This window comes from Elephas maximus, chromosome 26, assembly GCF_024166365.1.
Source record: "Elephas maximus indicus isolate mEleMax1 chromosome 26, mEleMax1 primary haplotype, whole genome shotgun sequence".
NCBI lineage: Eukaryota > Metazoa > Chordata > Mammalia > Proboscidea > Elephantidae > Elephas > Elephas maximus.
The window spans coordinates 23652268-23774163 of NC_064844.1; the positions used below are offsets into that span (position 1 = coordinate 23652268).

General features: G+C 38.9%; 1 protein-coding gene across 9 annotated transcripts; it reads left to right on the forward strand.

The window, feature by feature from the left end:
- The first annotated feature begins 56517 nt into the window (after positions 1-56517).
- Positions 56518-121679, forward strand: THUMPD2 (THUMP domain containing 2). 9 transcript variants are annotated; one of them, XR_007515520.1, is made up of 11 exons: positions 56518-56682; positions 69409-69544; positions 71714-72126; positions 73551-73628; positions 76009-76061; positions 86656-86776; positions 89207-89278; positions 89743-89857; positions 110280-110388; positions 117104-120034; positions 120812-120892. XR_007515520.1 is itself a non-coding variant. In XM_049870327.1 (11 exons), exons 1-10 carry the CDS (start codon positions 56536-56538, stop codon positions 117147-117149), a joined length of 1290 nt encoding a protein of 429 aa, XP_049726284.1. In that variant the 5' UTR covers positions 56518-56535; the 3' UTR covers positions 117150-117158; positions 120812-120899. The 9 variants fall into 9 exon arrangements, 8 of the variants coding, with proteins under 8 accessions (XP_049726284.1, XP_049726281.1, XP_049726280.1 ...); XM_049870327.1 differs by having other exon boundaries at positions 117104-117158; positions 120812-120899; XM_049870324.1 differs by lacking the exon at positions 117104-120034 and having other exon boundaries at positions 69409-69538; positions 120812-121679.
- The last annotated feature ends 217 nt before the right edge of the window (positions 121680-121896 follow it).

Sequence of the window (121896 nt, forward strand, 5' to 3'; positions counted from 1 at the left end):
GACAAAATTTCAAATGGAGAAAATAAAGATAAAATATAAAATGTTTCTGTAATGCCAACCTTAAAAAATTAGTATATCTGTAGGCAAACAAGCTTGTGGCCATATCATTACGACATTGCTACAGAAGGCAGAATGGTTTGTGGAAATAAGATTATAGGAATAACATCAAAAATTAATATAAATATTGGTATCCTTTCAAATTCCCATTATTATTATTATTATTTTTCCTAACCATGCCAATGAGGGCAGTGGTGGTTCAGTGGTAGAGTTCTCACTTTCCACGCCTAAGACCCGGGTTCGATTCCCAGCCAAAGCTCCTCAAGCATAGCCACCACCCGTCTGTCAGTGGAGGCTTGCATGTTGCTATGATGCTAAACAGATTTCAGCAGAGATTCCAGACAAAGACTAAGAAGGAAGACCTGCCCATATACTTCCAAAATTAACTGATGAAAACCCAGATTACCACAGTTCAATCCCATTGTCTGGCGTAGCCATGAGTCAGGGGCCCACTTGAAGGCAGCTGGCAACAACAACAACCATACCAGTAGTCTGGACACCAGAGTTTCCAATGAGGGAGACTCATAAAAATCTCCTCAGAAGAGTAGAAGATGTATTGAAGAGCAGCCATTAAAATACCTCATTTTGTAAGGAAAGATTGAGGCACAAACAGCCTAAATAAGTTGTTCAAGGTCACATCTACTTCAGCATCTCTTCAAGAAGAATAATTGAAAACAGTTCATTTTTCTCACCAATGAGAAAGATGATTGAGCACCTACCATCGACAGCAGCAGGTGATTTACTAGTGCAGGGAGGTGCCTGGTAAGTGAAAGACAAAATGCTAGGGCAACATCCATAAACCCTGACATTTTGTTTTCAGCACAACTCAAAGATGCATTCAAGACTGTGATACGTATTATTGAGTTCAGCTAGGAATATAAAGAATATTTGTGAATTATACTGATATCCATTTCACGAGTCTATCACTTTTTGCTATGGCAGCCTTAAATGTTGCGTTCAGGTGACTGTGTTGATGGATGTAGACAGGAGTGGGTTTTCTATAAAAGTATTTTATCAAACAAATAATTAAAAATAAATCCCATATCCATTTTTGCTCACACAGACAGAGGGATCTGGACATGTCTCTTGGAGAAATTGGAAGCTTAGCATTGTGGATAGTGACAATATGTAATTTTGTGACACTTTATAATAGCGTGACTGTACGTCAAAGACTAGGCTAATACCAAGAACCCAAAGTAATAAAGCCTGCACACAGAATCAAAATCCATTGTCAGATAAGATGGAAAAGGAACGTTTCCATAGCAGTTTAAAAGAATTTTGGAAATCGCTAACAAAGAAATACAGTAAAACTGGAGAAAGTTGGAACCTGTGTAAGGCTGAAGCCTGTCAGAGAAGGAAAACTCAAATATTTTCCACTAAAACAAGCTATGAAACAGTGGTAAGGCTGCACCTGGTCAAACGTAAAAACTTGCAGGACCCAGAAAAACAAGACAGTCCCATCCAGTTCCAGCTCTCACAGGTTTCGCTGTAGTTTCTTTCCTTGCACCCACATGTTGCAGAACAAAATATGGCTGCTTTTCCTTCAACAATTGATAATGACAGTGGGTGAGATGGACTCAAAAAAAACTGCATTTTATTTCGTCCTCTTCAGTCTCTTCAAGGGAAGGGTGGCATCTTGTGGGCACAAACACAACGTGCTTCAATAAGCTGACTTTTCCTAGGAGCAAAACAGTTTGGAAAATGACATCTGGTTCTAAGCAACGATGCGTATTTTTAAATTTCTCTTCCCTCCGGGACCAGCCCCTCTCCTGCCGTTTCGGGGCTACAGTTGCTGTCAGGGGAGAAAGAGCAGTGGGTGGAAGGTGCTTAGTTTAGTAAACACAATCTGGCAGCTAAACCACCACAACACAGCTGCACTCTCCCCGACCCTGTTCCACAGAGGGAGGCCCTTATTTTCAGATTTCCCAAGATTTTTCTCTCCTTGCTTACTTAGCCTAAGAGATTAGCCCTTCATTTAATTATGGTCTGAAGCACTTTGCTTCTTAAAGCACTTCTGGAGTGGAAAACGGTAGCTGTGGGTTTGGAGCAGCTCGATGTGAGGGTTTTAAACAGTGCAGGGATGGCGAAAAGCCCCCACATACTTGAAGCTATGAAAAAAGCAAAAATGTTCCACAAATGTTTAATTCCTGCTGAATAAAGTCGAGAACTCTGGCATTATAATGACTTTCATGGAAAATAATTTGTAAACTTTTGGCTTCAAAGATCTGGCTTGAGGGGGAGGCATACGAAGGCCATCTTCTTCTGTCGGTGACGTATAAGCCTGAGGTAAAACTAGGCTCTCTTATCACGCTGAAATCATCAGAAGTTGTAGACAGAGCATGACAGACACACATACACAACACATAAACGCATGGCTTCAGCTCTTTTTTAGCCAGCCTTATAACAACCTATAGCTTTTCAGGCAGCATCAGGAGCCTTACAAGATACTTTAAACCATGTTTATTAGTGCCAATAGTTTCTAATTTCTCCCTCTTCTCTTTTATAAAAATATCATTGTCACACAACTTGTTTCACCAAACAGGTCATTTCAATATACACACTGTAAGTTGGCAACGTTTCCCCAAGTCATCACATAGTGTTTGTTCTCTCACGTACATTCCCGCGATTATTAAACATTTAAGTCGTTCTCTTTGTAATATAACACTATATAAATCTTTGTGCACATTTCTGGTTATTCTCTTAGAGAAAAATTCCTAAAAGTGAAATTTCTCTGCAAAACGATATGAATATTATAAGAGTTTTAAAATGAATCTAGGAAAACTGGAAGTCATCAAAAATGAAATGGAACACGTAAAGATCATTAGCGAGCTGAAATGGACTGGAATTGGCCGTTTTGAATCAGATAATCATGAGGTCTACTGTGCTGGGAATGACAGATTGAAGAGGAGTGGCACCACGTTCATCATCAGAGAGAACACTTCAAGAGCTCTCCGGAAGTAGAATGCTGTCAGTGAAAGGATAATACCCATAAGCCTACAAGGAAGACCAGTTAATACAACTCTTATTCAAATTTATGTACAAATCACTAAGGTAAAAGATAAGGAAATTGAAGATTTTTACCAACTTCTGCAGTCTGAAATTGATCAAACATAAAATCAAGATGCATTGATAATTACTGGTGATTGGAATGTGAAAGTTGGAAAAGAAGAAAAAGGATTGGTTGTCGGAAAATATGGCCTTGGTGATAGAAATGACAACTGCAGACTGTAAGATCAAATTTTGCAAGACCAACAACTTCTTCAATACAAATACCTTTTTCCAACCACATAAATGGCAACTATACAAGTGTACCTCATCGGATGGAAAACACAGGAATCAAATCTACTACATCTGTGGAAAGAGACAATGGAAAAGCTCAAGATCATCAGTCAAAATAAGGCCAGGGGGAGGACTGCAGAACAGACCATCAATTGCTCATATGCAAATTCAAGTTGAAGCTGAAGAAAATGAAAACAAGTAGGTGAAAGCCAAAATACAACCTACGGTATATCCCACCTAAACTTGGAAACCACTACAAGAATAGATTTGATGCATTGAACACTAATGACCGAAGGCCAGGTGAGTTATGGGAAAACATCAAGGACATCATACATGTAGAAAGCAAAAGGTCATTTAAAAGACAGGAAACAAAGAAAAAATCAAAGCGAATGTCAGAAGAGACTCTGAAACTTTCTCTTCAACATAGAGTAGCTAAAGCAAAAGGAAGAAATGATGAAGTAAAACAGCCAAACAGAAGATTTCAAAGGGCAGTTCAAGAAGACAAAGTAAAATATTATAATGACATGTGCAAAGACCTGGAGTTAGAAAACCAAAAGGAAAAAACATGCTCTGCATTTCTCAAGCTGAAAGAACTGAAGGAAAAAATCAAGCCTCGAGTTGCAATTTTGAAGGATTCTATGGGAAAAATATTGAATGACACAGGAAGCATCAAAAGAAGATTGAAGGAATAGAGAATCACTGTACCAAAAAGAATTGGTCCATAGTCAACCATTTCAGAAGGTAGCATATGATCAAGAATCAATGGTGTTGAAGGAAGAAGTCCAAGCTGCACTGAAGGCATTGGCAAAAAACAAGGCTCCAGGAATTGATGTAATACCAATCGAGATATTTCAACAACAGATGCAGTGCTGGAGGTACTCACTAGTCTATGCCAAGAAATGTGGAAGACAGCTATGTGGCCAACCCACTAGAAGAGATCCATATTTGTGCCCATTCCAAAAAAATTCCACTGAATGTGGAAATTACTGAAAAAATTAAGGAATGCCATTAATATCGCACTCAAGTAAAATTTTGCTGAGGATCATTCAAAAGTAGTTGCAACAGTACATCAACAAGGTACTGCCAGAAATTCAAGCCAGATTCAGAAGAGGATGTGGAACCAGGGACACCATTGCTGATATCAGATGAATCTTGGCTAAAAGCAGAAAATATCAGGAAGGTGTTTACCTGTGTTTTATTAACTATGCAAAAACATTCGACTGTGTGGATCATAACAAATTATGGATAACATTACAAAGAATGGGAATTCCAGAATATTTAATTGTGTTCACTAGGAACCTGTATATAGACCAAGAGGCATCGTTCTAATGGAACAAGGTGATACTGTGTGGTTTTAAATCAGGAAAGGTGTGCATTAAGGTTGCATCCTTTGACCATACTTATTCAATCTGTATGCTAAGCAAATAATCTGAGAAGCTGAACTATTTGAAGAATGTGGCATCAGGTTTGGTGGAAGACTCTAACAATCTTCCATATGCAGACGACACAACCTTGCTTGCTAAAAGCTAAGGGGACTTGAAACACTTACTCATAAAGACTACAGCCTTTGGTATGGATTACACCTCAACATAAAGAACAAAGATCCTCACAACTGGACCAATAAACAACATCATGATAAATGGAGAAAAGACTGAAGTTGTCAAGGATTTCATTTCACCTGGATCCACAATCAAATCCCATCAAAGCAGCAGTCAGAAAATCAAACAACGTATTGCATTGGTCAAAGCAAAGACGTCACTTTGAGGACTAAGGTACACCTGCCCCAAGCCATGATATTTTCACTCACCTCATATGCATGCAAAAGCTGGACCGTGAATAAGGAAGACCAAAGAAGATACAATGCATTTGAATTATAGTATTGGCAAAGAATATTGTATATACCACGGACTGCCAGAAAAATAAGTCTGGCTTGGAAGAAGTGCAACCAGAATGTTCCTTAGAAGAGAGGATGGTGACTAGTCCCTGGAGAAGGACATCACGCGTGGTAAAGGGTCAGCGAAAAAGTGGAAGACCCTAGTCAAGGTGAATTGACACCGTGGCTGCAACAATGGGCTCAAACATAACAACGATTGTGAGGATGGTGCAGGACCAGGCAGTGTTTCATTCTGTTGTACATAAGGTTGCTGTGAGTCAGAATCGACTTGACGGCACCTAACAACAACAGTCTTTGTAGAAGCAAGCAGACTGCCACATCTTTCCCCTGAGGAGCCGCCGGTAGGTTCAAACAGCCAACATTTGGTTAGCAGCCGAGCATTTAACCACTATGCTGCCACCACAGTTCCTTATATATTTTTATTCCATATAAAATCCTTGTTTTTACTTGTTCAAGCCCTTTATCCTCTTTTCTTCTAAAGTGTTTGTCTTTTTTTATATTAATTAGAAATATCTTTTTTATGTTTTAAAGAAAACCAACTCTTTATCATACAAACCAAAAACCAAACCCATTGCCCTCAAGCCAATTCCAACTAATACTGACTCTTAGGACAGAGTAGAACTACTCCATACGGTTTTGCAGCTGGTGGATTCGAACTACCGACTTTTGGTTAGCAGCCAAATGCTTAACCACTGCACCACTAGTGCTCCTTAGGAAGACAACGCAAAACAAAAATAGGCAAAGAAAATAAGAAGGCAAGTTACAAAAGAAACACAAATAGCCAATCAAATATAAAAAAAAAGATCAATCTCACAATTGGGGGGATGCATATTAGATCAAAATGAGATATCAGGTTGCATCTATCAGATCTGCAACAAATAAAGAGTGACAACACCCAGTGCTGGCATGGGGGGGGGGTCAGTTGAAAGTCCCTGTTGCCAGCAGAGTCAGCCCAAAGGAGTGGAGAGATGAGTAATCCGTCCAGCTGGTGTAATACTGAATTGTTTCAAAACCAACCTGTAATTGATGCTAAGTAAAAGCACTGTGACCCCACTAAATTTTGACCTTATTGAAGAAATAATACGAAACTATTAAAAAGATTCCCTCTCAGACCTCAGGGAAGTGGCTGACGCCAGGCAAGAAGGCAGGGCAGTGGACTGAACAGGTTTCTGGTTCACAGGGAGGGGAAGCTGCAGGTAGAAGGAAACAAAGCCAGAGTGCTCATGGGAATGAGGACACTTGAGCACGTACCAGCAGCAAGGGCCAGCCAGGTCAATTCATCCTGCTATGATTAAACTAAGGCTGAAAGTACTGAGTTACTCTGAATTGCAAACATTAAATTTTCTGAAACAAGTGGAGTGAGGGCCAAAGACAGCAAATAATTTGAGTTATAAAGAAACAAAGATATTTTAATGTATCTGAAATTGATTATCGAAAAACTCATGTTTACTTCATACATAGTGGAATAATTTATTGAAATATTAATTTGTATTTTAAACAAACAAAACAGCATTTAAACAAACAAACAAAACAGCATTTTTGCATTTTGTTCTCTGCATTTTCCCTCTCATTCCTAAAGAATTTCTGTCTGTACGGGCCTCAGGGACATTTGAGTGGCTCCAAAGAAGCCTTTCTTCCTTACCTCTATGAAAGTCTAAACTATGTAAGAGATTTTGCAAGGTGATCCTGAGGTGGAGTGGAGGGAAGATGCAGGGTGGGTGTGGGGAGAAGTGCACAAAGGGGGTCAGTAGGGAATGGGCGCATGGATGAGAGAGAAGAGGAAAATTCCTCAAAAGTAGTATTGGCTTCTATCCCCTCCATTTCAGGACAGATGGAATTCTGTGAATCCTGGTAACAGTCTGTATGGTCTCTTGCAGAGCCCTGTGGAGGCACAGGCCTCCAGAAGGGAATAATGGCCTGAGGCGCCTCAGCAGGCTGGCTCCTAAGTGCAGAGGCCACCAGACTCAGCAAAGAATCCTGTACCCAGCCAAGTGCAGCAGGGAAGCTGAGTAGGAAAGTTTGAATAATGGGCATATGAATGACAACCCCTTATCAGTGCAGACCCCAGGGCCTCACCAAACATATTGCTCTGCATAAGAGAGCCTTCCCCCATTCCTGAAGGTTTAGGAGAAGATCCTCAGTGATTACTGAGCTTGACTTTCTCATCTCCCACAAAGTGTAGTGGGAAATGGGTATAACCATATTTAAAGAACGTAACGTGCTGAGGTTATTCTTGCACATCTCAGTTCATACTGACAGGCTCATATCTGATAAAGATAGATAGATATAAATATAGAATAAACAGGACCAAACCAAACCAAACCAAACCCAGGTCCATCGAGTCGCTTCAGACTCATAGTGACCCTATAGGACAGAGTAGAACTGCCCCATAGAGTTTCCAAGGAGCACCTGGCAGATTTGAACTGCCGACCCATTGGTTAGCAGCTGTAGCGCTTAACCACTACGCCACTAGGGTTTCCGTAATAAACAGGAGATCAAAATAATTCAGATTATATGTATTTTTAAACTCCTACTAAACAACAATACTCAGTGAAATGTGCAAAAAATTCAGAGAAGAAAATATACAAATGGTGGATATACATACAAAAATGTCGCAAAATCTTTAGTAATCAGAGAAACACAAATTCAAACCTAATTAGATATCATTTTTTCACCTATGAAATTGTCAAAAATAAGTAAGATTGATAAAATCCAACCTTGGGAAAATGGTCAAAAACACTCATATGAGTGCAAATTGGCACAGCCTTTTGGGAAGGCAATTCGGCTATGCCTGTTCATGTTTTAAAAGCATAAACTCTTTAACCCATAAACTTTCAGGCATCTTTCCTGGAAAAATACTTGCACCTGGGCACAAAGGCAGTACAAGGAGTTTTTTTCAGCATTATTCTTAAATTTTCCAATTTTTCAGTTTTACAAAGCTTCCATCAATGACTATGTACAATTTTTTTTGTGCATATGTAAGTGTATTTCTATAAAAGTCATTACCACTGAGTCGATTCCGACTCATTGTGATCCTATAGAACAGATTAGAACTGCCCCATAGGGTTTCCAAGAAGCTTCTGGTGGATTCAAGCCACCAACCTTTTGGTTAGCAACCGAGCTCTGAAACACTGTGCCACCTGGGCTCCACTTCTACAAAAGAAAAATGAATTTGCTGAGTCAAAGAGAACACACATTTAAATTTTTATATTTAAATGTGTATATCTATGAGCATTAAACACACACGCACCAAACCCACTGCTGTTGAGTAGATTCCGTCACATAGCGAACTTATAGGATAGAGTAGACGGCCCCATAGGGTTTCCACTGTGGGGTCGCAGTGTGTCGGAATCAACTCCATGGAAACAGGTTTGGTTTTGGTTTAATCTTTACAGAAGCAGACTGCCTCATCTTTCTTCCTTGGAGCAGCTGGTGGTTTCAAACAGCCAATCTTTTGGTTAGCAGACAAGCGCTTTGACCACCGTGCCACCAGGGCTCCATCTGTGAGCATATCGCCCTCTAAAATAATTCTACTAATGAAATCTTCCACCAGCTGGGTTTGAGACGGCCTCTTTTCCTGTTCCCTTGCCAACACTAAGTATTTTCAACTTTTACCAAACAGTGGGTAAAAAAATGTCACAGTTTAACAACGTGTAGCTCCCTATTTATTAGGCTCAAAAGTTCTAAATTTTTATGTAGTTAAACTTGAAAACCTTCACTCTTTTAACTTCAGAGTTTTGTAATTTTTTCCTAATATTAATTATTTTTAATATTGAAAAATTGGAAACAACCTACTGAAAAACAGAGAAATAGTTTAATAAACTATAATATACCCATACTTTTGATAACATGTATTATTTGTTTGTCTTACAAGATAGATGTAGATGTACTGAGCAGGCAAGAGGTAATAATGATTTAGACAAAGATTACCATCTTGGGTGTGGGTGGTAAAAAGTGCCCAGGTTCTGGATATATTCTGAAGTTAGAGCCAATAGTATTTAATTGGTTTCGGATTTGAGAGAAAGATGACACTAGGGCTTTTGGCCTGAGGAAAGAAAAGAATGGAGATAGCATTTCCAGAGATTGGCAAGATGGCAGGAGGAGCAGATTGGGACGTGCAGGAATCCAGAACAGACTTTTGGTCATGTTAAGTCTGAGATGTCTACTTGACATCTATATAGCTTACTTGCTGCAAATACTTGGATAATTTCAAATCATTCATTTTAACTTCACTATCTCATGACTTGAGATTAGACTAATAAGTTTTGTTTTTTTTTTAAAGGATTCAGTAACTTTAACTGGCTGGCTTTAAAACTGTCTTTTTAACATTGAAAGAAAAGGAACACCACATGTAAATATGATCTTTTAGCCAAATTTGCGTTTTAATATGGTGGCCACCTGCAAAAATGAGTCAATCATAATTTAACAAGATTTAAACCCAGTGCCATCGAGTGGATTCCGACTCATAGCGACCCTATAGGACAGAGTACAACTGCCCCATAGAGTTTTCAAGGAGTGCCTGGTGGATTCGAACTGCCGACCCTTTGGTTAGCAGCCGTAGCACTTAACCACTATGCCACTACAGTAAAATAATTTAGAGTGTAAAACAGAATATCACATTTTATAATTAACAAAACTGCAAGCTGAATAAAATGAGAAGTTCCATCTGTTACTATCTACCTTTCACCCCTACTGAAGGAAAACATAAAAGGGAGGACAGTCACCTGAACTCCTTCAAGTGGCTGCATACAATGAAAATACCCATTTGGCAGGGACAATGACACTCAGTTTTGCATTGGCCACGATAGCTACTCCATAGTAGGCATCCAATCAACATCTGTGGAATTTAATCAAAGTCTATTCAGCTGTACAGGAAAATGTCACAGTCATTCTTTAATACGTTTGCACAAGCATTTATTATGGACTGTTCACACACACAGAGAAGCTTAACTTCCAGCAAACTCAAGCATGAACAGCGCAGAGAGTAAGTGAAACAGGATTGCTTTTACTTGTACTTTACTGTTTAAGAGGAAACCCTGGTGGCACAGTGATTAAGTGCTACAGCTGCTAACCAAAGGGTCGGCAGTTCGAATCCGCCAGGCATTCCTTGGAAACTCTATGGGGCAGTTCTACTCTGGCCTATAGGGTCGCTATGAGTTGGAATCGTCTCGGCGGCACTGGGTTTGGTTTGGTTTTTGGTTTTATTTTTTAAGAGGTCCAAAACCCAAAAAACCAAACCTGTCGCCATTAGGTCGATTCTGACTCATAGCAACCCTACAGGACAGGGTAGAACTGCTCCACAGGGTTTCCAAGGAATGGCTGGTGGATTCAAACTACCAACTTTTTTAGTTAGCAGCCAAGCTCTTAACCACTACACAATCAGGGCTCCATTTAAGAGATCAGGGGCTTAGAATTATAGGCAAATTAAAATTCATTGGTTTAATAATTTAAGAGATTAAATTAGAAGCAGCAGACAGATGCAGCTACTTTAATTGAACCACACTGGCAAATGACAACTACAAATGAGGAAGGAATACAACTACAAGCAAAGGCACACAACAACAATAAGCAAAAGCAGGCTATGAACTTTACAGTCAGAAATGCAAAAGAAAGACACAATAAGATGTGATTTGTGGATGGGGTCCAATATGAGATCGATGTTGTTCCAGGTGAAGGAAAGATCAGGGAACTTTACTGGGAATAAGTAGGAGATTAAATAGAGATGGGAAACCCTGGTGGCATAGTGGTTAAGTGCTATGGTTGCTAACCAAAGGGTTGGCAGTTCAAATCCGCCAGGCGCTCCTTGGAAGCTCTATGGGGCAGTTCTACTCTGTTCTGTAGGGTTTCTATGAGTTGGACTCGACTGGAAGGCATTGGGTTTGGTTTTGGTTTGGTAAATAGAGATGTAAATAGGTTAGAACCATATTATGCAGCATATACATACTAAAATTAAGAATTTTAAAACATATTAAGGGTGAACATTTGAGGGTCATACAAAGATTTTCAGCAGGTGAATAACATGATAGGAATTTTAGTGGTGAGAAGATAACCTAACAATATTACGTCTTGCTACTCAAAGTGTGGTCCCCAGACTAGCATCATGTAAATCACCTGGAAGCATGTTAGAAATACAGACCCTCAGATCCCATCCAACCCCTAATAAACAAGAATCTACATGTTAATGAGATCCCCAAGGGATATGTTGCACTTTAACATTTGAGAAGAACTGGTATAAAATAGCTTGGAAGGTAAAGATTCTAAAAATGGGAAACCAATTAAGAATTGATTGCAATTATACAATCAAGAGATAATGAAAAATAGGACACCATTACTGCCATGCCCTGCTTATGTATCTGCAAGGATTCATCTTAAGTCGACGATTGCTTGTGGCCATAACATTTATAGAATTTCTGGCCCTTCCTTCTTGAAGCCCTGGATGGAATCCTTGTTGTTGTTGTCAGGTGCCTTCAAGTCAGTTCCAACTCACAGCAACCCTACGGACAACAGAACAAAACACTGCCCAGCCCTGTACCAACCTCACAATCATTGTTATGTCTGAGCCCACTGTTGCAGCCACTGTGTCAATCCATTCTGTCCAGGGTCTTCCTCTTTTTTGCTGACCTTCTACTTTACCAAGCATACTGTCCTTCTCCAGGGACTGGTCCCTCCTGAAAACATGCCCAAAGTATGTGAGACGAAGTCTTGCCATTTTCACTTCCAAGTAGCACTCTCGCTGTATTTCTTCCAAGACAGATTTAATCATTCTTTTGGAAGTCCATGGTATATTCAGTATTCTTCACCAACACAATAATTCAAAGGCATCAATTCTTCTTTGGTCTTCCTTAGTCATGGTCCAGCTTTCACATGTACCTAAGGCCATTAAAAATATTATGGCTTGAGTCAGGTGCACCCTAATCCTTAAAATGACATCTTTGCTTTTTAACATTTAAAGAGGTCTTTTGCAGCAGATTTGCCCAATGCTGTACATCTTTTGCTTCCGTGGGCATTGATTGTGGAGCCAAGGAAAATGAAGTCCTTGACATCTTCAATCTTTTCTCCGTTTATCATGATGTTGCTCATTGGTCCAGTTGTGAGGATTTTTGTTTTCTTTATGTTAAAGATATAATCCATACTGAAGGCTGTAGTCTTTGATCTTCATCAGTAAGTGCTTGAAGTCCTCCTAACTCTCAGCAAGTGAAGTTTTGTCATCTGCATATCGCAGCAATCCTGATACCGCCTTCTTCTTCATATAGTTCAGCTTCTCAGATTATTTGCTCACATACAGACTGAATAAGTATGGTGAAAAGATACAACCCTGATGTACGCCTCTTTCTTAATTTTAAACCATGCAGTATCCCCCTGTTCTGTTGGAATGACTGCCTCTTGCTCTATGTACAGGTTCCGCATGAGCACAATTAAGTGTTCTGAAATTCCCATTCTTCATAATGTTATCCATAATTTGTTATGATCCACACAGTCCAATGCCTTTGCATAGTCGATAAAACACAGGTAGACATCTTTCTGATATTTTCTGCTGTCAGCCAAGATCTGTCTGACATCAGCAATGATATCCCTCATTCCACACCCTCTTCTGAGTTCAGCTTGAATTTCTGCCCTTTGAAATCTTCCGTTCGGCTCTTTTACTTCATCATTTCTTCCTTTCACTTTAGCTACTCTATGTTCAAGAGCTAGTTTCAGAGCCTCTTCTGATGTCCATTTTGGTCTTTTCTTTCCAGTCTTTTTCATGACCTCTTGCTTTCTTCATATATGATGTCCTTTATGTCATTCCACAACTCGTCTGGTCTTCGATCATTAGTGTTTAATGAGTCAAATCTATTCTTGAGCTGGTCTCTGAATTCAGGTGGAATATACTCAAGATCATACTTTGGCTCTCATGAATTTGTTCTAATTTTCTTCAGCTTCAGCTACAACTTGCATAGGAGCAATTGACGATCTGTTACACAGTAGACCCCTGGCCTTGTTCTGACTGATGATCTTGAGCTTTTCTATCGTCTCTTTCCACAGATGTAGTCAATTTGATTCCTGTGCTTTCCATCTGGCAAGGTCCATGTGTACAGTGACCGTTTATGTTGGTGAAAAAAGATATTTGCAATAAGGAGAAATAGCTGCAAACATCCATAAATAACAGAACATGGAATGTATGAAGCACAAATCTTGGGGAACTGGAAGTCATCAAAAATGAAATGGAACCCATAAACATCAATATCTGAGGCATTAGTAAGCTGAATGGACTGGCATTGGCTATTTTGAATCATATTCTACTATGCCGGGAATGATAAATTGAAGAGGAACAAGGTTGTGCTCATCATTAAAAAGAACATTTCAAGACCTATCTTGAATTACTATGCTGTCAGTGATAGGATAATATCCATAAGCCTACAAGACCATTTAATACGACTATTATTCAAATTTACACACCACACACTAATGCCAAAGATGAGGAAATTGAAGATTTTTTCAAAATTCTGCAGTCTGAAATTGATCAAACATGCAATCAAGATGCTTTGATAATTACTGGTGATTGGAATGGGAAAGTTGGAAGCAAAGAAGGAACAGTAGTTGGAAAATACGGCCTTGGTGACAGAAACAATGCCAGAGATCACATGGAATCCTTAGTTACACCCAATACTATCATCCCCTTTTTATCCACAGCTTTTCCTGAACCCAACTTGTGTTTTATGACGTAACCAAATCCTCTATCTGCAGTGAGAACATGGTTCTAAGGAACACTGAAAAGTAGTTTGCTAAGTCACTACCTAAATCACTACTCTAAATGTGAATTCCAGATATCTCAGAGTCAACTTTTCTTCTGAAGGATTTTATTTCGTTTAAAGCACCATGATGCATTTTGAACTACTTTCCTCCTTATGTAGAATATTTTACTTTATATCCAAAGAGGTACTCCCTGTGCCTCTCTCCCACCACACAACCTTCCCCCAATGTAACTCTTCCCTTTCCCACTCCTCCTTGCTCTTGCACATGCTGTTCCCTTCACTAGGCATCCCCTCCTACTGACCCCACCTGAAAAACTCCTATTCACCCTCCACATGTCTACAAGATGGCCCCCAAACTTCCTCTCCTCACCCTACAGAGTTAAATGAGCCTTCCTCTGTGTTTCTGTTTGGTCAGGCAGGACCAAGCCATTCAATAATTGAGCTTCATGGTCCACTTCAGAATTTCTTATAGATCCTAAAATCAGCCTCATACTGGAGATTGTAATCTGTAACATTAAACATAGCCAGAGGTGCACTTTAGTGGAGAGAAAAAAGAAGATAGGAAAAGAAAAAAAAATTAACTTTCAACATCTTAGCCATTTTTTCAATACTAACAGTTTCCAAGCATTTGCTCATTTGAAAATGAAGTTTGATGAGATATTCTTTACTACTCTATGGTTAAACAATAAGCTATGATATTAATCATAGTGACTGAAACATCTTATAACTTTTTGACACCTTATTAAAAACACAATTTCTTTATTTTCAAGAGGTCTTTCTGTTATACTAGCTTCGCTATTGGTACTTTTAAAATAATTTTGTATTCTATTGCATTTCAGGCGATAGAATTCAGGGTTAAATTGCAACATAAATCTCATCGGATAATGGAAATTTATCAGCAGAAATAGTTTCATTTTCAAACCAACCTCTAGCTGGATTGCAATACTAGGCACAGAGCTTTAAAAAATAATGTATATTTTATTATCAATCTATTGCTAGAGCTATAAAATAAATAGATGTTTCCAGTCTGAAGTCCCAATTATTTTAACTGCAGGTTATTAGGTAAAAAAATAAACTGATTCTTTGGAACAAATGCCTAAAATATTGGCCTACAGGAAAAATTATGCTTCTGGTATTGCTAGGATGATCTGTACCTTTGTCAAAATGTCAGTTTACATATGCCAGTAATTACAGAACAGCTGAGTGCTGGAGGAGCCCTTGGCTGCTAACCAATAAGTCAGTAGTTCAAATCTACCAACCATTCCTTGAAAACCCTATGGGGCAGTTCAGGGAGGTCTTTCCCCAACATCTCCTTCCCCCAAATGCATTTACCATCTAAATACAACGAGCTTGCTCACCAGTCACATACAGCTTCAAGCCCATACCAAATAAAATTTCAATTTAAGTACACACACACTCGTACACACAGAGTTTGATATATGCATTGGGGTAGGGAAACAAAATGTACACACCACGCAAAATTAATTTTATCTTTCTCCAGACCCTTATTCTCTCTGATGATGGAAAATATTTACAATTTTAAACTGAAGCTTCATTATTGTCTAACTCAGTGTCTTTTGGATAGCACTCAGTGATTTCAGATTTCTAACCCCTTCCCCTCCTCCTTCGCAAGATGGCAGGTGAAGCTTGCACATGCTCATGATTGAAAGGGGACCTGCAGTGAGGCTGATCTGGCCTAATTCCCAGCCACAGGGGCTAGTGCTTGCTGAGCTGTAGCTGGCTCCTCCGTCTCTTCTGAAGTCTTCACCCTACCACCTCTTTCTTCTGAGCCCGGGCCTCTCTGAACTCCTGGTTCTTCCAGCATTTCTGTTCTCACCTGGAAGGGCTATGAATGCATGGATGCTTTCTCCACACCTTGTGGGGTTCTGTGAGTCTACTCTCTGGCCCACCTACTTGGACAACTTAGTCATTTTGGAACTACTACCTGTGTGGCACCATGTTATTGTACCACTGTTCCAAACTAGGGCACTTACAGATGTCCCAGGCTACCTACCTATGGTAAGTAGAATAAGGACCCCTCCCCCTCGGCAAAGATGTTCCTAATGAGCCCTGGTGGCACAAACAATTAAGTACCCAGCGGATAACCAAAAGATTCGTAGTTCAAACCCAGCCAGTGATTCCCCAGGAGAAAGACCTGGCAATCTGTTTCCATAATGATTTCAGCCAAGAAAATCCTGTGGAGCAGTTCTTTCATATAGGGTCACTATGAGTCAAATCTGTGTTGATGGCATCTAACAGAAACAACAACAAAGATGTTCATGTGCTCAGAGCCAATGAATATGTTGTGTTGCATGCAAAGTGGAATTAAGTTTGCATGGAGCCCTGGTGGCACAGTAGTTAAGAGTTACAGCTGCTAACCGAAAGGTCAGTAATTCAAATCCATCTGTCACTCCTTAGAAACGCCATTGGGCAGTTCTACTCTGTCCTGTAGGGTCACTATGAGTCAGAATCTACTCAACAGCAACAGATTTAATCAGAGGGCCTCAAGATGGGGAGATTATCTGGATTATCCAGGTGAGTGCAATGTAATCACAAGGATCCTTAAAGGGTGCAAGTAGGAGGCAGAAGAGGAATCAGTCAGAGTAATGGGATGCAAGAAGAATTTGACTGGCTATTGCTGCCTATAAAGATGGGAGGGGCCAATGAAGCAAGGATTGCGAGTGGCCTCTAGAAGCTGGCAAAGGCAAGGAAACAGGTTCTCCCCTAGAACCTCCAGAAAGGATCACAGCCCTACTAACACCCTGATTTTAGCCCAGTAAGATCTATTTCAAACTTCTGACCTCCAGAATTGTAAGATAGTATATTTGTGTTGTTTTAAGCCAGTATTGTGGTAATTTATTACAGCAAAAACAGGAAACTAATACACTACCCCTAGTCAGAATTGGGAAACCCTGCTGGCATAGTGGTTAAGAGCTATGGCTGCTAACCAAAGGCTGGCAGTTCAAATCCACCAGGCAGTCCTTGGAAACTCTATGGGGCAGCTCTACTCCTATAGTGTTGCTATGAGTTGGAATCCACTTGACAGCAACAGGTTTGGTTTTTTTGGTTTTTTACTCTACATAAAGCAAGAAGCAATCCCCCACACGTGCCCTGAAATTTCCCCCCACAACTAAGGATGCTTTCTAGCACCCCACCAACCCCTCTCATTCAGCATGGACCATTGTGCAGGAAATGAGAACACTGTCCAGCTTCTTGACACTGCTCTGCTTCTCTCTTGTTCCCTTTCAGATCAGTAAAGAGGCACCCTGTCTCACTGCCTTTCTGGAAAGAGCTTCCCTTAAAGCATCACTCCACTACATCTCAAACTAAACTTGACTTCACATATACAATTTTTCTCTTGATACTAAAAGAGAGTTTTTGAATTTAGAAATCTCTCTTCCCTCTCTTCAATGTTTAGCTTTCAAGAGAGTTAATTATCTTAAGGCTAAAGAAAGACCTTTTTGAAAGTCAAGAGTTTGCATTAAGTGGTATCTGCTCTCTCCCAGTAAGGAATAAAGCCTGATGAGTCTGTGAGTGGGAAAAGACTTCAGGAACTTAGATATAGAAATTTTATTACTTATCAGTATTGTGCATATATCCCCCACATGTCTGTCAGTTTGTCGTACTGTAGGGGCTTGTGTGTTGCTGTGATGCTGGAAGCTATGCCAGCAGTATTCAGATACCAGCAGGGTCACCCATGGAGGACAGGTTTCAGGTGAGCTTCCAGACTTGTACTAGGAAGAAGGACCCAGCAGTCTACTTCTAAAAAGCATTAGCCAGTGACCATTGTCTGATATAGTATCGGAAGGAGAGCCCCCCAGTTTGGAAGGCACTCAAAAGATGACTGGGGAAGAGCTGCCTGCTCAAAGTAGAGCTGACCTTAGTGATGTGAATGGAGTAAAGTTTTCAGGACCTTCATTTGCTGATGTGGAATAATTCAAAATGAGAAGAAATAGCTGCAAACATCCATAATTAATCAGACCCTGGAATGTCCAAAGTATGAATCTAGGAAAATTGGAAATCATCAAAAATGAAATGGAACACATAAACTTCAATATCCTAGGCATTAGCAAGCTGAAATGGACTGGCATTGGCCTTTTTGAATCAGACAATCATATAGTCTACTACGCCATGAATGACAACTTGAAGAGGAATGATGTTGCATTCATCATCAAAAAGAACATTTCAAGATCTATCCTGAAGTGCAATGTTGTCAATGATAGGATAATATCCACATGCCTGCAAAAAAGACCAGTTAATACCGGTATTATTCAAATTTATGCACCAACCACTAAGGCCAAAGATGAAGAAACTGAAGATTTTTATCAGCTTCTACAGTCCAAAATTGATCAAACATGCAATCAGAATGCATTGATAATTACTGGTGATTGGAACGCAAAAGTTGGAAACAAAGAAGAAGGATTGGTAGTTGGAAAATATGGTCTTGGTAATAGAAACAATGCTGGAGATTGAATGATAGAATTTTGCAAGACCAACGACTTTCTTCACTGCAAATACCTTTTTTCACCAACATAAACAGTGACTGTACACATGGACCTCGCCAGATGGAACACACAGGAATCAAATCAACTACATCTGTGGAAATAGATGATGAAAAAGCTCAATATCATCAGTCAGAACAAGGCCAGGGGCCAACTGTGTAAAAGACCATAATTGCTCATATGCAAGTTCAAGCTGAAACTAAAGAAAATTAGAACGAGTCCATGAGAGCCAAAATACGACTTTGAATATATCCCACCTGAATTTAGAGACAATCTCAAGAATAGGTTTGACATGTTGAACACAAATGACTGAAGACCAGACGAGTTATGGAATGACATCAAGGACATCATATGTGAAGAAAGCAGGAGTCACTGAAAAGACAGGAGAGAAAGAAAAGACCAAGACAGATGTCAGAGGAAACTCTGAAACTTGCTCTCGAACATCAAGCAGCTAAAACAAAAGGAAGAAATGATGAAGTAAAGAGCTGAACAGAAGATTTCAAAGGGTGGCTTGAGAAGACAAAGTAAAGTATTATAATGATATGTGAAAAGAGCCAGAGATAGAAAACCAAACGGGAAGAACACACTCAGTGCTTCTCAAACTGAAAGAACTGAAGAAAAAATTCAAGTTTTGAGTTGCAATAGTGAAGGATTCTATGGGGGAAAAAATTAAACAACACAGGAAGCATCAAAAGAAGATGGAAGAAATACACAGAGTCATTATACCAAAAAGAATTAGCCAATGTTCAACCATTTCAAGAGGTAGCATATGATCAGGAACCAATGGTACTGAAGGAAGAAGTCCGAGCTGCACTGAAGGTATTGGCGAAAAAGAAGGCTCCAGGAATTGACGGAATATCAACTGAGATGTTTCAACAAACAGATGCAGTGCTGCAGGTGCTCACTTGTCTACACCAAGAAATATGGAAGCTTCCTGGCCAACTGACTGGAAGAGATCCATATTTATGTCTATTCCCAAGAAAGGTGATCCAACAGAATGTGGAAATTATCAAAAATATCATTAATATCACACACAAAATTTTGCTGAAGATCATTCAAAAGCGGCTTCAGCAGTACAACAGAGAACTTCCAGAAATTCAGGCCAGATTCAGAAGAGGATGTGGAACCAGGGATATCATTGCTGATGTCAGATGGATCCTGGCTGAAAGCAGAGAATACCAGAAGGATGTTTACCTGTGTTTTATTGACTATGTAAAGGCATTTGACTGCGTGGTAACATTATGAAGAATGGGAATTCCAGAACACTTACTTTTGCTCATGAGAAACCTGTACATAGACCAAGAGGCAGTTGTTTGGACAGAATAAGGGGATACTGAGTGGTTTATAAAGTAAGGAAAGGTGTGTGTCAGGGTTGTATCCTTTCACCATGCCTATTCAATGTGTATGCTGAGCAAATAATCCTTGAAGCTGTACTACACGAAGAAAAATGGGGCATCAAGATTGGAAGAAGACTCATTAACAACCTGCATTATGCAGATAACACAACTTTGCTTGCTGAAAGTGAAGAGGACTTGAAGCACTTACTAATGAAGATCAAAGACCACAGCCTTCCGTATGGATTACACCTCAACATAAAGAAAACAAAAATGCTCACAATTGGACCAATGAGCCACATCATGACAAAGAGAAAAAAGATTGAAGTTGTCAAGGATTTCATTTTACTTGGATCCACGATCAACAGCCATGGAAGCAGCAGTTCAAGAAATCAAAAGACGCATTGCATTGGGTAAATCTGCTGCAAAGGACCTCTTTAAAGTGTTGAAAAGCGAAGATGTCACCTTGAAGACTAAGGTGCATCTAACCCAAGCCATGGTATTTTCAATTGCATCATATGCATGTGAAAGCTGGACAATGAATAAGGAAGACCAAAGAAGAATTGACGCCTTTGAATTGTGGTGTTGGCGAAGAATATTGAATATGCCATGAACTGCCAAAAGAATGAACAAATCTGTCTTGGAAGAAGTATAACCAGAATGCTCCTTAGAAGCAAGGATGGTGAGACTGCATCTTATATGCTTTGGACATGTTGCCAGGTGAGATCAGAACCTGGAGAAGGATATCATGCCTGGTAAAGTACAGGGTCTGCGTAAAGAGGAAGACCCTCAACGAGGTGGATTGACACAGTGGCTACAACAATGAGCTCAAGCATAACAACGATTGTAAGGATGGCACAGGACTGGGCAGTGTTTTGTTCTGTTGTGCATAGGGTCACTATGAGTCGGAACTGACTTGGCGGTACCTAACAACAACAAATATATTTTTAACAACAACAATTGTGCATATATAAGAAGGAAAATGTAAGTGAAATAAATGTGTGAATGCATTTCTAAAACTTCTGGACATTTCAGAGTCCAACTCTTCTGAATCACTTTTAGACTCAGAGTTATAGAAACCCATGTTTTTCTATGGAATATCATCCTCTGTGTTCCACTGTTAGCTCCAAGAACCTCTTCAAAGATGCTGATACCATTATGTTAGTTTTGATTCTGGAACCTTCTTGACTTTTACTAAAAGAAGGCATTGGAAAGTTTTCAGACATAAACTAGGACTCGTATTTCTCCCACAATGGTCTAGTTGACAGAAACATCAAGGGACTGTAGTTTATGCATGTGGAGACAATGATGGCTGTATCATGACTTCTGCTTACTGAAAATAATTATAAGATGCCATTGAAGTAGGCCTCATTTTAATTTCAGGGACTAAAATACGGGGGGTAATGTGTATTACAATTGTCAAAATACATTGTTAAGTAAAGAAAAAGGAAGGTGCAGTATAGTATGTATAGTATACCACCATTTGCATAAAAATGGGAGTAAAGAATACATATATATGCTTGTTAATGCATAAAATATCTCTGTATGAAAGAACACACACACATGCCCACATGCCTGTTGCCTAGTAGATGGGAACTGGGTGGCTGAGGTTCAGGTGGAAAGAAGAGCTTCATGGTATAGCCTTTTGTGTCTCTTAAATTTATTTTGCCAATCAAAAAATAAATATATAAAAGTTTTTAAAGACTTGCTTTTGCTGTTTTAAAAATACAATTGAAAGTGAGGTGTCATTTTATTCTTATCACCAGTTAAAGCAACCATGTTCAATGCCAGATAGACTGTGCTTGCATAAGAAATACCTGAGGTCATTATTTTATGCAGTTACTTCAAGAGCAAAAAGACCCCAAAGGATGCATTACTGAGTATAAAATCTAAATCAAAGTACAAATAAGTTGGCAAATCACCCCTAGGCTGCCATGTACGTCCTTACCTGGATTCAAAAAGAAATTTAAAAGCTTTGAGATACAGGGCAACTGAAAAATGCCATTCTTTTTGAGCTGTGTGTAGAAATACAAAAGAGATGGCAGTTATTCACTCAGTGAACTACTGAGTGGCTATTATGATGGGAATACAAAGACAAAAGTTCTGATCTCAGGGACTTCAGATTCTGTTGAGTGTGAAAGATAAGTAAGCCTATAATAGGACTCAGTGGGGAATGCACATGACGCAGCTGGAATACAGGAGAATACCTAACTTATCTTGAAAGTATTCAAGGCGACTTACCGTAGGAGCTGATGCTTAGACTGAATCCTAAAGGTCCCCAAACATGAGAGCCAACAATTTCAACGAAAGATGTGTTCAAACTGTGGTCTGAGAATCACCCCAACTCTTGAGCCCATCATCATTTGATAATTAATGGAACTAATAATTCTATCATTTAGCCATCTCTTGTATCCTCTACCCCTTATGTCATGCCAGCTCTTTAACTCTTCTGTCTTTAAGTAATCCTCATTTTCCCCCATGACCCCTTTCTACCTATTGCTCTCCTTCTTTCCTTTCCTTAACAATCAAGCTTTTTATATAACGTGCTACATTTGTTATTGCTGCTTCATCAGCTCCTATTCATTCTTCTTGCTTCTTCTTTACCACCCTACTAATAATTATTCTTGCCCAGGGAGCCAATGATCTCCTGCCTGCCAAATTCAATTAACATCATATCATATCTCTTTCTCCTTCCTTGGCTTCTCAGATCTTTCAACAACTACTCTTTTCACTTTCCTATAAAATTCTGTGCTACCAACATGGCATGTTAGGACTTAACTGGCTTGAGAAACCTGTTTTCATTTCAGAGACAAATGCCTAGAGGAAAATATACTATAATATGCCACGGAAGAATAAAAAAAAAGAAGTTTATCATATTTAATGAAACAACCAATTGACAAATATGTCATAGTCAGGGATCTCTAGAGAAACAGAACCAGTGAATGATACATGGGGGGCTTGCAGGTCCAAAATCTGTAGGTCAGGAGACAGGCTGCAGATTTCTGCAGCCTTGTGCCCTAAAAGCGGTAAGTCAAGAGAGAGAAAAATTAAAGAGTGTGGGAACTCTGGCAAAATGTCTTTTTATAGTCTGGAGGCAGAACACACCGTAGGGAAACTCCCTTTTTGTTCTTATGGCCTTCAACTGATTGGTTGAGGCCTATCCATGTTATGGAAAATAATCTGCTTTACTAAAAGTCAACTTATTTAATCATATGTAACTACTTTATAACAGCAGCTAGTGTTTGACCAAACCGCTAGACACCATAGCTTAGCCAAGTTGACACATAAAGTTAAACATCACAGCTTATTAGCCCAAGATTAGAAAACAAGCACCCAGAAAGGTAAGCCCAGTCACTCAAAGCTACATTTGCTCCAAAGACATTTGCCCATTAGGAAAAAGAAACTTTAAAGCTCATCTGTATTTTGGAGTCCTCTTGAGGCTAAAAAGACATAAATCAAAACCTGGAATGGGCCAGTGAATGGGACTATGATAAATTAATTTCCACTTTCAGATAGAATCATGAAAAGCAGGCCCTTAGGGTACGGGTGAACTAAAAATAAATAAGCCATTGAAGAAACTTGTAATCTAGCCTCCCATCATCTGGTTGTCCAGGAGCCTCAGGTTCTGAGCCAAAATTAAGGAGGTGACAGAATGATAGCAACCCCAAATACCTAGCAAAACCAACCAAAAATCCTCTCTAGGGGAAGACATCATCATCCTAGGCGTCGAAATATTTCCTCAAACATCTCTTAAATACTATACTCAGCATAGACTTAAAGATGACAAGGAACACAAGGAAGAAAACATCCTAAGCAAAAAACAATATAAACAGCATATAACAGAAACACACAGACAAATATATCACGTGTTGAAATGATCAGGCACAGATTACTTTAAAAAAAAAATTGTGCTTATTATGTTTAAAGAAATAAAGGCAAGATTTAAAATTTAGGTAGGAAACTGAAAACTATAAAAAATAACATAGGAGACTAAAAGAAAAATAAAAGCCTAGAACTAAGACATAAAATACCTAAAGTTACAAATTATGTGGCTGGTTTGAACAATATATTACACAAAGAGAAAAGTAGTGAATTGAAAGACAGGTCAAAAGGAACTATCCAGAATGTAGCACAGAGATTCAGAAAAAAAGGAAAGATACTTAGAGGATGTGTCAAGAAGTTATAAGATGTTTCACTGGAATTCCAGAAGGAGAGGAGAATGGGTCAGAGGCAAAATCTAAAAGAGAGTAGCTGAGAATATTTAAAGACTGATAAAAGGCAATAATCTACAGATTCAAGAAGCCAAATAAATCACAAACAAAACACATAAAAAGAAATCCACACCTAGATACATCATATAAAAAATACAGAAAATCAACACGAAGAAGAAATTTTAAAACAGCCAGAGTAGAAAGGTAGATGAACCTTCAAAGGATCAAAAGTTAGAATTACGGCTGACTTCACCACAGCAACAATGGAAGCCAAGAAAGAGTGGAATACCTTCAATGTGCTTGAGGAAAAAACTGCCACTCTAGAATTCCATACCCAGTGAAAATATCTCTCAAAAGTGAAGACAAAAATGCTAACATTTTCAGATTTTCAAAAACTGAGTTACCACCAGAAGACCCATGTTAAGGGAAATTCTATTTATGTGGTGGATTACGTTGATTGATTTTCTAATGTTGAACCATCCTTGGATAGCTGGTATGAATCCTACTTGGTCATGGGGTATTATTTCTTTGATATGATGCTGAATTCTATTGGCTAGAATTTTGTTGAGAATTTTTGCATCTGTATTCATAAGAGATATTTGTCTGTAATTTTCTTTTTTGTGGTGTCTTAGCCTGGTTTTGGTATCAGGGTTACGCTAGCTTCATAGAATGAATTTGGAAGTATCACTTCCTTTTTTATGTTCTGAAATAGTTTGATAGTACTGATGTAAGCTCTTCTCTGAATGTTTGGTAGAATTCTCCAGGGAAGCCATCCAGACCAGGGCTTTTTTTGGTTGGGAGTTTTTTTTATTGCCTTTTCAATCTCTTCTTTTGTTATGGGTCTGTTCAGATTTTCAACATCATTTCTTGTTAGTTTGGGTAGGTTGTGTGTCTCTAGAAATTTGTCCATTTCCTTTAGGTTTTCAAATTTGTTGGAGTATAGTTTTTCATAATACTCTGCTATGATCCTTTTTATTTCAGTTGGGTCTGTTGTAATGTCCTCCATTTCATTTCTTATTTGGGTTATTTGCATTCTCTCCTGTTTTTCTTTTGTCAATTTGGCCAGTGGTTTATTGATTTTGTTGATCCTCTCAAAGAACCAAGTTTTGGTTTTGTTGATTCTTTCTATTGTTTTTCCATTCTCTATTTCATTTATTTCTGCTCTGATCTTAATTATTTCCTTTCTTCTGGTGGCTGTGGGCTTCTTTTGCTGTTCTCTTTCAATTGTTCAAGTTGTGTAACTAATGTTTTGATTTTGGCCCTTCTTTTTTGATGTGTGCATCTAGTGCTATAAATTTGCCTCTGAGGACTGCCTTTGCTGTGTCCCAAAAGTTTTGGTATGATGTCTTTTCATTCTCATTTGATTCTAGGAACTTTTTAATTCCATCTTTGATTTCTTCTATTACCTAATCGTTTTTAAGCAGGGTGTTATTCAGTTTCCATGTAACTGATTTTTCTTTCCTTACTCTTCCTGTTGTTAATTTTTACTTTGATGGCATTGTGGAAAGAGAAGATACTTTGTATTATCTCAATGTTTTGGATTTTGTTGAGTGTTGCTTTGTGGCCTACGATGTGGTCTATTCTGGAGAACGTTCCATGTGCGTTAGAAAAGAATGTATACTTTGTAGCTGTTGGGTAGAATGTTCTATATACATCTATGAGATCAAGTTGGCTGATCATGCTCTTTAGCTCTTCCATATCTTTGTTGAGTTTCTTTCTAGATGTTCTGTTCTTTACTGAGAGAGGTGTGTTGAAGTCTCCTACTATTACTGTGGAACATTTCTGTTTTCAGTGCTGTTACAGGTTGTTTTATGTATTTTGGAGCCCTGCCATTGGGTGCATAGATGTTTATTATGGTTAAGTCTTCAAGATGGATCATCCCTTTAATATAGTGCCCTTCTTTGTCTTTTATGGTGGACTTTACTTTAAAGTCTATCCTGTCTAAGATTAGTATTGCCACTCCTGATCTTTTTTGGTAGTTATTTGCTTAATACATTTTTTCCATCCTTTGATTTTTAATAAATTTAGGTCTTTGTTTCTAAGGTGTGTCTCTTGTAGACAGCATATTGACGGGTCCTTTTTTTTTTTTTTAATCTATTCTGTCACTCTGTGTCTCTTTATGGGTGCATTTAGGCCATTTACATTCAGTGTAATTATTGATGGGTATGAGATTATTGCCTTCATTTTGTAGTGCTTTTTTTCTGGTGCTAACATTTTCTTTGTTCCTCTTACTCTCTTGTGCTGAGTTCTTTTTGTTTGTGGATTTCTTTTTTTTTTTTTTTCCGTAGGTTTTGTTTTTATTGAGATTTTGTTTGAGTAGGTTTGTTTACTTTCTTTATGGTTATCTTGAAATTTACTCTTTTTAGGTTTGAACCAGTCTATTATTACTTGATATCACCTTGCCTTCCTCTCTATTAGAAAGTTCTATACCTATACCATTTATTTCTTATTTTATCATTCTGATGTTGCTGTCATTTACCTCTCTAATCCCCTGTTGCAATTGTTTTGGTTTTGGATAGTCCTTGAGAGTTCACTTCCTAGGTTGGTACTGGCTAGAACAATTAGCATCCTAGATTCAGGCTGTGGTCTGATGTTGTTTGTTCTCAGACTGAAGGACTTCCTTTAATGATTCTTGTAAGTTTCATTTGGTGTTTACACATTCTGTTATTTCCGTTTATCTGGCAATATCCTAATTTCACCATCATATTTGATCAAAAGTTTTGCAGGATATATTATTCTTGGTTGGTAATTTTATTTTTCAAGGTTTTATATATGTCACCTCATTGCCTTCTTGCCTGCATGGTTTCTGCCAAATAATCAGAGCTTAGTCTTATTGTTTCTTCTCTGTACGTGACTTTTTTTTTTTTCTTGAGCTGCTCACAGGATTTTTTTGTCTTTGGTTTTAGTGAGTGTGATTATGATATGGCTTGGTGTTTTTCTCTTGGGGTCTATCCTATATGGGGTTCATTGAGCTTCTTGGATGGTCAGCTTTTCATCATTCATAATATTAAGAAAGTTTTCTGTCAGCAATTCTTCAATGATCCTCTTTGTGTTTTCCATTTTCTCTCCCTGTTCTGGAACTCCAAACACTTGCAAATTTTTTCTTTTGATTGTACCCCACATAATTCTCAGGGTTTCTTCATTTTTCTTCATTTTTTTCCTCCTTTTTCCTCAAACAGAGTTGTAGCCAACTGTTTGTCTTCCATTTCACTGATTCTGTCTTTCATCATTTCAAACCTGCTCCTCAGCCCTTCTATGACACTGTCCATTTCTGAAATCTTGTTGTTTATCTTTTGGATTTCTAATTATTGTTTTTGTACAATTTCTAGTTATGAATTTATTTTGGCATTTTGTTCCTGTATTGCTTTCCTGAATTGTTCTATTTTTTTGTATTTTCCATGAATTTGTGTGCCTTTCCCATAAATTTGTCTATTTTTTTCCTCATTTTTGACTGCTTTTTGCTTCAACTCTTGGATTGCTCTGAATATTAGAGCTTTGCATTCCCTGTCAGGTAGTTCTAGTGTTTTTTCTTTTACTGGAAAGTCATCTGGTGTTTTATTTTGGATGCCTACTGGAACCACCCTGTCCTGTTTTTTTTATATGTTTTGATATTGTCTGCTGTCTTTGGGACATTCAGTAGTTATTTTCTTTGTTTCTTGACTGTAGATTTGTTTGTTTTGCCCTGCTCTTTTGTTTTATTTGGTTATGTCTGAGGAGGTGGGCTGTGCATTCTTTGTTGTTTGCTCATCTGTAGTCATGATACTTTTCACCTCCTTGTCATATAGGCTGGGACAGTCATTCAGCTATGGTGCAGCAGGGCAAGTCTAGCTGAAATGAAGGGGCTTGGATGTGTTGTTTGTGGGCCAACAGGAGGGCCAGGAATCAGTGCTGGGCAGGTTCCAGTAGGCCGTGACTGTGCTGCTCGGGGGCGTGATGTTCAGTGGACAGTGCAGGTAGGAAGGAAAGAGGGGGGAGGTTGTGATGTGTGGAGTTAATAGGGATATGGGAAAGAGGAGAGAAAGGAAAGAGAAACGGGAGCCAAAACAAGCAAAGAAAGAAAGAAAAAAGAGTGCTAAGGGAGCTTGCCATTGGAGTGGAGAGTTGAGAAATCAAGAAATGGAGAAAAGCAAAAGGGAAAAAGAAAGGAAAAAATAACTAGATAAAAATTTGGAAAGAAAAACAAAAAGCCCCCAGGAGTTTCAGAGTCCTACCAGTGGGGCTGCTAAGACGGGGAAGTGGTTCCAGTCTGTGCAGTATAGCCTGGCTAGAGGGGGTAATAGATGTCCCACAGCCCCAGGAATTCAGGAGGCAGGAAAAGAAGATAAATGTAGGGAGATGAGAACTGAGAAATCAAGGAAGACAGAAAGGGAAAAAGAGAGAGAAGAAAAAAAAAGAAGAAATGCCCCCCAAGGATCCCACCTACAGGGCTGTGCTTATTGGGGGAGTGGCTCCTAAGCCCGGCAATGCAGCCTGGCTAGAAGGGGCTCCCATGCTGTGAAAAGAAAAAGAAGACAAACAAACAAAACAGAACAAAGCAAAACAAGGGGGGAAAAAAATCTTAAGGGATCCCACCAGCATGGTGTCACAGGCCAGTGGAGTGGTTCCCCCGTCGAGCAGGGCTCCACAGCATTTCAAGAAGTAGCAAAGATGGCACAGGGAGCCAGGTGTTCCAGAGACAGGAGAGGGAGGTGGTAGGAGGCGCAGAAGAAACCAAAAGAGACAGAAAGAACCAACACCAGCTCAGGGACCCAGCCAGGGTGGGCAGGGCAGATCCAAGCAGCCTGAGGCCAAAGCAGTTGCCTTTCTGCCAAGAGACTGCAGCTAGCGGGACGCAGAGGAGGCCGAAGGGGTGAGGGGAAGAAGCGAGTGGTTAGGAAAGGGTACATCGCTCCTTACTGGGTGCTCTACCTCCTGCTGGGAACTTGGTGAAGCTGCTTTCCCGCACTCCCTGTCCGCTGATCTCCGACGTGGGTGGGGCAAATCCAAGAGGCAGGGACGCTGCATTTCCCAGCCAGCTGAGCCACCGCAGCCAGCTAGGAAACTTGGAAGTAGAGCAGCTGGGGGGAGAGAGAGGGGTTGGAAAGTGTGCATGGCTGGTTACCGGGTGCTCTGCTCCCGCTGGGAGTTCCACAAAGCTGCTTTCCCATGCTGCCTTTCTGCTCATCCCCAACAGAAGTCCAAGATGGCAGAGCCATGCTGCGTTAGCTGATAGGACCTCTGCACGTATCTCTCCTTGCTCTCTATCCTTTGTCAGTTTCTAATTCCATCGGGTGCTTGGTTGAGTTCTTTATCTCTTCATTTGACACTTCTAGTCCCAGGAATGACATTTGTCTCTGTTTTACTTAGTTTTCCGGGTCTTCGTGGTGGAGGGACAGCGTAGTGCTTCTGTCTATGGTACCATGTTGGCAGAAGTCTAGGGAATTCTAAAGGATATACTTAAGACCAAAAAGGTGATTTGAGATGAAAGCAGCAAAGAACAAAGGACAAATACAGTGCTAAATATATGGGTAAATATGAAAGAACATAGACTGTATAAAATAAAAATAATGATGTCTTAGGACAGTCAAAATACTTAGAAAATTGTCTAGCAACGATAACGTGTAAGTTAGAAGGGTAATAAATGGAGATAAAATATTCTAAGTTTCTTATATTATCTCAGAGAAGGGAAAAGATCTTGATTAACATTAGACTTTTATAAATTACTAATGCATATTGTGATAAATTGTAAATGCATCTTGTAATTTTGACAATAATCACTAAAAGAATAGAAATAAATGTATAATTTTCAAAGTAGTAAATTTTAAAAGAATTCAATCATAATTAAATCCAATAGAAGGCAATAAAGGAAAGAAAAAGAAACAAAGGATGGGGCAAATACCAAAAAACAAACCCACTGTGGCTGGTGGATTCACACTGCTGGCCTTTTTGGTTAGCAGCCAACCTTTTAACCACTGTGCCACCAGGGCTCTGTAGGACAAATAGAAGGTACAAAATATGATAATAAATTTAAATCCAAACACTTCAGTAATTCTAGTAAAAGGACAGAAGCCCAGAATTAGAAAGCCTAACCTACCCAGTCACAGTAAATGCCGAAGAATCGCAGGCATTCCCAAGACATAAGTAAGGGAAGCTGGCCCTATAAATTTTGCATCATGGAGAAGCAGAAAAAAACACCGGCTTTCTTGGGGCAATTGAGTCCCATGACAAAAGGGAAGGGAAAGAGTCTGGACCCTGCGTAGCCCATTTTGTTCCCAAGTTCACCAGACAGATAATTCACTTCTTCCCTGAGAGGAAAGTGGCAGGGGGTGGGGAGTGGGGGGAGAGGCCAAAAGTGTTGATGAAGCCAGGAGGAAAATGACCCATGCCATGGAAATATTTAATGTTCTAGTCTAGGCCACTGTGACATATTTGTTTTCGGGGGATGCAAGAAAGGAGAGGTTAGGAAGGAAGGGAGTGAGTGTATATACAAGGCCAATTTTAAGAAAACTGTTAAATCTAGGGTTAAAGAGGAGAAAAGAGTAAAGAAAATGTCTAGGATATTTCCAGGAGTTATTGGGACAAAAATAAAGAGCAAATGATTGGGATAGCTAGGGAAGAAGAATTGCTAAGTAAAAATTTCAGATGAAATGTAATTCTTTCAAGGCTGTATGTCTGTCTTTACCTACTGTGCCTTGAAAAATATCAATTGCACAAAAGCACTTTTTAAAAGGGTGCATTTTTCAGCTAAAATTGGAGAGCAGTTTCAATCAAAGGGCTCAAATAGAGTTAGAAAAGATATGATCGCAATCTTTCCGTCTTTAAAAATACCCCTAAACCAGCCACCTCGGGAAGATATAAATACATCCTATATTTAGAGACTTCCAGAGAAAGATTTTACATGCCATCTCAGTAATTAATTTCAACGCTTAACACAAATGCTTTTTGTCATCTAAATTAACCATCATTCAGACCTTCATATTTTCTTTAAAAAAAAAAAAAGCTAAATCAATTTAACCTACAACCTAAATCTTTTATTTGTCTGTTTTCCTCAGAGAAGATAAGCTATTGTATGAGCTGGTAGTAAAATGCCCTGACAAACCCTCAAGTAAATCTCCCCACAAGAAGATGTACAAAATAGGAAGTTGCATGAAGAGCACCACTTTTTGTCATTGTTGCTTGGCAGATCTGGTGCAAGTTCAGGATTTATAATGCTGAAGTGAATTGCTTGACTTTGTAGAAATCAATGAAAGTTAAATTCAATTTAAACTTTTTATTAAAATAACATAAAATTTAAGAGGTGGCTTTCCTATCACAGTAAATCATCAAGACTACTAAGGATTACTAGAGGTAGAACCAGAAGGTCATCATTCAGGTACATGAATTACACCTTTGAAATTAGAGTTTTGGCCCTTTCAGGCCCATCACGGAAAGAAAATTTGAGCTGAGTCTATATAATACAGGCACAGTCACACTCAACTTCAGTATAGCATTCTACTCATTGCAGTGGTCCCCAGAGACAGTGATTGGTACAGTCAAGTCAATTAAACAATAATATGAATCGGTTATTAAATCAACTGAAATTTGGTCAGCAGCCGTGTTATCCACTGTCCTTTTCAAACAGAATGATACAGCTTGAGAACTGGCAATATTATAAAGGGTGCTAACCAAAAGATTCGTGGTTTGAACCCACCAGCTGGGTTAAGAGCAATGGTTAAAAGATGGGATGCTAACCAAAAGGTCAGCAGTTCCAATCAACCAGCTGCTCCTTGGAAACACTGTGGGAGCACTTTTACCCTGTTCTATAGGGTCGTTATCAGTCAGAACCAACTCAACGGCACATAACAACAACAAAAATCCCTTATTATACAGGCACTGGATATAGAGGCAGAGAGGAAAGAACTGGCAAAGCACAGACTCAGGACTCTGGCTTTAGAGCAAAACTTGGACCCAGAATATATAATTAATGATGCTTGGGAGAAGAGCTTAACTTTACATTTCTCTAGATAAATATCTTAATTTGAACATTCGCTCAAAGGATAACCATAACCTCTGTACAAAAGAATCCCAGAGAGGAAGGCTCATCACCTTAGGTAAAGTTTCTTATAAGGTTGTGAAGCTCTTTTGTGGGAAATCTCTGGAAATATTATCATTTATAGAAATACCATTTGACTCTTGACTGACATGGACTGTGTGTGCATCATGGGCTTCGTGAAATCCAATATCCTTAATGTGAAAAGTGGGAATATCCTATGCAATCATTGGAAACCTTTAAACCCAGTTTTTTTCCTAAGGCCTTTTTCTTTTTTCCTTTTGTGCTTAAAAGTCCTCAAAGACCATCCTGATTAGCTCATCAAGCCTAAACCCAAAACCAAAGCCTAGTCAATGGTTATTATACACAGCATTTTAATTCAAACAATTTAGAAGTACTCCCAAAACAAACTCTGAAAAATTAATACCTTGAATTGTATCATTGCTTTTGTCAAATATTGGACCGGTCATATTAAAATTGATATTTAAATAAATTACATTATCAACTTCAAAGGAAAAAATAATTAGAACGAGTTCATTAACATTCCATCTTCTGATCCACCTTTTCTGTAGATGTACAGGAAAGAGATTTTCTTTAGTTTCTAGGTATTTTTATTGAATTAGGACTGTTAGGTTCTAAAAGTCAATTCCAGCATAGCTATGCACAAAACATATAGCTGTGTCGATTTTATAAATCACAGAAATAACACGAAGCAACTTAGAATTTAATACAGAATTTCCTGACTTCCCTGATATTTATTTACTGAACATTTGTTAAACAGTAAAAAGAAAAAAAATAATAATACTACATCACAAAATCTCATTTCTGTAAGCAATGGTAGTACTAATGTAATCAAATAGAATAAACAGGATAAAGCTTATAAAAACTCTTTCCAGTAGTGATTACTATTTTTTAAACTCATTCCTCAGGTTGTATCTTATCACACTTCTGTTTACACTTAATCCAGGATATAAGATTGAATGATTTGACTCCATCAGATGTTGAAGCCTGGGTAAAATAAACAGTTTTCATTTTGTGCCATAAAACTTCAGACCAGAAGGCCATCACAATAACTCAGGGAGAAAAACAGAGCATACAGCATTCCAAACAGAACACTTTTTTGTCCTCTCATTTCATAAAATCAAGTCAGCCTGCAAACATGAAAGCATAAAACATCGACAGCCGTAGATCACATTTCTTGAAGGCCCTGACCTCTAGAGACCTCTGTTTGCTCAACGTGATTTTTTGATGAGAGAAACCTCACAATTATCGGTTGCCCTAAAAAGAACATGGGGACCCCCATACATCGCGTGGTTTTGCTGAAGGGGAAGCTGTGTCCCTGTTGGTGGGTATTATTTTCACAGAAGTACAGCCTTTCCTTGGTTTTCAGTGTTTGTTCTGTTCCTCGCTCTCCAAGTACAATTTTTAAAAGAATTTTCTGTAAAGAAATAAGCCAAGGGGTAACTAAGCGAGAATTTTCCCCACTGAAATCCCAATAAGAACCTTTTGGTTTAGTTGATAATAATTAAATATTAATAATATTCTAGCCCAAATAATGAGTTTTCTACCATTGTCTCAAAAATATTTTTTAAACTTTTAAAAAATGTTTTACTTATAAATGAATAACTTATATGCATGATTTTTATAAATATTAATTGAAGTACGATCTCCTGAAAACTCTAAGGAAGATGAATTCCTATATGTATATCTTTCTTACTTTTTTGCATTTATGGCTGATGAGGTTTCCTCCGGAACTCACAAAACTGCTTTTCAATTAACCAAAGCAAGCCAGAGAGCCCAGAGTAGGAAAAGTAGCATCCTCCTCTGCCCCATATATCAGAGAAGAATGACCATTACCTGTCATATCCCTTCCCTGTTTCCAAATAGAGCAACACACTGCCATTGTACTGTCTTTCTATGTCAAATCCTACTAAAATAAACCAAGGACAAAAGGGAACATGGTGCTCTCACATCCTCGTTAACCTAGACAGGAACTCCCTTTTCTTCGTAGGACGTGAACTCCCTGAACACAAACCTTTCCAAGCTTGCTCATTGTCATATTCCCAGCGCCTAGAATAGACATGGTATGTGCTCAAAAAAATGTTTGCTGAATGAATGAATAAAACTTAGAAAGAGTGTCCTTTGTGATCTGGTCACCTATTACCTTATAATTTCATCCTATTACTTTGCCCCTCTTTACCTCCACTCTAGACACATTAACCTACTTGCAGATCCTTGAATGAGCCACTCAAATTCCTTTAGTCTTTTGCACAAGTTGTTCCCTCTGCATGAAAAGCTTTTCCTTGAGATATTACAATGACTCATTCCCTCTTTCTTCAAGTCTTCGCACAAAGGTCCCTTTCTCAAGGAAACCTGTCCTCATGATCCTATTTAAAAATTGTCAAATATATGCACACACTTACACGCAAACCAACCTTCTTTAAACTCTTTGTACTGCTCAATTTTTTTCGAAATATTTATCACTTTCTAGCATACTATATATTTATTTATTGATGATGTTTATAGTTTTCATCTAGCTTACCCTACTAGAATCTGAGTTCTTTGTGGGATTGGACTTTCACTCATTTTAATTCCCTAGAGCAATGTCTGCCACAAAGTAGAAACTCCATAAATATATGATGAAGGAATGAGAAAGTGAATGAATGAACAGATGAAAAGGGATTCACACTTTCAGATACCCGCCAAATATTTTCCAATAAATTATTGTTAAATTGCCTTTATTCAGTTGGTAACAGTCAGATTCCAACCAGAAATCTTTGAAAACTCTCCCTCATCATAAAAAGAATTAGGACAAGAATTAGGTAGGAAGAAAACAGCATTTACATAAAATGCTATAATTATATTTTGAAGACCTCATTAAGTAAGTACATTTAGTAAAAGATGTGGTTCAGTTCAACAGCCATTCTCACTATAGCTAACAAAGTAGTATTCTGAATGAAAAAAAACCAAAATGTTCTCAATAATGTCCCTTTTACAATACTTGTAATTTTTAAAAACCATTGTTTTTTCCATAAGTTTGAATTAAAGAAAATAATGCCAACATTTGGTTTCCAAAGATTATACACCATAAAATGAGAATGTAATATAGAAAGGAGGACATATAGTCTCAACAGAGTCAAGAATGAACACTTTTCCACTTATCAGTGCTTAACAGATTTAAACTTCATTTGCCCTTTTGCAGAACACTTATTGGTTATATTACATACTCGGAAAGCAAATCTAATCTATAAGTTTATATTATTTCATTCCGTATACTCATGCCATTATCTAATTATGTAAACACATATCAAATGTCAAAAATGAAACCTTGGCCATCCAAGATACAACTATTGGTCTGTACTCATTTGGAATACAAGAGAAAGACGGAAACCAATGACTCAAAGAAGAAACTAGTCTATAGAACCAATAGTCTGCACAAACCATGGCTTCATCTACCCTGAGACCAGAACTAGATGGTGCCTGGCTACTACCATATGGGAGAAAAAAGTAGAACAGAAACTCAAATTCCTAAAAAGAAAAACCAAACTTACTGCGCTGGTTGAGACTGGAGTACTCCCCGAGACTATTGCCCTGAGGTGCTCTTTAAGCCTTGAACTGAAACTAGCCCCTGAAGCCACCTTTTAGCTAAATAACAGACTGACTCACAAAATAAAGAATATCACCCATGAGTACTGTCCTCCCTTTAAAAAACTCATCTATACCAGACCAAATGCTCAACAATTACTTGAAAACAAAGATGAGGATGTAAGGGAGCAGGAAAGTTAGATTAAAAGAACAACCAGGATGTAAATATTGAGACCGTTCATGCATTGTGAAGAATGTAACCAATGTCACTGAACAGACTGTGTACAAATTGTTGAATGGGAACCTAAACCGATGTGTAAACCTTCACCAAAAACAGTAAAATATTATTTAAAATAATAAAATAAAGTCTTGTCTGTGAAGTCTGCCTTCTCCACCTGACTTAAAATTGTAAATCATGCTTTCTCCTGCACTCCTGATCCCCTTCTCTTTTATTTTCTTTTCATAGCACTTATCACCTTCTAATATACCTTGTGTTTTATTTACTTAATATATTGATTATTAATTTTCTAGCCTCCATCACTCCCAACCAAAATATAAGTATCACAGGGGTACTTTTCTGTTCAGTGATATTTACCATGTACTTAGTACATCACATCCTCCCCCTCTCTCCTGCCTATCTGCACCGTATGCTGAGCATCGCACCCCCAAGCAGCACAGGCATGGTCTACAAGAACCTACCCTGAACTGCCCCCTGACCACATACGGTTGGCCCCAATATGTGCCACAAACAACCCATCCCAGGCCCCCCTCCACTGGACACGCCCTGCTGCACCATAGCTGAGTGATTGGCCCTGCCTGTTGGACAAGGCAAGAGAAGTGTCATGCCCAGAGACGAGCAAATAACAAAGAATGTACAGCCCTCCTGCTCAGACATAACCAAATAAAATAAAAAAACAGGATGAAACAAACAAATCCACAATCAAAAAAAAAGAAGAAAATAATTACTGAATGTCCTGAAGACAGCAGACAATATCAAATCATATACAAAACAGGACAGTATGGTTCCAATAAGCATTCAAAATAAAACAGCAGATGACCTGCCAGTTGAAGAAAAGGTACTGGAAGTACCTGATAAGGAATTCAAATCCTGAATATTCAGGGATATCCAAGAGATGAAGGAAAAAGCAGACAAACATGAAGAAAAAAAATAGACAAAATCACAGAAAGTACAACAAAACCATGGAAAAGACTGACAAAACAATGGAAGAATTCAGGAAAATAATATAGGAATGAAATGCCAAAATAAACTCACAATTAGAAATAATACAAAAACAGCAACTAGAAATTCAAAAGATAAACAACAAGATTTCAGAAATGGACACTGTCATAGAAGTTTTGAGGAGCAAGTTTGAAACAATGGATCAGGGAAACTGAAAACAAATTGTTGGACACCACTTTGAAGAAAAAGCAGAGAAAACAACAAAGAAAAATGAAGAAACCCCGAGAACAATGTAGGATACAATCAAAAACAAAAATATGCCAGTGATTGGAGTTCCAGAACAGGGAAAGAAAATGGAAAACACAGAGAGAATCATTGAAGTATTGCTGACAGAAAACTTCTCTAATAGCATGAAAGATGAAAAGCTGACCATCCAAAAAGCTCACAGAACCCTGTATAGGATAGACCCCAAAAGAAAATCACCAAGGCATATCATAATCACATTTGCTAAAACCAAAGACAAAGAAAGAATCCTGAGAGCAGCTTGAGAAAAACAAAAAGTCACATACAGAGGGGAAACAAGAAGACTAGGCTCTGTACTCAGCAGAAATCATGCAGGCAAGAAGACAATGAGATGACGGATATAAAATCTTGAGTGAAAAAAATTGCCTTACCAAGAATAATATATCCTGCAAAAGCCTTGCTGAAATATGATGGTGAAATTAGGACATTGCCAGATAAACAAAATTAAGGGAATATGTAAAAACCAAACCAAACTTACAAGAATTATTAAAGGGAGGCCTTTGGATAGAGAACCAACAACATCAGACACCAGCCTGAATCTAGGATGCAGGACCACATCAGCCAAATACCAACAAGACTGGTTCAAACTTAGGAAGATAAGAGTAAATTCAAGGTAACTACAAAGAAAGTTAACAAACCTACTCATCAAAATAAAAAACAAAAACATAAAGTCTCAGTAAACATGAAATCTACAAAAACAAAAGAAATGAAAAAAAAATCCACAAACAAAAGGAATTCAGCACGGGAAAGAGGAATAAAGAAAATGTCACCATCACACACACACAAAAAAAGGCACTACAAAATGACAGCAATGAACTCACACCTATCAATAATGACACTGAATGTAAATGGCCTAAGTGCACCCATAAAGAGAGAGTGACAGAATGGATTAAAAAAAAAAAAAAAGGACCCTTCAATATGCTGTGTACAAGAGACACACCTTAGAAACAAAGACACAAATTTATTAAAAGTCAAAGGATGGGAAAAAGTGTGTCAAGCAAACAGCTACCAAAAAACAGCAGGAATGGCAATACTAATCTCAGATAAAATATACTTTGAAACAAAATCCACCATAAAAGACAAAGAAGGTCATTATGTCATGATTAAAGGAACACTCCATCATGAAGACATAACCATAGTAAATATCTACGCACCCAATGACAGGGCTCCAAAATACATTTAAAAAAAACTCTTAACAGCCCTGAAAAGAAAAATTGACAGTTCTACAATAACAGAAGGAGTCTTCAACACACCACCCTCAGTAAAGGACAAAACATCAAGACAGAAACTCAGCAAAGATAAAGAAGATCCAAAGAACACAATCAGCCAACTTGACCTCATAAACATATATAGAACACTCCACCCAACAATTGCAAAGTACATATTCTTTTCCAATCCACATGGAACATTCTCCAGAATAGACCATATCTTAGGCCACAAAGCAACCCTCAACACTGAGATAATATAGAGTGTCTTCTCTGATTACAACACCATCAAAGTAGAAATTAACACCAGGAAAAGCAAGACCAAAAAAAAATCAAATACATGGAAACTAAATAACACCCTGATTAAAAACCACTGGGTAGTAGAAGATCTGAAAGATAGAATAAAAAAATTCCTAGAATCAAATGAGAATGAAAACACATCATACCAAAGCTTTGGGACACAGTAAAGACAGTGCTTAGAGGTCAACTTATAGCAATTGATGCATACATCAAAAAAAGAAGGGACAAAATTAAAACAGTAGCTACACAACTCCAACAAATAGAAAGACAAAAGCAAAAGAAGGTCACAGTCACCAGAAGAAATGAAATAATAAAGATCAGACCAGAAATAAATCAATAGTGAATAGAAAAACAATAGAAAGAATCACAAAACCAAAAGTTGCCTCTTTGAAAGGATCAACAAAATTGACAAACAATTTGCCAAACTGACAAAAGAAAAACAGGAGAGGATGCAAATAACCCAAATAAGAAATGAAATGGGGGACATTACAACAGACCCAACTGAAATAAAAAGGGTCATAATAGTGTATTAGGAAAAACTATACTCCAACAAATTTGAAAACCTAGAAGAAATGGACAAATTTCTAGAAACACACTACCTACCTAAACTAACACAAACTGAGACAGAAACACATTCCCTTTGAGAACAAGACAAGGATGCCATTTATCACCACTCCTATTTATCATTGTGCTGGAAGTCCTAACTAGAGCAATAAGGCAAGAAAAAGAATTAAAGAGCTTCCAATTGGTAAGGAAGAATTAAAACTGTCCCTATTTGCAGATGATACGATACTATACATAGAAAACCCAAAAGACTCCATGAGAAAACTACTGAAAATAATAGAAAGATTCAGCAGAGAAGCAGGATATAAGATAAAAATATAAAAATCAGTTGCATTCTTATACACCAACAAAAAGGACTACAAAAAGGAAATCGGGAAGACAATACCATTTATAATAGCCCCTAAAAAAATAAAATACTTAGGAATAAATCTAACTGGGGTTTTAAATGACCTATACAAAGAAAACTACAAAATACTACTGCAAGAAACCAAAAGAGAAAAACATAAACGGAAAAACATACCATGCTCATGGATAGATAGATGACTCAAAGTTGTGAAAATGTCACTTCTACCCAAAGCAATCTATGAATACAAAGTAATCCTGAACCAAATATCAACAGCATTCTTTAAAGAAATGGAAAAACTAATCATCAACTTTATATGGAAAGGGAAGAGACTCTGAATAAGTAAAGCACTATTTAAGAAGAAAAAAAAAGTAGGAAGACTCCGAACTACCTAACTTTGAACCTATTATACAGCTACAGTAGTCAAAACAGCCTAGTACTTGTACAAGGACAGATACATTGACCAATGGAACAGAATTGAGAACCCAGATGTAAATTTATCTACCTATACAGTACTTGATCTTCAACAAGGGCCCGAAGTCTATCGGATGGGGAAAAGACAGCCTTTTTAACCAATGGTGCAGGCAAAACTGGATGGCCATCTGCAAACAAATGAAATAGGACCCATGCCTCACATCATACACAAAAACTAATTCAAAATGGATCAAAGACCTAAATATAAAACCAAAATCTATAAAGATCATAGAAGAAAAAAATAAGATCAATGCAAGAGGCCCTAATACACCGCATTAACAGGATACAAACCATAACTGACAACACACAAACTCCAGAAGATAACCTAGATAACTGGGATTTTCTAAAAATCGAACAGTTACACTCATCAAGAGACTTCACCAAAAGAGTAAAAGAAGAACTTACAGACTGGGAAAATATTTGGGGCTATGACATCTCCAACAAGGGTCTAATCTCTAAAATCTATGAGACACAGCAACACTGTAGCAATAAAAAGACAAATAATCCGATTAAAAAATCAGCAAAGGATATGAACAGACACTTCACCAAAGAAGACATTCAGGCAGCCAACAGACACCTGAGGAAATGCTCGAAACTTTAGAGAAATTAGCCATTAGAGAAATAAAAATCAAAACCACAATGAGATACCATCTCATCCAGACATTACTGGCACAAATCAAGAAAACAGAAAATAACAAATACCGGAGCATTGCTGGTGGGAATGAAAAATGATACAATCATTTTGAAAAACGATATGGTGCTTGCTTAGAAAGCTAGAAATGGAAATACCAAATGATCCAGCAATCCCACTTCTAGGAATATATTCTAGAGAAATAGCAATCTTCACACAAATAGACATATGCACCCCCATGTTCACTGCACATTATTCACAATAGCAAAAAATAGAAACAACCTAGATGCCCATCAACAGATGAAGGGATAAACAAACTATGGTATGTGCACACAATGGAATACTACCCAAGGATAAAGAACAACAATGAATTTTTGAAGTATCTCACAACATGGATCAATCTGGAGGGCATTATGCTGAGTGGAATAAGTCAATCACGAAAGGGCAAATATTGTACGAGACCACTACTATAAAAACTCATGAAAAGGTTTACACACAAAAAGAAACAATCTTTGATGGTTATAAGGAAGAGGAGGGGTGGGGATGGAAAACACTAAATAGACAATAGATAAATGGTAACTTTGGAGAAGCATAAGACAGTACACAATACTGGGGAAGCCAGCACAATTTGTACAAGGCAAGATCATGGAAGCTCCATAGACACATCCAAACTCCCAGAGAGACTGAATTACTGGGCTGAGGGCTGTGGGAACCACGGTCTCAAGGAACATCTAGCTCAATAGGCATAACACAGTTTATACAGAAAATGTTCTACTTTCTACTTTCGTGAGTAGCATCTGGGGTCTTAAAAGCTTGTGAACAGCCATCTAAGATATTCCACTAGCCCCACCCCAACTGGAGAAAGGCAGAATGAATAAAACCAAAGACAGAAGGGAAAGATTAGTCCAAAGAACTAATGGACCACAACTGCCACAGCCTCCACCAGACCAAGTCCAGCACAACTAGATGGTGCCTGGCTACCACCACCAACTGCTCTGACAGGGATCACAATAGAGGGTCCCAAACAGAGTTCGAGAAAAATGTAGAACAAAATTCTAACTCAGGAAAAAAAAAAAAAAAACAGACTTACTGGTCTCACAGAGACTGGTGAAATCCCAAGAATATGGCCCCAGACACCCTTATAGCTCAGTAATGAAGTCACTCCTGAGGTTCACTCTTCAGCTGAAGATTAGACAGGCCCATAAAACAAAATGAGATTAAATGGGCACACCAACCCAGAGGCAAGGACAAGAAAACAGGAGAGGACAGGAAAGCTGGTAATAAGGAACCCAAGGTCGAGAAGGGGAGAGTGTTGATATATTGTGGAGTTGGCAACCGATGTCGCAAAACAATATGTGTACTAATTGTTTAATGAGAAGCTAGTTTGTTCTCTAAACCTTTATGTACAGTACAATAATATATATAAAGAATCTCTTCCCTGATACCTTGATTATAACACAATAGCAGATATTTTGGTTAAGGAGCTTTTAAATTCTGTTTGGACCATTTGAGAGGTTTTTTAAAAAAAAAAATTTTTTTTAAAGCTTCAACATATAATAAATTAATTTGGAGAATAGAAAAAAAAGGAAAAGTTGCCAATCCCAGGGTTCACCAATATTATTAAGGATCTAGACCCTCCAACTTTCTTTTTCTCCATTCTTGTGAATTTTTGTTCTTACGCTTGTTGTCTCATGGGTGCAAGATTGCTACCATAGCATAAGACATCACATCTGCATTTAAGGCAGAAAAAAAGAGGAAAGTTAAGCCCCATTAAGTTCCCTAAGTTCCCTGATACTTGTCCCTTTTATAGAGAAAGCAAGAAGTTTTCCAGAAGACCCCCTGAGACTCTCAGGTCAAAACTAAGTCACATGGCCAGCCCCCAAGGATTAAATAGGCTGAGAAAGCAAATATCTAGTGAAGAAGAACAGTATTGCCTAAATAGGTTTCTCTACTCTGGCAAGGGATTTTTGAAATCCTAATTGGTAGGCCCCCCTTCAGACCAATTAAATCAGAATCATGGAGAACAGTAATCTGTATTTTTAAAAAGCTACCCAAATGATTCTAATGTGTAGGCAGGGGCTAGAACCACAGACATGACCGTTCAAGAATCATTGCTAAGGGAGAATGAAGAAAACTAAAGACACAAAGGAAAGATTAGTCCAAAGGACTAATGGACCACGTCTACTACAGCCTCCACCAGACTGAGTCCAGTACAACTAGATGGTGCCTGGCTACCATCACTAACTGCTCTGACAGAGATCACAATAGAGGGTCCCTGACAGAGCTGGAGAAAAGCATAGAACAAAAATCTAACTCACAAAAAAAGACCAGACTTACTGGCCTGACAGAGACTGGAGAAACCTTAAGAGTATGGCCCCTGGCTACCCTTCTGGCTTAGTAATGAAGTTACTCCTGAGGTGCACCCCTCAGTCAAAGATTAGATAGGCCTATAAAACAAAACGAGACTAAAGGGGCACACCAGGACTAGGAGTCCTGAGGGGACAGGAAAGCTGGTAATAGGAAACCGAAGGTTGAGAAGGGAGAATGTTGACATGTCGTGGGGCTGGTAATCAATGTCACAAAACAATATGTGTACTAACTGTTTAATGAGAAACCTGTTTGTTCTGTAAAACTTCATCTAAAGTACAATTAAAAAAAAATCATTGGTAGGCGGTCACAATCAATCAACTTGACCTCATAGACATATATAGAACACACCTCCCAACAGCAGTAAAGTACACATTCTTTTTCAATGTACATAGCACATTCTCCAGAATAGACCACATTTTAGGCCATGATGCAATTCTCAATTAAATCAAAAATATCAAAATAATACAAAGCATCTTCTCTGATCACAATGCGATAAAAGTAGAAATTAATAGCAGGAAGACCAAAGAAAAAAATTTAAAACTTGGAAATTGAATAACACCTTGTTTAAAAACCACTGGGTAATAGAAGAAATCAAAAATGGAATTAAAAAAATTCCTAGAATCAAATGAGAATGGAAACACATCATACTAAAACCTTTGGGACACAGCAAAGGCAGTGCTCTGAGGCCAAGTTATAGCAATAAATTGCACATATGAAAAAAGAAGAAAGGGCCAAAAACAAAAAGTTAGCCCTACAACTCATACAAATAAGAAGAGAACAACAAAAGAAGCCAAAAGTCATCAGAAGAAAGGAAATAATAAAGACCAGAGTGGAAATAAATCAAATAGAGAACAGAAAATCAGTAAAATCAACAAGATCAAAAGTTAATTGTTTGAAAAGATCAACAAAAGCAACAAACCATTGGCCAAACTGACAAAAGAGAAAGAGGAGAGGAAGCAAATAACCTAAATAAGAAATGAAATGAGAGATATTACCACAGACCCAATTGAAATAAAAAGGATCATAACAGAGTGTTATGAAAAATAGTACTCCAACAAATTTGAAAACCTAAGGGAAATGGACAGATTTCTAGAAACAAACTACCTACCTAAACTAACACAAACTGAAGCTAAAAATCTGAACAGACCCATAACAAGAGAAGATATTCAAAAGGTAATTTAGAAAACTCTCCCCCCTCCCCCCAAAAAAGCCCTGGCCTGGATGGCTTCAGAGGAAAATTCTACCAAACATTCAGAGAAGAGCTCACACCAATACTGCTCAAACTATTTCAGAGCATAGAAAAGGGAGGGATACTTCCAAATTCATTCGGTGAACCCAGCATAACCCTGATACCAAAGCCAGGCAAAGACGCCACAAAAAAGAAAATCACAAACAAATATCTCTCATGAATATTGATGCAAAAATTCTAGCCAATAAAATTCAGCATCATATCAAAAAAAGAATACACCACGACCAAATGGGATTCATCCAAGGCATGCAAGGATGGTTCGATGTTACAAAATCAATCAACGTAATTCACCGTATAAATAGAACAAAAGAAAAGAATCACATAATCACCTCAATTGATGCAGTAAAGGCATTTGATAAAGTCTACCACTCATTCATATAAAAACTCTCAATAAAATAAGACTAGGACAATTCCTCAACGTAATAAAAGGCCAATGAATCTATACAAAACTGATGAATCGACTCAAGAACAACGGGTTTGTTTGTTTGTTTTTATACAAAACCAACAGCCAACATCATTCTCAACAGAGAAAGCCCAAAAGCATTCCCTCTGGGAATGGGAAAAGACAAGGATGCCCTTTATTACCACTCCTATTTAACATTGTGCTGGAAGTCCTAGCGAGAGCAATACGGCAAGAAAAAAGAAATAAAGGTCATCCATATTGGTAAGGAAGAAGTAAAACTATCCGTATTTGCAAACTGTATGATACTATACATAAAGACCCCTAAGCATTCCACAAGAAAACTACTGAACGAAGAGAATGATTCAGCAGAGTGGCAGGATACAAGATTAACATACAAAAATCAGTTGGATTCTTATACACGAACAAAGAGAACTACAGAGAGGAAATCAGGACAAAAAAAATTATAATAGCACCTAATAAAATAAAATACTTAGGAATAAATTTAACCAGGGACGTAAAAGACTTATACAAAGAAAACTACAAAACTCTACTGCAGAAACCAAAAGAGACCTACATAAATGGAAAAACACATAATGCTCATGGATAGGTAGACACAACATCGAAAAAATGTCAATCCTATCCAAAGCAATCTATAGATATAATGCAATCCCTATCCAAACACCAACAGCATTCTTTAATAAGATGGAAAAACTAGTCATTAAGTTTATATGGAAAGGAAAGAGGCCCCGGGTAAGTAAGGCATCATCGAAGAAGAAGAACAAAGTAGGAGGCCTCACAGTACCTGATCTCAGAAAATACTATGCAGCCACAGTAGTCAAAATAGCCTGGTACTCATACAACGACAGACATACAGAACAGTGGAACAGACTGAGAGCCCAGATGTAAATCCATCCACCTATGGTCTGCAGATCTTTGACAAAGGACTAAAGTCCATTAAATGGGAAGAAAGACAGTCTCTTTAACGAATGGTGCTGGCAAAACTGGATGTCCATTTGTAGAAAATGGAACAGGACTCATGCCTCACACCATTTGCAAAAATTAATTCAAAATGGATCAAAGACCTAAATATAAAACCTAGAACTATAAAGATCATGGAAGAAAAAATAGGGGCAACGCTAAGGACCGTAATATACAGCATAAATAGGATACAAACCATAACTAACAGTGCACAAACACCAGAAGATAAACTAGATAACTGGGCATTCCTAAAAATTAAACACTTCTGCTCATCAAAAGACTTCACCAAGAGAGTAAAAAGAGAATCTACAGACTGGGAAAAGTTTTTTGGCTAAGACATTTCCAACAAGGATCTAATCTCTAAAATCTGTAAGACACTGCAACACTATAACAATTAAAAGACAAATAATTCAATTAAAAAATCAGCATATGATATGAACAGGCACTTCACCAAGGAAGATATTCAGGCAGCTAATGGACACCTTTAGGAAATGCTGGAGATCACTAGCCATTAGAGAAATGCAAATCAAAATTACAATGAGATACCATCTCGTCCAGACATTGCTGGCACAAATTAAAAAAAAAAAAAAACAACAGAAAATTTCGAATGTTGGAGAAACTGCGGGGAGACTGGAACTCTTATGCACTGCTGGTGGAAATGTAAAATGCTACAAGCACTATGCAAAACAATATGACAATTCCTTAAAAAGCTAGAAATAGAAATACCCTATGATCCAGCAATCCCACTCCTAGGAATAGCTCCTAGGGAAATAAGAGTCACCTCACAAATAGACATATGCACCCCCAGGTTCATTGTAGCATATATTCACAATAGCAAAAGATGGAAACAACCTAAGTGCCCATCAACAGAAGAATGGATAAACAAACTATGGTGCATACATTCACTGGAATACTATGAAAGGATAAAGAACAATGGTGAATCTGCAAAACATCTCACAGCATGGATGAATCTGGAGGGCATTATGATGACTGAAATAAGGCAATCACGAAAGGACAAATACTGCTATTACAAAAAATCAAGAAAATGTTTACTCACAGAAAGAAGGAATCTGACGGTTATGAGCAACGGGAGGTGTGGAAAGGGGAAATACTAACTAGATAAGTGGTAACTTTGGTGAATGGAAAAATGGTACATATGACGGGGGAAGTCAGTACAACATGACTAAGGCAAAGTCATAGAAACTTTGTAGACACAACCAAACACCCGGAGGGACCAAGTAACTGGGCTGAAGGCTGGGGACCATGTTCTCGTGGCCATAACATAATTCATGAAGAAAATGTTCTACATCCTACTTTGGAGGACAGCGTCTGGGGTCTTAAAAGCTTTTGAGTGGCCATTTAAAATGCTCCACTGGTCCCAACCCTCTGGAGCCAGGGAGAATAAAGAAAACCAAAGATGCAAGGGAAAGATTAGTCCAAAGGACTAATGGACCACACATACCACAGCCTCCATCAGAATGAGTCCAGCACAACTAGATCGTGCCCAGCTACCACCATCAACTGCTCTGGCAGGGATCACAATAGAGGGTCCTAGACAAGGCTGGAGAAAAATGTAGAACAAAATTCAAAATTCACAAAAAAAGATCAGACTAAGTGGTCTGACAGACACTGGGGGAACCTGGAGAGTATGACGCCCGAACTCACTTTTAACTCAGAACTGAAGTCACTCCTGAAGTTCACCCTTCACGCAAAGATCACACAAGTCTATAAAACAAACAATAACACTCATGAGGAATGTGCTTCTTAGCTCAGTCATGTAAATGAGACCAAATGGACAACACCTGCCCAAAAGAAAAGACGAGAAGGTAGGAAAGGACAGGAAAACTGAGGAATGAAAACGGTGAACCTGGGGTGGAGAAGGGGAGACTGTTGACAACATGGCAGGGGTTGCAACCAATGTCACAAAACAATTTGTGTATAAATTGTTTAATGATAAACTAATTCACTCTATAAACCAGTAAACTTTTACGTAAAGTGCAATAAAAAAGAAAAAAAAGAACTACATTAGCCCTCCCCACCCCCATCCGAGGTTTTGCTTTCCACAGTTCCATTTACCTGCGGTCCAAAACTGTTCAATGTGTAGCATGATGAAATCTTGCACCATCCTGCTCCATCCTGCCCCAGGATCACATTCACATAACTTTTATTACAGTATATTGTTATAACTGTTCTATTTTATTATTAGTTATTGTTGTTAATCTGTTACTGTGCCTCATTTATAAATTAAACTTTGTCATTTTTTTTTATGTATGTATAGGTCAAAACATAATATGTATAGGGTCTGGTACTATACATGGTTTCAGGCATCCATGGGAGAGAGGGATCTTGGGATGTATCCCATGTGGATAAGGGGGGACTATAGTAATTAAAATCCAATTTGATAACTGCTAAAAAAAAAAATCATTGCTAGGGCTAAGCACAATGCCTTCATGAACAGTATCAGAGGTTGGTTAAAAAGGGAAGAAATTAAGGAGTTGTGTTAGGAAAGCAAATAACAGTGCCAGCCACATCCTTCAACTCTTATTACCATAAGTCTATTTGAAAAGACTTGGTCCTTGTTCATTCTCTCCTTCATTCCACAGACACCTACTAAGCGTACACTATGTGATAACCACTGATGTGTTAGTTTCCTAGGGCCACTGTAACAAAATACCACAAAGTGGGTGCTTTAAGCAAAAGAAATTTATTGACTCACACTTTTGGAGGCTAGAAGTCCAAATCAGTATGTCAGTCCAGCCATGCTCCCTACGAAGTCTTTAGGGGAAGATCCTTTCTTGTCTCTCTAGGATTCTTATAGCCCCAGGCATTCCTTGGCTTGTAGATTCATCCTCACAGGGTCATCCTTCTTCTGTGTGTCTATCTGTGTCTCCTTTCCTCATCATAGGGACCCCACTCAGATTGAATTACAATCCGCCCTACTCTGGTATAACCCCATGTTAACCCACGTTAACTAACAACATTTTCAAGACCCTATTTCCAATCAAGGTCATAGTCACAGATCCAAGGAGTTAAGACTTCAATATATCTTTTTGGGAGACACTCTTCAATCCATAACAACTGGGTACAAAAAGTGAGTAAGTTTCATAAGTTAGAATTTAGTGGGGGAGACAAACACATAAAAAAAAATCATCAAAACTCAATGTGGCAAGTCCTAATAACCCATTGCTGTTGAGTCAATTCCAATTCATAGTGACCCTATAGTCCTAATAGAGGAATAATGTTAAAAAGCTCACAGGAGAGGAGTGGACTTTTTTTTGTTTGTTTGTTTCGTTTATCAAATTCTTTCAAAGAGGATCATCACCTAACTATCCTTTTCAGTAACCATCTAACTCTTCTTGCTTTGTAAGTTAAACCTTTATGGACTGAGTTTTGGGACATTTACCTCACTTAGAAGGTCCCTGGGGGGTGCAAATAGTTTCTGCTTATCTACTAACCTAAAAATTGGCAGTTCAAACCCACCCAGCTGCACGTGGAACAACCCACCCAGCACGTGGAACAAAGGCCTGGCAATCTGCTTCCATAAATATTACAGCCAGGAAAACCCTAAGGAACAGTTCTACTCTGTAATACATGATGTCACCATGAGTCAGAAATGAACTTGACAGCAACAGGTTTTCTTTGATTTACCTTCCCTAGAGTCCCTGGGTAGTGTAAACGGTTAACAAGCTTCGCTCCTAAGGAGCTATGCCCCTTTCTTAGTCCTCTTTGTCAGCAAGCCAGTCTCCCACTAATGATCCCATTCATATTTTTGGAGATAATTATGGCCTTCCATAGCCCATTCCAGCAAGCCAAACAATTTCAGCTTCTTTTAATCTTGCCTAAAATTGATTTTCATTAGTTATTTTTGTCTTTTCGCATGAACTTTCTCTACATTCATATATGCATCAAAAATGTAGTTAGTATAATAAATGTCAGAAAAACACTGCATTAAATAATAAGTAATAAATATAAATCTGTGATCAGTTTGTGGTCCACTTTCAGCATTCAAGATTATACCAGATAAATTTGGATTAAACTTGTACCTAGCCAGTCTTTCTCCAATTTTTCCTTGCTTGTGCACTCATTAGATTTATCTTATTATTGAGAAATTATTACTCAAGTTTTTTAATATCATTTTGGCAGTGTCTGAATGTGAGGCCAACTATACCTTGAAGAGCTGTTTATAAGGCAGAGAATTTCCAAATCAAGTTGTCATCTAACACAGCTTTCAATTAAGTGATATATACAACTTTTTTTTAATTATAAGTATGCCTAGTTTGAAATAGAAAAGACCATAACCGGGTAGTGCATTTAAAATATATGGGTGTTGTATTAGTTTCCCAGGGCTGCAGTAAAATATTACCACAAAGTAGGTGGCTTAAAACCACAGAAGTTTATTGTCTCACGGTTCTGAAGGCTAGATGTCCGAATTCAGGATATCTATATGAGCATGCTCACTCTGAGGGCTCTAGGGAAAGGCCCTTTCTTATCTCTCCCAGCTCCGAGTAGCCATAGGTGTTCTTTGGTTTGTACGGTGTAACTCTACTCTCTGCCTCCAGCAGTTTGAACCCACCAGCCACTCTGGGGGAGAAAAGACCTGGTGACCTTCTCCCATAAAGATTTCAACCTAGGAAACCATATGTGGCAGTTCCACTCTGTCCTATAGGGTCACTATGAGTTGGATTTGACTCAGTGACACACAGCAATTACATTTCCTGTTGGAAAATATTTTATGAAATATTTATTTGTCTAAGTTGACACTGCAGGCTGCATTCATTTTTTATCTATATTGTTCTTTTCTTTTTAGCCAAGTAATTCAGACTTATTTTGAAAAATTATAGCATTAAACATAAATAGTACATTTATAACTATTAAGTTTCTAACTTTTTAAGAAAAAGTTGTTAAAACACAAGCCTAATTATGTGTGGCTTTTCTTCTATGTGTCATAACGCATGATACATAAGGCAGTTCAAATCCGCCAGGCGCTCCTTGGAAACTCTATGGGGCACTTCTACTCTGGCCTATAGGGTCGCTATGAGTTGGAATCAATTCGACGGCACTGGGTTATGTGTCATAAAGCACTTTTTCAATGGTGCCAAAATCTGTTTTCAAAACACTGCATGATATCTGTGAGCAGCAAAGAATTATCCAGGGCTTTGAACTGGTTCATTTTGGTTCAGACCCCTGCTGAGAATTTTAACAATAATTTTAACATTTTAACAAGATCCCCAGGTGATTCTTACATATGCACAAGGTTTTTATGTATCTTGTTAAAATGAAGATTCTGATTCAGTATATCCGGGGTGAAAATGCAAATTATCAGCAGGGGCCTGAACTGAAAACAAAACGGTTCCAAGCCCTGGAATTATCACCCTTCAACAAGCAGGAAAATAGAAAGAGATAAATACATGGTAAAGTCTGCTTGCTTGTCTCACAGTCAACTCAACCCTTCATGCTGACAGTAGGAGTAAAGTTAACTGAACTAAACCAACATTATAATAAGCTCTTCAGATTCTACTCTGCCAAAAACTGTCACATTAAAACGTGGTACTGTGTCTGTGTTTCTGAGAAAATGAAATCTGTGTCCTGGTTGTTGTTGTTTTTAATTTGCAGCTCACGTCTGCTTGAGTTTCAAGGTGATTTTGATTACCAGTGAGAGAACATGCGACATAAATGACCATCTAGTGAGAGAAAAGGGAGGCTAACGAGAAAACAAAAGAGGTATATATCAAAATATGGGTATCCTCAGCTAGTTGGGGGCATTTGTGGGGTTTTCTTTGAACTAAGACATAGAAAAAGATAGGTAATATTAAATCTCTAAAGGAAAATAACTTGTAGTAAATATAAACATAAAAGCAGCAATAGAAAACGAATATGAAAACAACAGAGTGAGTGAGATGAGTATGACTTCAAGAAAGAAATGGCTTCCTTTTATTTAGGCAATACAGTTCATTCAAGTAAATTGAAGAAAACTGCAGATTCAGTCATTCAATCATTCAACGAATGTATCAAAGAAATCATTTATATGGTGCCTTCCTTCTAGGGCATAATAAGGCTTTATTAGATATGGATATAGTTTTATGGGCTCGAAATCTACTTAAACAGATAAAATCCACACCAAATAGCCTAATATTTTGAAATATGTATTAAATACCTAGCATACTTTTCAGAAAAGGTACTGGATACCCTAGACTATATTTGTACATTAAAATAATAATTCAATGCACTGCATAACTAAAACAAAACAAAACAAAAAATAATTGTTTCTCTAGATCAGAGTGGGGCCCTGGTAGTGAGGTCGTTAAGAGCTCAGCTTTTAACCAAAAGGAAGGTAGTTCGAATCCACCGATCCACCAGGCACTCCTTGGATACCCTATGGGGCAGTTCTACTCTGTCCTATAAGGTTGCTATGAGGCAGAATAGAATCAAGGAAAGTGGGTTTGGCTTTTTTTTTTTTCTTTCTTTCAACTAGGGTATACAGGAGTAGAGGGGGCTAGCAGGCATGCATATTGACAAGACCCCCAGGTGACTGAGACAAATATTTCAGGGTAAGGAACATTATTCATAAGGTATGTGGGGAAGAAAGAAGGATGAAGAAGTGGAAGGTAGCAGGCAAAGTTGTGAAGTTTACTTTTGGAGTCCACCTACCCTTTTACGAGCCCTGGTGGCACAAAATAGGTCAACATTCAGCTGCTAACTGAAAGGTTCATGGTTCAAACCCACCCAGCAGCTCTTTGGATGAAAGACCTGGTGATCTGCTTCCATGAAGATTACAGCCAAGAAAATCCTATGGGGCAGTTCTATTCTGTCATATAGGGTTGCTCTGAGTCAGAATCAACACGACGCATCTAACAACAACCTATCCCATTAGTGCCCTCCATTGACCCTCACTTCCCTACCCTGTTCTTATATTCCATCCGTAAAGGCTCCTGCTGATATAGTGGTTGGACTGAGAGGGACTTAGTTTGTTGGGGCCTTACAATTGGTCACAGTCCATCCAATTCAATACACCTTGACTGAGAACCTACCATATGCAGGCCAGTGTATTCTCTAAGAATGCTCAGACGACTGACATTGACTCCGTTCTCAAGGATTTCACAAGCTAAAACATTGGCATTTTAATATGTAAGTACACACATCAAATGCTTTTAGGAACTAAAGGAATTACTGGTCACAGCAAAATAGAGAGATTCAAACAAATGGTCCTTCCCTAAGTTCCTAAAGCACCTTACTCTAAAATTGCCTCTGCCAGCTTCCAACTTCCTACACACTGAATACACAATAGTCAACAAGCAAAACCCGGTTGGATATGCTAAACTCATCTACAGGGACCAGCAGATCTTTTTCAGTAGAGACATTTATTAATGAGTAGCAGAAATGTTGGAGAGAGGAGCATGTGAGTAATGGGTGTGAGAATTCCAGGCAATTTTCCTCCCGGGAAGAGGCAGAACTCCATCTACTCCATCTCATGGTAGACATTCTGTGAAGGGTACTGGTGGAAGTGATGCCTGCAGTAGGGCCCAAAGGTGAACAAGTGCACATTACAGCCCAGCTGCAGCAAGATCAGCCCCTGACCTTACTGACCAAGGGAGGGGAAAAGACATGAGAAGGAAGAAAGAGGTGTGGGGAGAGGGAGAAGATTGTTTCTGCAGGACTGCAGCCTCAGCTCAGGAGAGCACACTGCTGGCCGGCGCTAGGCTGGAAGTCATTTTTTCAACTACCCTTGGCAGCACTGCCATAACCCACCCCTGCCTTGCTCTCTACCTGTTACGGATTGAACTGGGTGCCCCTAAAAGATATGTTGACATCCTAACCCCTGGTACCTGTGAATGTGACCTTGTTTGGAAATAGGGTCTTTGACGATGTTCTGTCAGTCAAGTTAACATGAAGTCATACTGGAGTAGGGTGGGTCCTAATGGAGGAAGAGTGGAGAAGAGACACAGGCACACACAGAGAGAAGACAGTACGTGAATACCGAGGCAGAGATGGAGTTATGCTGCAGCTCCAAGTCCAGGACTACTAGAACCTGGAAGAGACAAGAAAGGTCTTCCCTGAGGGTCTCTAGAGAGAGCCTGGCCCTGCTCACACGCTGAATTCAGACTTCCAGCCTGCAGAACAGCGAGACAACAAACTTCTGTTCTTAAATCCACTCATTTTTTGGCGCTATGTTACAGCAGCCCTAGGGAACTAATACACAACCCTTATCATACTACCCTTGTGTCTATCTACTCCCCAACTTCTAACTGTGCTGTAATAACACCTATTTGCCATGACCTTTCTACTCCCTCCCTACTCCCATGCTCCCCCCACACACCTTTTCACCTCCTGCTCCTTCTACCTGAAACATACCATTACTACATCCACTATCTCCTTTCCCCACTTCCACCCCCATCCCAGTAAGTCACTTAAATAATTCTTACACTTCCTTCAACATTTGACTCAGGAGCGATTTCTCCAGGAGACTCTCCCTGCTTCCTTCTGTCTGTGGGCTGCTTAGCATCCTGGATATGGCCCAGGTAAGTCAGTCAATCTCACCACCCTATAAGTTCCTCCTGAAGCCTCCGAGGAGACATTCCCCCACTCCATCGTGGTCCCCCCCACACACACAGCCCACCAAGCCACAGCTTCAAACTGCTGTTTGGCCCGACCACACTGCGGCCCTAACCACAGTTTGAATTTGGTGCCAGAATCTCACGCATGCGCAAACCAAGGTTTTAGAGCATGCGCGGGACCTGAAGAGCTGTGTCCTCAACCTGTCCTTGGACCTCAACATCACCGACATGATTCAATATCCGGACCTCCAAATGTGGACATGGGAGGGCTAAGGGCAGAGAGCTCCGGTCACCAAAACCAACCCCCGGACGCCACTGGAAATAAAAAGCTCCCCAAACCCCTTGGACAGCAAGCATGTGGCCTTACGGTCGCTAGACCCTGCATTGCGCCTTGACAGCACAGACAATAATTTCCACCTTCTGTTTCCCTTGCAACTGGTGGTGTGGTGTCCATCTTATTTCAATCGGCTAATAGGACAGGACAAGAACCCTCTTTCGGTTACACTCCCAGGGAAGACCCTTGCTTACTCATCTTTGAATCCTCAGGACTTAGTGTAGCGTCTGGCAGAGACACCATCGATTGTTGTTAACTGCCATTGAATTGACCCCTGACTCATGAGGACCCCATGCATAAGTGGAACAAAAACACGATCCTGCACCATCTCCATGATCATTAGGGGATTGGATTGTGTGATCCGTAAGATTTTCAATGGCTGATTTTAGTAACTAGATCACCAGGTCTTCCTAGTCCATCTTAGCCTGGAAGCTCTGCTAAGACCTGTTCAATATCACAGCAACACACAAGCCTCCACTGACGGGTGATGGTGCAAATGAAGTGCATTAGCCAGTATTCCGGCATGGAGGGCAAGAATTCTACCAGCGAACCACCAGGAAGTAGGTGTCCAATATTTGTTGAATGGGACGCATTGCGTCTGTGTACTCTGTTGAGTACAGAACGCAGGAAGTAGTAAGGAGGTTTTATGATGCTCCCTAGACAGACTTACAGACTTGAGTTGGAAATCTCAGAGGATAGTGAAGTTGGAGAACAATGGTCTGGAGGCAAAGAAAGAAAAGAATTCACCCAAATGGAAGGGTCTGAAAAGAAGTCATGTTTCATGATTCCATGAAGAATTTTCATGATGCTGTCCCAGCAGATCGCGAGCTGGGGAGCTGTGGTCATGTTATTCACACGGAAGACACTTGCCAGAGAGTCATTTATTTAACGTTGTTGTGAGGTGCCCTCGAGCTGATTTCAGCTCACGGTGACCCAGTGTGTGCAGAGTAGAACTGCTCCCTAGGGTTTTCAAGGCTGTGACCTTTCAGAAACAGATAATCAGGACTTACTATCGAGATGCCTGTGAGTGGGTTCAAACTGCCAACCCTTCGGCTAGTAGAGCACTTAACCACTTCCGCCACCCAGGAAATCCATTTATTTAATAGTTTCTATATATCTAATTATCTAATTCCATATTTAGCTAGAAGCCCTGGTGGCACACTGGTTAAGCACTTGGCTGCTAACGGAAGAGTGGACTGTTAGAACCCACCAGCAGCTCCTCAGGAGGAAAGACCTGGCAATCTGCTCCCCTAATGACTGGAAACCCTACAGAGTCGAAATCTACTGGACTTTTACCACAGAACGATAACGTATGTAGCTACAGAACTAATTCAGTGCTTTTTTCATTTTGTAATATGGACTCTATGCCTCGCAAGAAATATTTTCAGTGCCGTTTTAAAAAATCCCTTCAAATAAGATTGGGAAAGCCACTCAAATCAGGTGGCCCAACTGGATGGTGCATTCACTACCTTGAAAGAAATTTAAGAAATGTGACCTATTTTGTGACCATAGGCATTTTGTTGGAGAATGGGAGTGTCTGGTCTTGGTTCTGGGGATTCCCAAGCTGGTTCAATTCCTGGTGAAGACAGAACAGAGCTCCCTATTTGAGTAGAGTGGCGGAGACGGATGAAGGAGAGGAGCTGAGAGGGATGGAGAAGAAATTAGATTAGGTATCCAGAAATCTAGGTTCCGGCCTCAGCTATGCTGCTAACTCGCTGTCCTTCAGCCTCTCTAGGCCTCAGTTTCCTCAATGTGGAAATGAGACAGATGGATTAATTAATTGATCAATTATGTCCCCTCCACCTGTAATTCTAAATGATTGCAGATGCCTGATCAAGGCGGTTCTCGGTAGTTAATTAACCAAGAAGGCCCTCAAGGGCCACTCCTCCGAGGCCACTCCGCCGTGACTCAATCCTCCAGCGTCTCCGGCACCTCCAGCGTCCTTGGCACCTCCGGCCCCTGCGCGCCGCCGCCTTGATCGCGGGAGCGCGCCGCGCGCCCGAGGCCACGTGACCCAGCGCCGCGGGGCCGCGCCCGAGCCACCATGTCCGGGACGCCGGGAGGGGCCGGGCCGCCCCGGCCTGAGCCCGGGTCACCGCTAGCCGAGGGCGCCCGGTTTTTCTGCACCGCAGGCCGCGGCCTGGAGCCGTTCTTGATGCGAGAGGTGCGGGCGCGGGTGGCGGCCACGCAGGTGAGTCCGCCGCGCTGGGCGCCCTGGAGGTGGACGGCACTTCACGTCCCCGCCGCGCCCGGGTGGGTCCGTCCTAGCCCCGGGAAGCGACGCGAGAGCCGCGCGCAGCCCCGGAGCGACCGTGGCGACGGTCCCCGCCCTGGGGAGCTTACCGGCGGGTCCTTTAATTCCTGCCGGAACAACTGCCGGTCGTTTCTGTCCCTGCAGGTCGAACCTCATTACTGCGGATCTGTCACGGCTGAAGTTTTAAAGAGGGGGGGTTGGGGCAGTTTATTTCCTAGACTTTTTAGAAGGAGTTACTTGGTAGTGCTTAGAATTAGATCTTAGTATCCTCTGTTCTCTGATAGAAATGTAATCCTCAGGTTCAGTTACTTAAATCTTGATTTTCAGTTTCCTGACGATCATTGTCTTACCCTCATGCAATATTGTGAAGATTGTCATGTGTGCACTATAATGTACATTTTATAATAAAAAATCTGTAAATGGTAGCTAGAATTACAATATACTCATAGCCTCAATTTCCGGGGGAAGTTAACAGTTGCTGGTTGTATTTTATATGTTGTTAATTTCAGTGACATGAACAAGATTGTTCAGGTTTTAGAACCCACTCAGTTGGTTTCTTGAAAGCAAAGAAAAATGTAATAGAAGAGACTCCAGTTATCATGATGGGGTATATATGACACTATAAATGATGTGTTATTGGAAAAAGAAAACTTCTAAATTGACCACTCTGCTCCGGAAGTTCCTACAGCGTGGAAGCCCCAAAAGAAGTTTTTGCAGTCGGTGGGGTGTGTGTGTGTGGGAAGGGGGGTGTCCTGAAGAATAACATCAGCCATATTAGACGACCTGCTATAGTTTTGGTCACAGAATTTAATAGTGTTGAATGTAGCCAATCTAAAAAAGGAATAATAGATAATAATAATTGATAACATTTATTAAGATTCAGTATGCAGCAGGCACGCCTTTATAATTTTACCCTGTGTTCAGTTGCTTAATTTTCACAACCATAAGCCTTGGAAGCCCTGGTGGCATAGTAGTTAAGAGCTATGACTGCTAACCAAAAGGTTGGCAGTTCAAATCCACCAGGCACTCCTTGGAAACCCTATAGGGCAGTTCTACTGTGTCCTATAGGGTGGCTATGAGTCGGAATCAACTTGACAGCAGTGGGATTTTTCTGGGTTTAAGGTTTAGCTGCTAACCAAAAGGTTGGCAGTTAGAACACACCAGCGGTTCCATGGGAGAAAAGACCTGGCGATCTTGTCCCATAAAAGATTATAGCCTAAGGCAGAGCCGAGATGGCGGAGTTCACAGACGCGTCCATCCAGCCCTCTTTACAACAAAGACTTGAAAAAACAAGTGAAAGGAGTATATTTTTACAAGCTGGGCATCCCGAACATCAAATGCAAGCTTAGACAATGAACTGAGGGGCAGGGGAAGGAAGAGACCGATCGGAAGCAGAGAGGAGTTGCCGGACCTGAATCACGGGGAGCCCTCAGGCACCATTCCCAGAGGGGCTGCGGGCTGCGGCAGTGGCGGCGGCGGGCTGGTCCTAGTGTTGGGCCGCAGTTTCCTTAGGGAGAAGCAGCCAGCCACACAGCCCACTCACACCTCCGGAACCTGAGAAGGGCGCTCTCGGCAAAAGCTAAGTACTTGCATATATTTTACCATGCTCCCCGCCCCCCACAGCCCAGCTCAGCGGCTGAATCCCTAGGTCTGAGATAGACCCTGGTGAGCACCTGGAGCCGTCCTCCCGACCTTGAGGAAGGAAAAAATTTGCAACTGGGGGGAAAAGAGAATTTGCTAGCTCCATTAACTGGGGGAGCTCAGGACAGAAGCGGCTTCCGTCCAGGCATAAACCGTCTGTGGGCCTTGAGCACCTTTCCCTTCTGCATGGACCTGTGTGTGGGCCTATTTCGGGAGAATAGGCCCTTGTTGGCAAACTCCAACCATTTCAGTGGTGTGGTGGAGAGGTGGGTGTTTGATGTTTGACATTGCTTTGCCTATTAATCAAGGTTCTCACCTACCCACAACGGGGACCTAAGGACTGGTGACTCCACTCAGGTTGCCCAGCCACCCGCAACAGGGGTCCAGGGGTAACTGGTACCTCCCAGTCCTTACAGTAAAAATGTTGGGTGCCCATGGTCTCTCTGCAGTGCCCACCCACCAGCACGCTCTAGGGAACAGAGACGTGTTTTCCTCAGAGACACTTGGGGGTGGGTTCTCAGCCCCCTGCCTTGTTCAGAGCGTGACCCCCTGCAGCAATCAGGTGCAGGTATATATGCCAATCACCCCTGCCCCTCTAAGACTGTAGGACAGAGCCTGTGCCACACACTTGATATCAGCTACCTAGAAACCTGAGCTGAATTCATACAAGAAAACTGAATGGACTCCTAGACTGACATATCTGATAACAGCTCTAGCCAGCTGGGGAAAGGACACCAGAGCTCCAAAGGCGAAAATAATCAAGCTAGCTCACTCAAACAACCCATAGGGGTATACCAAAACAAAACAAAGCAAGCAGCTACGACACAGCAAGCAAGCATAAACTAATACAATAACTTATAGATGCCTTGGAGACAATAGTCAGTATCAAGTCACATAAAGAAACAGGCCATGATCACCTCAACAGGCTCTCAAAACAAAGAATCCAGGGATCTTTTAGATGAAAATGCATTCCTGGAATTACCAGATGCAGAATACAAAAGTTTAATATACAGAACCCTTTAAGACAGCAGAAAGGAGATGAGGCAATACGCAGAACAAGCCAAGGAACACACACATAAAGCAACTGAAGAAATCAGAAAGATTATTTAGGAACATAATGAAAAGTTTAATAAGCTGGAAAAATCCATAGGCAGACAGCAATCAGAAATTCAGAAGATTAACAATGAAATTACAGAATTAGATAACTCAATAGAAAGTCAGAGGAGCAGAATTGAGCAAGTTGAAGCTAAAATTTCTGAACTCGAAGATAAATCACTTGGCACTAATATATTTGAAGAAAAATCAGATAAAAGAATTAAAAAAAAAATGAAGAAACCTTAAGAATCAGGTGGGACAAAATCAGCAACAACAAATATGAGGAAAGAAGAATATATAATCTACTCAGCACATAAAATTAAGTGGGAAAAAGAAACTGTCAACAACACACAAAAAAAGACATCAAAACAATAGCAGTAAATTCATACCTATCCATAATTACCCTGAATGTAAATGGACTAAATGCACCAATAAAGAGAGAGTGGCAGAATGGATTAAAAAACAAGATCCATCTATATGCTGCCTACAAGAGACACACCTTAGACTTAGAGACACAAACAAACTAAAACTCAAAAAAAAGAATGGAAAAAAATATATCAAGCAAACAACAATCAAAAAGAGCAGGAGTGGCAATATTAATTTCTGACAAAATAGACTTTCAAGTTCAATCCATCAGAAAGGATAAGGAAGGACACTATATAATGATATAACCATATTAAATATTTAAGCACCCAATGACAGGGCTGCAAGATACATAAAACAAACTCTATCAGCATTGCAGAGTGAGATAGCTCCACAATCGTAGTAGGAGACTTCAACACACCACTTTCGGTGAAGGACAGGACATCCAGAAAGAAGCTCAATAAAGACACAGGAGATCTAAATGCCACAATCAACCAAGTTGACCTGGTAGACATATACAGAACACTCCACCCAACAGCAACCAAGTATACTTTCTTTTCTAGTGCACATGGAACATTCTCTAGAATAGACCACATATTAGGTCATAAAGCAAGCCTTACCAGAATCCAAAACATTGAAATATTACAAAGCATCTTCTTTGACCATAAGACCATAAAAGTGGAAATCAATAATGGGAAAAGAAATCAAACACTTGGAAACTGAACAATACCATGCTCAAAAAAGACTGGATTATAGATGACGTTAAGGATGGAATTAAGAAATTCATAGAATTCAATGAGAACGAAAACACTTCCTATCAGAAGTAGAAGAACGTAGAAGAAAAACTAGATAACTGGAAGCTCCTAAAAATCAAACACTTATGCTCATCCAAAGACTTCACCAAAAAAGTAAAAAGACTACCTATGGACTGGGAAAAAAGTTTTTAGCTATGACATTTCTGATCAGCGCCTGATCTCTAAAATCTGCATGATACTGCAAAAACTCAACTGCAAAAAGACAACCCGATTAAAAAATGGGCCAAAGAGATGAATAGACACTTCACTAAAGAAGTCATTCAAGTAGCTAACAGGTATATGAGGAAATGTTCATAATCATTAGCCATTAGAGAAATGCGGATCAAAACTGCAGTGAGATTTCATCTCACTCCAACAAGGCTGGCATTAATCCAAAAAACACAAACAAATGTTGGAGAGGCTGTGGAGAGATTGGAACACTTCTACACTGCTGGTGGGAATGTCAAATGTTACAACCACTTTGGAAGTCGATTTGGCGCTTCCTTAAAAAAGTTAGAAATAGAACTCCATATGATCCAGCAATCCCACTCTTTGGAATATATCCTAGAGAAATAAGAGCCTTTACATGAACAGATATATGCACACCCATGTTTATTGCAGCACTGTTTACAATAGCAAAAACATGGACGCAACCAAGGTGCCCATTAACGGATGAATGGATAAATAAATTATGCTATATTCACACAATGGAATACTACGCCTCGATAAAGAACACTGAGGAATCTGTGAAACATTTCATAACTTGGAAGAACCTGGAAGGCATTATGCTGAGTGAAATTTGCCAGTTGCAAAAGGACAAATATTGTATAAGACCACTATTATAAGAACTTGAGAAATAGTTTAAACGAGAAGAAAACATTCTTTTGTGGTTACGAGAGAGGGGCGGGAGGGAGGGTGGGAGAGGGGTATTCACTAATTAGATAGCAGAGAAGAACTACGTTAGGTGAAGGGAAAGACAGCATCCAATACAGGGGAGGTCAGCACAATTGGAGTAAACCAAAAGCAAAGAAGTTTCCTGAATAAACTGAATGCTTCGAAGGCCAGTGTAGCAGGGGCAGCAGTCTAGGGACCATGGTTTCAGGGGACATCTCAGCCAACTGGCATAATAAAATCTATTAAGAAAACATTCTGCATCCCACTTTGAAGAGTGGTGTCTGGGGTCTTAAATGCTAGCAAGCAGCCATCTAAGGTGCATCAATTGGTCTCAACGCACCTGTATGAAAGGATAATGAAGAACACCAAGGACACAAGGTGATTACGAGCCCATGAGACAAAAAGGGCCACATGAACCAGAGACTACATCATCCTGAGACCAGAAGAACTAGATGGTGCCCGGCTACAACTGATGACTGCCCTGACAGGGAACAAGACAGAGAACCCCTGAGGGAGCCGGAGAGCGGTGGGATACAGACCCCAAATTCTCATAAGACCAGACTTAATGGTCTGACTGAGACTAGAAGGACCCCGGTGGTCATGGCCGCCAGACCTTCTGTTTCCCCAGGGCAGGAACCATTCCCAAAGCCAACTCTTCAGACATGGATTGGACTGGACAATGGGTTGGAGAGGGATGCTGGTGAGGAGTGAGCTTCTTAGATCAGGTGGACACCTGAGACTTTGTTGGCGTCTCCTACCTGGAGGGGAGATGAGAGAGTGGAGGGGTTTAGAAGCTGGTGAAAAGGACACAAAAAGAGAGAGTAGAGGGAGAGAGCAGGCTGTCTCATTAGGGGGAGAGTAATTGGGAGTGTGTAGCAAGGTGTGTATGGGTTTTTGTGTGAGAGACTGACTTGATTTGTAAACTTTCACTTAAAGCACAATAAAAATTATTTAAAAAAAAAAAAAGAGTATAGCCTAGCAAACCCTATGGGGCAGTTCTATTTTAAAGAGTCACTGTGAGTCGCAATCTACTTGATGGCACACAACATGAGGTAGGTGAGAGCGCTGGGTGGCATAAATAATTAAGCATTTGGCTTCTAACCAAAAAGTTTTTGGCTGGAATCCATCCAGAGGGGCCCAGCAATCTGCTTCTGAAAGATCACAGTCATTGAAAACTGCAGCGCTGCTGTACTCTAAAACACATGGGGTTGCCATGAATCAGGATCAACTCTACAGCAATGGATTTTTGTTTCTGTTTTTTTTTTTTAAATAAGGTAGGTACTCCATATTTAACAAATGAAGAAAATAAAGCACAGATAAGTCTAATAATTTAGTCAGGTCATGCAGCTAGAAAATGGCAGAGCTAGGATTGGAACCCAAGCTGCCTATGATAATCAGGCATGAGAATATAATCATGTTCCACCCAGATAGCCTGGCTCCAGGGCCACTCTCCTTGACAACTACGTAGCTTTGACATAATGCTGTGCAGATTTTTTTTTTTATGTTAACCTAGAGTGCTTAGCATGAAAATAGAAGGCTGTGGGTTGACCTAATCTGGGTGTGTAGATTATTAGAAAAAAGAAAATCTTCACTTGTTCTCCATCTTCTCTAAAGACAAAAAAAAAGGGGGGGGGTGGAATTTAATTGCACCAAGAAAATTTTAAGTATAAGGAAAAACTTCTTGACAATGAGCTTAATTACCTAAAGGCCAAGGTATTTGGGTATTTCCGTATTCTGCTATTGTTAGAAATAGAATATTCAGCCTTTGTCTTACATTTTTATGGGTAGACTTTTGAGATCCACAGGGTTTTCACCAGCTGTTTTCCGAAGCAGATCACCAGGCCATTCTTCCTAGTCTGTCTTAATCCAGAAGTGCTGCTGAAACATGTTCAGAATTATACCAACATGCAAGTCTCCACTGGTTGAAAGGTTATGAAACTGCTTTGTAGTGTTTTCCTGGCAGTACAGAAGCAGATTGCCAGGTCTTTCTTTCGCAGAGCTGCTGGGTGGGTTTGAGTAGCCAACCTTTTGGTTAGCAGCTGAGTGCTCTACCATTGTGCCACCAGGGCTCCTTCCATGTAACATGTTGTTAGGTGCCATCAAGTCAATTCTGACTCCTAGCGACCATATAGGACAGTAGAACTGCCCCATAGGGTTTCCAAGGAGCAGCTGGTGGATTTGAACTGCTGACCTTTTGGTTAGCAGCCAAGCTGTTAACCACTATGCCACCAGGACTCCTCCATGTAACATAAACATGTAACATAGTGCCTGGAAAATAGTAGGTACTCAGTAAATGTTCCTGTAAGGTGAATTGTACAGGAATACTTAAAAATCATTCTTGCAGTGACAAGAGAGTACTAGAAACTTGTTGTGGTTTCTTGCTTAAAGAAAATCTAAAATCTGAATTACAAAACAAATTAATTCAGAAGTGATTGTTTGCTTTTAAAAAATAATTATTCTAATCAGTGTTTTTCCAATTTTAGTGAACATGAGAATCACCTGGGGAGCTTGTTGAACGTGCATACGCCTGGTGCCAGCCCCAAAAGCTTTTCAGTGAGGCTGCCAACAAGCCCAGGTGTTTAACAAGCAAACCCTTTCCCCTCCCAGGTGACTGATGTAGGTGCTTCCTCCAGCACATAGTTTGCAAAAGGAAATCTCCTGTATATTTTTTTAGCTTTATATCATGGATAAATGCAAACATATAGTAGACAGAATAGTATGATGCATGTTTATCAGCCAGCTCCAACAGTGATCAACCCATGGAGAATTCTGCTCCATTCACTCCTTCATCCACCCCCCACACCGTATTATTTTGAAGCAAATTCCAGATATCATTTTATCTTATCAGTAACTAAATCAGTAAATCTATAGAATATAAAAACCTTTTGCCGTTGAGTTGATTCCCACTCATACCAACCCTGTAGAACTGCCCCCGTGGGGTTTCCAAGGAGCAGCTAGTGAATTCAAACTGCCGACCTTTTGGTTAGCAGCCAAGCTCTTAACCACTGCAACACCAGGGCTCCATTATAAAGTGTAAAGACTTTTTTAATAATATATGTAGCATAATATAAAAGAAATAAATAATAAAAAGGCTCTTAATAATATAAGCCACAATACCATTATCATATGTAAAAATTAATAATTTCTTGTTAGCAAGTATAAGTTAATGTTCAAATTTCAGCTTGTCTCATAAATGTCATTTTTGTTTTTCAGTTTGTGTATTTGAATCAGGTACGATTGGCTGATACGCTGTCTCATAATCTGTAGGTTTTTTCCTCCATCCCTCTTTTTCCCCTTGTAGTTTATTTGCTAAAGAAGCTGGGTTGTTTGTCCCATAGTCTAGAGCAGGGTTTGGCACATGTTTTCTGTTAAGGGCCAGATGGTAAATACCTTTGACTTTATGGGTCATGTATGGTTTCTATACATATTATAATTTTGTTAAGTTTTATTGTTTTTGTGTCTGTTTAAAATCTGTCCAGTAGGGTAGCCACTACCCACATGTGGCAATTGAAATTGAAATTAATTAAAATTGAATAAAATAAAAATTTTACCCTCTCAGATACATTAGTCACATTTCAAGTGCTCAGAACCCACAAGTGGCTAATGATTACCGGCCAGCACAGATTATGTGACATTTCCTTCCTCCCAGAAGGTTTGACTGGACAGCAGTGCTGGAGTTTCCCAGGGTCTAGAGTCTCTGACTGCATCTCCACGGTGTTGCTTAACATGCTCCTCTGTCCTCTCTATTTCCTTTAAATTGGTCGTTGGATCTAGCGCTTGGTCAGAATCACGTCTGATGTTTTTTCAAAATTCCCTGGTGATGGGGCAGAGTTTGTTACAGGTTCCTGGGTGTGTCGTGCATGTAATATTTAAAAATACCCAGGAGTCTATGTAAGTTTTTTTATTCAGTTAGATTTTGGAGAAATACACTGGGGAAAAAATTAAGCTTTACCTTATAACAATGATTAATGTATCGAATACTGCTATTTGTTGTATGAACAACAGAAACAGTTGTTTTAAGATAAAATTGAATTTATTCATGGTGTCCTTAATGCCAGCAGGGCCCTGTCAATTCATTCATCCGTCTTTATAAACCAACATATCAAAGCCTATTATCCGAAGTCCTCAATAGGCGGGCCAGTTTTTAGTTTTTTAATGGGGTCATGATGGTAGGGGTAGAGCTAAAGCAGATAGCCAAGTTATTTCATAGTTATTTAATAGGAGGACTGTATAAGGTTGCTTTTTTCAAGAGTCTGCATTTCCCTTAGATTGAATGCCTTTTTAAAATTTAAATAAAGTATTTTTTGAGTTCTCTTCTAAAATGAACCAGTTAACTTAGCCCTTCACTTAGCACTTTAAAATTAGTTCTCGAGCTAAATGGCATCTGTAGAATTAGGAGACCTTTGATACCTCTCGATGTTATTAAACATTTTTACCTAAATTTAAAGTTTTAATCTTTGTGTTAGACTTAGTCCATGAATTTTAAAAAAGAAGGGCAAAATGCTAACTGTTCAGAGCTGTTACTAACTTTAATAAAGGCCGTTGTTTCATCTTTGGAAGTGTTAGATGTAAAACTAGCTGGTTTTAGACACTTGGTTATGATTTGGAAACCCTGGTGGCGTAGTGGTTAAGTGCTACGGCTGCTAACCAAAGGGTCAGCAGCTCGAATCCGCCATGCGCTCCTTGGAAACTCTATGGGGCAGTTCTACTCTGCCCTATAGGGTCGCTATGAGTTGGAATCGACTTGACGGCACTGGCTTTGGTTTTTTGGTTTTTTTTTTTTTGGTTATAATTTAATTCCAGTGGGAAAAAAAGCAAATTGTATATATAAATAAATTCTCAAGGATAAAATATTCTAAAATGGTACATTTCTCCCTAAGTCTCGTGGTTGGATGTGATTGGTTATAAGCAGTGCACACTAAAGGGAAAACTCTAGCTTCAGCAGTTTTTCTAATCATAAGCAATTAAATTCATTCTTCCTACAGCTTTGAGGCATAATACCTTCTCTTCACAAAGGGTAAACGTTGAAGTGCTTCCACATACACAATGGATTACATGCTAATTACTTGTAAGGGGAATGTAGGCCTTGTGTTGATTTTTAAATGTTGCTGCTTTCTGTTTTTAGAATGTTTAGCATTCAAAGCATCAACATATTCTTAGGACTTGACACACTATATAAATTAAACTTTTGGGATCCTATTAATTAACTTAATATTCAGCCATGTTCTTTTTGGAAATTCTCCCTCTTCCCTTCCCCCCCAAAAAGAAATTATATTTTGAGGAAGCTCATTGTATAAAATGTTTCCTTTGACGGTCAAGTAAGTAAGAAAACATTTTTGTACAATTAAGGAACTATAAAATCTAGATCACTGACTACTTAAGTGAAAATCACTGGTCTAGGTATTTACATCAGTTTATCTGTTTATAGGACTTGACTCTTAAAACCATACATTTTTAGTAAAATATTTTGTTTAATGCACCCAGAATCTTGGCAAGATATTTCATGTGTGTTAAAATGTTTAATAATGGCTTTTTTTTTTAATATCAGTTATATTTTATGTTGGATAACATAAAATCTGAATTTTAAAAAAAGTTTTTAAACTTTGTTTTACACATGTGAGCGTTTTGAGGTATGTATAGGGTTGCTATGAGTCGGAATCGACTTGATGACAGTGGGTTTGGTTTTGGTTTTTATTTAGTTTGGACTTTAGTGGGAAAACTTTAGCTTTGTGATGAAACAGAAGTAAATTCTATAAGCCAGAAGTTATTCCTGTGGTCACTTCATTATCCCGTTTAAATATTGATTCCTAAACATTCTCTAAGGTCTCTTGGTGACGCAAATGGTCTGCCCTAGAGCAGGTGGTTGGTGGTTCAAACCCACCCATCAGTGACATGGGAGAAAAGACCTGGTGATCTTTTGAAGATTACAGCCAAGAAAACCCTATGGAGCAGTTGTGCTGTGCACTCATGGAGTTGCTAGGAGTCAGAATGAACTCTACACCAACTAACAACAAACGTTCTTCTCATTCCCCACTTCTCCCCATGATGTCATCAGTTCCTCCATCTCTTGTGGTCAGTTGCATTGCTGGTACCTAATCTATTTGAAGTTTAATTGATGCCCACCCAGGGCTTCCTTGGCAGGGATTCTCCTTCATCGACCTGAATTGGTAACACCAGAAACTACCATCCCAAAAGCTTAATTAGACCATGTCAGATCAAAAACAAAAAACCCTTGGAGGGGGTTCAAGTTCCTACTGAATGAGACCTACCTAAACACATGGAATATCCCACATTTTGTGGTGCCCCAGTTCTAGGAGATGACTTAGAACCATGTTAGTCAGCCCACGGCTACTGCTAAAAGAAGGAAAATTCCAGAGCAGCCCACATCCATCCTGAACTTAAGAGGGTTGGGGTGACCCAGAAAGGTTTAGGATTCCATTGTCCTTGAGCACCATTTGCCACACCACATTTGACCCCCCATAAGTGGTCTTTTTATTTTCCTTTTTCCCCTCACTTACACCACATATCCATCCTGTCTCCAAAGCTTGTTTCTGTTTGATGCGTATTTCTTGCTTCTATCCCTTTGCCAGTTCCCACAGCCAAATGTTTCATCATTTCTACTTCAGTGATATACTTCTCCCACTAGCTTCATATTCTACACTCAGTCCTTATGCCTTTTCCAAAGTAATTTTTCTACCAGCCAATTCATGCTGTCACCATTTTCATCAAAAGTCTATAATGGCTGACCATTACCATATGTAGTACTCAAAATGGCATGACCATTTATCAGGCTGGCCTAAGCGCCTTCACCACCCACCCCTCTGACGCTCTCAGTGTAGTACAATAAAGGGTTCCATGCTAACTTACAGTTTATTTCCGCCTGGTTTTCACTACGACTAATGCATGTTGCCCTCGTTCTTTTGTTAGACTCCCTTGTCCCAAATCTTAGGGAATTTTCCTCCCAAAACTTTTACTAATGTGGGCTTCCATATCCAGTGCCACTTATTGTGCCTACAGCTTATCAGTCTGTTATAATATTAAAACTTTTTCCTTCTTGGTTTAATTTAAGTTACTGCCTTGTTAATTTTATACTTTAATGTGTATGTCTGTTATATTATTATTCATTTTTAAGAAATATGATGTATGCTTCCTGGTTAGACCACAAGATAGATGCTTAATAAATGTCCACTGATACTAACCTTGGACTACACACCTGATTTCTCCTGTGTATTATACTTTTCCTTTGCCTGCTTTTAAATAGTATGTGAAGTTTGCTAATTATTGAGTATTTTCAGTTCTGTTTTTCTAGTAATATACGTAAACACACGGGCACGTGTATGTGTGCTTTACAAGAAGTAGTGTAACATAGAAAGATTACGACCTTAATCGCTGACTGTGTAGCTTTACAGAACCCTCAGTTTCCTAATCTGTAAAGTGGGGATGATAAACTACCTTTAAAAAAACCAGTTGCTATCAAGTCCTATCTGACTCACAGTGACCCCACGTGTGTCAGCGTAGAACTGCGTGCCCTATGGCGTTCTGTTACTGATTTGGGGAAGTAAATTGCCAGGCCTTTCTTCTGAGGCACCTCTGGGTGGACTCAAACCTTCAGCCTTTTGATTAGCAGCCAAGCGCATTAACTGTTGGCACCACTAGTGACTCTGTAAATTACTTTACAGGGTTTTATAAGCATGAGGAAAAAAACGTTATGTGGAGTGCCTAGTAAATGCCTGACAAATAGTAAGATACTAAGAAATGGCCATTTTTATTACTGTTAATCTAGATGGTATTGCATTTAATGGGAAAAAATAGGAAATGGCTGTTATTCGGTTACTGGGCCTCATTAATATCTATTTTTCTTTTTTCTTATCTCTAGGTTGAATATGTTTCAGGAAAGGTTTTTTTCACCACCTGTTCTGATTTGAGTATGCTGAAGAAGTTAAAATCTGCAGAAAGATTATTTTTGCTGATTAAAAAACAGTTTCCACTTACTGTTTCTTCTGCAGGTAAAGGTATGATGTGTGCCTGTTGTTTTTACACACGTGATATATTGTACTCCAGAGTTTGCTGCTTGATAATGAATATCTAGACATTTCACATTTTTAAGATTCATTCCTGCCTGTGGGGTCGTTAATTGTGTATTTGTTACTGTATTTTCCGGATATTAATTATCACCTAACTGTAGCAGTTAGAGTCTATCTCTTCTCTTTGCAATCTGCTTTCTGTCTTCAGAGTATGTGTCCTAAGCCACATTTTTTCTTTGAGAATTATGATCAGGCGTCTTCTCTAGAGATATGCACTAAGCATATAATAACTCAAAATGCATTATTTTAATAAACTGATCAAAACCGTCACCTTTAGCTGGTAAGTGATAGAATTGGAAAAATGCTGCATAGTAAAATTTCATATTTCTGGGACCTTCAATGTTTGGAATACATTTTTGTCCATTTATAAAGCACTATTTTTTTTAGAGCTGAAAGGGCCTTAAGGGAAGTCTGTCCACTCCCTAATTTTACAAATTATTCTGCTAAAGTAATTCTAAAAGCTTACTGAAAACAGCAGAGAAGTGTCAGACGCCGCAGGAGAAAGCTGCCTTAAACTTCAGTTTGAGTGCCCATTTTGCACAATTGTATTTTCTGCAGTAAACTGATTCAGGAAAGATACAGATGGCAAGAAATCAAGGCAGGGTAGGAAAAGAGTGTTTTAAAGTGAGTCCCAAAGTATTATACTTTGGGGTCAATATAATTTCATCCCAGTATTTCACACTCTCTCATCTTTCGGGAATCACAGTAATTACTCTGGGACCCTCTTGATGGTCTTTGCTCATCAAAAAAAAAAAAATTATGTTGACTGTGCTGATAATCCCTGAATTATGAGGGAGTTGTATGTCTGAAGAGTTGCTTTATGGAAACTCATTTTCAGATATGTGCTAATACTGTAAGGTCTAAAATGAAATACTCCCAAGATTCAGTTGCTCTGTTTTTGAGCTCTGTGGTTTGCAATTTGATCTGTTTTTTTAACTTAGTTTTTTTGAGTTCTGTGGTTTGTAATATTCTGTATTTTAAACTTAATTTTTATAGGCAAGATCAACATTATTTCAAAGATAGATATGTACTCTAAATCTCTGCATATGTTGAAGGCATATATTGTCATAGGATAAGGATCTTACTATAATATTATATGATAATTCTGTAGGAATTTTAAAACATTAAATATAGTCCCTAGTTTTTTTTTTACTCCTAATTCCTATGTTTAGGAAAGCTTTCACATTCTTCAGTATTTTAAGTTATATACCCTCCATAGGTAGAGCACCTCCTCAAGCTCTTTACCAGTCTCAGTATGATTTGTTGTAATAAACATACTGCCTTACTAATTATTTGCAATTCTTAAATATTTGTATTAAAGTATTTATAGTTTAGAGAAATCAATTCATTTTTCATTCACTCATTCCACAAATATTTATTGAACGCCTGCCAGATGTAAGGCATTCTTCTGAGCGCTGGGGACACAGCGCAGCAGTGAAAACAGTAGACAAACATCCCTGCCCTCGTGGGCCATGTTAAGTGAGATAGAGAACAGACAAGTAAAAACATATAAAATGCAGTATGTCAGCTGGTGGTAAGTGCTATGGATTAAAAAAAAAAAAAAAACAGGAAAGGAATATAAGACTTGCCATGGGTGGTGGGGGTGTATGTTTTGAATTGAGTGGTCAGGGAGGGCCTCACTGAGTGAAGACTAAGGAGGTGAGAGAATGAGCCCTGCTGGTGTCTAGAAGAGTGTTCTGGGCAAGAGGGAGCAGTGAGTTCACATGCCCTGAGTTGGGAGCATGTTTGGTTTGAGGAACTGCAGGAAGGCCAATATGGCTGGAGGGGAAGGTGCCAGTGGGAGTGGTGTACAAAACAAGTTCAGTTAATTTTGGGGAATTTATTTTAGGTCATACATCCCAGAAAAAAAAAATCACAGTTTAGGTGGTATGCATACAATATAAGAATGAGCTTTCTTCTGGAAAATGTCTTTTGATAAATTATATAAATTCCAGATTAAAGTAAAATCACTACTCAAGTAAGAATTTAATAAAAATTATTTTTTAAAAGTAAATGTAAAGGAATTCAGGGGACATGAGTATGACAAGCTGTCTTTAAACCTTCAATATGGGATTAACTGAGATGTCATTTGTTTAGGAAAAATGCTTAATGAAATGCAAGGACTTATAAATGATGATCCAGGCAGTTGGTTGAATGCCATTTCACTTTGGAAAAGCCTTCTTGAACTTGATGCAAAAAATGAAAAACTTTCTCAAGGAAGTTCTCACCCACTAAAAAGAAAAGTGGAAGAGAATGAAACGATCATTGCTAAGAAATTAAAAACAGAGCAAATGCAAGAGATAAAAGAGAACAAGGACTGCCATCCGGGAAAACGAATAGGAGAAGAAACACTGCAGCAAGAAGATTTTATCACTAAAACAGAAAATTTTCAAGAAGAAGAGTTTCGGAACGATGTTGAGAAAGCAATTGTTGGTCATAACCAGAAAGACTTGACTTTCAGAGTGTCTTGTCGCTGCAGTGGGGCTGTTGGAAAGACCTTTACTGCACAGGTATGTTCACCTCCCAGAGTGGTTTCCCATTTCTTAAAAGAAGTACTCTTTAGACTTAAAAAGAGACTGAAATCTCTCAGAGAACGGATAACTAGGCCTAAACAGACAACTAGGCTTAATCATACAGTTCAGCATCTTTAAACGTTCAGTTTTTCTTGACTTTACCTGAAATGTTTTAGAAGAATATGTCCTTCCACAGAATGACTCTTAATTTCTGCCTAAGAATTTCCTTAAACTCATAAATGTCCTTGGCACTTGGAAACCCTAATATCACGATCCTAGTTAAGAGCTTGGCTGCTAACCAAAAGGTCAGCAGTTCAAATCCACCAGCCGTTCTTTGGAAATGCTATGAGGCAGTTTTACTCTGTCCTGTAGGGTTGCTGCGAGTTGGAATCAACTCAACGGCAACAGGTTTGGGGTTTTTTTTTTTTTTTTTTGGCTAAGCTTCCTCGAGTTTCTTTTCAGTTTGATTGCGTGTTTATTGAATGGCCACGCTGCACCAGGCCCTGTATGTGTGATTTTCTTGTGGACCCGAGACTACAAATGCATAAATAACTCAAGAATCGAAGGGAGAGTAAGCACCGCAAAAAGTTTACATCAAAAACCTTTTTGGTTAGCCCTGCTTCACAAAGCTCAGTGATACAAAGGGCAAAAAGAATCCTTTTAATAAAAAAAAAAAAAAATTTTTTTTTTTTTTTTTTTTAGCTCACCTTAAAATCAGAAAAGCCCTAAAGTTTGAGTACAATGCTACTGATCTGGTTATTTTTAAACATGTAAGATTGTGGTAGCTGAAACAGTTCTTCCAGCTCTCATCAATTTCTTAAAACCGGGTCATGATCTGGTTATTTCCTGTAACTAAATTGACTAGAATAGAGATTACAAATGAATAGATATTGATGGCACAGGATGTGTTTGGAATGCGGAGGAGGTAAAAATGCAGCCTTACTGCCTTCAATGGAAAATGCTATAGTGTAGTATTATAGTATTTGTTGTTGTTGTTAGGTGCCGTTGAGTCGGTTCCGACTCATAGTGACCCTGTGCACAACAGAACGAAACACTGCCCGGTCCTGCGCCATCCTTACAATCGTTGTTATGCTTGAGCTCATTGTTGTAGCCACTGTGTCAATCCACCTTGTTGAGGGTCTTCCACTTTTCCGCTGACCCTGTACTCTGCCAGGCATGATGTCCTTCTCCAGGGACTGATCCCTCCTGACAACATGTCCAAAGTATGTAAGACGTAGTCTCACCATCCTTGCCTCTAAGGAGCATTCTGGCCGCACTTCTTCCAAGAATTGTAGTATTGCAACCCTAAATTACCGTCAGATAGTATGGCTTGCCTTGCTACAGGTTTTATTAATTTTTGATTATTTTTAATCTTAACATTTTTATTTTTAATACTTTTCTATTACTTGCTACTTTTCCAGGAAGTGGGAAGAGTAATTGGAATTGCTCTTATGAAACAGTTTGGGTGGAAAGCAGATTTGAGGAATCCAGATTTAGAGGTAATGAACGTTTCATTTCATATACTTAGAGAATGTATTGTAATAGTCTTTAAAGACACTGTCAATGGTGTCAGCCCTTCTTATTGTACTTTCAAATTTTACTCTGGATTTTTTAAAAGCCTACCTACATGAATCCGAAAGTCTGTTTTCTCTGTAGCAGTAGAATAGTACAGATAGTTTTGGCTGATAATCTTCACGATGAAAATGTCTTATCCAAATAGGGCTTTTTGAAATAGGGCTGTTCAGTCACAGTTGAAGAAAAGGAAAACATTTATTTTAAGGTTTTAAAGATGGCAGTCTCTGCAGTCTCTGGAACCCATAATAAGTCACTACTGTCTATAATAAGACAGGCCTACACAAAATTCACTAAGTTTTTCGTAGTTGCTTTGTTAGGGTCGTGGGGTTATGGGGTTTTTTTCTTTTTCTCTATTTTCCAGATTATTCTAGTGAGTTTACACTACTTTTATAATGGCATCAAAGTCAAAACATGGGAGGAAATTCTAGCTATAAAAATACTCTTCTGTTTTTTAAAAACCGTCTCACAAATTTGACAGATATTGAGTCATTTTTATGATTCTTTAATTCATAAAATTATTACTCGTTATCTGCCTTTAAATGGATTAATAGCTGGCCAAATAAACCAGGACATTTTGTGTTGTTTAACGTTTAATTTTTTCATATGATGTTCTTCAGCATAAAAAAAATAATACATGTCTATGGTATCAAGTGAAGCAGTACATTACAAAGATGTATGAAAGCAAGCCTGATCCATTGCCTTGTCCTTCCCCTCTTCCACTTCCCGTGTTAACAGCCTTCAGTGCTTTCAAAGTACTTTGATCCAGGGTTTTGAACTGGTTCATTCTGGCTCGAACCTCTGCTGAGAATTTGCATTTCCACCCCAGATACGCTGAACCAGAATCTACATTTTAACAAGATCCCCAGGTGATTCTTATATATAACTTCCTGGGAACTTGTTAGAAATGCAGATTCTCAGCAGAGGTTCCAGTGGGTTGGAAGCCCTGTTTTGACCCCAAAAATATTTTGTCAGGAGGATGTTTTCCCTCTCATCTCCCCCTTTCTAGTTCTCATAGCTTCTCCTCTCCTGATTTCCTCCTCTCTATCTCCCTCTGACTCTGTCTCTTATCTCCCTCTGACTCTGTCTCTGTCTCTCTCAGAATTACTCAGAATTTTTTCATAGATGAGCTCATAAGTGAAGAAATGTAGCTAATTTAATTTCTATTAGCCATTTCCAGTAGCCAATTTCTTCTGCAACTAATAATAGCTATTATTGGTAGCAGTAATCAACACAAAACAAAGCTGGTATCACTAAAATAGCACATGGTAAAATTTGCAGCTAAAAATTGACAGAAGAATCAAATATTAAATTTTGTTCTGGGAAATTGATGGAAGAACATGGGCACAAAGAAATTTTATGGTGGGAGAAGCTATTCTTAATAACATTCAGTATGTGAAACAAGATCACTGTATCAAATCTTCCCCGTAAAGTGTTAATAGGAAAGAATTAAAATATCAATAAATAATTTTGCTAAAATGAATAATATAAAAAAATAGATTAGTTGTGGTGTATCGCTTAATCAAAGAATTAAATTGACTGTTTGGAGTTCACCCCAGATAATTTTTTCTTGAAAATTCATCAGTATTAGCATAATTCTGATTAAAATTCTTATATTAAAAATATCTTTGAGATGAAGGTATCAGGGATCAAAGTACTCTTTAGGACTAAAACAACATTGTTAGAGTATTCCATAAACCTCATCAGACTACAAAAGTAAGAAAGCTTCTTATTTTTAGAACTTACGTGGGCTATGGTTATATGAAGCATTTAAATCTTCTGCGTGGCCTAACAGAAGAAAGAAAATAAAGAGAGGGAGAAACCCCCTTGTAGACTGTAAAGAGAGAATAGGGGCACTTTTGCTTCCCAGTATGTGGCTTGAAGAAAGCTTTCTGTTCCCAGTGAGTGTGTGTAGACTGTGAAGGCTCTGTGTGCCATAGAATCTTATTAGGGGTTAGAATTTGGGTGGGTTTAGGAAACCCCTAGCCCAAATGCTAGAAAGTGATTCGTTTACAATAATTCAAAGATTTTCTGGTGAGGAAGTTTGTACTGAGTTCTTCATAAATGATTCTCCATATAATTTGTATACCCATTTTGACCTCAGAATTTTTTTCCAAAACGTACTTACAATTTAGTTTGTCACTGCTGAAGAAACAAAAACTTATCTCCAGTTTTCCAGGTATGATAAATAAGGCCTTGGAATTTTTTATTAAAATATAGCTTGTATAGGTTCAAAATTGAAGTTTTCAAATAATTTGCTAATGCAGCTTCTTAATTCCTTTCTAACTTCTGTCTTTGTTCTTTCAGATCTTTATACATCTAAATGACATTTACTCTGTGGTGGGGATTCCTTTTTTCAGGTAAATACTTGTATTTCTAAGCTTTGAGATGGTCCCTTAGGAGATTTTGTAAAATTAAGAACTTTATAGTTTTTATTTATAGTATGAAACATTGATATAACAGAGGGAGATGAAGGCATAGAATTTGAGTTCTTTGCTTACGCTAACAAAATGTTTTCCTGGCGCTTGGTGGATACGATTTGATCTGACCATTTTGAGCTGTGAAAGGTTTGATTATAGTAACACACTGATTACATGATTAATACTAAAAATTATGTCTAATTCTATCATTATATTATTTCTATTCTATTATGATTTTTATAGGCTTAAATTTTAGCCTGTTGGCATCTTGGAGTTCTAATTTAAAAAATGGAAAATACAGTGTAATTTTTAAAATTTATCTTGTATATTAACATAATTATTTTAGTATGGGAGATTATTGCCAGTTTTTTAAATTAAATCTTCAAGTACCTTCCTAATCATGCAGGGTACTATATAACAATAAGTACAAGTGGTACCTTTCCCTATTTAAAATTATTTATTGAACCTTTATCATGTTACAGGTACCTTTCTAGGTACTTTGGGAAGAAAGAGCTGATTGAATCAAAATGGTGATTTTCAGTTTCTTGGGAGTATGTAAATACTATAGGCATCTACAAAAGATTTTATATACATAGCCTTGTGTACATAAAACAAAGTGATTTCAATACCTTTTTCTAGGTGATATTAGTAATAGAATTTTTTTAAGGTCATAAAGTTCTATGTGTTTAAGGACTCAGGAATACGCCATTTGCCCTAAGCTCACACATATAAATCTGCAAGCTAGAACCAGGATGTAAAAAAAAAAAAAACCCGCCTTAAGGTTATTGTCATAGCTTTCATCTGGTGATGAGCTATAGTAGTTGATGAGCACACTGTTGAGAACATTATAGATATTCAATAAATGTTGAATGATTAAGCTCTTGCCGTGTGCTACTCATGAAGTAGGCTCTATCAGCCTCTAGATTACAAGGATCATGAGCTAAATAAAATTTCTTGTCACCGTAACACCTGTGAGGTCATCACATGCCTTGATGTCATATTGGTTTCCCTGGCCCCTGCATACCTCAGTATTTTACAGTTCTCCCAGGCCAAACCAAACCCACTTTTACACCTACACCTGAGAGACTCCTAGGCTACCCTACTCCCTTGCCTATGGAGCACCAGGCCCTAACCCCTGCAAAGTATTTGTAAAATAGATTGACTTTAATTTGAACAATTTTGTCTATCTGACTTTTTAAAATTCCATAAAAGTTAAATGTAGCACGTTAAAAGCAGTGAGCAAGAGAGGTACTGACAAAAGTAGGTACAGTGACAGCAGAACACAGCAGAAGGGGTGTGAGAGAACCGAAATATGGCCACGTTTCAACCCAGTAAGTTATTGATGGTCACCAAGACAAGGGTAAGGAAGAGTAACAGCAAATTTTGAAATATATTTTTTAAAGAATTCATTAAGTAGTTAAACATTTTTAAATCGTTGGCCCCTAAAAGGCTGAGCTTATGTATCTAGAAGATTGACTTAGGAGGAACATCTCATCTCCAGCAGTGCCAATTAAGTACCACACCAATGTATTTAAATTCTTAGTAGCAAATTAAAGATAAGTTTTTAGTTGTGTATAAATATGCTACATTTTATGCTCTTTTATTAGCAAATATTTATAAACTTTTTATGTGACTATTTTTTAGAGGCATTAAATTTTATTTTTTGAATACTTGCTAGAAACACTGAAGAAGCCCTGCTTATGGCATCTCAAATAATAACTGCTAACATACCGAAAAGTTTACAAATGAAAAGTGTGTATCTGAAAATTAAGACTCAGACCCTGAATGAGCAGTGGTTGAAAATACGATTGCATTAGATGTTCTGTGATTAGTTTGACTACCTCAGCGAAGGAAGGAAGCGTTCTCTATGATTCATGTGGCTAAGAAGAACAGTTTGTTGATGTGTGAGGGAAAGAGGGAATTGAATAGCAGATGGCAGTGACAGTGGAGCTCAGAGGCTGCAGCCTAGTGATCTTGATGGTAGTAAAAAGTCACAAGTGACGAAACAGAGGATAGAGCAACCATGCAGTGTGAGAACCACATAAAAATTTATGTCTCAGTAGTCCCTAAAGACATTAATCGTAATAGAGCTCTGCTTTCTTTGCAGAAAAGAACCCTTGGGATGTCAGTAGACACACAGGGCATTAACTATATACAGCTGTGCCACACTGTACACATCACATAGTACAGTATCGCCTAGTGGGTAAGAACCATGGATTTGAATTCTACCTTCTCCACAAGTTAACCATTCAACGTTAGGCAAAGTGTCAGGTTCCTCTGCTATAAAATCAGAAAAATAATAGTACCTACTTCAGGGATTTGTCGTTGTTGCTAGGTGCCATCAAGTCTCTTCCAACTCATAATACCCCATGTATAACAGAATGAAACACTGCCTGGTCCTGCACCATCCTCACAATCATTACAATGTTTGAGCCCATTGTTGCAGCCACTGTGTCAATCCATCTTGTTGAGGGTCTTCCTTTTTTTTTTTTTTTGCTGACCCTCAACTTTACTAAGCATGATATCCTTCTCCAAGGACTAGTCCCTCCTGACAACATGTCCAAAGTGTATAAGACGAAGTCTCACCATCCTCGTTTCCAAGGAGCACTCTGGCTGTACTTCTTCCAAGACAGATTTGTTCATTATTTTGGCAGTCCATGGTATATTCTATATTCTCTGCTTACACCATAATGCAAAGGCGTTAATTCTTCTTTGGTCTTCCTTACTCATTGTCCAGCTTTCATATGCATGTGAGGTGATAGAAAATAGCATGGCTTGGGTCAGGCACACCTTAGTCCTCAAAGTGACATCTTTGCTTCCTAACACTTTGAAGAGGTCTTTTGCAGCAGATTTGCCCAATGCAATACATCGTTTAATTTCTTGACTGCTGCTCCCATGGGTGTTGATTGTGGATCCAAGTAAAATAAAATCCTTGCCGTCAGTCTTTTCTCTGTTTATTATGGTGTTGCTTATTGGTAAGGAGGTTTGTTTTCTTTATGTTGAGGTGTAGTCCATACTGAATGAAGGCTGTAGCTTTTGATTTTCATCAGTAAGTGCTTCAACTCCTTTTCACTTTCCAGCAATCAGTGCTTTGTAGTGAAGCTCAGATAACTCCTTTGAATATCCTTGACACTGTTTCTAGGATATAAAAAAAAAAAAACCAAACCCACTGCTGTCGGGTTGATTCCGACTCATAGCGACCCTATAGGACAGAGTAGAACTGCCCCACAGAGTTTCCAAGGAGCGCCTAGGCAGATTGGAACTGCCAACCTCTTGGTTAGCAGCCGTAGCACTTAACCAGTGTGCCACCAGGGTTTCCTTCTAGGATATAAAAAAGTTAAATAAATTTCAACTATTACATTTTTTAAATGGTTCAGCAACTAGGGAAGGAAGGGAAGAAGCATTTACTAGAGTAAATAAGGTTATTATTAATGAATTTCCATTGAAATGTCTATTAAGTACTTACTATATGGTAAGCATTGTTCTAAATGTGGAAAGTTCTAAGATGAATAAGATGGTTATTGAGTTCAGTGAATTGAGTATAGTGGTGGAACAAATGTGATAAATGCTCCACTGGAGTTAAGAGAGAGGATCAAACTCTGCTGGAGGATGGGTGATCAAAGACTGTGTAGAGAGAGGGATCACCTAAGTGGAGACTTGAAGGATAACAAGTAAGGGTTTGCCAGGTGGGCAAGAGAAGACAACGTTACAGGCCAAGGAGTGGCATGTGCAAAGGCACAGAGGTATGAGGAAGCTTGATTTGTATGGGAGGCTGGCAAGTAGTTCACTGTAGATGGGACGGGGAATGCGTAACAGAATGGAAGAAGATGAGACTGAACAAATGTCTTATAAACTGTCTTAAACAACTTGGATTTTACTCTAAAAGTAATAAGAATTTTAAGGAAAGAGTGATCCAATCAGATTTGTGATTTTGAAAAGTAACCAAAAAGGTTACATTAAAAGAAAAAAAATGGAGGGATGTAAAAAGAGAGGCAGAGAGATAGGTTGAATCTTATCATAATCTAGGTGATGAATGATGAGGGACTAAAACCAAAAACCAAGCCCACTGCCATCAAGACCATTCTGACTCAGCAACCCTATTAGACAGGGCAGAACTGCCTGATAGGGTTTCAAAGGCTGTAATCTTGACGGAAACAGACTGCCTCATTTTTTTCCCACAGAGCAGCTGGTGGGTTCGAACTCCTAACCTTTTGGTTAACAGCCGAGTGCTTAACCATTGCACCATCAGGGCTCCTGATGAGGAACTAAACTAAGGCAAAACAAAAGGAGGCCGCAAATTCAAGAAATAATTAAAGAGTCTGGAATAACTTCCAGATTTCTGATTTGGGCACCTAGTAGATACTGCTGTCAGTCACTGAACTACAAAATCCAGGGGAAAAAAAGTGTACTCAGTGAAAACAGTCCAAGTAGATATGTAAAGAGAAGGTCTGGAGTTGAGGTGACAAAGTGTAGATAGGTATAGATAAAAGATACCCAATGTATAGATGGTAAGAGATGCATAAGAAAATAAAAAATGTGCTGAGGTACGAACACAGGAGAGTATTGAGTTTATACTTGTTGAATTTGCAGTACCTTGTTAAGCTCCAGGTGAAAAATGTCCAAGAACATATTTGAAGAGAAAGATCTGAAGTTCAGGTGACAAGTCTAGGCTAGAGATCTAGATTAGGAAGTATTCAGCTTGATGATAGATTGTGTATAAGAGAGTAAAGAGGAAATGCATACATGAGAAGAGAATCAAAACCACATGTAGTTTTGCGTTATGTAAAGGCCAGCTGAAATCTGATTAAAACCAATAACCAGATTCTATGAGAGTAGAGAATTATTTTTAATTTCAAGGAGTTTATTCCTGAACACAGCCTGTCCCCTGAACTTGTGTAACGGGGCCCTTTGTTGAAGTTACAGCAGATCGCCTTTGCCCAGGTTTAAGCCAGCTCAGAAGACATTTGCTTTTGTCACATAGTAATGTGGTTGGCTTTTGTCACGTAGTAATGTGGTTGGTTCCCCTAAAATAAAAATTCTTGTTGGTAAAAATGTATACATAATTGTCAAAAGCTTCGAAGATTCCACATAAACCCCTGCTTACTGGACAAAGACTGTTTTCATTAGTGAGTCTACTTTTTTTTTTGGGGGACCTAGAATAAAAAAATAACTTCACAATTCTGGTTTTAACTACTATGTTTTGTAGCAGGACAATTGCAGAATGTATCCTGTAGAAGCAAGATACTTTTATAAGCAAATATTTTATAGTCTTTGCACCTGCAGTTTACTTGTCTGATTGCAAGTCCATGGGTACAAATATGAATTATAGTGTGAATTGTTTTTTCCTGAAGAAATTTTATTAAAAGTGACATTCCCAAGGGTTTATCATGCAAAACTTCTTTGTTATAACAGTAAATATGCAGTTATACTATTTTATACACTGTCTGATTCTGAGATTTTAGGGGACTTGAAATAAATGTACCAAAAACAGGATGACTGAAAATAAAGTCAAAGAAAGATGAGAAACAAAATGGTGAAAGAAATGAATACTTAATGTTCGTATGCGTGGAATTCTGTTGAAAGCCTTTAAAGAGGGTTTGGAAAGCGTTCTGGCTTTGCGTAATGTTTGTAGAAGAGCCTTCCTAGTGGTTTTGGAATAAGCCTACCCCAGGGTAGCCTACCTCAAATTATTGAAATCAGATTTTCATGTCTTACCAACAAATTATACAAGGGAATTAAAAATATATATACATTGAAATCTCCTAGGAGATGCTGCTTGTTCGCTGCATTAGAAAGGTAGAAATAATACTTCTAACAAATCTAGAAACACTGATAGTAGCAATGATGAGGTGGAGGGTAAAGTATGAAAAGATAAATAATGTAGAGCAGTGAGTCATATGGACATGTCTGCTTCAGCCCTGAATTCAGTCATTTATTGTAGACAAAGCAGTGTCATGTTTATTTCATCTTTGGAAAAAGATGCACATGAGCAAAAAGCAGGTTTACAAAAGGCACTTGCAGAATGCAGATTTCAAGTGTCAGTATCCGTTCAGTCCCACTTCCCGTATTACACCTGTGTCTCGATACACTGTGTTCTCAATAACTCCACATCAGCAGGAAAAGGTCTGTTCTGTATGAGAAGACAGGGAAGTATTTAAGCACTCTAGAAAGATTTCCCTCATATGTGATTAAATTTTCATAAATCAAGTACATAAGAGTTTAAATTTCAATTCTTAAAAAATTTTTACCTTTTTGAAGTACCATACTGGCCAGTTAGACAAGGCATTTTTGTAATAAGGTTAAACTATTCTCTAGCTTAGGGAATACTCTAGTGTGTGTTGACGAATATGTTAAAGTGATTCACAGGGGTGGACGGGTTAATCATTTTTATTTCTATCATGTTCTTCTTTTACATATAGGAATATTTGGTAGACTGACACAGTGGCTGCAATAATGGGCTCAAACGTACCAAAGATTGTGAAGATGGTGCAGGAACTGGCAAATGTCTCGTTCTGCTATATATAAGGTCACCACGGGTCAGAGATGACCCCACAGCAGCTAACAGCGGTATTTGCTGTATAACCAGGCTCTTTGCTTTGTAGGGTTCCTTTAGCCAACAGAGCTTATATCCAGACAGCAGGGCTGCGATCAACCATAGCGTGGGCAATGGCGTCTCTCGCTGAAATTCAAGTAAGGAAGATGTTTTCATTCTTGTTTATAGCAATATCCTTTCCATAATTAACTTACCCAGTCTCTTACTGATGACATCTGGTTTCTTTTTCTTTTTTTTTTTTTTCCCAATTACGCTTACAAACTGCTGCAGTGATATGTGACTGTATATTGTTGAACTTCTGAGAGTATTGGCTGTGGAAGTGCTGAGTCAAAAGATTACTACGTTTTCTTTATTTTTTTTAGTCACATTCAGAAAATGTAAAACTCTACTTCTTAAAATCTGTCTGTTGTATGATCAGAATCTCGATCAAGCTTTGTAAGTGTTCTGTGGACTTAAGAAAATAATTGTATTTTCCAGTCAAGGAATGTCCTCTGTATATTCACTTAATGTTTTCTCTACAGATCTGTTTAATTCTGAAAGAGATATTTTCAAATTCATACTGTCATTTTATTTTTTAAGTTTTTACAGTTTTTTTTAGTTATTGCATCATTCACCTGCAATGTGACTTGATAATATACATGTTTACAACTGTTACCACTTCATCATGAATTGTGTGTTTTTATTACGTAAGTCCTCTTTACCCTGATAGTGAGTTTAAACTTAAATCTTACCATGCCTTTTATTAATATTTTCACTCCTTTGTTTTTGTTTGCATTTGCCTAGTATTTCTTTATTTTTAACATTTATCACTTTGAGTGTGTTTCTTACACATACACTATACAGCTCTGTTTTTATCCCACTTACAGTTTCTGTCTCTCAATGAAAGAATTTAGTGTTTAATGACAGGTACCCCTGATTGTGTTCTTCCTGTTTTACTGTTACTACTTATACTGTTTAATCTTTTTCTTTATTTTTGCAGTTTGATTAGGTTACTTACTAATCATTACATTGCAAGTTAGAGGTTTTATTTTATTTTTCCATTCCAATGATGGTTCCCTTTTCCAGTTCTGTTAAACACCCATCACTCTTACTTTAAAACAAGATATCAACTCTTTCCTCTGCCAAGACATACTGTTTTTTCCACCAAGACATTCTAATTTTCCCCAGCTTCCCCCTCTACCCAGTCATAAGATGAGACCTCCAGAGTATTTTTTCTCTTCCCTTCCCCAGCTTTATTCATCCGTATGGTGAAGCCTTTGGAATATTTTTATTCCTCTGCCTCCCTCAACCCCCAACTACTGGATCGAACTAGACAGTTTATTATGTGCCAGAATTTCCCTTAAAGCGTGCCCCTTCTGTTTCAGAAGTTCTTATTTAGCATTTGTATTGTCCTTTATTATTAAGATTTAATTGTGTGAAACACACCCACATTTTTGTATATGCACACAGAGATGTATGCAAAGTGCATTATTTCTCACCACTTTTGTTCTCCTCTTCATCTTTCCCCATTTAAGATTTCTACTCTGGCTTATTTGTTGCTTGGGTAAAGTCTTTTCTTAGGTTTTATCCTCAGATATTTTACTTAAATCATATACCATTTGAGTTTCTATGTATCCTCAGATCTCTCCCTTTCATCCTGCCAGAGGTATGATACCTTGGCTGGGTATAAGATACTAGAGGTGCAGACCTTTTCTCTCAGAGGTCTATAGATGCAATTCCATTGTCTTTTAGCTTCCAGTGTTATAGGTGAACAGTCCAATGCCAGCCTGGTTTTTCTTTTCCTCTGTAGCTACCTCCTTCCTTCTGTTTAGATGCTAGTAGTATTTTTCTCTTTAAAGTTTAGGAACATTACCATGATATGCTTACATATGTGTCTTTTCTTTTGTATTCAGCCTGAAACTTGGTAAGTCTGATTGCCTGGGTTCTAATTCTGGCTCCACTGTGTACTGGCTTGGAAACTTTGGGCAAGATATCTAACATCTCCGTGTCTCAGTTTCTCGTTTGCAAAATGAACATAATAGTAGTATCTCATAGAGTCATGTGAGGATTAAATGAATCAGCATTTATAAAGTGATTAGAACAGTGCCTTGGCATATAGAAAGTATACAAGTATTAGCTGCTATTATTATTTTTTTCTTCTTCATCTCTTTTTTTTTTTTTTTCATCTCAGGGATTCTTTCTTCCATTACTTATTAACTGCCCCAACTGTTTAGTGAGTTTAGCCTTAAGCTTTCCTTTTTCTAGTTTTGAAATTCTCATTACAAACATGTTAAGTTTCCAGGATCTCTCCTCCGAGTTTCTCATCCTTTCTCTCATGGTTTCCATCTCAGTATTTTGGCTCTGCATTTTGAGTTGTTCTTGAACTCTATCTTCCAAGCTATAACAAGAGTTTTAGAGATATGCCCTACTTTAATTCATTTATTGAATTTTTTAGTTTAAAAATATATATTTTTTAGTTTCAGAAAGCTTTTTTGGTGTGACATTTAAATATCTTTAGAAGCTCTTCTATTATTCAAATATTTATCTGTCTCTTCCAGTAGTTCTAATTTCATCAGGTGTATGTTCTGATTCTTTGTACTCTCTAGCTACTGAGCAGCCCTCTTCCATTAGATGGGCCATTGTTTTCTCTGTTGGCTCATTAGAGAACTTAAGGGTGGTTACTGAAATATTTTAAATGGTGAATCCTCTAAATAGTAAAAGGCAGTGGGCTTGGCAGCATAAGGAGAACCTGTTAGCCCCTGCTGAGACACTTGCAAGAAATTTCTATATTCACTGGTCTCCCTACAGGTCCACTGCTTTCTAAAGACAAAACTTTCCCCTGGATTCATTGGTTCTCCCCGCTGGCCTCTATTGCTGTTTGCTAATCACTTACCCAGTCCACTGCAAGGAGACTCCCTACCCGTCCTTTCTCCTGGGACCCCAACAGAGCCCAAGGCCTCTCTCAGCACCAGTTGCTCTAGATCTAAGCATTACTTGGCTCGGATGAAGTAAGTAGTTAAGAGTTAGGAGAAGAGGAGAAGGCAGCTCCTTTCAGGTTATGTTCCCAGAATCCATGATTTCTTTTTTCATTTAAATCTTTAATCCATCTGGAATATTAGGAGAGAGTTATCATAACATCTTACTTTTTCCAAACCACTAGTGATCTCACCACAGTTTATACTTAAATATAAATTTATCTATCTAATAACCTACAGATTTGAAATGCTATCTTTATATAAAAATGCATTTTTAAGAAAGGTCAAAAGTAAATGGTCAAAAATATTCAAAGGTAACACTAAAATTTTTTCTGTCACTTTACCCTCCTAGGGCCAAGAATAAGCAGTGTTTCTCTAAATATAACCAGCAGAGGAGGTCTGTTAAAGCCCGTGAGAGGCAGCACAGCAAAGTTGCTTTGGCGGGGACACAGTGATGCCCTACAGTGTAAGGGATCCCAGTAGATCCAACCTTGATCCAGTCTCATTTCTTGAGCTTTGTACCCAGAGCAGTGTCCAGACAGCTCCACCTTGAGTAGGCCAGTGAATGACATTTAAAAGTGGAAAGGTTAGATATTGTTCGTATTTTCTATAAACTGTTCACCCCCCAGCTTATCATAACAATAAGGAGGAATATCATGTTCTGTAGTTCTTAATTGGTGTTATAAGCATACAGAAATAAACACGTCTCTGCTCTGCCCGTGTACATAAATGTCATGGCTAGAAAAGCCCTAAGGTAAAATAAAGTTAATTTGGAGCTACTTAAGGGCAGAACCATCTCATTGAACATAGCCCTTGGGAAAGGAAGAGCTCAATGTTTGGTACATTTTAAGTTCTTAATAAAAATTAGTTCTCATACTATTATTAATTTTAAACAAAATAGCCATTTAAATTATTGTTCCTTGTGTTATTTACTACCCTTCATGAGGGATCCATATGATATTCTCCTTAGAATTTAGTGCCAGGGGAAGTTTCTGTCTCCTGAAGAACATTTGTTTCCTTCCATTAGGTGCTATGTGGCTCTGACTGACTCCTGGCTGTCCACTGAGAACTCTGCTTCCTCTGTAGCCATATCAGGTGATGGAAGTTTTTTCTCCCACATCCCATGTACTACTGGGCCTAGAGGTGGGGTAGGTGTCCTGCTTGCTCCTCATTGCCTCTTCTGGATCATTGCTTCCTCCTTTTTGCTGAAAACCTCCCAGCGCCTTTGTTGAAGCACATACCATCAGATTATCTCCATCATATACAAATCTTCTTACCATTCCTGTAAGAGTGGAGGCCATCATTCCTGCCATAATTCTTTGTGATTCCAATATCCACTCAATAACCTGGCCTTAGTTCCTTGGCTTCCCCACCTCTAGTCATCTGCATTAGTCATATCCTAGACCTTATCATTACCCATACAAGGGCATCTCTTCCAAAAATCTCAGTTTTAAGAATCCTGCTCTTAACCATCTTCTCTATTTCCTATTTCCTTCCTCTAGTATCTTAACATCATTCTCCACAGAGAGCACCAGTCATTGGCTGCTGTTCATTACACGCTACCAGTCCTCGTCCCGTGTTCACAACTGGGATTTTATTTTCTCTCATTGAAGTCATTCCCTTACCTATACTTTCAACTCTCTTGCTTCTTACTTCATGTAAATGTTAGAAACAAAGAGAACTTCAGTATGTCTCATCACCAGATCTACCAACCTATTAGAATCTGTGCCTACATACTCTGATTTATCCTCATCACAATAAGTGAACTGTCCTTGTTCCACTCTACAACCAGCTGTGATACTATATATTGGATCACGTTCCTGGTCTTCCACTTACAGACTTTTGTCTCTACTGGACCATTCACATCAACATACGCACTTCCTGTAGTATCTTGCAACTTAAAAACTGAAAGTCCTCTCTTGAACTCACATTCTCCTTCAACTATCACCCCCTTTCTCTGCTTCCCTTTACATCAGAACTCCTAAAATTGTTGTTTGTATTTGCTGTCCCTGCTTCCTTTCCTCCCATTCTCTCTTGTACCCACTTCGTTCAGGCTTTCATTGCCATAACTTCATCAAAACTGCTCTTGTTGGAATCACCACTCACTTCCGTGTTGCCAGATCCAGTAGGCAATCTCAGTCCTCATCTTACTTAGCCTATTAGCACTTTGATACCACGATCACTCTCCTCCTTGGAACAGTTTTTTTTTTTTTTCACTTTGTTTTGGGAACACCACTCTCTCTAGGTTCTCCTCCTGCATCACTATGCACTGTTTCTCAGTATGCTTTGCTGATTCTTCATCTTCTAGACATCTATACTTTGGAGAATTCCAGGACTCAATCCTAAATGATCTCATTCAGTTCTGATGTCTTAAATACCATTTATAAATTGATTAACACTAACTGCTCCTAAATTTATATCCGTAGTGTCAACCTCTCCCCTGAACTCCAGACTCATATAGCCAGTAACCCACTTGACATCCATACTTGGAAATCTAATAGGATTCCAACAGTTAACAATGTGTATGACTATACTCTTATCTCCCCCAAAGCTTTTCCTCCCTAACTGTCTCAGTAACAGGCAGCTCCGTTCTTCCAGTTGCTTTTAGGTAAAAATCTTAAGTCGCCCTAGCCCATTGCCTTTGCGTTCACATTCCACATCCAATCCATCAACATACCCTGTTGACTTCACCTTCAAAAAAATATCCAGAATCCAACCACTTCCTACCACCACCACCACCAGTACCACTCTTAAGCCACCATCTTCTCTTGCCTGGACACCCTAACAAGTCTCCCTGTTAACAGAGCAACCAGAGTGATCCCTTGGAAATATAAAGCCATGCTACACCTCTGCCGTAAACCCTCCACTAGTCACCCACCTCTTTCATGCTAAGATCTAGAATCCTTACTATACCTCCAAGATCTAACATAATCTAATGTCCAGAGTGGGAGTAATTAGTTTTACCCTCCAAACTTCCAGTTCTCCTTCCAGATACAAGTAGGATTACACTTCCCTGGCCCTTTGAAATTGTGTGTGGCTGTGTGACAGACGTGCATTAGCCAATTAAATGGTGGAGCGACGTGTGTCATTTCTGGTGGCAGCATTAAGAGCCAGTGCACAATTTGCCATGCCATCTTTCCCCCTGCCACAGCAGAGGCAGTGTTTCATGCAGATGGTGACCACTTCATCATCTTGGGTTCCAGAGTGAGGAGCAGAGGGCCCAGATGACTCACTGTGGGCATATAGCAAGAGTGACATGTTGCTCTAAGCCTCTGAGTTTCAGGGGTTATTACTGCATGCAGCACAGCCCAGTTCATCTTGACAGAAGCACCTGGCTTCCTCACTGATACTGTCACTGCGTTCCCGCTCCCTCACTGTGCTTTTGGCCACAGTGGTCTCTTTGCTGTTCTTCGGACATGGCGGGCGTACTCCTGCCTTAAGCCTCTAACTACCTGAAATTTCTAATAAGGTGTAAAAAGCAAACTTTATACTTAAAATATTGATTCTTCAAGTTTTAGCTTTCTTTATAAAACTTGTTTTGATAGACTTAATACCTACATCAATATTTCTGTCTGTAGGCTGGTGCACTCGTTTTAGATCCAATGTGTGGGCTTGGAACAATACTTCTGGAAGCTGCTAAAGAATGGCCAGTAAGTTCTGAAATTTGGTAAAACAAGCAATATGTATCTATTAATATACATTAATATGTGTATGTTACTCATAAGTAGATTGTAATGTTTAATTATATGATTTGCTATTTAGTCAAAACAGATAATGAAGGGCTAATTATATTACTGTTATTTCTTTAAATACCTTGGTAAATTTAGAAAAGTATAACAGAACTCTGATAGTTCATCATGACCTAGGTTATACAAATCTCTCAACTCCGTAGCTATTTTAATTGTAAAATATTATCAGATTTCAAAATTTTAACATAATTTTTAATTTTTTGCTATTAAATGTCATTTTAATGGAATATTCTATGTATGTTTTAGCCTGAATTAACAAATCTATTCATTTCACTTTCATCATCTGAAAGAACAATGCAAGTATATTTTTACACTATATGAAATAGTTTTATTTATACTCAAAATTTGAATTTCTTTCCTTGCAGGATGTGTATTATGTAGGTGCTGATGTCAGTGACTCGCAGTTACTAGGGGCATGTGAGAATCTGAAAGCTGCAGGCCTTGAGGATAGAATTGAACTCCTTAAAGCCTCTGTTATAGGTAAGATATTAAAAATGCAAAAATGTAGGAAAATGAATGTATATAAATATACAGAGAATCATATCAAAATGAGACTTACTTCCCATATGTAAAGCTTAATTGTTCAAACCCTGTAATAGAACTGTGGGATTAATGCTCAGTTTATTAGAGTATCATAAGTGGAACATTTTTATTTTTCACAAGATGCGTTTTTGGGAAGCAACAGTTAAATAGTTTCCCTAAGCATTTAAGTAAAACATGCCTTTTAAAGATATATGTAATGTATTTGAACTGTTTCTCATATTGTAACTATGGATCAGTTAATATAGGCATAAAATAAACAGTAATAATAGAAACTCAGTTTCTTTCAGCTAAGCTAATGGAAAGTTCTGAATTATCTTACCTCCTCCCACTTGCCCCACAATGGACAGCAGTAGCTTTGCTAAACCCAAGACTCTCAGTGCTACAGTGGGAAATTCCCAGGCAATCTAGGATAGGTGGTCGCCCTGGGAGGTAGAGGGAAAACATTACCCCTTATTTACTGATGTGGAATCAACACTAATATGACTAATAAGACTTGGAATCAAGTCTACTGAGTCGGATCAAAGCAACATTTCCCTAAGATCCATGGTATTTAGATTCTTTTAGAGAAGCCTCACATTCCTTGTTTCTTTCCATTCCTCTTAATACTCTGTCTTAGTTATCTAGTGCTGGTATAACAGAAATACCACAAACAAATGGCTTTAACAAACAGAAGTTTATTCTGTCACAGTTTAGGAGACTAGAAGTCTGAATTCAGAGTGCCAGCTTGTTTTTTCTCTCTTGTTGGCTCTGGGGGAAGCTCCTTGTCCTCAGTTTTACCCCTGGTCTAGGAGCTTCTCAGTGCAGAGACCCCAGGTCCAAAGGATATGCTGTGCTCCCAACTCTTCTTTCTTGGCGGTAGGCGGTCCCTCTCCTCTCTGCTCAATTCTTTCATTTATATCTCAAAGGAGATTGACTCAAGATACAACCTAATCCTGTAGATTGAGTCCTGCCTCGTTAACATAACTGCCTCTAATCCTGCCTCATTAACATCACGGAGGTTAGGATTCACAACACATAAGGTAATCATATCAGATGACAAAATGGTGGACAACCACACAATACTGGGAGTCATGACCTAGCCAAGTTGACACACATTTTTGGGGGGACACAACTGAATGCATTACATACAATCTTCCTCTCTAAAAAAAATTAGCACATTTAATTCCCAACTGAGAAAATTGTTTTCTCTTGTCACTGAATAGGTAGTAGATAGGTCCTGGTATTGAATCTATAATTGGAGGAAAATATTATTTAAAAATTTTTTTTATTGCAGTGAAAAAGCAGGAAAGTTGAGTTTCAACAGGAAGAAAATATTAGGATAGTTTCTGTGTAAAAGCTTAATAAGCCAGCCCCAGGGAAGAAGTTACATTGTTGATTAAGACCTCATAATTGTTTGCTGCCAATGACTATTTTTCACCTTTCCTCCAGGGTTTTTAATAGGACCCTTTGTGTATAAGACACAAGTTTCTGTAGCAAACCAAACTTCGGTGAACCCTAACTTCTTTAAGGATGCTGTGTTTTGAGACCCTTAAGAAAACCGAAGGAGCTTCGCAAGTTGCTCCAAAGCAGTGGTTTTTCAGATGCTTTGCATTCTTTGAAGTGCCCTGGAGGCACGCGGAAGGAGGTGTTGCTTTGGGAGAGCCAGAATCTCTGCCTACTGCAAACGCAGCCCACTTTTATCTATTTTCACTTTGGGGAGCATTTTTTTTCAGTTCACTTTTATTTGTTTTCACTTTGGGGAGCATTTTCCATAAGATTTCACTTTAAAAACGAACAAATGCCCTACTTAAAAAAAAAAAAAACTCTAGAGCATGAGGTAGCTAAATAAATCCTAGTTTTTGTAAGGATTGCTCTGTCATGTTAAGAATAGACCATAGTGGGTCAAAGATAGAAACAGAAAGAGTAGCTAGGAGGCTATTACAGTAATCCAGGTAGGAAATGATGGTGGCTTGAGCCAAAGTGGTATTCATGGTGGTATTGAGAGAAAGTCAGATTGTATATATATTTTGAAGGTTGAGCCAACAGGATTTGTTGTTGGATTAGACATGAGGTACAAGAGGAAGAAAAAGAATTACTCCAAGCTTTTTTGCTTGAGCAGCTAGAGGATGGAGTTGCCATTTACTGACTTGGGAAAGATTCCAGGGGGAACAAGTTTGAGTTTTGGACATGTTAAGTTTTATGAGATAATACATTATTAGATGCCAAGTGGAGGAGACATCAAGCTGGTAGCTAGATATATTGTGAGTCTGGAGTTGGGGGGCACATTCCAGGCTCAATATATAGATTTGGGCATCACTAGCATACATAGTACTTAAACACATGATGTTGCCTAGAGAATGAGTATGGAGAAGAGGAAGAGGCCTGAGGACTGAGCCCTGGAGCACTCTGATGTTTAGAGTGGTAGAAGATGAGGATCTAGTAAAGGAATGGCCAGTGATATAAGAGGATAACTAAGAAAAGGTGTTCCAGAATCCAAGGAAGAGAAGATAATCGACTGTATCAGATGCTGCCAATTGGTCAAGGGGCAGGTGGAAGGCCTACCTGGAGCAGGGCCCAGGTTCCAGACAGAATGGGAGGAGATGACTTAGAGACAGCTAGTTTAGATGATTCCCTTGAGGAGTTATGCTGGTAAAGGGAGCAGAGAAATGAGGCAGTAAGGAAAAATGCAGAGATTGGGAGTCAGGCAGGGTTTTTTTAATAGAAATTGGAATTTAACCTTTAAAATGTACATGTTTGTATGCTGAAGGGAATGATCTAGTAGAAAGGAGAAACTTGGCAGTGCGGGAGAGAGAGGCGAATTGCTCGTGGGATATACTGGACCTTGTGAGAAGGGATGGGATCCAGTGCACAAGTGGCAGGCCCTTCACTCCTAGTGACAGGGAAGGCAGAGTGGATGAGAACAGATGCAGGCAGGCTGGTCACTGTGGTGGGTGGGAATTCGTATAAAACATAAGGCGTCAGGTAAGAATAATATGCATCTATAATTATGTCCTTAGGATAGAGCCCCAAAGAAGAAGTGTAGGTCCACACGTGTATACCTTTACCTCCAGAAAAGCTGTAATAGTTCACACCAAACCAGCAGTGGACATTACTGCTTATTTTCTAAACCTTTGTTTACTGGATATTATCATTTTTAAAACTCTTTGCAAACTTGATAGATGACATATTATTGTTTAAATTTACCTTTCTTTGATGACTAGTGAGATAAAATGTTTTTTACATTAGGCTATTTGTATATTTTTCTTTTATGAATTGTTTTTAGCATAACTTTCTAGAGGAAAGAGTAAAACATGTATTTTAAGCCTGTTTCATCATCACAACCCTCTAATATAAAATTTCTACCTGGAGAAAACTGTATGTCTTGCTAACATGGGGACCAGTATTAACCATTTGATCACCCGTCATTGTATATCTCTACTTGATTGTCGTCGTTAGGTGCCATCGAGTCAGTTTTTGACTCATAGTGATGCCACGTAATAGAGTAGAGCTGCCCCAGAGGGTTTTCTAGGCTGTAATCTTGACAGGAGCAGATCTCCATGTCTTTCTTCAGTGGAGCCACTGTGTGAATTCGAACCACCAACCTTTTGATTAACAGCTGAGCGTTTAATCGTTGCACCAGAAGGGCTCCTTATCTCTACTTCAGAGGTGGATATTCTAGCTAGATAAAAGTGTTCGTTTTCTTCATTAATTTATTTTTACCTATTAGTTGGCAAAGGGCACCTCTTTTATTTCTTAGGGAATGAAGGAGAATAACAAATGGCACGTTGTGTTGGCAGCCAGCCAGGAGGAGAAACCACAGCAACATGTACCTGCGTTGGAATAGGAAATGCTGGGGGCTTAATGTTAGGACCCAAATTCGTCCCTTGTTTTTCGGCATTCTCAATCACCTTGGAGGAGATGCGGTCAGAAGAGTTGCAGAGTGGTAGTGGTGGTGTGTGTGCACACTCACACGTGTACACATGCACACACAGGGAAGGGAGCAGTGCATGTTATTTTGTTTCACACCAAAAACTGCTGCTTTTTAAAGAATTTTATGTTACTGAAAAAAAGAAATCAAAAGAGAAAAGAACTCTAATATAACAAACACAATTTAGAATGATGACAGCCATGAGTCCCTTGTGCAACCTTGACAGCTTTGAGGATTTCACACCTTTTTGCTGTAGTAGTTAAGACCACACGTGTGTGTTAGGGTCAAACAGTCCTGAGTACAAATCCTGGCCCCACCATGGCTTAGTCACTGTGTGACCTTCAGCAAAACGCTGAACCTCTCTGTATTTTCTCATCTATAATGTGAAGACAATAACACCTACTTCGTAGAGCTGCAATGAGGAATTATTACATACCCATAGAGTACACTGCTGACACATACCCTGAAATAAAGACCTTTATAGATGTTACTCACGTCTAGGAAGTTAGGAAGACTCTGGATCATGATTTATGTTTCTGCAGAATCACTGTCTTCACTCTCTTGGCATGCTTTAATGCCTTATTTGTTATTTCTACTTTTTTAGTAGTATTTATTTTATTTAATGACTCTCTGCTAGTATAAGACGATCACATTTACCATACAGAACAGAAATTACATGTGTTTATTCCTAAGTTTTAATATCATAAAAATTTGGAGTCAAATGAACGTTACGTTACAACCTATCTTAAGGAATAACAATCATTGATTAGGCTTTTTTTTTTTTTAATCTAGATATATTTTAAATCTTAGTATAAAATGGAGAGCTGTTATATGTTCAGATTTGAGCAAAAGAAGCATATCTGATTTAATTTATGATGAAATTACAGACTGGAAAAAGGGAATCTTTCCACTCCTTCCAGTTCCACATCCTGTAGCACATGTATGTGTTTATGCAGTGATTTGATGAACCACAGCATCATGGTAAAAAATAATGTTCTTCCTAAATAAACCTATGGGGCAGACTTGTTCTTGGGATTTGACACGGCGCCCATATAATGCCCAGTTACATTCAGACAAGCTGTAAAATACTCAACTTTTTTTTTTTTTAGATATGCACAGAATAACTGAACTGCAAACTATCGTGATAAAGGTGGTTGAGTACAAAAAGAAAAAATAACTTCCGCGTGGCACTAACACTTTCTTGCTTGTCCATCAGCAGTTAGGCTTAGTTTTAAAATGTCAGCGCCTTCAGAGACCTATCAGCCAAAGTGTCCTATGATGCTGCTAAACTTTTTTATAATCAAGTTGGCTAATTGTAGTTGCCTTCTGTTCGGAATTTGTTGGAAATCTGTAATCGAAGGATTCAACAAATGGAACACCAAAAAACTTTACCTTTTGAATTTTTTGGTGAATTGCAGTTATTGAAAACAAAGCTTGCAGCAGGAAGATGTCAACATCTATCCCTTAAAAAAAAAAAGGAAAAGCTGAACAAATTAAATGGTGAGAGCCCAGTAATACACAAAATTTAATTCTGAAATTCTGTAAATATACTTTAGATATTTCACGGGAAGAATCGCAATGGCTCTTTTTTAATTGCATAAGTCAAAGTCCTCATAGTAGTCTTCAAGGCGCTAGATGATCTGACCCTCCTATTCAAACCAAAACCAAACCCATTGCCATCAAGTTGATTCTGACTCATAGTGACTCTATAGGACAGAGTTAGAACTGCCCCAAGTTTCCAAGGCTGTAATCTTTATGGAAGCACACTGCCACATCTTTCTTCCAAGGAGCAACTGGTGGGTTCGAACCACAGACCTTTCAGTTAGCAGCCAAGCTCTTAAACGTGGTGCCACCAGGCCTCCTTCTAACCCTTCTACCAAAAAAAAAAAAAAAAACCCACTGTTGTTGAGTCTGCCCCATAGGGTTTCCAAGAAGCGCCTGGTGGATTTGAATTGCCATCCTTTTGGTTAACAGCCATATCTCTTAACCACTGCACCACCAAGGTTTCCAGCCCTCCTAGAGCCATGCATTATTCACTACCTCTTTAACCTTATCTCCTCCCCTTCTCCCCCTCACTCTACACCAGCTACATCTGCCTCCCTGCTATTCCTCAGACACATCACAACTCCTGCCTTGGGGCTTTCGTACTAGCATTATCTTCTGCCTGGAACACCCTTCTGTCACCTTTAAATATTCGTTCAAATCTCACATAAAAATCTCACATTCTCAGTGAGGCCTGGCCTGTTTAAAAATGCAAAACATTAATGTCCCCATCCTCTGTACTTCCCAGCTTTACCTGGGTAGTGCAGATGGTTTGCACTTGACTACTAATCTAAAGGTTGGTGGTTTGAACACACCCAGCAGTGCTACAAAAAAAAAGTAGAGAAAGCCAAGGCAAGTGAACAGTGGTGAGGATTGAATCCGTTTCATTATAGAACTAATTCAAAAGAACTACAGGAATTATGGCTCCAGGGCAGAATATGATGCTGTAAACCTGGGCAGTGAACAGAAATTACAAAACACAGGAAGTACAAGGAAAGGAAATAGAAGGGTAGTCCCAATTTTATAAAAATAGTCTACCTAGTATTTTGTCTAAATATAGACATAAAAAGATACTTTGAAGACCCTTAAACACTTACTGGTAAAATATTTTAGGGCCATAGTCCTGAGCTTTAAGCAATTCTTACCCATTTTTCTCCTGGAAAGAGGGAGAAGTAGGGCATTCTTTTGTTGTTGTTCAAAACACACTAAACCAAAAAAAGCCCAAAGCCATTGCTGTCAAGTCAATTCCGACTCCTAGGGACACTATAGGACAGAGTAGAACTGCCCTGTAGAGTTTGCAAGAAGTGAATGGTGGATTCGAACTGCTGACCTTTTGGTAGCAGTGAGCTCTTAACCACTGCACCACCAGAGCTCCTCAAAACACACTAGTATTTTAAAGCAAATATTTTTTCATGTCCTTGAGTCATCCTGCACAGGGGTAAAAAAGTGATTTTTATTTATTTGCTTTGAGCTACATGTTTATATTTCAGAATCTTATCTGCTTAGTTACAAGCAAACTCTTTGTTCACAGGCAGATCAAAACATTTAATAATTTAAAAGATTTTACTGTGTGCCCAATTTTATGAATCAGGTGCTCATTATTTTAGGGGCCTCTGCATCAGAAACTCAGAAATTGGGGCCAACAACCTGTGTTTAACAAGCCTCTTCAGTTGATTCTGATACATACTAAATAAGTCTGAAGTGGGACCAAGAATTTGCATTTCTAACAAATTCCCAGGTAATGCTAATGTTGCTGGTTTGGGGATCACACTTTGAGAACCACTGCTAGAGAAAGGGAGAGTAGGAAAGACTCCCATCTAGAAGTGGTTACCTTGCCTTAGCATTCAAGAAGCTGTGAGAAGAAAATGCTGTGTTCTACAGAGCTGCTTTGGTGGGTGTGACCACTGTTCTCCACCTGTCTGTCATCTCCCTGTAGATGTTACAGAGGACTTTATAAATAATAACAACAGGAGGCAGAGCCAAGATGGTGGAATAGACAGACGCTTCCAGCAAGCCCCCTTTACAACAAAGACCCGAAAAAACAAGTGAAACGAGTGTATCTGTGACACACTGGGAGCCCTGAGCTTCAAAGGCAAGCTTAGAAAACAAACTGAGGGGCAGGGGGAGGAAGAGACCGTTCAGAAGCGGAGAGGAGTTACCGGACCTGAATCATGGGGAGCCCTCAGGTACTATTCCTGGAGAAGCGGCGGTGGCGGGCTGGTACTAGCATTCGGCTGCAGTTTGCTCACGGAGAAGCAGCCAGCTGCACAGCCTACTTGCACCTCCAGAACCAGAGAAAAACAGCGCTCTCAGCAAAAGCTACGTACTTGGGTATATTTTACTGTGCCCCCCACCCCCAAGATGGCTTCAGTGGCTGAATTCCCTGGGCCTGAAATAGGCCCTGTTGAGCACCTAGAGCCATCCTTCTGGCCTTGGGGAAGGAAAAAATTTGCAACTGGGGGAAAAGATAATTTGCTAGGTCCATTAACCAGGGGAGCTCAGGAAAGAAGCGGCTTCTGTCCAGGCATAAATGGTCCATGGACTTTGAGCACCTTTCCCTTCTGCATGGACCTGTGTGGGCCTATTTTGGGAGAATAGGCCCTTGTTGGCAGGCTCCAGCCATTTCAGCTGTGCGGTGGAGAGGTGGGTGTTTGATGTTTGACATTGCTTTGCCTATTAAACAAGGTCCTCACCTACCCACCTCAGGGACCTAAGGACTGGTAGCTCCACTCAGGTCACCCAGCCACCCACAACAGGGGTCCAGAGATAACTGGTACCTCCCAATCCTTACCACCAAAAACACTGGGTGCCCATGGTCCCTCTGCGGAACCCACCCACCTGCACACCATAGGGAACAGGGATGCGCTTTCCTCAGAGACACTTGAGGGGTCGGTTCTCAGCCCCCTGCCTTGTTTAGAGCGTGACCCCCTGCTGCAATCAGATACTGGTATATACGCCAATCACCCCTGCCCCTCTAAGACTGTAGGACAGAGCCCGTACCACACACTTGATATCAGCTACCTGGAAACCTAAGCTGAATTCATACAAGAAAACTGAATGGACTTCTAGAGTACCTGATAACACCTCTAGCCATCTGGTGACAGGATGTCAGAGATCCAGAGGCAAAAGTAATCAAGCTGGCTCACTCAAGCAGCCCATAAGGGTATACCAAAACCAAGCAAAGCAAGAAACTACAACACAGTAAGCAAGCATAAACTAATACAATAACTTATAGATGGCTTGAGACAACAGTCAATATCCAGTCACATGAAGAAACAGACCATGATCACCTCAACAGTCTCTTAAAACAAAGAATCCAGGGATCTTCTAGATGAAAGTGCATTCCTGGAATTACCAGAGCCAGAATACAAAAGGTTAATATGCAGAACCCTTCAAGACATCAGGAAGGAAATGAGACAATACTCAGAACAAGCCAAGGAACACACAGATAAAGCAATTGAAGAAATTGGAAAGATTATTCAGGAACATAATGAAAAATTTAATAAGCTGGAAAAATCCATAAACAGACAGCAATCAGAAATTCAGAAGATTAACAATAAAATTACAGAAGCAGACAACTCAATAGAAACTCAGAGGAGCAGAATTGAGCAAGTAGTAGCTAGAATTTCTGAACTTAAAGATAAATTTCTTGGCACTAACATATTTGAAGAAAAATCAGATAAAAGAATTTAAAAAAATGAAGAAACCTTAAAAATCATGTGGGACTCTATCAAGAGAAATAACCTACGAGTGATTGGAGTACTAAAACAGAGGGATAACAGAAAATAGAGAGAAAATTGTTGAAGATTTGTTGGCAGAAAACTTCCCTGATATTGTGAAAGATGAGAAGATACCTATCCAAAATGCTCGTCGAACTCCACATAAGGTAGACATTAAAAGAAAGTCACCAAGACATATAATAATCAAACTTGCCAAAACCAAAGATCAAGAGAGAATTATAAGAGCAGCAAGGGATAAAGGAAAAGTCACCTACAGAGGAGACCCAATAAGAATAAGCTCGGACTACTCGGCAGAAACCATGCAGGCAAGAAGGCAATGGGATAACATATTTAAAAAATTGAAGGAAAAAAATTGCCTGCCAAGAATCATATAGCCATCAAAACTGTCTCTTAAATATGAAGGTGAAATTAAGACATTTCCAGATAAACACAAGTTTAGGAAATTCGTAAAAACCAAACGAAAACTACAAGAAATACTGAAGGGAGTTCCTTGGTTAGAAAATCAATAATATCAGGTATCAACCCAAGACTAGAACACTGGGCAGAGCAACCAGAAGTCAACCCAGACAGGGAAATCCAAAAAAAAAAAAAAAAGGAAGATTATATACATATATATATATATTTTTTTATATATAAAGCCCCAAACAGGGTAACAGTGATGTTATTATATAAAAGAAGACAACATTAAAATAATAAATACGGACTAAGAAATGTAATCATACACCTTCCATACGGAGAGGAAGATACGGCAATACAAAGAAATAAAAGTTAGATTTAAATTTAGAAAAATACAGGTAAATAATAAGGTAACCACAAAGGAAACAAACTATCCTACTCATCAAAATAAAATTCAAGAAAAAAATAGAGACTCACCAGAAACAAAATCAACAACAACAAATATGAGGAAAGAACAACATATAAAGATAATCTACTCAACACATAAAATTAAGTGGGAAAAAGAAACTGTCAGCAACACACAAAAAAAGACAGCACTAAATTCATACCTATCCATAATTACCCTGAATGTAAATGGACTAAATGCACCAATAAAGAGACAGAGAGTGGCAGAATGGATTAAAAAACAAGATGTGTCTATATGCTGCCTACAAGAGAAACACCTTAGACTTAGAGACACAAACTAAAACTCTCAAAGGATGGAAAAAAATACATCAGGCAAACAACAATCAAAAAAGAGCAGGAGTGGCAATATTAATTTCTGACAAAATAGACTTTCAAGTTAAATCCATCAGAAAGGATAAGGAAGGACACTATATAATGACTAAAGGGACAATATACCAAGAAGCTGCAACCATGTAAATATTTATGCAGCCAATGACAGGGCTGCAAGATACATAAAACAAACTCTATCAGCATTGAAAAGTGAGATAGAGAGCTCCACAATAATAGTAGGAGACTTCAACACACCACTTCCGGTGAAGGACAGGAAATCCAGAAAGAAGCTCAATAAAGACACGGAAGATCTAATTGCTGCAATTAAACAACTTGACCTCATAGACTTATACAGAACACTCCACCCAACAGCAACCAAGTATACTTTCTTTTCTAGTGCACATGGAACATTCTCTAGAATAGACCACATATTAGGTCATAAAGCAAGCCTTTGCAGAATCCAAAACATTGAAATATTACAAAGCATCTTCTTTGACCCTAAGGCCATAAAGGTGGAAATCAATAACAGGAAAAGCAGGGAAGAGAAATCAAACACTTGGAAACTGAACAATACCCTGCTCAAAAATGACTGGGTTATACAAGACATTAAGGCTGGAATAAAGAAATTCATAGAATCCAATGAGAATGAAAACACTTCCTATCAGAACCTTTGGGACACAGCAAAAGCAGTGCTCAGATCCCAATTTATATCAATAAATGCACACATCCAAAAAGAAGAAAGGGCCAAAATCAAAGAACTATGCCTACAACTTGAACAAATAGAGAGCAACAAAAGAAACGCACAGGCACTAGAAGAAAACAAATAATAACAATGAGAGCTGAACTAAATGAAATAGAAAACCGAAAAACAATTGAAAGCATTAACAAGACCAAAAGCTGTTTTTTTGAAAAAATCAACAAAATTGAGAAACCACTGGCCAAACTGACAAAAACAGGAGAGAAAGCAAATAACCCGAATAAGAAATGAGATGGAAGATATTACAACAGACCCAACTGAAATTAAAAGGATCATATCAGGTTACTATGAAAAATTGTACTCAAACAAATTTGAAAACCTAGAAGAAATGGGTGAACTCCTAGAAACACATTACCTACCTAAAGTAACACAAACAGAGGTAGAACAACTAAATAGACCCATAACAAAAGAAGAGATTGAAAAGGTAATCAAAAAACTCTCAAGAAAAAAAAAGTCCTGGTCTGGACGGCTTCACTGCAGAGTTCTACCAAACTTTCAGAGAAGAGTTAACACCACTACTACTGAAGGTATTTCAGAGCATAGAAAAGGAAGGAATACTACCAAACTCATTCTATGAAGCCACCATATCCCTGATACCAAAACCACGTAAAGATACCACAAGAAAATTATAGACCTATATCCCTCATGAACACAGATGCAAAAATCCTCAACAAAATTCTAGCCAATAGAATTCAACAACATATCAAAAAAATAATTCACCATGACCAAGAGGGATTCATACCAGGTAGGCAGAGATGGTTCAACATTAGAAAAATAATGTAATCCAGCACATAAATAAAACAAAAGACAAGAATCACATGATTTTATCAATTGATGCAGAAAAGGCATTTGACAAAGTTCAACACCCATTCATGATAAAAACTCTCAGCAAAATAGGAATAGAAGGAAAATTCCTCAGCATAATAAAGTGCATTTATACGAAACCAACAGCCAACATCACCCTAAATGGAGAGAGCCTGAAAGCATTCCCATTGAGATTGGGAACCAGACAAGGACGCCCTTTATCACCACTTTTACTCAACATTGTGCTGGAGGTCCTAGCCAGAGCAATTAGGCTAGATAAAGAAATAAAGGGCATCCAGATTGGCAAGGAAGGAGTAAAATTATCTCTATTTGCAGATGACATGATCTTATACACAGAAAACCCTGAGGATCCTCAACAAAAGTACTGAAACTAATAGAAGAGTTCAGCAGAGTATTGGGATACAAGATAAACATACAAAAATCAGTTGAATTCCTCTACACCAACAAAAAGACCATCAAAGAGGAAATCACCAAATCAATACCATTTACAGTAGCCCCCAGGAAGATAAAATACTCAGGAATAAATCCTACCAGAGATGTAAAAGGCTTATACAAAGAAAACTACAGTACACTTCTGCAAGAAACCAAAAGAGACTTACATAAGTGGAAGAACATACCTTGCTCGTGGATAGGGAGACTTAACATTTATAAAAATGTCTATTCTACCAAAAGCAATCTGTACATTTAATGCAATTCCGATCCAAATCCCAATGACATTCTTCAGTGAGATGAAGAAATAAATCAACTTCATACGGAAGGGAAAGAGGCCCTGGATATATAAGGCATTACTGAAAAAGAAGAACAAAGTGGGAGGCCTTACTTTACCTGATTTTAGAACCTATTATACCACCACAGTCATCAAAACAGCCTGGTACTGGTACAACAACAGATACATAGACCAATGGAACAGAATTGAGAATCCAGACATAAATCCATCCACATATGAGCAGTTGATATTTGACAAAGGCCCCAAAACAGTTAAACGGGGAAGACAGTCTTTTTAACAAACGGTGCTGGCATAACTGGATATCCATCTGCAAAAAAATGAAACAAGACCCATACCTTACTCCATGCACAAAAACGAGCTCAAAATGAATCAAAGACCTAAATATAAAATCTAAAACGATAAAGATCATGGAAAAAAAAATAGGGACAATGCTAGGAGCCCTAATACATGGAATAAACAGTATGTGAAACATTATTAAGAAGAAGAAAAACTAGATAACTGGGAGCTCCTAAAAATCAAACACCTATGCTCATCCAAAGACTTCACCAAAAGATTAAAAAGACTACCTACAGACTGGGAAAAAGTTTTTAGCTATGACATTTCCGATCAGCACTTGATGTCTAAAATCTACATGATACTGCAAAAACTCAACTACAAAAAGACAACCCAATTAAAAAATGGGAAAAAATATGAATAGACACTTCACTAAAGAGGACATTCAGGCAGCTAACAGATACATGAGGAAATGCTCACAATCATTAGCCATTAGAGAAATGCAAATCAAAACTGCAATGAGATTTCATCTCACTCCAGCAAGGGTGGCATTAATCCAGAAAACACAAAACAATAAATGTTGGAGAGGCTGTGGAGAGATTGGAACACTTATACACTGCTGGTGGGAATGTAAAATGGTACAACCACTTTGGAAATCGATTTGGTGTTTTCTTAAAAAGCTAGAAATAGAACTACCATACGATCCAGTAATCCCACTCCTCAGAATATACCCTAGAGAAATAAGAGCGTTTACACAAACAGATATATGCACACCCATGTTTATTGCAGCACTGTTTACAATAGCAAAAAGATGGAAGCAACCCAGCTGCCCATCAACGGATGAATGGATAAATAAATTATGGTATATTCACACGATGGAATACTACGCATCTATAAAGAACAGTGAGGAATCTGTGAAACATTTCATAGCATGGAGGAACCTGGAAGGCATTATGCTGAGTGAAATTAGCTAGTTGCAAAAGGACAAATATTGTATAAGACCACTATTATAAGAACTTGAGAAATAGTTTAAACTGAGAAGAAAACATTCTTTTGTGGTTACGAGAGGGGAGAGGGAGGAAGGGTGGGAAAAGGCGTATTAGATAAGAACTACTTTAGGTGAAGGGAAAGACAGCACACAATACAGGGGAGGTCAGCACAACTGGACTAAACCAAAAGCAAAGAAGTTTCCTGAATAAACTGACTGCTTCGAAGGCCAGTGTAGCAGGGGCAGGGTTTTGGGGATCATGGTTTCAGAGGACATCTCAGTCAATTGGCATAATAAAATCTGTTAAGAAAACATTCTGCATCCCACTTTGAACGGTGGCATCTGGGGTCTTAAACACTGGCAGGCAGCCATCTAAGATGCATCAATTGGTCTCAACCCACCTGGATCAAAGGAGAATGAAGAACACCAAGGACACAAGGTAATTATGAGCCCAAGAGACAGAAAGGGCCACATGAACCAGAAACTACATCGTCCTGAGACCAGAAGAACTAGATGGTGCCCAGCCACAACCGATGACTGCCGTGACGGAACAGGACAGAGAACCCCTGAGGGAGCAGGAGAGCAGTGGCATGCGGAACCCAAATTCTCATAAAAAGACCAGACTTAATGGTCTGACTGAGGCTAGAGCAACCCCGGTGGTCATGGCCCCCAGACCTTCTGTTGGCCCAGAACAGGAACCATTCCTGAAGCCAACTCTTCAGACATGGATTGAACTGGACAATGGGTTGGAGAGTGATGCTGTGAGGAGTGAGCTTCTTGGATCAGGTGGACACTGGAGACTATGTTGGCATGTCCTGCCTGGAGGGGAGATGAGAGGGCAGAGGGGGTTAGAAGCTGGTGAAATGGACACGAAGAAAAAGAGTGGAGGGAGAGAGTATTTGGGAGTATGTAGCAAGATATATATAAGTTTTTATTTTTATTTTTAGCAAGATGTATATAAGTTTTTGTGTGAGAGACTGACTTGATTTGTAAACTTTAACTTAAAGCACAATAAAAATTATTTTAAAAACTCAAAAAATAAATAATAACCACAGTAATAAAAAAAAAAAAAAACCTAGTGCCGTCGAGTCAATTCCGACTCATAGCGACCCTATAGGACAGAGTAGAACTGTCCCGTAGAGTTTCCAAGGAGCGCCTGGTGGATTTGAACTGATGACCCTTTGTTTAGCAGCTGTAGCACTTAATCACTACACCACCAGGGTTTCAACACAGTAATAGCTAACATTTATTGAGTGCTCACTATGTGGTAGGCACTGTGCTAAATGCTGTCCATATATTACCTCATTTATTAACTTCTGAGGTAGGTACTGTTACTCCACTTTATGGATGAGGAAGCTAAAGCAGTAATTTCTCAAAGTCCCATAGCTAGTAAGTGGCAGAGCCAAGCTCAAACTGCCTGACACCAGAGCCTGCATTCTGAGTCAACATGAACAAAAGCTTACCTTATGCTCTATTGGAAGATGGCGCTTCTTAGTTCTGGAACTTTTTGAAAAAAATTATTTTTTTCTACTTTTTTTTATTGTACTTTAGATGAAGGTTTTCAGAACAAATCAGTTTTTCGTTAAACAGTTAGTATACATATTGTTTTATGACTTTGGTTAACAGCCCCACAACATGTCAGCACTCTACCTTCTCAACCTTGAGTTCCTTATTACTAGCTTTCCTCTTCCCTCCTGCCTTCTAGTCCTTGCCCCTGGGCCAGTATGCCCCTTTAGTCACATTTTGTTTTTTGGGCCTGTCCAATATCTGGCTAAAGAGTAAACCTCAGGAGTGAATTCATTACCAAGGTGAAAGGGTGTCCAGAGACTATAGTCTCAGGGTTTCTCCAGTCTCTGTCATCCAGCAAGCCTGGTCTTTCTTTTTGAGTTAGAATTTTGTTCTATATTTTTCTCCAGCTCTGTCCAGGACTCTCTGTTGTGATCCCTGTCATAGCAGTCATTGGTGGTAGCCGGGCACCATCTAGTTCTACTGTGCTCAGTCTGGTGGAGGCCATGGTAGATGTGGTGCATTAGTCCTTTGGACTAATCTTTCCTTTATATCTTTAGTTTTTTTTATTCTTCCTTGCTCCCTGAGGGGTGAGACCAGTGGAGAATCCTAGAGGGTTGTCCACAGGCTTTTAAGACCCGAGATGCTACTCACCAAAGTAGAATGTAGAACATTTTCTTTATAAACTGTGTTATGCTAATTGAGCTAGATGTCCCTGAGACCATGGTCCCCATAGCCTCAGCCCAGCAATTCGGTCCCTCAGAGAGTTTGGGTGTGTCTGTGGAGTTTCCATGACCTTGCCTTGTACAAGTTGTGCTGGCTTCTCCAATATTGTGTACTGTCTTACCCTTCACCAAAGTTAGAACTTAACTATTGTCTATTTAGTGTTTTTCCATCCCCATCCCTGCCCTCCCTTGTAACCATCAAAGATTGTTTCTTTTTGTTTGTAAGCCTTTTCATGAGTTTTCACAGTAATGGTCTCATACACTATTTATCCTTTTGTGACTGACTATTTCACTCAGCATAATGTCCTTCAGTTTCATCCATGTTATGAAATGCTTCAAAGATTCATCATTGTTCTTTATCCTTGCATAATACTCCATTGTGTGTTTGTACCACAGTTTGATTATCCATTCATCTGTTGCTGGACATCTAGGTTGTTTCCATCTTTTTGCTTTCGTGAACAGTGCTGCAGTGAACGTGGGTGTGCATATGTCTATTCATGTGACAACTCTTATTTCTCTAGGATATATTCCTAGGAGTGGGATTGCTGGATCATATGGTATTTCTATTTCTAGCTTTCTAAGGAAGTGCCATATCATTTTCCAGAATGGTTGTATCATTTTGCATTCCCACCAGCAGTGCGTGAGAGTTCCAGTCTCCCACAGCCTCTCCATCTCCAACATTTGTTATTTCCTGGTTTTTTGATTTGTGCCAGTAATGCCGCAGTATAATGCCGCGGTGAGATGGTGTATTTTCTTCTACTTTTATGTGAAGTGTTCATTCTTCCAACTTCTAAAATTATTTACAGTGGCTCAGCAAATTATGCAGTATAGATTAGGAGAGTTGCAGGTAAAAAAAAATGGAGACCAACTAGAAGAAAAAATTGTTACCAGACCAGGACAAACTTGGTGTTATATTGCCTGGTAGCTCATTCATGTGGTGATACATATTTTGTGTTGTAAGGCAAAAGAAAGATGTGGCATTAAACTCCAGTAAATTTACTACATGGTTCCATGTACTACATGGTGTGTGTGTATATATATATATATATATATATATATATATATATATATATATATATATATATGTATATATAAAACGTCTAATAAACATAATTGCTTTCAGCGTCTAGTGTGTTTGTTCAGTGTCTTCAATAGCTTTGTGAAGAGCATAGAAGTATTATTCAAACAGGTGTGTCTTATATAAACTCCCTAAAACTAATGAGTAAAAAAAAAAATGAGTACATTAACTTAAAACATAACTTGGGAAAAAAAAGTATTTTTGTCTAGGTTTAAAAGAATATTATCCTGGGTTTTTTTTTTTTCCCCCCTATTAACCTACTCTTATTTTTTTCTACTAAACTCAGACAAGAGAACTTGGAGAAATCTAGGAAGTAGTAGACTTCACTTTCTCAGATAACAAAGAGTTTTTTGTTTTTTTTTTTAATTTCCTGCCAACAAAAATTTATATGGTATTTAGTTTCTCTTAGTAAATATTCTTTAAATTTTATTACATTTCTATAAAATCAGAGGCTACTCAAAATGAAAATTAAGACATCTTCTACCTATGAATATTTAACTTAATTTAGACAAAGGGTGAGAAAATAAGTGGAAAGTGGAAGTATATTCCGAAAAGGTAGATGCTAAGATTGTGTCTGTTACCTTATTATGATAATCTGATTTCTGAGAAGCATATGCTAAGATGAGGAAGAAATTTAGATCCGATAATCAGACATTCATGGAATTTTGTTTAGTGGTAATATTCATTCTGTCGATTATTAATTATGTAGCCTTTTCTCTGGTCTTAGAACATGCATACATGTTCCTAACCTGTCGGAGTCCCCCTTAAAAATGTAATGTTGTAGAAAATAATTTTATTTTATTTTATTTTATTTTATTTATTTATTTTTTTTTAATGTGAAAAACAAACATTACATAATGTGATATTAAGATAAGAATGACAACAAACCTCTGGTCAGAAATAATGCAGCCAAAAGACAGCACAAGAAAGCCTTTCTCCCAAAGCCCCCTTTTCAGAGAAAGATTAGACAGGCATATAAAACAAAAAATAACACATGTGAAGAACATGCTTCTTAGTTCAATCAAATATGTGACACCAAATGGGCAGCTCCTGCCTGAAAGACAAGAAGGCAGGAAGGAATAGGAAATGGACAAATGCACACAGGGAACCTGGGGTGGGAAGTGGGAGCGTGATGTCACATTGTGGGGATTGCCACCAAATTCACAAAACAATATGTGTATAAATTTTTGAATGAGAAATTAACTTTAGCCGTAAACTTTTACCTAAACACAATTAAAAAAAACAAAGTCTAAGAATGTCAGGAATAAGAAAAAAAAATACTGAAAATGATAATATAATGAATATAAAAATACATACAGAAAAAATATTTTCAAAAACAAATAATACTTTCTTAGACTTTTTTTTAGACTACAAAAGCTAAAACAATTCATCAGTAACAGACCAGAACTATAAGAAATGTTAAAAGAACTTATTCAGACAGAGAACAACTATGTTGTTGTTGTTAGGTGCTGTCAAGTCAGTTCCGACTCATAGCGACCCAGTGTACACCAGAAGGAAACGGTCTGGTCCTGAGCCATCCTCACAATCATTGCTATGTTCGAGCCCATTGTTGCAGGCAGTATGTCAATCTATCTCACTGAGGGTCTTCCTCTTTTTTTCCTGACACTCTACCAAGCGTGATGTCTTTCTCCAGGGACTAGGCCTTCCTGATAACATGTGCGAAGTAGCTGAGATGAAGTCACCATTCCTGTTTCTAAGTGACTTTCTGGCTGTACCTCTTATACGACAGACTTGTCCATTCCTCTGGCAGTCCGTAGTATGTATAGTTGATATTCTTTGCCAACTCCGTAATTCAAAGACATCAATTCTTTTCTGTCTTCCTTACTCATACATAGCCCAGCTTTTGCATGCATATGAGGTGATTGAAAGTACCATGGCTTCCGTCAGGCACACCTTAGTTCTCAAAGTGACACTTGCTTTTTAACATTTTAAAGAAGTCTTTTTGCAGTGGATTTGCCCTATGCAATATGTAATTTGGTTTCTTGACTGCTGCTTCCACGGGTGTTAATTGTGGATCCAAGCAAAATGAAATCTTGGACAACATCAGTCATTTCTCCATTTGTCATCATGTTGCTTATTGGTTCAGTTGTAAGGATTTTTGTTTTCTTTATGTTGAGGTGTAATCGGTATTGCGGGCTATAGGCTTTGATCTTCATCAGTAAGTGCTTCAAGTCCTTTTCACTTTCTGCAAGTAAGATTGTGTCATCTGCGTAAAGCAGGTTTTTAATGAGTCTTCAGCCAATACTGATGCCCTATTCTTCATATAGTCCAGTTTCTTGGATTATTTGCTCAGTGTACAAACTGAATAAAAATGGTGAAAGGGTACAACCCTGACACACACCTTTCCTGACTTTAAAACAGGCAGCATCCCCTTGTTCTGTTCAAATAATTGCCTCTTGGTCTATGTACAGGTTCCAGGTTCCAAATGAGCACAGTTAAGTGTTCTGGAATTCCTATTCTTTGCAATATTATACATAATTTGATATTATCCACATATATTATTTAAAACCAAACATTTAGTTTTCAAGGATCTCACAATGTGTGGGGAAATTGGTATGTCTTACTTTTCTTCATAATAGCTTTTACTAAAAGTCATTATAGTATATATTTTCTTATTAATAATCTCCACTCCATGGAATAAAAGCTACATGAACTCAGGGACTTTTTGTGAATTTTTCTTTTTGTTGTGTTTGCAGAATCCTGAATGGTATCTGATGTAATGTTGTAGAAAATAATTTTATAAAAGGTTTTTCTAGATATCTTAATACATTTCTTCCTAGATATGGCAGCTTTCTATTCAGGTAATATGTTTAGAGAATTGGATTTTCTGATTAATTAAAAATTCTGCTCAACTTGTGTCATATTTTATCATACTTGAAAAAAACAATTTTCAAAGAACAGAATTCAGTAACTGAACCATCTTAATCTTTAGTGATTTAGAAAGTATTTCAGGATCTCGTTGATTCCTTAGAAACACTATTAACAACACTAAGTTTTATTTACTATGCAAAAATAATTCTTTGTACTTCAGTTTTCTCATTATTTGGATTGTACATATTTGAAGTTGCTGTAATAGAATGCTTTGATTTGTATATTTCAGAATTGCCATTGCCTTCAGAAAGTGTCAATATTATTATTTCTGACATTCCATTTGGGAAGAAGTTTAAGTTAGGAAAAGACATCAAAAGCATTTTACAAGAAATGGAAAGGTAAGATGTAGAACATATTTCCATAATTTTTGAACCACTGAGCATTTGACCGGAATATACCATAGCTCTTCAATTAAGGTTTGATTACGTTATAGTAATTTCCCAGAGATTTTGAAGCTTGATTTTCTAAAAGTTTCAAATCAGAAGTTTATAATTGAAATGGTAATTCCTGATCATCTTACACTGTAAGTTTTCTTCAGAAAAGAAACATTGTTTTTTATTAGTGGCTGAAATTTGAATACCTACTGTGCTTTAGTCACTGTGCTACATAATTTACATATTTAGTTCAAATCCTCACAAAACCCCTGTCTGGTATGTGTTATCCCCCACCTTTTACAGATGAGGAAACTAAGGCCCAGAAAGATGAACTTTCTCAAGATCCACAGCTACTTAACAACAGAACAGAATTTATATAAGGAGCAGTCAGCAATGCAGAGTGATACCACCTTCATTATTGGTCATGAAATGAAAAGGCATCAGTGTTAACTCATGTTATGGTTTTTCATGTCTACCTAAGGGAATATAACTCAGTGAAAGTATCTCTCTCAGAGGTTCCACCAGTGAGACCTGGGTAGATATTTTTCTGATTATCTAAGTTGATAGATCCTAAAATATCTACAGGAATGAATGGCTATGAATAAGTGATCAGTTCATACTGAATTGTCTCAGCTGGGCATATGACAGAGCAGGGGAACATATGTGGTCAAGAGCCTGCTGTATAAATCATGTGTTGCCAGTTGAAAGAATGAGCTATGTGTTTTGAGTGGAGACAATGCAGTATCAAGGCTGACATTCTGTAAGGAAAATTAAAGTTTGAGGTGAATTTTGAACCCAGCTAAGAGCCTCTCACCTCCAGTTTGTGAGTCGTGTGCTCCACACCTGTTTTTGGATAGTCTTTTTTTTTAAGCAACTTCCTCTGTTACGCAGTTACCCAATTTTTGATGTATAACCTGAGACTTCTCTGTCTGAGCAGCACCTGTAAGTCAGACCTTTCATAACACTTACACGCCATTTGGACCCACATCACGTTCCTCGCGAGCACATTTTGCAACCCTGGCTTCATACTAAAATAATTTTGGGAACTTTAAAAAAAATACTGATGCCTCCCTATTCACCGCATCTTGTCTTCCCCCTACCCTACCCCTGCCCTGATTTAATTGATCTGGGAGGGACCTGGCTGTCTGTATTTCTTAAAAGCTTCCAAGGTGATTCTGTTGTGCGGCAGAGTTAATAACCACAGCCTTCAAGCCCAACTAGGGAATTCATCACCCGTACTAACAAGCCAACTCGTAGTAAGATACTTGCATTTAAGCTGGGACTTTTCAGAGAAATAATGGCTTAACCTAAACAAAAATCTAATGCTGCATATTTTAGACATGCCCACAAGTCAGTGAAAGGCAGTATTTTGAGTAGATAGCCCTTTCAGCACTAGTAAAATTATACCAGCTTGCCTTTCTCTGGGCTGGTTTTGGTTTTGATTCTTTGCTAATTGAAAATTCCAGTGGAATGCTGCAAAGTTCTAAGAGCACATACTCATCTGTGCTGAAAAATTTGGAAGACAGCTACCTGGCCAACTGACTGGAAGAGATCCATATACATGTTGTCATAGATTGAATTATGTCCCCCCAAAAATGTGTTTATCAATTTGACTGGGCCATGATTCCCGTATTGTGTGCTTTTCCTATATGTTGTAAATCCTGCCTCTGTGATGTTAATGAGGGAGGATAGGTAGCGGTTGTATTAGTGAGGCAGGACTCAGTCTACAAGATTGGATTGTGTTTTGAGGCAATCTCTTGAGATAAAAGAGAGAAGTGAACAGAGAGACAAGAGGACCTCATACCACCAAGAAAGCAGTGCCAGGAGCAAAGCACATCCTTCGGACCTGGGGTCCCTGCACATAGAAGCTCCTAGTCTAGGGGAAGATTGATGAGAAGGCCAACAGAGAGAGAAATCCTTCCCCTGGAGCTGACACCCTGAATTTGGAATTTTAGCCCCCTTTTTACTGTGAGGAAACAAATCTTTCTGTTAAAGCCATCCACTTGTGGTATTTCTGTTATAGCAGCACTAGATAACTAAGATACATGCCCATTCCAAAGAAAAGCAATCCAACAGAAGACAGAAATTATTGAACAATATCAGTGTCGCACTCAAGTAAAATTCCGCTGAAGATAATTCAAAAATGGCTGCAGCAGTACATCGACAGGAACTGCCAGAAATTCAAGCCCAATTCAGAAGAAAATATGTAACAAAGGATATCATTGCTGATAAAACATGGATCTTGACTAAAAGCAGAGAATTCCAGAAAGATGTTTATCTGTTTTATTGACTATGCGAAGGCATTCAACTGTATGGATCATAACCAATTACGTATAACATGGCAAAGAATGGAAACTTCAGAACACTTAATTGTGCTCATGTGGAACGTGTACATTAACCAAGAGGAAGTTATTCAAACAGAACAAGGGGATACTGTTTGATTTAAAGTCAGGAAAGGTGCACATCAGGTTGTACCCTTTCACCATACTTATTTAATCTATGTGATCAGCAAATAATCCAAGAAGCTGGACTGTATGAAAAAGAGCGTAGCATCAGGATTGGAGGAAGACTCATTAACAACCTGCAGTGTGCCGATGACACAACCTTGCTTGCTAAAAGCGAAGAGGACTTGAAGCACTTACTGTTGAAGAGCAAAGACTGTAGCCTTCAGTATGGATTAGACCTAAAACGAAAATCCTCACAACTAGACCAATAAACAATATCACGATGAATGGAAAAAAGATTAAAGTTGTCAAGAAATTTATTTTACTTGGATCCACCATCAGTGCCCATGGAAAAAGCAAGAAATCAAACGATGTATTGCATGTGGCAAATCTGTTGCAAAAGACCTCTTTACAGTGTTAAAAAGCAATGGTGTCACACTTTGAGAACTAAGGTGCACCTGACACAGTCCAAGGTATTTTCAGTTGCCTCATATGCGTATGAAAGCTGGGCAATGAATAAGGAAGACCGAAGAATTGATGCATTTGAATTACAGTGTTGCTGAAAAATGTTGAATATACCATGGACTACCAAAAGAACGAATAAATCTGTCTTGGAAGAAGTACAGCCAGAATGCTCCTTATAAACGAGGATGTCAAGACTTCATCTCACGTACTTTCATCTCACGTACTTTGGGCAAGTTATCAGGAGGAACCAATCCCTGAAGAAGGATATCATGCTTAGTAGAGTATCATCAAGAAAGAGGGAGACCCTCAAAGAGATGGATTGACACAATGGCTGCAGCAGTGGGTTCACACATAGCAATGATTGTGAGGATGGCGCAGGATGGGCAGCATCTCATTCTCTTGTACATGGGGTTGACTATGAGTCCTATCCAACTCCACAGCACCTAACAACAGTTGAAAATGAGACAGTAGTAAATATGATTGCCCTCACATTGTGGCAGATTTAAATATTTACCTGAGAATCAGGAAGGTATTTAAGATAGCAAGTATAATTCAAGTTGACTTTAATAGAATCAGTTCAAAGTGTATGTATTTGATTAAGGAAATTTTTTTTTTCCTCTGTGACCAAGCATTCATGCCACTTGTCCCTAACCTTTGTGGTTTGACTTTTGGCTTTAGGTTTGAAGTTTCTACGGCAATGTGACAAAATATAGTGGTTAACAGTGCAGGCTTTGGAGTAAACCTGTTCATAATGTTAAAAAAAAGATTTCCACAAGATTAAATTTGTGTACCAACTCATAAGCTCTATTTGCAATTCATGAATTGGAGTTGGGGGGAGCATCTGGTCAGGAAGTCAGACAAGAGCTCCGACAGCCAAGTGGAAGAGACCAGAGTTATACGGGCAAAGTGGTGTAAGAACAAAGAAATAACGCTAGGCAAAAAGTGATTGATTAGTTTTACATTTCATAACATGGAGGAATCTGGAAGGCATTATGCTGAGTGAAATTAGTCAGTTGCAAAAGGACAAATATTGTGGGAGACCACTATTATAAGAACTCAAGAGATAGTTTAAACACAGAAGAAAATATTCTTTGATGGTTACAGGGTAGGGAGGGAGGGAAGGAGAGGAGTATTCACTAATTAGATGGTAGACAAGAACTATTCTAGGTGAAGGGAAAAACAACACACTATAGGAGAGGTTGGCACAATTGGACTAAACCAAAAGCAAGGAAGTTTCCTGAATAAACTGAATGCTTTGAAGGCCAGAGTACCAGGGGCAGGGGTCTGAGGACCATGGTTTCAGGGGACATCTAGGTCGACTGGCATAATAAAATCTATTAAGAATACATTCTGCATCCCACTTTGGTGAGTGTCATCTGGGGTCTTAAAGGCTAGCAGGCGGCCATCTAAGATGCATCAATTGGTCTCAGCCCACCTGGAGCAAAGGAGAATGAAGAACACTAAAGACACAGGGTAATTATGAGCCCAGGAGACAGAAAGGGCCTCATAAATCAGAGACTGCATCAGCCTGAGACGAGGAGAACTAGATGGTGCCCAGCTACAACCAATACTGCCCTGACAGGGAACAAACACAACAGAGAATCCGTGATAGAGCAGGAGAGCAATGGGATGCAGACTTCAAATTCTTGTAAAAAGACCAGACTTAATGGTCTGACTAAGACTAGAGGGACCCCAGAGGTCATGGTCACCAGACCTTCTCTTAACCCAAGACAGGAACCATTCCCAAAGCCAACTCTCCAGGCAGGGATTGGACTATGGGATAGAAAATGATGCTGGTGAGGAGTGAGCTTCTTGGCTCAAGTGGACACATGAGACTGTGTGGGCAGCTCCTGTCTGGAGGGGAGATGAGAAGACAAGGGGGGACAGAAGCTGGCTGGATGGACCAGAGGAATACAGGGTAGAGAGAAGGAATGTGCAGTCTCATTAGGGGGAGAGCAACTAGGAGTACATAGCAAGGTGTATACGAATGTATACGAATGAGAGACTGACTTGATTTGTAAACTTGCACTTAAAGCACAATAAAAAAAAATGATAATAAGTGATTGGTTAGTTTCAATTTCATAACTAGGTTATATACTGTAGCTGAGGTGGCAAGTGCGGACTGGTAGACTTAGGTTTCGGCTCCTGAGAAGATCAGGCATTTACAGGAAATAGAAACTAGCTAGGTTTCTGTTTGCCAGCGTGGGGCTTAGCATAAGTCATTCCATCTTGGGCCTAGTATAGTCAGGTTAACAGTAATAAGCAGTGGAAATAGTTGGTCCTGTATGTAACACAGAACTTGATTCTTCGAGGAAGGACATGCCATCAGAATTAGAGATTGTCACATAGATGATTGCTCTGGTGGCCTGAGCTGTGCAGTCTCAGTTTAATCGTTTCCTGCTTTAACTTATTCAAGCAGTAACCATTTCATGAGTACAAAGCATTGTGAGGAATCCAGAGGATTTGAGCTTTGCTCTAAATATAACCAAAGCGTATGAGCAAATTTAGAAATTCAGCTTGCTCATCTTGAATGAAGTCATTGCATGCCAAAGAGGCTTGAGATAGCTTCATGGAAGAGGCAAGATTTCAGTGAGATTTGGAAGTTTGGAAAGAATTAAAAGGGTGGACACACCATGTTTTATACGTACAGATGTCCAGTAAGTATTTCTTGAGTGAATAGCTAAGCAAAAGGCATGTGCAAGGAACATCATCAGAGGGCCTGGAGCACAGGATTTGTGGTAAAAGGTTAATTCCTAAGGCATTCCATGGCCAAATAATGTAGGATTATTTGTATGGTCTACCCTGGTCTTGCAGGTTAACACACAAAAGAGAAATCTCTTTTATGTTGTTTGATACAGTAACCCCAACTTACTGACCACAGAATTCTTTTTTTCAAGAAGTAACCGTTGCTGTCTCCTTGATTCTGACTCACGATGACCCCATGTGTGTCAGGGTAGAACTACTCCATAGGGTTTTCAGTGGCAGATTTTTGGGAAGCAGATCGCCAAGCCTTTCTTCCAAAGGACCCCTGGGTAGACTCGAGCCTCCAGCCTCCCAGTTAGCAGCTGAGCGCATTAACTACTGTACCACCCAGGAACTCCTTTCAAAAAATACTTGATAATATTCACACTATACTAGTGTTCAGAGAAATAAAACCAAAACCAAACCCATTGCTGTGGGGTTGACGCTGACTCATAGTGACCCCATAGGACAGAGTAGAACTGCTCCATAGGGTTTCCAAGGAGCAGCTGGTGGATTTGAGCTTTGGTTAGCAGCTGTAGCCCTGGGCCACCAGGGCTCCAGTTCAGAGGAATACACACTGGAAAGTGTTGCTCTATATTTTCTGAATAGCTTTATTAGGAAGAAATACTGTGTATATGTACGTGGAAAGATGCCTAGAAGGGCATCCATCAAAAATGTCCACCTCTGAATAGCAGGATTTGAGGTGATTTTTACTTCTTTATTCTTCTCTCCATTATTTGAAAGAAATTTACAATAAACTGATGAAAGTCCTTCTAGGCTTATTTCCACATTCATATACACAAATAGATACATGTTTTTCACTTTATCTAAGTAGGATCACCCTCAATTTATTAATACTTGCTTTTTTTCACTGAACAATGTCATGAATGTCCTTTCTAGATAGTTGTTATAATGTACATGATAATTTTCAGTGTTTGCCATTGTATAATGTTATATGTGTATACGTACTCTTATATCACCAGTACTTACAGATGAACATTTATGTAATTTCTAATTCTTTATTTTAGTAAAGAGCAGTGTTATAAAAATGGCATGGCATCAGAGGTCCTCTAACTTCACAAGGTGGGTGGACAATCATCAGCATCAGTCCAAAGCTGATCCCTATGAGGTGGAGATCAGACATACCTCCACTCTCCAACCTTTTTACCAGTTCTGACATGAGCCATCCCTCCCACACCACTCTCTACTGGGTTTGATAATTTGTTGCAGTGGCCACACAGAGCTCACAGATCATACTCACAATTACGGGTTTATTAGGAAAGTAACAGATTACAATTCAGGATCGGCCTGGAAGTAATAGGAAGGACTCAGGATGCAGTTCTTCGATCAGGACAGCTCTTCTCGGCCATGCCCTCAGGCATGCCTGTTTCTCAGGCATTGACCCTCACTCTCGGCCCTCAGCCCTCACTCTTGGGCCTGGCTTCTGCCCCACTCAGGTGAGTGTCACACAGCACTTTAGCTCCACCGGTAAGAGTCTGGAGGCATCTCACTCTGCCAGGAAGCCTCGTGCCCAAAGGCACTCCACTCTCTTGTTCCATGAGTCTGTGAGCCTAGCCTGCCAGTCCCATCTTGTGCTGTCTTGAATGTTACAGCTGTGTGTCTGCTGGGTCTAGGAGGTTCTCAGTGCAGGGACCTCCAGTCCGAAAGATGTGCTCTGCTCTGCTCCTGGATCTTCTTAATGGTAATGAGGTCCCCTCCAGCCTCTGGGATTGGCTCCCTGTAAGCCTAGCAGAATGGTAAAACTGACCAATTTCTTACAAGGGTTCCATGCACCTTATTTACATTAACAAAACCGTCTGATCCCCTTGGTGGGCCACAAGGACTTTATTTGCATAGTCCCACTCAGTCATTTTGTAGAAGTTACAACACCATGGCTAGAAAGGCCACATTAAAGCAATTCACTGCACCGCAAATGTTCTTAACATCCTTGTACAAACAGCTTTTCAAACTTACTACATGACCAAATTACGTAAAACTGCAGTGCCTCAATTTCTTCATCTGCAAAATGGGGATGCTAATAGGGCATACTTGAAAGTATAGTTCTGAGGAGCAAATGATCCATGATACAAAGCATTTAAAACAGTGCCTGGCACATAGCAAGTGCTCAGCAAGTCTTAGCTATCTATCATCACCATGATCATCACTTATCCTATTCCTACTCCTACTAGTGTTAACATCTTCTTAGAATAAATTCCTAGAAGTGATGTGGCTGAGTGAGTCAAAGGCTGTGCACATTTTATAGTTTTGATAAGTTATTGCCAAACTACTGTCCCTCCAAAAATTATACCTATTTCTGTGTTCAAAAGTACTCGTTTTTTCATAACCTTGCCATCCTGAGCATGTCTTTTTCGCCTTAGTTAATACAGCAGGTAAAAAGTTATATCTCATATGTGTGATTTTAATTATATTTTCTTCAATTTGTATGCTTTCTTGTTTCTGTTCTATGGTATACAACCACATCTGCGCTCTCCTCTCTCAGTAGAAGAGGCTTCTTTCTTCTAGCCCAGGGTTTATCCTCTCAGTTCCTGCCTCCTCAGGGGATCTCACTCTGCCCACTCCTCACTCTTATATTTCAGCCTCTTCATCTCTCCCATGCTTTGCTGGAGACTTAGTCATCCCCTTCTCAGATACTTCTGGAGGTCTTGCATATCCCAATTGCTGTCCTGGGTACTGGGGATATAACCGTGAACACAGGACAGGCAAGGTCCCTGCCCATGTGGGATATGCATTTCAGTGTGGAAAAACAGATATTAATAAACCAACAAACAGGATAATTTCAGATCATAGTTGGTACTGTGAAGGAAATAAAACAGCATAGTTTGCTAGAGAGTGACTAAGAGGTAGTCGGGAAAGGCTTCTCCAAGGAGGTTATATTTGAACACAGAGATCCCGAAGGATGAGAAAGCACAGGGAATGAGTGGTAAGTACAGAGTGACTAGCAAGGCCACATGTCCTAAGATAAGAAAAAGCTTGGTAAGTTTGAACAACAGAAGGAAGGGCAGTGTGTTTGGAGCAAGTAGAAGCAAGCGGGCAATGAAGTTGGGAAGGTTGATGAGGAACAGATCCTGTAGGGGCCTCATATGTTCAGAATTAATTTAAGTACAATGAAAGTCCTGAAGAGTTAGCAGGGATTTATATTTTAGGTTTGGGGTAGAAACCGAGAAGGAAGAGAGTGGGAAGAATAACAAGAATGGAAACGAACTGTCAGGAAATTGTTGCAATAGTCCAGGCAAAATATGAGGATGGGAAGAAGTAGATGAATTTGTGACATAGTTTGAAGATAGAACTATCTAGATTTGTTGATGAATTAAGTGACAAGAAGCTTCTGAGATCTTTCTTGAGCCTGACAAGATTCCCTGTAACTCTTGATCCTCTCGCTGCCACGCTGTTTTCTTACCTGTACACTGATATTCTTGAAAGAATAATCTACACCTGACATTTCTGCTTCCTGACCTTCCAGTACCCCCTCCACATACTGGCATCTACGCCTGCCCTCAACTGAGATTGCTGTCCCAGGTTGACTTATCTTGTGGTCACTTGTTAGTGCTACAGCATCTTACCCTACTGAGACCATTTCCTTCTTGACACTTTATTCCTTTGACTTCCAAGACATCACTATTGCCCAGATTTTCTCTCAGGATATCTGTCGCACTTCTCCTCTATCCCTCCTTAAATGTTAAGTTTCTGCTTTTTGACCCTTTTTCTCTTCTCACTTTGGCTGTCACCCCAGATGATCTCATTATGGCTTTATCTCCCATTTCATATTGAAAATTCTTTACGTCTGTCTCCAACCCTGGCCTTATTACCTGCAGGCTGTGTATCCAGCTGTCTCTTGGAATCCACACTTGAGTGTTCCTTAAGTACCTCAGCACATTCCACCTGAATTCCTTTTCCTCTGTCCTCCCCGAAGCACCTTCTGTGATCCCCATGCTGAACTGGTGAGTGCCTCCTTCTCTTCACTTCTTCCCAACTTTGCTGTGTCCTCTGCCTGCTCCAGCCCCAGCACTCACTTTGCCTGGCTAGCTCCTGCTTGTCCTTGAACTCATAGTTTAGGCGTCCTGTCCTCCAGGAAATCTTCCCCACTCCCATGTGCCTGGGTTTGGGTCCCATCTATTGTGTTCCCAAGAACCTCAGACTTGCTTGATTATGGCATTTTTCACACTCTTTAACTCTTTTCTTGCCTCTCTCTCCCACTGCTCTGTAATCTTTAAGCAACTCACAGGACTGCATGTTATTCATCACTTTTCCATGTAAGTGCTATAAAGACTGGCTGAATGATTGAGTGAGTGAATTCTCCTCAAAAAGCTGACATTTCAAGTTCTTCCCTTCCTTCTCTCGTCTTCCCTTTTGCCATTCCTTTGTTCATTCATGGCCTGACTCTTTCCTGGTGACTTTCTTCTGCATCAGCTTACTTACTGTCTTTAAAAAGCGATACATTCTTTAGGATTCTTTGTATAATCATTTGTAGGATGTGACTACAAATTACTTTGAGGCTTGCCATTTAAGTAGAGTAAAAATAGATAATTAAGGCAGATTTGTGCTATTGATTCCATAATTACTATAATGAATATACATTATGGAAGATGCTACCTAATTAGCAGAATTCTTGTATTTAAATAGATAAAATTAAATTTCAAATTTAAAACATACCAAATATTTCAAGTGTGATTGTTGGTTATCTAAAAAGAAATACTAATTATTGTTTTTTGTCACAGAGTGCTTCGCGTTGATGGAGCTGTTGTTTTGTTACTCAGCGAAGATCACCACAGGCGCCTTAAAGATTGTGAAGAGAGCGGCATCCGTTTGAATTCTAAGAGCAGCCACCCCGACGAACCTGGAATTAAAAAGTGCTTAAATCCTGAGGGAAAAAATGGCACATCAGAGACGGTGTCTTCTTCAATTCAAGCCAGTAACCAGGAGGGCTTAGACAAAATGTCACCATTTGGCTCTTTGGTGCCAGTGGAATGCTACAAAGTTAGCCTTGGAAAAACAGACGCATTTATATCTAAATATAGGAAGTCACACTCTTCTGGATTATAGCAGTCTCACTACTGTAGACCAGGTTCAAGTCCATATGTCTTAGCTGTAGTGCAGTAGAAGATGTTGTCTCTAGGATTCCCCACAGTGCCAGAGTTCCAAGTAAAGAAATTTCCTAAAGGCAGGAAGTGTGGTTGCTGGACACAGGTTCTTAGTAAGACAGTTTCTCCTTTATAATCCAAAGGAATTGATGTTTCTGACAAAGAGCAGGTAATGAATATTTAAGCTAAAAGACTGAAGTTTTTTGTCAGAGTGTAAAAAGATCCATTCTGCTGTGCATTGTTTCTGAGCAGAAGCTTCAACTTTAAAGCAAAAGCTTTCATGAGTTCACATAAAATGTATTACAGTCAACACAAGGTTGGTTATAATCTTTTAACTACCAATTTTTTAGAAAAGTAGGAACCTTTGTGTATAAATTCTTTTGATATTAAACTAGATTTTTTAAACCTATGATGATGTTCTCCATTGGAATGAAAATAGTTTTTACTTGCAATACATTTTTATGTCCCATGTATATACAACATCAGTGGGAATAATAACAATATGAATTAAGCCAATATCCTTCAACGTGATGGAAAATAAAGTCTCCTTATTTTCTAAGAACATTACTAAATCATCGTCTCACTCTTATGGGAATTAAAGTAGTGTTCACTACTTGAGAAGAAGAAACAGCAAGCTGGTGAAAATGTATCTTCGAATTTAGTTTATTTTTTTAATACCCTGATATAGTGACTCACCTTTTTAACTGCTTTAGTATCACTTG

What these genes read in the sequence shown, in the direction of transcription:
- THUMPD2 (XM_049870323.1), top strand. Translation starts at nt 56,536, where the DNA reads ATGTCCGGGACGCCGGGAGGGGCCGGGCCGCCCCGGCCTGAGCCCGGG. An exon ending in AAGCTGCTAAAGAATGGCCA is followed by an intron (nt 89,279 to 89,742) that starts GTAAGTTCTGAA and finishes CTTTCCTTGCAG; the next exon opens with GATGTGTATTATGTAGGTGC. An exon ending in ATTTTACAAGAAATGGAAAG is followed by an intron (nt 110,389 to 120,811) that starts GTAAGATGTAGA and finishes TTTTTGTCACAG; the next exon opens with AGTGCTTCGCGTTGATGGAG.